We start from the raw sequence: 128,983 nt of genomic DNA, 5'->3' as shown, positions 1-128,983 counted from the left end.
TCGTTATGCAGAAGGCACCAAGAGTCTTAGATCACAAAAACTTCTTTTGTTATGAAACACTGCCTCGCATATCAACAGGAATTCATTGATGTCATACTTAAACTACACAAGAGTACCAAGAACCTTACTCAGTTCAGAAGCTTGAAGAGATGTCAATCGTGTTTCACAAAACAAGATGAAGAAAATCGATCAAAGGATCGTGTTCTTGTAAAGCAGAAGTCTTTGTTATCCACGAGGATCATGCAGTGTTCACGCAACAGGGGCTCAATGTACAGGCCTAACATGGCGGCTGTTAAAACTCCTCCCGCTATAGGTAGTTCGATGTGTCCCATGGCAAACTCCTTAAACCTTTGTTGGATACTGTTTCTAAAAATCATCACTACGTTGACGTAAAAAGTACCAACAGCCGCTCCGGAGACAAACACAAGGGGCAAAACGATCCATACACTGGATAAAAAACGGTACCAGGCCGCCAACGCCAAAAACGCAAGATCCATGACTTGAACCAGACACAGAACCCACAGGTAAGGAAATTTAACTTTTTCTCCCCAGTCTTCTTTAATGCAGGACAGCACTGCAAGATATGACCTCCCCAACACCTCACCCACGGTGAATACAAGAATGTAATACTCATAGTGGTCACGTGGTTTGAAAGGAGAGCTGGGAAATGCCAGGGTTGTAATGACGGCTTGAATGATAAGATACTCGGAGAAAATTGTAATAAATAGTGTTGACATATGAGGCACCAGCTCGCGAATGACCATGATTTTCTCCCCCCAAGAAAGAGAGGCTTCTTCACCATTTTCTTCATCGTCTTTGTCTTACGTGACGCACAAATTTTCTTTGAAAGGAAAGAAGAAAAAGAGATTTACTTCTTTATAATAAGCCTGTTTACTTTTCAGCTACTGTTACATACATACATACATACATACATACATACACACATACATACACATACATACATACATACATACATACACACATACATACACACATACATACATACATACATATATATATACATATATACATACATACATAAACTTTATTTATACTCGAATTTTAGAGTAGCTAACGAGCGGGCAGTATTGTGCTCGAATACCTCAAGGCTGTGATATCAGAGCCTAAAACTTTTTGAATAAAAATCCTGTGGTACTTTACGTGATCACTGATCGATAAAAAAAAAAGTTGAGTTATCCATTGATTATCATTGAGTGCTCAGCTGAAGATTTCAAAAAATTTGCCAAGACCCGTCTCCGAGTTAATAACTACTAAAGAATCACAAAAATAGGTAATGATGCATTCTGAGTATGTACCCACCAATTTTTGGTGAGAATTGGTGAGCAATCAATTGATTCCTCGTTGATCATCATTAGATTCCTTATGGTCGTTGATTAATTATGTATGGTAGAACTCGCCTTACAGCAGAAGAAAACTAATACATTTTAATGAGTTTTCAATGGCTTATTTAGAATTCATCAACCTAAAGTTATCAAATTTATTTCGAATAATAACAATATTAATAAAATCTGCAGAATCAGCACTCTAACATACCATTGGTCTCAAGAGCTGAGTACGGCACTCCAATATGATCATCCGATGGAGAACAGGTACGTTTTTCCTCTGACTTATGGATGAAATAATAACAGACCAACATAAGGAACATCATGGCTGCTGAGATAAGAGTGGTGACCTTTGGTGAAACGCAGGCCCATGTGGTCAAGGCTACAAAAAAAAGGCAAAATTAAAGAAAGCACTGTGAGGATAAATAGTACTGTCCCTAAGCTCTTTAGCGTCCCAACGCGCTTAACTTTGAAATAACTTTTAACCCTTGATAACGCGCGGGCAATACTGTCAAGATCATTTCCTAATGGCTATGGAATTGTACCAGTGAATATACCAAGGGTTTGAATTTCTAACAGGTTAACCTAAACACTACCTCTCAACACACACCTGTGTAATACAAGGGTGCAATTGCAAATCCTACTCCAGTTCCCGCTGAAAACGCAGTCAATGTCAGCTCGCCATGAAACGAGGTTAAAGACAGAATTGTTGGTTCACCAAGGCCCAATCCAACTGAAACCATCCCCACTCCGATTAACTTCCAGTGAACTTGCCCTGCTAATGCAAGAACGATAACACCGGTGACACTAAGGAAGAAGACGAGGGAGATGCGAACAACATATGGAATGCGTCGTGAGTACGGTGCAATTATAGAAACAAGAAAAGCTGGTGCAACGTTTGCAATTAGAACAACAGAAGTTGGTAGATCCGTTGCCGTTAAAATATCTTGAGCAGCTACTATGACCAAGGAGAAAAAGGCGTAAAGAATAATTCCCAGCCCGAAAAATGCCACAACTTTGCGTAGTCGCTCGCGTTCAGGCTTGTGATTATTCTTGAGATTGTAACCATCGTTATGGTCCACAGATTTCGCTTTGAAGTTGCCCATGCCAAAAGATTTATTACACTATTCAGTTGATAGTGTCGTGGTACTTTGGCAACTTTAGGCAAGTGAGCAGCGAGAAGCCAACACGTAAAGTTGATCGGAAGTCGAAAAGAACCAAATTGCCAAGACGTGTTTTCTTCCAACTTTTCAGGTGGAAGACATTTCCTCTTCGCTTGGATGGGTTTGTCGAGCTCCCTCGAAGCCCACGTAGCGAGTTTGTTAGGAATTAAAACATAAAGCTTGTTTAAGGAAAATTCTAAAGCTCCATGAAGTTCAGCAATCACTGTACCTTTTACCAAAACCTATGAAAAGACCTTTCATTTTAGTGAATGGACATCATTATCTATGTTAATCGCTTAAATTTCGTTTTTTCTCCAGCTTACCTGATCAAAACAAAATCTGCATAATAAAAGCTTAACAAATTCATTACTGCTATGGATTTTGAATGAGATTTTTCACTGTTGAGGAACTTTAAACAATTTTTTGAGTAGATTTTTTGTAATCCGTGTCTCCAACAGTCTTCACGTTCCACCAATCAGCAAAGTGACTAAAATGGCCAGATCCCTGGCGCTATACGGTAATGTTACGACGATACCCAGCAAACCATGCAAATTCACTCAAGAGGAGGAGGAGGAAGGAAAGTATTAGCATAATTCATTCCATTACTTCTTTTGCTCAGATCATTCAGTTCGATATCTTTGAGTTGAAGATTTATCTCTTACCCTTTTCAAAACTCTCGTAATCTCTAGGCTAGCTCTCTAAATTTAGGTTTTTATACATCCTATTTAGAAAAATCCTCTTCGGTAACCAAATGCACTGTAAAGAATGCATAGTATGTAATGCATTGTCTCGAGTGAATTATAATGTGCCCATTATTGCAAAGGTATTGTTTGAACAGTGGCGTCGATGGGAATAATTTTCTGACGTAATTGATTTTTGAAAGTTTGTTTGGCTTTTACTTTTTACTTCGAAAGAGTAAACTTGAAAAAGCCATCGCACAGATTTCCGTATAACCCCTAGCTACTCTAACACGAATAGATAAGGGGGGAGGGGGTTTCCAAAGAACTGTTATGCTGCACCGATGGGGGGGGGGGGTATTAAAATATATTTGGTTTTAGAAACCGAGTTGATAATGTAAATTGGCCACCGAAGACTGTGAGACTCTAGACAGGAGCAGAGTTTCTAAAGCGGACGTTCGAACATCAGCCCTTCATAAGAGCGTCTGACGAAGGGCTGACGCTCAACACGTCAGCTTTGAAAACTCTCTTAACAGTGGCCAATTATCTTCTTAAACAAAGCCGCAGTTTTAAAGGAATTTCTATTGTTTTCGCCACTACACTTTCTCTAACAAAGAGGTGGGCGGAAATCTTGCTAAGCCTTTGCGTCTGATTAACAAACCTTCAGTTGATTTGTTTATGAACTGAGTGGAGTGCAATTTAGGCTGAAATCATACAAGTGATTTCAAAATCGAACGAGTGCACAGCACGAGTTAGATTTGAAAACAAAAGTATGATTTCAGACCAAAATTGCACGACACGAGGTTCAATTACCACTTCGTTACATCCATTTTGAAATCGCCCAAATACAGGACTTGGTCAATTCAAATATTTTATTGATGCAGTACTAAGCCGGTTTTTAAATAAAAAGCGGAACCGGAGAACTTTTACATCTTATTTTGTATGCAAAACAGAAAGACTGACGTCATGTGTCAGAAACTTAGTCAAGCATAAAATGATGCGATTTGGAGCAAAAAATGGTGCGATTCGTGAATAAATCGCACCAATTAGATCCATTCAGATTACAGGGACCACCACTGATTTCAAAATGGATGTAATAAAACACGAAATCGGTCAAATTGGAAAACAACACTTAATCAACTTTCTCATGACAAGTTGACATCTCCTGGTCAACTGCGTTATAATTTGTAAAGGAAATGAAACCCTCAATTGGCAGCATATCGATATCCACTGCGCTAACTAGACGATAAGTCAGAGGTATTTTAAATAGAGAATCTCTGGTGCTACAACTATTACACGCTTTTAAGCTAAATTGTTACGAAACGATCAATATTCTTCATTCCTCAGTCCTTTGAAATACAAAATTTCTCCTCTAGGTAGTCAAGCCCCTTTCTTTTCGACTCTTTCAATTTTTTGTCTCACCCCATTCTTTACGCGTATCGTTGGATTTGAGCGCAGTAAAACCTTTTCCCAAGGGTTCTTGTTTAACGGTACTTTAAACGAGAGGTTTTTGACCATCATTGCACTCGTACCATCTCAATCATTTTATTACACGAATGATGTATGATAGCGGCGAATGATATTTTGTGAAGGTAAATGACGCCTTGTGATTATGAAGGATACCAATGATGATGGGAATGCCGTCGAATGACGGTTGGTAATGCTTAGGCAGGTAAAAAAAGAAAGATATCTAATGAAAATACATATATCAAGTTAGTGATACTAAATGATATCCTGTCAGGGTAAATGGTTGTGGATGATGTCCTTAAATGGTGGATGATGTGTTGTGAAGATAAATGGTATCATGTTAAGGTTGATAATTTTTTTGTTACGGTAAGTGATGTTTAGAGATTTACGGATTATTTCATGGTTGGGGAGCACGTGACGATTTTTTTTCACGAGCTGTGAAGAATCCCAAACAAACAACATGCAGGTCTTCGAGCGAATGAGTTTGCAATTCTTCACAACAAGTGAATAAAAATCGTTCAAGCGAATTAACCATGTAGTAACTTTCTTATTGTATTAGTACTGAGATATTTCAAGTGTTTGTAACTTTACTCATCATGCTCACAATCAACTGATCACCAAAGACATAGAAGTTCCGAACTCGATATTTTGTTTCAGTAGACCCAATCAATGCTCTCAGGACGCCTAAAATACCGAATTCGAATATGCTTAAAAAGGTAAAACTGTGAATTTAAAATAATTCATTTCAAGAGAAAAGATTACAAAGCCCGTTCAAAGAACTGTCATTGCCAGGTGAGAGGGGTATTTCCTCCTTCTTCCTCGTCATCTGTGTTTGAGGTGTCGCACAAATTTCTTTTTAACGGAAAAGAGAAAGGAAATTCACATGGGAGCCGTAAGTGAACCTGTCATCCTAATACGCCTATTTACCGCTTTGCCATTACTGCCTCGGGGCCGACAATATGCCCCCAAATACCTCAAGACTTCAACATTAACATCAAGTCTTGAGGACTGCTCTTGTGTTATTGATGGGTAAAGAATTACTCTGATACACAGGTGTTTTTCATATGTGATGCCTACAACTTTGAATGATCAAAAAGTGATCGGATATTAAAAACAATTTGTGAAGCACTCAAAGTATTTACCCTCTGAGTATTGCAGTTCTAAATAAGCAATCAGCCTTTCGCTCTCCACGTGTTTATCATCAATTTATGAAATCGAGGTCATCTATTTGTGGCGTCTTATAAACATCCTAAAAAAAGAACAGATTTTGCACGCATTCGCCCGAAAAGCGCGGTTAAACTCATCTCGACTCGGAGGGTCTTAAATCACGAGTCATTGAAAGTAACTTATAAATTTTATAAGTATCACAGATTGAATTTTTTCGGGGGTACAATGTTCTCAACTATGGAAGCTATGCAGCCATCTGCTTACTGAGAGATTCCGACCTAAAACCATTTTAGGGACCAGTTATTGGAGGGTGGGAAAAATTTGGTTATGTCCGATCAAATTTACTTGATCCTCTATAAGGTTCTGTATTAGTGGGGCAGAGTCCCATACCCATGGAATATGGTCAACCTCTTTTTGTTTAGTTGTCACGTGACTGACCGAGCGTACGTGCGTACGTACTTGCCCTCAGATTGCAAGGATAGGGTAGGGGAGACTATCAAAACGAAGGGAGGGGTGTCTCAGGCAAGTCTTGGCAAATGCACATCTTTTATGTTATCATTAATATTACAAATTGGGAGCTGCGATTTTAGGCTTGGCTAAACCTATATATTATTTATATGATACCCGTTTCCACATTGGCAGTTAAATGACAGTCAATTTTCTTTAGTATCTCCTTTATACACTGTTAGCAACGAATGATCCCCTTCTGCTCCCCTGAAAACTATGTGTACCTCTCTTAAATCCTCCGGAAAATTGCGTCCCCCCTTTCCCGGTCCCCCCGTCACCGTCCCCCTTCCCCCCGTCCCCACCGTCCCCGTACCCCCCTTCCCTGTTACCGGCAATCAGCAATTACATTGCTGAACATCGTCGACTAACGAACCACAACATCGACTGTACCTCTGCTATCGTCATCTGTTGCATACTGAACTTGCACCAACTGCAAAACGTTATACATCGGCGGAATGGGAAGACGACAAGGCGACTGATTCAGTAAAAAATCTTTAATAATAATAATAATACTTGATGATAATAATGATACTTTATTTACCCACGTTTCACCTAAGAGCTCATAGCTCGTTTAAAACAACAACGTGAAACTAATTACAATTAATGAGCTAATAAGAACTAATATCAAAAGATAAAAATATTGAAAAGCTTTATATTATCTAATTTGTATGTGCTATCTAATTAATAAGCGAAAGTTGTTAAAAATCGAGTTAAAGCCTCGCCATAAACGAATGCAACGCGCGCCTAAAGGCAGCCAAGTCTGGACATTCCCTAACTCTAGTAGGCAAACCATTCCAAAGCTTAGTGGTTAAATATGACCATGACTTGTGCATGTATTCTGAGTTGAACTATGGCAGCTTAAAGTGTGTGCCAGACCCCCTTAGGTTGTGATTTACATTTAAAACGTTAAAAAACTTACTAAGATATTCCGGTCCCTGTCCTGTTAACCATTTATATAAAATAACTAATGACTGGAATTGCCTCCGTGTCTCTAAGTTTTGTAATTTAGCTAAATTAAGAAGAAAATCAGAAAACAATGAGCTTGAATACCCTAGGATAGTCCTTAGGATGTAGCAATTAGTGTCCTCTAACTTGTCTTTGAGTCCATTACTTGTTCCTAGCAGGAGTGGGCTACAATACTCTAAGTGGGATGGTACATATGCTTTGTAAAGGCGAATCATAACATCTTCTGGTATAACTTACGCAGCTTACGCATGGCGGCTGCCTTAGCACATGCCTTCTAGAGTTGTACTTGCATAGAGGGCTTAAATGTTATTCTTTCATCTAAAATGACACATAGAGAGGGATGACAACGACGCATCTGAAACCAGTCACTAGACATGTTAATCTTTTCATTCAACTAATCTATTCTTCCGTTTCTTACGTTGCTATGTTCCCACCTATATCGTAGCTCCATTTTTCTGTACACAAACCACACACAACCCACAATTACGAATCCTCTATCCACTAACGGTCTAACGCTCGAAACATCAGCTTTACAAACTCTTTGTGGTAGCCCATTCACTTTATCAACTCAGTAAATTAAGGTGCTACTTGCTACTAGTAAGACAATATCAATCTAAGCTAAGGGAAAGGTTTAATTTTGTTAAACAAGTCTGTGAGCACAAGCGAAAATCTACCTCATGGAGATGTCAGTTTCATATTTCTAAACACCACGAAGTAAAAAGACATTAAGACTGCGATCTTGTAAAGCAGCAGTCTGTGTTATCCACGAGGGTCATGGAGTGTTCACGTAACAAGGGCTCAACGTACAAGCCCAACATGGCAGCGGTCAGTACTCCTCCATGTAAGGCTACAATGATGTATCCCATAGCAAACTCCTTGTACCTTTCCTGGAAACATGTCTGAAAAATGTCACGATGTTGACATAAAAAGCACCAACAACTACTCCTGAGATAAACAAAGGGAACAAAATGGTCCAGACACTCGATAGAAAACGGTACCAGGCCGCCAGTACCAAAAACAATAGATCCATGATTTGAATCAGACACAGAATTCCAGGGTAAGGAAATTTAGCTTTGTCTTCCCAGTCTTCTTTGATACAGGACAGCACTGCTAGATACGACCTCCCCACCACCTCAACCACCGTGAATACAAGAATTTAATACTCATAGTGATCACTTGGTTTGAAAGGGGAGCTGGGAAATGCAAGGGTCGTGACGACGGCTTGAATTGCTAAATATTGTGAGAAGAATGTGAAGAAAATTGGTATCATTTCGGATAGCATCTGACGAATGACCGTGAACTTTTCGCGCCAAGAAAGAGAGGCATAACCGCCTTTTTGGTCGTAATCTTTTTTTGAAGTTTCGCATACATTGTCCGCTGTAAGGTATGAACAAAAGGAGGCTCTTTCAGTTAACTATAAGATAAGTTATATCTTAACGCCGGGAGAGGATTAATTGACAAATGGTAAACACCACAACGCACACTATTGAGCACGCGGGAGGTTGCTAAGCACGAAAGAAGCGCAAGAGTCGCGCGAGGCGATAGGCGAGAGCGACTCTAGCTTCTTAAGTGCTTAACAATCCTCCCAAGTGCATCCATAACTCAATAGTGTACACTGTGGCGTTTATCATTTGTTTTATAACATAACATTGATACATTGTAGTAAAAGAGTTTTCTTTTATTTAACATATCTTACGTGACCAGAAAAAAACAAGCGCGCGCAGAAAACTAGTCTTTGCATTTCTCACGTCAGCAGCGTACACCCATGGGCAAATGGTGGACGATGAATTGACCAATCAGAGCGCGTGCTTTACTTTGGTTATGTTATAAAGGATTTTGGGGGAAATCCCAAGGTAATCAGGGGGGACGGAGGGGGAATCAGTAGTCACTAACAGAGTTTACAGGGGGATTATAGAAAACTGAATGCCAATGAGAGGGTTCGTTAGAACACTACAGGATCAGGTAAATTTTATTGTGACACAGCGAATTCACTGATGTCGTGAATGGTATCGGTTAGCTCAATGGATAGAGCGCTGGACTGATGTGCGGGAGGTCGAGGGTTCGAGCCCCGGCCGGACCAACACTCGAGGTCTTGAAATAATTGAGAAGAATATGCTGCCTTTCTATAACATCAAGAAATGGTTTAGATATTCTAGTCTTCTCGGATAGAGACTAATAAATGGAGGTTCCGTCTCCTGCAGGGGTTAGGGGTAGGAGACGTTAATTTCCCAAGCGCGAGATAACTGTGTGATGGATCTCCTCCCCTGGGGTGGGATGGGTGGGTTGTTATCTTGCGTTTCATGCATGAGCCTCTGGCTCGGGCAATATGGATAACCATGCCCCACGTAAAGACATTAAACTTTGATTACTATTACTATTACTTACTATTACTATCACTATGCCTAGTAAAACTCACCTCACTTTTCATGAGATGATGATAACAGTAAAATCTGCCGACTCACTATGAATGCCGAACTTACCATCAGTCTAAATGAGTGTGAATATATGAAAATCATAAATGTGGACTGCGGGTTAAGAAATGAATAATGAAGCGATATTCGCAGAAGTGAACACTACTTGAGGAGTAGTGAAAATAAGGCCTGGAAAAAAATTCAGGCTTATGCGAGATTTCAACCCATGACCTCTACGATACCGGAGCAACTGAGCTAACAAAAACCAATTAGGAGCTGGTCATTATGATGGTTCGTAATAAACCCGCGAAGTGATGAATAAATGACTGTGAATATATGAAAATCATACACGTCTGACTTACCATCAGTCTCCAAAGGTAAGTAGCGCATTTCGATATGCTCAGCGGTCAAAGAACTAGGTGGCTTTAACCCTGAATCGCCAATGGCGTAATAACAAACGAAGATTAGAACCATTATGGATGCCGTGACACAATAAGTTACTTTTGGTGAAATGCAGGCCCATGTGGTCATGGCTAAAAAAAAAACAAACATTGGACAGTTAACCCTTAAAATCCCATGGTTGACCAAGATAGAATTTTCCTAACAATACCAATGCAATATCAAGCAGAAAAAATGATGAGAAGAAAGAAAAATATCAATTAGAGGATTATTAGCTGATCCAATACTAAATTCTCAAAACTAACATCGTAAGAATTGTATGGCAGAGAGTAAGGAGAATTCCTAATAAGATCTTATTTTTTGGGCGTTCATGGTAAGGCAATTTTTTAAATTATTTATACTGTACCTTTGCACTTTCCAAGGCTGAATTCAAACAAAACTTAAATTTGATTGCAGAGAGAATCTACTGAGATCGATAGCTGTTATCCTGTCTACAACAAATTTTAGAAATATGTCTATGATTCCAAGAGGTTAGACCTTAAGCGGTTCGGCCTAACGCACAATGATGCCAAGACACACCTATATAATATAAAGGCCCTACTGCAAATCCCACTCCTGTTCCAGCTGAAAACGCAGTCAGAGTCAATTCGCCATGAAACGAAGTCAAAGATCGTACTATCACCTCGCAAACGCCAGCAGCAAATGAAGTCATCACAATTCCAATAACCTTCCAATATACTTGCTTTACCAGTGCAAGAATGATGAATGCGCTAACATTTAGCAGATAGACGAGAGTGATACGACCGACATATGGGATGGGCTGCATAAAGAATGGCCCAATCAAAGAAACAAGGAAGGCCGGTAAAGTATTTGCAATTAGAACTATAGAATTTGGAAAATACGTTGCCGCTAGAGTATCTTGAGTAGCAGCTGTGACCAATGAAAATGTAGTATTGAATAAAGTTCCAAGTCCGAAAAACGCTGCCACTTTGCCTAGTCCCACACGCTCAGGGTAGTGGTTTGCTTTCAGTTCGTCAGCATCGCTTTGCTTCAATAGTTTCACTTGTGGTATTTCATACCAAGATTTTACGACACTGTAAAATTGACGTTGTCGTTCTACTAAAGCAACTTTTGGCTGGTTACAAAGAAGCTTCGATGCAACATTGATCAGCAGTCGAAAAGAACCAAAATTTAGGAACTTCTTTCTTTAGACTTCTTAAATCGTCGTCTTCTTTAAAAGTTCGTTGTTTGTTGTCATTCAAATCAATTCTCCCAAACAGATACAGGTCCAAGGAGAACTAAAAGCTTTATATCAGTTAGCTCATCGTTGTATCCATCAAAAAACTTTGCCGAATGAAATAACCGTGCGTATGAGTAAACAGTGAGGATCAGCTGTGTTAATAACTTGAATTATTAAATGGTAAGGTCGTCCTGAGGCAAAACCGAACGGTCTGATTGGTTCCTACTTGCTCCGTATTTTGTCATACGGACCGTTTCCACGGAACCGGCAGAAGCTGTGTATTTTTGTTTGCGAAAACTGGCAAATTCCGAACAAAAAAGTTCGCTACAAGTGCCATAAATAAACTAATTACGAACCTCGCTTGCTCGAGCCGGGAAATATTGGTCCTTGGTAGTTTTTTCACGGACCTCACCACGCTAGCTCAGTCGGTACCGCCACGTCCTCGGGCCGACATTTCCCAGTACGGCATTCAGGCTCGGTTAGTACGAAGTACATCATATTCTTTTTCCAGTTCTCCCAATTAAAAAATGTCTGATAATCAACCCCTGATTTTCATCGCTATTATTCTTCAAGACGCTTTCTTAATGTTCTAGCATCTTGAAAACTTGTCTCAGTTGTTCTATAGTTTTCTATCGAAATCTGTATGTTTAAATATCCTGGAGTTCCACACATAAAGTCATTGAGGTCGTGCGAAAATCAACACTTTGAGGCGAAGCAAGAGTAAAAGAGCAATAGTTTATCATTTATATCAATTCGCACAATAGGGGAAAAATATTGGTATAATAATAACTTCTTACGAACCAAGCGTGAGTGCTTTAATGGGGAATATTGGCCTGAGGACGTGGCAATGTGGACCGAGGGCAGCGAGGTTCTCAAATCAGCGACCAAGAGCCAATATTTCCCTGTGTGGCTCGACCAAGTAAGGTTGGTGAGTATTTCATTATACGGCACTCGGAAAAAACTCGGTTAGTTTTTTTTATTTGCTGGCTTTAACGAACATAAGTACACGACTAGAGACTGTTTCCGTGGAAACTGTCCGTATTGCAAAATACGGACCAAGTAAGAACCAATCAGAACGCTCGTTTTTACCTCAGGGCTACCTTGCCATTAAAATAATTTCTTCATTACACTTCTGATTATTTGTCAACTTTCTCTCACGGTGTGTGGTTCTTGTATCGCTCTGACTCTCGTGATCCCAAAGCTAGTTTCTAAGCTTATGACAATATAAAACCTATTTTAGCTACAGTTCTGAAATTTTGGTACAATATTGAGACAACATTCCCCAGTCATATGGCAAACATGTTATGATTCAGGAATGTGTAAAAAATGCAGAGCTAACGAACATTTATTGCGCTTGAAAATAAAACAGGTGTTTTCTCCAATGTCGAATCGATGCAAATATTTTTTTCCTGTGACTAAGTTTAAAGATTCATTCCAACAAAGCTCAGTCTAGATTTGATCTCAGTGGAGTGTATTTAAAGGAAGTTTCAATCCGTTTAAAATCAACTGAACTTAAGGAAGTCTTCAGGAAAATGGCGGTATTAAAATTGCCTTAGTAAGTTATGCTCAACACGCTATCTTTAAACTGGTAAAAACCTGGTTACATATCAAGTATCCCGCTACTTCGTTTTAACTTCTTTTTTTTTTTTTACAGGACTTCTGGAAAAATCACCTCTCCTTTATCTACGATTTTTTTAGTTCACTTTTTGAGTTATTTTTGTACCGAATTTACCATCTAATCTGGTTTCCGGAGAAGATTTCTCACCAGTTACTAAGTTGGCTATACGAGTATACAAGTTCTTTCATTTATCTCCCAAACTGAATCTAAAGACAGTATCTCATCTTCGTTCTAAGCAGTCAGTTTACTGAAAAACAGGGTCGGTGCTTAGGTGGGTCCTTTCTTCTCCTACATTTCTGTTTATCACAATCATCAGTAAACATCTCTTTCTCTGCAAAGCTGTTATTCAATTTAATTGTAATGCTGTCAATATGTTTACTCTAGTTTTACATTGCTCATTTGCTTTCATTTTTGTAAGATGTCGTAAACCGGAAGGGGAAAGAAAATGACCGTATAAAGGACACACTGCAAAAGAGAATATTTCAATAAATGATGGCCTTCAAGACTTAGTTGAACGTGATTCACTTGCTAAGTATTACTTGACTTACCACGAGATCAGTTTGATCATGACTTCTAAGTTACTGTCACCTTTACAAGGCTGTAGACAAGATTAAGTTTAAAGCGGGTACAGTGGTTGGTTTAGTGTAAAATTTGTGTATAAGAAATAGTTAGTCAAGAGTGTTGGAGGGAGAAACACTCCAGCAAATTATCTAAATACGTTTTTAAAAATCTGACCTGTTTCATACGGAAAGTATTAACAAGAGAGGCTAACTCAAAAACGACTCCTTTCGTTTCTTACTTAAGTGTCCCTAGTGCTTTAAACACAAAGGCGCGCTATATAAGGAAGTCTATCCTGGGAAGACCTAGGCTCATTTGTCACTCACCGTTGACGTGTGCGGGTCAAATTTAGATGCAGGTAGACGAACAAAAGGAGCTAATGAGATATCTATTGTTTACTTCCATCAGCATGGTGGCAATGAGCTAACGTGCGAACCAATCAATCAATCAATACTTTATCTACCCTCGTAGCGTCAAGGAGCTCATAGAGCTCGTTCAAAATACGTACGTGCCTCTAAGATGAAGAATCTAAAAAACCTAATACATACTGTCAAAACCTAATTGATTAGAAATAAAAATAACTAACAATTACTATTAAAATTTAAGTTTGTACAGTAAAATTCAAAGTCGCTTAAATACAGATATAAAATGGTGAAGCAGTAGCTTAAATAATTTAAAATTAAAATTAAAAATTAAGTTTGTACAATAAAATTGAGAGTCACTTAAATACAAGTATAAAATTGAGAAGCAGCTAAAGTTTCAATGTTCTCAATGGCTTCTTAAAAAGGTTGATATTATTGGCCAGTTTTACACTTGTAGGTAATCCATTCCACAGCTGCGCACACATATAAGTGAGGGATTTTTTCATAAAATTTAAATTAAATTTAGGTGCGCACAAATTAATGCCGGTTCCTCTCAGATTGTACATAGTTTCCCTAAAACTAAAAAAATCTCTGATGTATTTGGGACCGTCGTTATGCAAACATTTATATAACAGAATAAGGGATTGTTGTTTCCTTCTCTGGTCTAACTTTTCCATATTCAAGACTCGCAGCAATTCATCATAAAGGGTAGACTTGAGATAACCTAGCAATGATCTAAGAATATAATAGTTGGCATCTTCTAGCCGATTCGCTTGCACTTTCCCCAATCCAAGAAAGAGGGGGCAACAGTATTCAAAATGAGGGAGAATGAAAGTTTTATAGAGGCTTATCATAACATTGTCAGGGACAAAACACCTGATTCTCCTAAGTGCGCCACTTTTAGCGTATACCTTTTGAAGCTGTTTAGTAATGTGATCCTTGAAAGATAGCATGCTATCAAGTTCAACGCCAAGTATTTTGATAGATGGCAGTGTCTCAATGACAGAGCTATGTATGGCTATGTCGTAACTGTACTTATAGGGACCAATGGGTACTGCTTGCGTCTTTGTGTTGTTGATCACCAGATGATTCTCTCGAAACCACGATGATAACCGCTCAAGACCATTATTCACTACAAATTCGAGAACCATGGGCGAGACGTCTGAGGCATACATAGTTGTGTCGTCGGCGTATAACCTCAGAGATACATCCGGTATGGCGTAGTTCAAGTCATTTATATAAATGTTAAACAGCAGCGGTCCGAGGAGGGACCCTTGGGGGACGCCAACCATTACTTCTGAGTAACTGGAGCAAACACTGGACAACTTAACTCGCTGTCTTCGCCCCAACAAATAGGAAGAAATCAAGTTTAATGCAGACGGAGAGGAGCCATACGCCTTTAATTTAGCCAATAGGAGCTTATGTTTAATAGAATCAAATGCTTTGGACAGGTCCACTGTCACGGCTATAACTACCTCCCTTTTGTCAAGGCTTCGCCTCCAGTCCTCAGTCATCTTCAAGAGTGCGGTGCAACAAGAGTGTTTCTTCAAGAACCCAGATAGATTCAGAGAAAGATGTTCATGGAAAGCGCCGTACAGCTGGTCAAACATAACCTTCTCGTACACTTTAGAAATGGCGGTAAGAATGGAAACAGGAATATAATTTTCCACCTACTTCGATCTCAAATTTACCGCCACAAAAAAATACAGCTTCCATTGGAGAGAGGAAATACAAATCTAAAAAATTCTTGTATTGTGATGAAGACATAAACAATTTTGAGGAATGCGCCCGCTGTTCACTGCTTTGGAGTAGCTGTAGCTCAAGCTGACTTGATTCTAAGAGTTCTACATCACACAACGGTTGATTGACAAATGGTCCAGTGGGACCTAACGCTCCTTTTATAGCGCGCCTTCGTGTTTAAAACCCATGGGCAGCATTAGTTACATTTCTATGTATTTGTTCAGCGGTTTATCGTTACTGTATATATAACTGGCACACGAGGTTTCAGTATCGTCTCTTGCCGAAAGCTTTACTGACCTCGTCTTTAGCTTCAAGTTATAAACCACTGGATTAAAAGATTAGTTTTGGAGCGAAAAGAGTTAAGTGTGGCGGGAAAAAAAAAATTAGGATTTGTAGAAAATCAGGTATTCATTCATGACGAAAAGCCCTTTGCCAGATCTTTGCCGAGACAACTTTGTCTTTTAGTGGGATGGCTTTCAGCTAACCGAGGCGCCGAGCACCGCTAATAAAACTCCGGTTTCTTGTAAACACCTGGTTATATAGCTTACTTTGATGATGAGGCGACACAGCTTATATTAGGCTGCAGCACTTTGCAAGTTAAAAGCGGGGCCAGTTTCTAGGTCTATGAAAAGTTTTTATCGTAACCGGGTTTTTCTGCTCGTGCTGCGAGGATGCTTCACGGTCATATAGTCGTCCTTTTACGAGACAAGGTCGGGCTTCGTCACATAAAGTCTGGAGTAATCGCTCTTGAATCTATACTAAAATCGTGCAAATTACTATATATTTATTCGATTAGGTAGCTAAATCGATTCATATCTATTTTGGATTAATTTGAATGTCCCTTTTTTTGACTTGTACTGAAAAGAATATAAAATTTCTTTTGCATCGTCCAGAAGATCTTTGACAGAATCTCGGCGCTATATTATAATTTTCTTTACGTTGGCAGGTGAAATTTTTTTAGTCCTCTAGGATGTTCAAAATTTTTCTATGATTCGATGGTTTCATTGAAAGCGGTATGAAAGTCAATCGGCTCTGCATTATCCTTGTCTCTTGCATTGCGGTTTGCACCCTCGATCTCTGATTACTATATTTACATCAATGCGAAGACACCTTTTTTCATCTTGATGTCTATCACAGATTATTTCTTTCCGCGGCGGGTCGCGAAAAACTTAGATTTATATCGCAGCGAAGCCCTGTTAAGATTAGAGAATTTGACTGATATAAAAATAAATTATTGATCTTCAAAAACAAATTTTGCGAAGGCGGAAAAATACTCTTTAACGATTAAGACTTTCAGTATGATTGGTTTGCAAAACAATGAGTCCAAAATGCAAATGAGTTGTTTTTTCGAAAGTAATTATATCTTCATCAATAATTCTTTTGCTCTTTCTATGGTATAGTAATCAGAGAAGAAATAGTTTTTTCCGCGTTGCTTCGCACAGACACTCAAACAAGAAAGCAACTGAAAGGTAAAAACTTCATTCAAACACATGCAATTCAAAGAATAAGAAAAGAAATCATTCCTGTTGGATGAAGATTTCGCGTTCTTTGATTGAATTTCCGTCACTGCATGAGAAGACCAGCTGCTTTGACTAAGGAAAAAAAAAAAGGAGCTGAGCTTGTGGTACATATCAACAAACCTGTGAAAACCCTGAGACAAGACGGAGTACTCCACCCGATTTGTGAAAGAAGAAGCTTAGGTTACAAACGCCTGTTTGACTTCGAATGGTGAAATGTCAACTGATAAAGAGACAGCACTGACGCCACTCAAAGCTGGTGGTTTCAAACCCAGCGAGAAAGAAAGGGAACGACTACGAACAGTGACTGCGTTTTTCGTATTTGGAGCACTGATTTACGCGACATATTCGTTGGTCATAGCGGGTGCTCAAGACATTCTGGCGGGAACATTCATTCAGACTTCCATGGTTTTGGTCGCAGACATCGGACCATATTTCGCTGTCACATTAATTGCGCCTTATTTCATGCAAAAGATTCCTTACTTTGTTCGAATCGCCACAGTATTCCTGACTGGAATCGTCGGATTTCTCATGCTTGCATTTGCTAAGCAAGTTCATTGGAAATTAATTGGCGTCGGGATAGCGTCGTTTGGTTATGGAGTGGGAGAAGTGACTTTTCTGGCCCTAACGTCTTTTTACCACGAAGTCACAGTCAGCGCCTATTCAGCGGGTACAGGAGCGGGATTTATAATCGCACCTTTATATTATACAGGTATGTTTGTGTTTATTTGTACAATTACTTCAAAATCTGAGTTTTGTCGCGCCGATAACCTCTTGTTTGTACCAAAGCTGATTCTTTTTCAGTAAATTTAAAATTCTTATTGCCATTATAAATATTTGATGTTAAGTAGCGCAAACGAAAATTATCATTCCACCGTAAAGGTTTTTTCATTTTAGACCAAATCATACATTTGATGAAAAATTTTCAAAGTTATAGTCATCCGATCAGGCGAACGGAGAGACTGTAAGCAAAATGATATGAAATCAGTGGTGCATGATGCGTGTTGCGATAATTTGCCTTTTGTTTATTTTTTCCTTGTTTGTATTTTAAATATATTCTATGAATGCAAGCACGCACTGACAATTATTAAAGAATTCATGCTTTTCTACATCTTAGCAAAAACGTGATGAGGAAATGTCCTTATTTTACGCCAACTACAAAATTTTAAAGAAAAAAAAACATTTCCTTTTAAACTTTGACGCGAGATTATCTGGACTTACATTATGATACCTTCGGTAGTATAAGCTAAATTTACTTTATCCCTTAATATCCAATAGTTTTTATGAAAAAATTACAGTCTTAGTTAAAAATAGAGTGGTCATTCGATTCCTTTTTGATGGCATAAAATGAGTCAGCTTCATTAGATGCACTGAGTTGAAATGAAAATGCCCCCGGCAAAAATCTATAATACCACATTAGAACCCTGCTAGCTTGAATTGTTTAGCAATACTACACAATCCTATCACCTAGGTGATAGTAGATGACTTGAAAGCTCGCTTCAAGGGAAGAAAGGAAGAAACGGTCCGACGTAGTCGAGCTAGCCTGTATAGTCCTTCACAACATAAATCACGTAAAGCGCGCGCTCTGATTGATGAATTCAGTGACTACTTTTTGACCATGGGTATACGCTGCTGACGTGGGCAAGTGTTTTCAAGGTTATCGCTCCGATCCCCGAGCGACTCTTACGCTTTTTTCGTGCTAAGCAACCTTCCGCGTGCATCCATAAATCAACAGTGTACGCTGTGGTGATTACCAGTTGTTAAGTTGTATTCGGGAGTTAAGCATTTTGATTTGTTTCTTACTACAGCCATGACAACATGGGCTTGTGTTTCACCAAACGCCACCATATTAATCATGGCGGCCATGCTGTTATTGATCTTTGTTTGTTACTACGTTATGGACAAGAAACATCTTGGGTCTCCCAGTTACAGTTCCCCCGAGGCTAGTGAACACGGAATAAAATACACACCCATACAGGCTGATGGTAAGCTTAAGAAATACAATTAAGATAAAGACAATTTAAAAAAAAGGAAGAGATTGGTAGCTTAAGAAATACAGTTACGATAAAGACAATTTAAAAAAAAGGAAGAGAGTGGTATCGGAAAGCAATGACAAAAAATAAAAATGTCTTGGCTGTCTTGTTCATCGGGAATTAACTGACTTCCAGTGTCCAATAAGTAAAGAAAAACACTGAGGGGATAAAGAGAATTTAAGAATATGTAAATATTATGGCTACTCTATTGAGAATTTGGACTTACTTTTTCAAAGTTTGATTCTTTCAGTTTTTACATATGCTACTGAGGTCTGGGGGTGAGCTTTTTATAGTAAATATTTATTAAGTAGAATTGATAAGCTCTTTTCCAGGTGTTATAAGCTGGGATACTATTTAAAGCAGCACAGTATCTTGGATATCCGTCGTAATAGATATAAGAAATTATGGCAAAGGATTTCTTCCACCAACACTACGTTGAGCGATCTCTTACCTCCCCAGAGAACACGGCAGTTGAGAACTATGTCGCATAATTATATTTTACCTAAGGTTCAGACAAGCCGTTTTAAATCAGTATTTATTAATAGATGTCTTTTCAATAGTATTTAATACCTTTTCCTTTTCCTTATTCATCCTATTCATGTTAATTGTTGCACGTCTGTTTGCACAATAATTCTTAATAAAGACCTTTATTATTATTTAACCCTTTGAGTCTGAAGAGTGACCAGCATCTAATTTCTCCAATATCACCCCTCGATCAAAAATTAAGGTCACGGAAAAAGGGAATTATCACCAACTAAACAAAAGTTCTTGATTGTCAAACAACTTCTCCTCGTCAGCATCTTAGGAAATTTACGGAAAACCTTTTGGAGAATATGCGCACTGATGCAGTTAGAGTGTAAAGGTTTCAGGGACTTAAATATCCACCTCATTGGATCTTACAATCAATCAATCAATCAATCAATACTTTATTTACCCACGTAGCGTCGAGGAGTTCATAGAGCTCGTTCAAAATACGTACGTGCCTCTAAGATTAAGAATCTAAAAAACCTAATACATACTGTCAAAACCTAATTGATTAGAAATTAAAATAACTAACAAGAGACAAAATTGAAGCCGAAAATCACGCTTTCGGTCATAAGTGGTGTTATATTTTAATACAGTAAAAACTTGTGCATATAAACCTGCTAAAGCTGATGTAAGAACATGTTAGGCTAAAATTTCCCAGTTAAGCACCCTTCACATAAGAGCCATTTTGGGCTACAATTTCAATTCAAGTTCTTATTTTTAGAGTATAGGGTTTATTTTTTTAGATATATTACACTACATCACATGCAATACAAAAACTCGCTAGAACACAAACAGTGTTACAAGATCATAATACTGTTCGGTTAATACATCCATAGTTGTGCAACATATCCAGCTGCATGTAAAAGTTAAAAATGTTACTGAAGCAGGACACAGGGTAGGCTGATAGTGTCACACTCTCACACCCACGAATAGACGTTTCTATTTCTCAAACAAAAATCAACCTAAGTAATCTAACTTCGTGTTAAACACTATTTATATAATAATAACCTGCGGAAGCTAACTTGAAAAAGATCTACGTTCTTATACGCCAGTTTTTACGGTATCGCCAAGAAATATATTTTAAAGTTAGCTTTTTCACCTTTCGAACGGCAAGCTCCATTTCTCACTCAATTAGGGATAGCTGGCCTACGGTGCAATTATGATTGATAGTAGCCATAAAAGCTCAAGAAACAATGATTGAATTTAGCCTGGCGAGGAGCTGCTCTCCTCACGACGAATTTAGACAAGTTTTGTTAGTTTGTCAGGTTCTGCATAAGATTTTCATTTGTTTTCGATAGACGCCGAAGCTGAAGATACAAAGTCAGAAGACAATGAAAACGACAACTCACTCTCTTATCAAGAAAAGCTCATGATCCTCTCTCAGATGCTTCCCAATTTGATACCGATTTATATTGCCTGGTTCTCAGAATATACGATAATCCAATCCGTCATTACAACTTTGGCATTTCCCAACGCGCCATTCAGACCACGTGACCACTACCAGTACTACATTTTCGTATTCCTGGGAGGTGAGGTTGTGGGACGGTCTTACCTCGTGGTACTTTCTTACGTGAAAGCAGAATGGGCCGAAAAAGCTAAATTCCCGTATCTATGGGTCCTTTCGACGATAGAAGTCATGCACCTTCTGTTCTTCGTCTTCGCTGCCTGGTATCGTTTTCTACCGAACGTTTGGATCGTACTGGTGTTGTCATTCACGGGTGGGGCTACCATCGGAGTTTTTTTCGTCAACGCATTGGCATTCTTCAGAGACAGATTCGATGATCGATATAAGGAGTTCGCCATGGGGTACACCGTGGTGGCCATGGGAGGGGGTACTTTCACGGCCTCGATGGTCGGCCTTATGACTGAGCCCCTGTTAAGAAGGCACTGTATGGTGCTTCTGAAGAGCGATGATTATTGTTTTACTCGGTCAAAAGCCCGAGAGCATATCATGTCCCAATGCCTCGTAAAATCGTCAAAGTAACTCACGGCGATTCGTGTCCCCTTTGGAAGCATTTCATTAATTCTAAATTCACACCTTATGATTTTGAACATGCTTTCAATATTCTTGTAGCCGACCATGGCTGGTCGTTTTTTGGGATAGTCATGATGAGATTTAATAACGGGAATTCGAATTCAATGATGAATAAATCAATAAAATGGGTTGGAAAAATTCAAAATATTGCTGTGCTACCTAATACATATATCTTATTAACCAAGCGCGAGGGCCGTACTGGGAGAATATCGGCCCGAGGTCTTGACAGTACGGACCGAGCGCAGCAAGGTCCGTACAAAAAATAACGAGGGCCGATATTCTTCCAGTAGGGTCCCGAGCAAGCTTGGTTAATAAGAGATTTATTATGCGACTGAAGTTCAAAGGGACCCAAGTGCCCGGTCCAATACTGAGAGAATATTGACCGGCAATAGAGCATTTTGATTGATTGATTTTAGTTATTGGCCCTCTGACTGCCCGAGTCGTGTAATAAAGAATTCTTAATAGTCAGAGACCATTGAATTCGAAATTATATCAGAGAGAACGCCTTTACGTCTGATGTTTGACCCTGAGGAATATGGTTGGTTTTGAACTTTGGGAAGATAAGTCGGGTCCCATGCTTTAATTGGTTATCCTCATGAGCAAAACAGGCTAATAATTGACGGCTCTGTTCCCTCTAACATCCAGCCATTTTTATCCCAAGCTTAGTCAAAATGGCAAATTTGACGCTCTCCTTTGAAATAACATACCATTCTGTGACAATAAACGTTCCCTTCCCCTCCCCCCACACCAACAACCTCCTTAACAGTTCAGAATAATCCAAATGTATCCGGATACATATTCCTGGGTGGGGGTTATGGGGAACTGTGTGAGTGAAGTGTAAACTCAACACAGTGACCTTCTGGCAGGGAAGCCAGCAGAAGAATCACCAAGCCAACCAATTTCTTCTAAAAAGGTTCCAAATTATATTTCTTTTTTTAAATGACTATCAAACCTGATCCTGTGTTGGACCAATACGTCTCGCGCAGTCGACCACGGAGATTGACTGATCGAGACTTGATAAAAACGAAGATTTTTTCAACTTTGACAAGCGCTTTGCATTTAAAAAGCTTTATAGTCTTAATTATATATCTATTCTCCTCGAGATGTTATTGAATGCGGCTTATGTAAATTATTAAGGAATAACCTAGAAATAAAAATAAGACATTCAAAACTCAACAATACGAGGGGGAAACATAGGGGCAGCAAGGTGACGTGCAGACGCAATGGCTGTGAGATTCATTCTAATGTATATTTTTAGCAATACTATCATTTCAAACAGTGAACCGGTTTTCGTGCCACCTAATTGATAAGATACGAGGTAAGGTCACATAACTTTTGTCAATAAAAACTGCGGTTTTGACTTTGTCGGAGGCAATATCGGACGAGAATCTGATTGGGACATTGTACGGACTTCCCACCGAGGAAGACGCAAGCGGCTTTTCCACAAAACTGCAACGATAAAAGCTTATAACAGCTGCTTTAGTAAACGACTGAATTACTCTTTCGCTATTGGCCAAAAGTTATCCCACACCGACAGGCCACGTTTTTCACTAAACTTTTCCCGATAGTGACGAATTGGAAATATCTATTCCAAGACACACTATATTGTCAAACGGCGGCAAGACACAGATGAATCGCGGCAGCTACAAGCGTCACGTGCAAGGTAAAGAAAAACAAATTTTTGAAATGCGTGGGCGCCCTCACGCTCAGTGCAGAAATAAGGCTGCCGTATCCCTTTGTTCCCTCAAGAGACAAGAATAACGCAGGAGTAATTGAGTTTTCAGTATTGTTGTTTCCGGTCTGAAAGGTGATGAATATAATAACATAAAATAATATGATATATGAGCTTCAATTTCATTCTAAAAGCAAACAAGAAAAACTGTTGTCTAGAAATCCCTTTTTTTTTTCTGAAAAAAAGGACCGCTGAACGTTGGTTTACTGCCTAACATGAAAATAAACGACCAGGTACACGGTAATGTCTGCGTAAGCTGTGCGGACCTTTTCCCCTGCCTTTTGCTAATGTAATCCGGAACCATGTAGAGGTCGTGGCTATCATTTTCCTTAGTTCGAGGTTATTCAATTTTCGTGACCTGATTCTCTACAAACAAAAAATCCTGATCCTTCGATCTCAATAGTGTATTCAAAACTATGGAAGTTCCTAAGTGACCATTTATCATGGTAACCTTAAAAGAAGGAAAAACCCACTTTTACTGCCCTTCAAATGAGAGGGGGAAACCTTTCTCAAGACGTTTTTAGAATACAGTTGTCTAGATGGAGCGATTGAATTTAAAAAGCACTAAATAACATTAAGAGCTACAGAAAAGCGGAAACTCAGCTTCAGGGCCAATTTTTTTTCCCTCTTTTTTTTTTTCGCCTTAACGTTTTAGTCAACAAGCATAATTCATGTTTTTATCAACAAAGGGCTCATTCTTAAATCTCAAAAGGTCATCTGCAAAGAGAACGATTCAGCAATTTTTGATAAAGCTAAAAAAGTAGTTCCGTAAAAAAAAAATTATGCGGGGGCGATCGAACATGAAAAATTTCCAATCTCGCTCTCTAAGAAATAGATCGTTCTTAACTAACACTACGCATTTTCACCCATTGACTAAATTACTTCCTTTGAGTGAACAAACTTTGTACTTTGCTATAGTTTAATCAAAAGCCTTAAAAGCTTTAGTCTGTGATAGCCAGGAGGTTTACACATGCAGCCGGTAAAAGCCAATTATTATTTATAATATTCACGATTGTTTAGTCCCACGCAATATCACGTGATGAACCATCTGCCGCGTAGTACGCTGAGAAAAAAGAAAAAAACGTTGTTTTTTCCATGTTAATGCAAAGTGTCGCCTCGTCCCCCGCCTTGCCTGCCTGAATGGTTCAAACAGTTGCTTACCAAGAACACCCTATGATACGCAAGAATAGAAAAGAAAAACAGTTTGTGGTTTGATTTTATCGTCGGTTCTATTTTGTGTGTGTGTGTGTGTGTGTGTGTGTTTTTTTTTTTCTCTTGAAACTCATTATAATTCAGTGAGCTTCGACAACCAAACAGAAAAAATGAAACCGTCTTCAAAAAAAAAAAAACGATTTTTCGTCATTGTTAATAATTTTCTCGCCACCTATGATAAACTGGATTTTTCGATGGGTTGTTGAAAGCCCTAATGGCACTAAAAGGAGAACATTTAATATTACAGTAAATCTTAATTCCTGACATGTTTGTAAGTTATCCCGTGGCAATATTTCTCCCTTGAACTAGAGAGCGATTCCCAATCAGAAATCGTGCGGTAATTGTTTCAGTGATTCCTTGATGCACTCGGACAATAGACTTCTTTTTCCGCTTGATTCCTTTTTTTGCACTGTTGCATTTTGAGGACCCCCAAGCGGTCATTAGTCGATGCTGAAGGTAAATTGCACTTCTTTGAAGCCAATTTGGGCGGTACTTCAATTATTCTCCATTGTCCACAGGAAGCGGATGTGTTGCAAATGCAAACATATTTTCAAGGAGAAGTTGAAATAAGTGATGCTTAAATTTTCAGTAAATCTGAAATAAAAACGGAGCTTCAAAGCGTGATAATATTGTCAAACTCAGCTGGAAACTGATGCTGAGTTGTAAGCTACCCAGACCAACAATTCTTCCCAGAATTGGAAATCTAAATAACCCCACAGAGGTACCGCAGCGCATATTCATATTTTGATTATGCACGGCGAATTTGATTGGCGAGCCATTCTATACATCACAATATTCACATCCTGTTCATAAAAACTGGGGAAGAGCATGAGAATTAATGTTTATATACACCAAATCGGTGGATTAAGGACCGACTTTGATCTGCATCAGACGCCGAGTGAAAACCTCCTCCCGAACATGATCTCCCCATCGGCACTCAAAGAGGACAACTCAAGTGCTACTAATTTAAGCCTTGTAAACAACAGTACTGTCTATGGAGGACTTGTATGCGATGGGCGCTTTACCTGGTTCATTCATGGCCCTATGATTCCATTCTGCGTTCTGATCATCGCTTCTAACATTGTCGTCATAGCATTAGTGTTCTGGAAAGAAAGTTTGCGCACTCTAACCAACATCATCCTCGTTTCGCTGGCTGTATCAGATCTTATGTCAGGGTTAGTGGGTATCCCCTTACTTTTCGCCTGCCCTTTCTCGAAGATAATATATCCGTGCATTGCATCTGTCCTATTCATGCGCTTCACGACCGTTTCAACAGTGCTCCATTTCGTGTTGGTCGCCTCCGATCGCTATGCAATGATCATTTATTCGATGCGCTACAACGCACTCGTAACAAGATCGCGCGTCGTATGTGCTCTTACAACAGTTTGGATCACATCCATTGTAGTATCAACGGTGCAGATGACATGGTACGACGTCAGTGAAAGGTTGGAGGAAAAAAAACGCGAAGACGAAGTTTACACTTTTCTTTTCATCATAGTTTTTTTCGCTTTACCTCTGCTTTACATGTTGTGTGTCTATAGCCATATTCTCGTCGTTTCTCTTCGACTCCTCTTCGCAACCCGAGCGCGTCGCACGAACTTGGGTGACGAACCCGTGAACTCCATCATGCGAGACTTGCGAGGAACAGTAATTCTGATCTCAATGTTAGTTGTGTTCACGGGCTGCTGGTTTCCATTTTACCTTCTTATATTACAAGATCATGTTAAAGTGGAAATCATACCAATCCATTCCTGGGAGATGTGTTTGTTTACGTTCATGCGTTTTCTTCCGCCGATGTCAAATCCAGTGTTCTGTTCGTTTTGCAAACGCGATTTCCGAAGAACTATACGCAATTGGCTGAGCGCGCACGGAGTGAAGATGTGCCGAAAAAAAAGTGAGCATATTCGTGTCAGATTCACTCGAGGTCAATCGGATGGATTCACCGCTGGCTGCGTTAGGAGTGGAACAAGTTTAGAAACTTCACTGCAACGTTCCCCATCCCCACGAAGCTTAAGAGCAGCTAAACAAACCACCACCACAAACCACTGAACCAAAAAAGGTACATCTGTAAAATATACTTTAAAAAGACCGACAGCATTTGAATTCATCTTCTCTTTAGGAAAAGAAAGATTACTTTTTGCACCATTTACTTTTCTGGTTGATTCGCTTTCGTTTTCTTTTTTTACACATGTATGCAAAAGAACATTTTGTGACATGAAACCCATTTCGGCTCAAGCTGTAGTTTACTCTGTATGATTCTAAATTGCATAACAAAAAATCTTATGTAACTTAATGAGTAAAACCGCGAGGAATAACGTATTTAAGAAAATTATCTAACGATAACTTTACAACCCGAGGGTAAATTAATAAGCGTTTACTTGGAGAGATATCCGAGACAAAAGAAGAAAAAAGTCATATCCCGGTAAAAATAGAAGAACAATATTACACTGAATTTATAGCTCAAGGGTTCAAGAACGAAGCCATTGGTAATAGACGGAGAAACAGTGAAATATTATGCGAAGTGATGCCTGCAATATAATTGATGTATCTGTAATGTAAGTGTCTCAATAAATATAGCAAGACAAAATGAATGTGTAGTGTTCTTGAAATTACCTTTTATGAACGATCTTGGATCCAAATCTACACCTACATCTTTAAAAATTGATCAAAAGGGGGTTTGTTTCTTATTGTTTTCTTTTCTTAAAATAGAAGCAATGACAAAAAAGCTATTTTTTTGTAAAGCATAATACACTGAAATAAGTAATTAATCGTCGCTATGTAGTGGCTAGCCAAAACAAGTTGACATTTCCTGTGTGAGATTTCTAACTGATCCAGCAATTTGCCATCTAAAATTAAATTGTCGAAGTTCTGGAAAGCTTTTTTTTCGCGTTTTCAATTTTTTTTTTCTATTTCCCTCTTACCGTGGCCTCCCTCAAACCCCTAAGTATAAACAGAGTCAATATTTAGATTTTGTTTAGATTAGTAGAGAGACTTTTTATTTCATATTTGCATATGCAATTTTCCGGAAAATTACCTAAAAAAACAATCATTTGGTATATAAAACCTTCTTTACGCTCGAAAAGGATAAAAATACATCCCCTCTCAGTGAAAAAGTTCTATTTCTAGGCACAGTGAACGCGAAGCTCAAATTACAATCCATCAAATCTTTTCGCTCGCGCGCGATTGGTCCAAAAGCAGAACATAAGCGAATAAGCTCTAGCTAAGTCTACGGAATATCCGGTGAAATTCTCCAGGTGACCTTTTCTAACTTACGAATCTTACATTCAATTTGAGAGAAGTCTTGAAATTTATTTCAAAAGAAGACTGAAACGCTTTTTTTTTTTTCATGAATTTGCATGAAAGACCATGAAAAGTCAAAACAGAAAGCGGTAAGTTGTTTATAAACATTTTACCCGCGTTGAATAATACTTGAAAAAACTTGCTCGACAGTTTGTATTTGCCACGGAAATGTCTACGTATTTTTGTCTTTGGACGCCGAGTGTTCCTTGAAGTTTATCGTGTTTTCCTCCAGCTTCGTTCTCGGAGAACTGTTCGCTTCTTGGAAAAAAAAATACGCGCATAATTTCGCACCTTATGGCGCCTTTTGTCTATATACAAACATTTCTAATGTTCATGAAATTTCCGGAAAGTTTTATCAAGAAGGTCAACAAAGAGTATATTACACGGAGGTCAAAGAAGATGAAGGTACCTTTCTGGCCTGAATATAAACACCGCATCGCCGAAAAGCGGCTCCAAGTTGCGACCAAAACTAATAGCAATCCTCTTTGTACGAAGAAAAGTGTCTTATAAAGCTCAATTCAGAGAATGCCTGGGTGCGTGAATTTTATTCAAGAAAATGGTGCTATTTCCTGCTTTCTATCCCCTGACGGTTTCAATATAAAAAGCTACAGGATAGTTTTGGGAACACTGTCAATAAAACAACCCACCTACTCAAGAAAAGGATAGCAACTGTATTTACGGTGGATGCTGTCACCGGTATATTTCAACACGACATTTCATGACTATAGCGACGAGAATCTGAATCATATTAAAATTTTAAGCTCCATGAAAAACCCTTTTCAGACAGACGAACACTTTGTCAGCTTTAAAGGAATTGTTAGAACACGTACGTTTAAAACAAGCGCAGTCTAAAACAAATGGCCCACTATGACAGCAATGCAATTCTTTCGAGTTCCATGCAGAGGAAAACTCAGAGTTCTCAGGGTGTTTTAGAGTAACAGTAAAATGAAAGAGTTAACAAAAGAAAGCCGCCAAAGTGATTATCGTATTTTCTAAGAAAATCCTGCATGTCTTGTTACGCTCACAATACTTTCAACGTAGTGAAGAAAAACAATGCAACTTTAAAAGTGTACTTTCTGAGGTCAGTGACACACTTTTAAAACAAATCAATATTTCGTGAGGTTTGCTAATTGCTCATTTTCATTTTTCCTTTAATTTAATTTAATTTTTTTTTCATATTCTACTTGTTTGATCAGGAAAATTCTTTTAATATATTAAATTTAGAATATGTAGCCACATCAAAATAATGTTTGACCTCACGATAAACCTGTTTTTATTCCTAGAATGACAATTAGTTTGCATAATTTTCTCTATTGATGAAAACATTTTCAAATTGCATTTCAAAAATGGTCAACAAAAACTAAATCCTAAAAGATAACATGATGTTCTTCTGAAAGAAGAACATCATGTTATTTTTTTGTTGTTGTTGAATAGGAGTAATTCAATTATGAAAACTCAAATTTGAAAATTGCATTGGCTTTGGACGGTAATGGCCTTGTCTAGAACTCTCTGTTTTGTCTAATATTAAGCAAGGAAAGAGTGAATTTTCTTAAACGACTTAATTGTGAGAGACTTTTTTATCACGCTGAGATAAGTGAAGAATAACTCAACAATACACGAATGTTCAGAGAACTTCCTATTTTGTTAAGGCTTTCAAGAAAATCTTACACTTCCCGAGAAGGAATCTGGGAGCCACTTAGCTTGTGAACTGCCATTCTAAACAGGAATTTCACAAAACCGTATCTCCTTTCTATTTCATGACATTTTGGAGTTTGTTTGTCAATTTGTATTGACGCAGCCATAACTCCCCTGCAGTGGAACGAATTGATTATATTGTTTGTGTGCGGATCGCGGCCGGTGACCTCATCTGAGCTGCTGAAACCTGTTACCTGTTGCATAACAAAAGTTACTGATTCAGAATATCTGAGATTTGGGTCAACGATCAGACCTAAACTTGGAGAAGTATCTTATTCATTCATTCCTTATAAAAAATACATTTTCGTGCTTTCATTCACTGAATTCTCCATTGCGTGACAGTAAATTGAAAACCATCATAGATCCTCCCCTAGACAGATGGCGACTGAAAGTAATTATGGGAAATTTACAATGCCAAAATAATCATCCTCTTTTTGGTAAAATAACACATTCATTTTTTAAACAGGTGGTTTTTTTTTGAAAAAATATCTATATTTAAATTTCAAAAAAAGATGCAAAGTTTTCTTTTTTAGGGTTGAAATTATATACTATACCTATTCTCCTTTTGTACAAGTATTTGTAAATATGGCTAATTTTAGACGGTAATTCCCTCAATAACTTTAGTTGTTTAAAGAAAAAAGAAACAATCTTCTACACTGTTTGCCATATATTTCTTACATTGTTTAGCTCTGAGAATTTAATGCTAAGTCAAACAATAAGAATCGTAAGCAGTCACGACGACAACTCCGAGGAAGACATCGATTGGAAATAGAATTTATATTTTTAGTCGTTCTCAGACCACGCAAATTTTGATGATTTCACCTTGTTGTTGTTAGAGAGGACGGTTAAGAAATGAACACAGTTTTAAAAGGCACGTGCTAAGCTATTGTTCTACCCATTAGTTTTTTGTTTTGCCACGTCCTCACTACCGTCACCGTCGTGATTTGCCAAAGGTCCCTTTTGTTTTGCAGAGCTGGGTGGCTAGAGAGAGAGAGTACAAAGTTTAAAAATGCACGTGTCGAGCTATTGTTCTGCCCATTTCTGCTCATTAGATCTTTGATTACCACGTCCTCGTTACTATGCCATCGTGGTACGCTACATGATTTCTCCCTAAGTTAACAATTTTTCCTATTTTTAAGATAAATTTATTTTAATCAGTAGTGGAAATGAATAAAATTCCATAACCACTTCCTGACAGATATGGATTTAAGTTTCACTAGCAAAAGAGACAAATAGTTTGTCACGGCTACCACAAGAAAATAAAACGTGGATATCTTATCTGCAATGCAAAGCCAATATATCAATAAAATAGTATCTTGATGCGTTCTTTCTTGAGGTAGTTAGCACCTCGTCAGCTGAAAAGCTCACAATCGTTATCTTTTCACCAGTTTGAATCTCAAGCGCGTTCCCTACTATCTTCATACCAGTTCGTTCTTTTACAGTTGTAAGGTTTCACAGAACTCGCGCGGGGACTTCCACGCGTAGAGCACTTCCACGCGTAGAGCACTTCCACGCGTAGAGCACTTCCACGCGTAGAGCACTTCCACGCGTAGAGCACTTCTACGCGTAGAGCACTTCTACGCGTAGAACAGAATCGTTAAAAGTGAACATGCTGTTGTTTTATACGCTCGTTTGGAAAGTTCTGTTTAGTCACCACAAATCCACTTTTCGTTGTGGGCCAAATTGTTTATGGGCGACTTATAATCAAACTGAGGCCTATCACATGCATTACTTCGTATGCGAGCAGATTTATAATTCGAGTACACTTTTTTATCTCCAATCAACCCTTGTTTATAATCATGTTGGCAAATCCTTAAAAACAGGAAGAGTTACTTCTTTAACGTCAGCAGGTGATTAACATGTCACTGGTTCTGTTAAGAAGACATTAACGAACTTGTGCGCGCGCGACTCGCGTGCGCGTGCGCGTGCTTTGGGATTACGTGGGTTAAGGTGGCTCGTACTAGTTTCCTCGCGCGGGGAACAGAGAACTCTTGCGTCACGCGCGAGAGAAACGTGCGAAAGAAGCGCGAGATTAAAAGACGAAAATTTAAAACAAAGATGGCGGCGCGAGGATTTTTTTCTATTTATGTGAGAAGTTTACCTAAGAGCTTGTATTTGATGTGTTGAGCGGCTACTGTGAATGCAGGAGATAGAAACTACGATAAAGAAGACGATTTTCGGAGGAGTAAAGGTTGTTTCACTTCACATTTAAAAGAAATATTCAACCGATATGAAATCTTGCGACGGCGAAAAAAGAAGAACTCAAGTGAAGGATAATCTACCTGAAGTGGAAGACTTTGAAACTTAAAGAAAAAAAAAAGATATAGCCAGAAGTCGTGTGTAGGATTTTTAAGATGAGCCCGGGAGGCTGTCTTTGACAGCTGTTTAATGATTGTCTTAATTAGCATTAAACGTCTGTAAACATCAGATCGTAGGTGCGCGCGCGAGCACACGCAATTGTCAGCGGTAGCTATCACAGATCATGAGCAAATGTCGATCTTAAAGAATCCAGATTTTTAAATGCGCGAGAACTCGCGTGGAAATTGCTAAACTCACTAAAGCTATTGCATGAAAACAAGTCCGGTGACCCCTTCTTTTTATTGTACCAATATGATAATAACGTCGAAAGGAATCATCAGCAAAAAAATAGAAAATTCTACGGAAGGAAATTTTCGATGTCTGAAAATTGTCTTTTTTCTAGATTTTCTGAAATTCCGCTCCGTAGAATTTTTTAAAAATCTTTGTGCATTTTCTTTTTCAAGTGCCAAAAGCAATCACCGAAAAAAAAATCATGGGGTCTCCGGGTTAGTTTTCGAATTATTTAAGCCACAAGCTAAAAAATGCGTCTGAATAAGCCTATGAAAGCGTTGCCATGGAAACTGCCAGTGACGAAATGACACCTATTTTTGGATAACCAATGATTATACAATTAAAGCCCGTAAAAGTGTTCAACTTACCTTTATCAGTCTTTCTGTTGTATTCTTTCAAAGTTATAAACCATCAAAAAGATGAAAACCGGCACGAGCCACCTTAATAATAATCGTAAGCAAATCACGCGGACCTTTTAATTTTGACGTGTGCGATTTCTTAGAGAGAGAAAAATGTTTTTAGTTTATCGAGCAGCAGTTTTGTTTAATGGTCGTTGTCGTTTACCGTGAGTCTACAGTTTACCGTGTTGGAATTAAAGTGTTTGTTTGGATTTCTCGTTTCGCTTCCGAGCAAGTTCCTCGTGCAAAATCAATGCGCCGTCATCGAACAGGATAAAGAGACTAAGAAAACTTAACAATGCTTGTTACAGAATCAAGTTGTTTTGATACAAATCGTCTGGCGTTCTTTCTGAATGGCTCGCTATTTGCAATCTATTCCCTCTTATTAAAAACTGGATCATTGGATAACGCAATTCAATAGCTTTCACTGTCCCCTCGACTACGACCAGGGTATTTTTCGCGTTCGCTTATACCGCATGAAAAGTAACGAGACAACAATGATGTAACCTGATTGGCTGCTTCGTTGAAGTCTCAACCCGTTAACCCCTGAGAATGTTAAACATCGCATTTCTCGCCACACCATGACCGCTGAATCAAACATTATTGAGCTAACCGCCTCCCGGTTAGCTCAATTGGTTAGAGCGCCGGATTGTGTTGTGCGGGAGGTCGAGGGTTCGAGTCCCGGCCGGACCAATACCCATGGTCTTAAAATAAGTGAGGAGAATTTGCTACCTTTCTATAATCAAGAAATGGATAGATATTCTAGTCTTCTCGGATAAGGAAGAATAAACCGTAGGCCCCGTCACCTGCAGGGTTAGGGGTAGGAGACGTTAATTTCCCACGCACGAGATTACTGTGTGGTAGATGTCCTCTCCTGGGTGGGATGGGTGGGTGTTGGCCCTGAAAAGCCCCTAAAGGGAGTGGTCAATTAACCTATGTATGTATGTATGTATGTATGTATGTATGTATGTATGTACAGTCATGAGAATATAGAAATGATCGCGAACTCAAGAAGCTCTTGATTATTAGAAAGTTCTCCGTAAATACTATGGGAAATGTATAGAGAAAATTATTGAGAACTTGAAAACTGTTGTTAGAGTTAACGGGGTCAAAGAAGGAACGGCTTATTTGGAAATTTCTGCGAAAAAAATTAATCCCTGATAGTTCCGATCATAAACTGTTGTGCGATTTCTTCACGATTATTTGTTTCGGCTAGGGAAAAGCAAACATAACTAATGAGGGGGCCAGCGTTGTGAATTTTGAAAGTTTCTTTAATAAAGGTACTTTATCATTATTTAACGCTGTCCTAACGGGTGTAAAAACAAATCACTTATAAAAGAACAAAGCATAACAGCATAAAATAAGTATTACATAGTCAAATGAATACTGTTCCTAATATTACTCTTTAAAATTAGTTTTTACGAGTACAACCAATAAACTTCATCCAAATTTTGTCTTACACAAAGTGGATATTTGTAATTCTTATTTTATGAAGTTTATGAAATCTAACTTAAATCAATACCTTCAAAGTTTGTTTCGTTCAAAATTCTCACTGTGAAAAAAAATTGCCATCTGATCGAAGAGGCAAAATGTATAACTCCTTTACAAAAGCTCTCAACTCTTCAAGCCTGCGCTACGCATGGGCCAAAGACATTTTAATTCCGCAAATGTAGTTCTCTTGGCCCTAAATTGTCTGTTCCATTTGCAATATCCGCTGCTGTATTATCACAGCATGTGGCCGAATTTTCCTAACCGTACTATTATGCAGATGTAGGTTTAGGGCAGAAGTCAGGGTGTTGTTCCCAAAGTCCGAAATGCAGACGGATTAGGAGTGGAGGAGGAGGGGGGTGGGGGGTGGGGGTGATGACCGCAAGGAAGTTGTTTCAATAGATACATAAGGATTTAGAAGTGTTAAGATATGGAAAAATACTGCAACGACGGATTTGACGATTATAAACTATGGGATATAAAAAGACTGAACAAGATAAGCAGGAAATAGGGAAGAGAACCCTTCCTTTACCATTTGGTTAGCACGTCATCAAAAGCCGGGACATTTGTCCAGAGTTGACGTCAATCCCCAGCTCCTAACACCCCACTCAAAGTTGGTCGTGGAATGGCCAAGGAACTGACGGCAACAAGAATTTGCATTTATAGCTTCGCAGACCATTACAGACCAGAGAGGATTATTCCATGATAGCAAGTTGGTGAGATCAGAATCTTGCCGTTCGCTAGAGCAGGTCTTCATTATCATGTATATCATTGCGTATTCAGTTCTCTTCGATCCTTAGAAGCGATTAGCTTGTAAGTTCTCTCACAACACTAATACAAAATCTACCACAAAAAGCAGTGAGAGAAAACAAACACGATAGTTAAAGGATGAAATCTTAATGTATATAAGAGCCCCCTACGCAATGGCACAAGCAGGGCCAGAAAAACCTGTTTGGGTTGTTCACGGTCCCTGCAAAATACAAAATGCAAGAGCGTAGAGAGGAAAGGACTCGAGATCACATGATATATGCGTTATTTACCAAGCGTGAGGTCAAGATGGCTGGATGCTGGCCGAGTTCTTTTATTTTTTTTGCGTTCTTGTGAACCGAGACGAATCGAGATCCATAAAAACGCCAAAAAACGAACGAGGCTAATATCCAGCCATCTTGACCGGACAAGCTTAGCCAATAAAGGATTTATTTCACAGCAAAAACATTTCGCCTTCATAAAAAAAAAAAAAAAAATGAAGAATCAAGAATGACTTGTTGATTTCGAGAGCCGGGAAAAAAAACAGTGTTTGTAGCAAAATAAACCCAAGAGGGTTGATTATTTATTTATTTATTTTTTTGTTGACTGTCTTTTACCACTATTTGCGACTTCGTCGCCGACATTGTCCAAAAGCTGCGAACTTTATAAGTCCGCTCCACGTTCCTTGTTTTGCGCAGGATTAGAGCGAGCGATTCCGAGCCCATCTTGCCCGCTCGGGTAGCCAATCAGTACACAGGAATCGCTTCATCTCGCCCCTGAGCGCTGCCCGACTGGGTGGGAAAGCTGTAAGAGAAAACATTTGCCTCTCACTCGGACATAAAGTCCATCATGACTTAGAACCAAATAATTTCCAGTCCGGCCTTTCCACTCAGTCAAAAGGCAGATAATGACATTGAATTCTATTCAACACGCATAAAGCAAAAAAAAAAAAAAAAAAAAGAAAAGAAAAAAAAACCTATGGCACCTACAGGGAACAGTTACCAATCGGATCACAGGAGTGAGAGGGTCAACAGCAAACACTCTTCCTTCAAGAACTCTCATCATGATAACTTAGGACACAATCCATTCTTCCATGGAAGGGGTCATAAACTTGGAAATGTTGAATAAAATATGAACTTTTTTTTTTTTAACTTTTATAGTTGTCGAACAACACAGATAAACAAGCTTTACACTCATGAAAATTACACATAACTTTTATGAAGCCGGAATTGAGAACAACAGCTTACCATTCCCACCTGTTAAGGGTTTTATTTTTTTCTATTGTCTCTTTTTTCGAAGATGGGTTAACGCGGGGTAGGGGTGGGAGGACAATTCTATCTGTGAAAAAATCCCTGCAGTAATAGGCAGTGTGAACATAAATGACCAGCCAGGTGCTGCTCCGCTACAAAATATCAGATAATTATTCGTTTTCTAATCATTTAACGGGCCACTTAACCAGATCACCCATATATATATTTTTTTCTAACATTGCAGGCACCAACTTCATTCAAATTTGCGGACGATTCTCCAGATATCACACACACTACTTTTACGCAGAACCAGACATTCGTTAGGTATTTTCTGGGCCGCAATAACACTTCATAAATCTTTGAATAATTGCATTTGAATTTTTTAGTTTAAGCTTAATCTGACCTGACATAAGACCGGACATAAGAAGTCAATAGTTACACTATGCTTTTAACTAAACATATCTACACAATTTCTACACAACTCTCTGCCGGTTACCTCATGGGTGCCAGCATTACTCTTTCGTCTATACACGTAAATTTATCTTAAATATCTACTTTTTCAAAAAACGCTGGAAAAAGTTAAAAACGTTTTCCTCACGATTCCAGTGCATCATGGGTATACCACCAAGGAATACTACTCTTTAAGGACACTGACATAGAAACTCATCACCAGTTCTCCCTCAAAGACCATGGGAACCTTGACCGTGTGAAGAACCATTTGAAGAGACCGGATCAGAGCTGTTGGCAAATCACTGGGACCCACAGACCATTTCTATACGGGAATGTAAGAACGCCAGTAAATCAGTAGGGACAGTTCAATTGAAACCAAGGTTTATCATAATCATAATCACAACTTAAAGAGCAGAAAATTCAAAAAAATATTCGATCCGCCCTTTTTGGAAAGTTGAAGGTTTACAAGAATCATTCACACAAAAGGGAAAAAGAACACAAGATATGGCCTCGGAACCCGACATGCTAGCGGAAAGATGTTGCTAGCACTGCAAATTTCCATTTGGTTCTGCTTACCTTGTAACTTGGCCTAAGCACAACACGCAATTGCAAATCCTCAATGTCACCTGCCTTCATCTTTTTGGAGTGTTTCATGAGTGGCTCCGTGCATGCTCGACGAATGTCTCCTTCCAAGACTTGAAGGATCTTGCCATAGTCGTCAAACACTTGCCTCAAAATTTCAACCTCGTTTCCAAATCCCGAGTAGTGAACACCGATGGTTGCGTGGCCTGGAAAGGAGCCAGCCCCAGGTTCTTTCGGTGTCGTATCCTCAGTGGTCGTCTCCGCAGGATGAGGTTCGCTGTTTTGGAGCGATGACGGCAACACGTGATAATTAGCGTCTGCCGTCCAACGCAGCTCGAAATGTGCGATATCAAATTTATCGCCCAGAAAGAAATAACAATTGGTTTTCCCTTGCAAGCTCTGTCTAAGCTTGAGCGTGTGGGACTTCGAGAAGAAAATCAGGACACCATCTGCCGATGAAAAATTTTATATCTTACCCCAAGGTTCAAACAACGAAATAAAGATCAAGTAGTTCTCCCAACCACTTGATATGTGATTTTGATTGAAAAGGAGGTCAGTAAAGCTACCATATCCTCGAAGAGGAGTAGGTGAAGGTAAATCCTGCTTATGAGCTAAGTGACCCATCGAGCCGGCACCTAACTAAGGTTTCTGTAGCATGAAGCAACTAGGACCACTTCTACTACACCCTTGGATGGAATGCCAGTCCATCGCAGGGTTACCCCCAGCATCAAATTCGCCGGTACCCATTTATTCCCCTGGGTAAAGAGAGGCACTGTGAGAGTAAAGTGTCTTGCCCAAGAACACAACACAATGTCCCCGGTCAGGGCTCGAACCCGGACCACTCGATCCGGAGTCAACCGCACTAACGTGAGGCCACCTATCGGAGAGGAGTAAATAACATGTTTTCATTATTAATCATCCCATTACAGTTCTTAGGGTTAGGCTAAGGGTGAGTTTTAGACATTAGAACATCGTGAGCGTGCGTAGATATGGAATTTCTCTTCCTCTTCGAGTGTTCAACTCGATATCACAAGAGTGAGCTCAGCAAACAAGTGAAATATCGAGTTGAACACAAGGGAAAAAATTCCTTATCTAAAAGCAATCATGCATTATTTTGTGAAGGTGTAGTCTGATCGTCTGGGTGAGTGTAGTCCTGAGAAGGACTGTTGTCGGTGGCAGTGACGGACGTTTCGACAACCTGTGCAGAAGTCATCATCAGAGTCACTTGAACCGCACAGGTTGTCGAAACGTCAGTCACTGCCACCGACAACAGTCCTTCTCAGGACTACACTCACCCGGACGATCAGACTACACCTTCACATGTTACCCCCGGGTTCAAACCATTTACTGCATGCATTATTTTGTTTATTATAGAAACACCCTAAGCGTTTACTGAACAGTAATTCAGTAAGTTGACTTTATTAATCAATGAATCTGAAAGAGATGGCGCGAAAGGAAAGTGACGTGTTAGCAGCTGATTGGCGATATCAAACACACGTAGAAAAATTATTATAATTTTACACATGTGCAGTTATGGCTTTTTTCAGGGCTGGAAATCCTTGTAAAATACATATTTTTTTAAATAGAAAGGTTTCCCTATGTACTGACTCTTACCGTCCAAAAGCTCCCCTCCAAAGCTAAGAGGCGACGAAGCATCAACTCCAAGATGAAGCAATACAAAACCCAGTCCTACAACTGATAGGCAAAACCAAGTATTAAGAGTAAAAAAATAACTCTTTTCCCTGCTTGTAATTAGTTTGTTCTTTCCGTAAGATCGCCGAATCGAAAGAGTGAATTCTCGAATAAGCCGCACAACCCTCGCACGCTCTAAAGGCGTGGATGTGCGAGCGTGCACTCATATGAAAGATGAGACCTCTTTTATCCCAAGCTATGTAAGACACAAATTGATGAAAGTGATATACATAAAGATTCGCCCATCGTTCACTTAATTACCGAGAGCAGCTAAGATTGGACTGCGCGGAAACAGTTTAACGTAGGTTAAAGTTTATTATCTATTCACCTGAATCGTCATTTGCGTTTCCGAACGATTTCACGGTCTTTTTCCCGTTTTCACCGCACACCACAACCTTACAGCTATCCACATACGGTGGTATGTCAGCCAAAAGAGGCAAAGTGGCTGTTTGGTTTTCCTTCTTTATCAGACGATCCAAGAGTCCAACAACCTGAAAGAATTCAGATAGCAATCAATGAGTTAATCTCCGTGACAGACGAGTTCGGGATGTCACGCAGCAACCTTCTCCCTTTTAAGAGCAGTTTTGCGTGACATTTCAGAGAATTGCTGCGAAGGAGACTACAACTGGTATTGAGCGTGGTCGAGAAGCAACGACCTTTTCATGACGTAAAAACGTGCAAAAGTAGTATCAATAAAACCAGTGGTAAAGAAGGAGGACATTGAAACGGGTTGCACATGACGAACTGTAAAACTTTTTCATGACGCACCAAACGCAACGTGGCTCCTTTAACCCTTTCCACCCTTACATCAAAATGCAAACTCCCCATACTGTTCTCTATACATCAATAGGCATATTCTCCATACTGTTCTCTATACATTTCCTAAGCTGCTGAAGAGGAGAATTTGTTCGACAGTCAAGAGCTTCTTTAGTTGGTGATCATTTCCGTTATTCTCCTAACCTCGATCTGTGATTCAGGGGTGATATTGTACGGAGAAATTTGATAGTGATCACTCTTGGAAGTCAAAGGGTTAACCTTCGAAGCAGTGAACGACGACGAAAATAAAATCGATAACCTACGTTGAGTCCTACATTGATTTCTTAAAAATTATACCAAAAAAAATCACTTTGTTGAAGGTCGAGTTTGCCTCAACCAAACATACACACTTCCCTTTCCAATAAATTTCTCCTTTGTGTGTTCTATGAAAGTAGTAAGCTCTTGCAATTAAAAAATATACTTCTCCTGCTAAGTGCCCCAAAAACTTTCCCGAATCAGCTCTGAGAATTCATTTTTGTGTGGAGATAACGAATCTTTCTTTGATTTATCTCTTGATTATCATTTTTGTCTTAAACACGAAGGCGCGCTATACAAGGAAGTCTTCCCTGGGAAGACCTAGGCTCATTTGTCACTCACCGTTGACGTGTGCGGGTCAAATTCAAATGCTGGTAGACGAACAAAAGGGGCTAATGAGATATCTATTGTTTACTTCCACCAGCATGGTGGCATGAGGTAACGTGCGAACCACCTACTTCGATCTCAAATTTACCACCACAATTAAAGACAGTTTCCAGTGGAGAAAGGAAATACAAATCTCAAAAATTCTTGTATTGTGATGAAGACATAAAACAATTTTGAGGAATGCGCCCACTGTTCACTGCTTTGGAGTAGCTGTAGCTCAAGCTGACTTGACTCTAAGAGTTCTACATCACACGACGGTTGATAGACAAATGGTCCAGTGGGACATAAGGCTCCTTTTATAGCGCGCCTTCGTGTTTAAGTGTTAGGAGAATTAAACAATTCAACGTGTAATTAAGGCAATATAAACATACCGCGCTCTGCTCACTTTTTGGGACCTGCAAGACAATTTTGTTTCGTTCTTGTATCACATACAGTCCAGGGATCATAGCCTCAGGCACGCTGTTTTTCTGAAAAGGAAATACGAAATAAAAAAAAAGTTGAAGAGAAAAGCACCATCTTCCCCTTCTATTTACTCACATGGTGGTTTCTACATTGCTAATACTAGCAGTATGCAGGAAAGCCTGCTAACCAGGCCCTCGTCATTAACGCTGCAGAACGCACATTCCTTCTCCCGTGGGAAGATTTGAAACGAGTCAGGGAGAGGTTTGCCGGGGGTCTAGCGCTAACAGGCCGACTTCTCGCCGGCTTGCGTTGCTGGACATAAATAAACGCTCTGTCTTTGAGACGATACACTAGAGGCCTGTTCCTACCGAACACGACCACGACCACGAACAAGGTCATTGTGACTTTCCGCAGAACAGTTCGCACGACCCCCCGTACATGTACAACGCGAAAATTCGTCTGTGATAGCCGCTAAATGTGGTGCCATGCACTTCACGAATAAGGCAACAAACGCCTCTGACATGGACTCTGATGACATTTCGGAGAGGAGGAGAAGGAAGAAGAGAGGAGAAGGAAGAAGAGAGGAGAAGGAAGAAGAGGGGAGAAGGAAGAAGAGAAGAGAAGGAAGAAGAGGGGAGAAGGAAGAAGAGAGGAGAAGGAAGAAGAGAGGAGAAGGAAGAAGAGAGAAGGAAGAAGAGAGGAGAAGGAAGAAGAGAGGAGAAGGAAGAAGAGAAGGGAAGGAAGAAGATAGGAGAAGGAAGAAGAGAGGAGAAGGAAGAAGAGGGGAGAAGGAAGAAGAGAGGAGAAGGAAGAAGAGAGGAGAAGGAAGAAGAGGGGAGAAGGAAGAAGAGAGGAGAAGGAAGAAGAGAGGAGAAGGAAGAAGAGAAGGGAAGGAAGAAGAGAGGAGAAGGAAGAAGAGAGGGGATGGAAGAAGAGAGGATAAGGAAGAGGAGAGGAGAAGGAAGAAGAGAGGAGAAGGAAGAAGAGAGGAGAAGGAAGAAGAGAAGGGAAGGAAGAAGAGAGGAGAAGGAAGAAGAGAGGGGATGGAAGAAGAGAGGAGAAGGAAGAGGAGAGGAGAAGGAAGAAGAGAGGAGAAGGAAGAAGAGAGGAGAAGGAAGAAGAGAGGAGAAGGAAGAAGAGAGGGGAAGGAAGAAGAGAAGGGAAGGAAGAAGAGAAGGGAAGGAAGAAGAGAAGGGAGGAGAAGGAAGAAGAGAGGAGAAGGAAGAAGAGAGGAGAAGGAAGAGCAGAGGGGAAGGAAGAAAAGAAGGGAAGGAAGAAGAGAGGGGTAGGAAGAAGAGAGGAGAAGGAAGAAGAGAGGGGAAGGAAGAAGAGAGGAGAAGGAAGAAGAGAGGAGAAGGAAGAAGAGAGGAGAAGGAAGAAGAGAGGAGAAGGAAGAAGAGAGGGGAAGGAAGAAGAGAAGAGGAGGAAGGGAGGGGAAGGAAGAAGAGAGGAGAAGGAAGGAAAAAAAAAGTGAATTGCATTTTAAGCTAATCAATGAGAAAGCTGCGTCTGTGATCGTGGGCGCGCTCTCCACTGATAAAAAGGCGATATCCTTAAAGAACAAACAGAAAATGTGACATACGTACCAAGTATTTGTTCATGGCAGACACAGTGTGAAAGAATCTGTCTTCATGTTGGTTACCAAGAAGAATTGGTCTTCGGTCCCGATTATTCCACACCGGAAACGGGAAACCTGTTTAAGAAGGTAAAGCTACTATCTAGGATGTTCTAAAGCAATTATTATATTTATTATTCTTACAAAACTGTGTACTACATCCGAACACAAGAGCTAACAACGTCAAATCTAGAAGATGTTTAGAAATAAATTAACATCCTTTTGACTTATTTACTATCTAAATTTTAATAAAACTAATTTTTAACACTTAGCATAATTGGCTTAAATGCTATAAATTAAAAAAAAATACTTGATAAACCTCGGCTTTGCTGCAACTAAGGTAGATTTGTACAAACCTCGATGTCTAAAGTACAGCATCTGTACTGAAACGAACGATTCACAGACCCTGTACGCACTATCCTAACATAGATTAACGTGAGTAACACTCTTTTCGCAATTGTTCCATTTTTAAATATTTTCCAGCATTATCGACCAACGACCAGTGGCTAACCGACTGCAGCATAAGAATTCATTTGCTATACCTCATCTTTGTTATAACCAAGGTAGACTTGTACAAAACTCGATATCTAAGGTGCATCTACTGAAACGGGCGCTTCACAGACTAAAGATCACTTGAGGATGTTTTTTTTTTCACTAGCGATAATCCAAGCCCTGTACCACGTTCCTAGAGTAATTTAACCCTTTCACTCCCAATATCTGATTAGAAATTCTCCTTACTGTCTGCCATACACATATGATGTTAATTCGGAGAACTTGGCATTGGATCAACTAACAATTCCCGTGTTGTAGTTGTAGTTGTTGTAGCGGTAGCGGCAGTAGTAGGAGTAGTAGTAGTAGGAGTAGCAGTAGTAGCAGTAGTAGCAGTAGGAGTAGCAGCGGGAGTAGCAGTAGCAGCAGCGGCAGCGGCAGCAGCAGTAGTAGTAGTAGTAGTAGTCAACTGTAGGGAGTTTAAGCAAATCACTACGGCTGGCGCTGCTACGGTTACCGGAAGTAAAATTGTCCAGAAACGAGTCATTGCGCATGTCAGGGGTTTCCATCCAGCCGTAGCGGGAAATCCTTCTACGCGAGTGGGAAGGTTTCGGCGTAGTCTGTGGTACGTGAACTTATCTCGCTTCTTTCTTCGCTTTAGACATTCTCCTGAGCAATTTTAACTATTGAAATACACTTAACATCTTTAAAAATAGCTTATGGTGAATATTTATCGAGCTTGCTGTTCCTTACCGAGTGAATCTGCCTTTATTTTTACATTCGCTCCGACGAAGGGCTAACGCTCGAAACGTCAGCTTTTATAATCGTAACGGTGGCCAATTTACCATTTCAACTTTATTGATATATTGACTTTATTTTTGCAGCCGGATTTGTTGAAGGATCGAAGCAGTGTGTCCATGGGGAACGCAGCGAACGGCAGGAGAAATGCGTAAGTAGAAAGTCTAACTTTTCCTTTTCAAACCTCAAAGACTACTCGAAATTCAAATAGCTGAATCCGAGGAATGACGAGGGTTATGAAGGACCGTGTAGAAACTTTGCTTTGGTGTTTCTAAGTTCCAAACTGGCAATTTTACAACACATAAGCTTAAATATTTTAATTCACTCATTCACTGTGCACGAAGTCATTTAGAGTTTTTAGACGTGCAAAAACTACCGCAAAGACGCTTATTGGTTTTAAACTTCTCAGCCGTACTAGGTTTGTAGTTCGCGTTACTTTAAGTTAAATTTTGGCGGGCTACGGCGACGTACTCTCCCCAAGCCTCTCAACCACGACAGCCGTAGCAGCGCCAGCCGTAGCAGCGCCAGCCGTAGTGATTTGCTTAAACTCCCTTTTATTTCAAGAGGGTGACACATGACGGATATATCTGATAAACTAGTGACAGGGTTCGACACTAACGGTAGCCCATTAGCCACAGACTAGTAGTAGTTCAGTTTTGGCTGGTGGTTTTCGATTTCCACTCGCCAGTTTGGCTAGTAAACAAACTGAAATTGTAGTAAAATCTAAGACATCACTAGCCACTTGGCTAGTGAGTTGAAAAGTTAGTGTCGCGCCCTGCTAGTGGCCCTCTTTTCTAATAATAGCAAAAGTTTACAAGAATCAAAATCTATGTATACGAAAGATAAAACATAGAGAATAAAATATGTCAGTACGAAATAGAAAATTTTTGAGTTAAAGTTTATTCTTAACTTATCTGTGATATGTCACTTGTCTGCTGGGGGCTCGACACCAACGGTAGCCCACTAGCCTCAGACTAGTAGAAATTCAGTTTTGGCTGGTGGTTTTTAATTTCAACTAGTCAGTTTGGCTAGTAAACAGATTGAAATTGTCGTAACATCTAAAAACATCTAAGATGTCACTAGCCACTTGGCTAGAGAGTTGAAAAGTTAGTGTCGAGCCCTGACTGCTTGATATTGTATTGATATTGTATCGATATTGTATCGATATTGCATTGATATTGTATTGATATTGTATTGATATTGTATTGATATTGTATTGATATTGAATTGATATTGTATTGATATTGTATTGATATCGTATTGATATTGTATTGATATTGTATTGATATTGTATTGATATTGTACAGAGAAATTCTGCCTTGGTTACTCGAGGAAGTTAAAAAGGTTAACGAGAGGAACACCCCTTTATGCAGCTGTTTCAACTTTACTTATTTTCAGAATTTGCCAACGATCAACGAACGACCGAATGCAGCTTAAGAAGTGGTACTTCGCCTAGGTAAAGTAGAATTACTCTATTGAACTTACTGTTCATTTGATTTCCCAGTCGAAGAAGAAGCCTGCTTGGTGTGAACATGGCAGCAGAAAGTTCCGATCTTTTCACCAGGATTCCGTACAAGAAAGGTGTCTTTGTTCCTTTTAATCCCTGAGGTTTGGGCTGTAACGGCACAGGTAAAGAAAAAGTATTAATATAAATATACATCTATTACAAAGTGGTCCTGAGGTGGCAGCCCTCTCCTCTACCGTTTACCTCCTACTTGTTATTATCACTATTATTATTATTATTATTATTATTATTATTATTATTATTATTATTATTATCATCATCATCATCATCAATATCATTATCAATATTATTATCATTGTTATGAAGTGGCTCTGATGCGCGTCACAACACTTCGAGGAGTTTTTCGCCAGACCCCACTGAGCGGTTTACAACTTTGAAACGAAATTTTGCAGGTGCTCCCAATTTTGGAATCAAGGCCAAATCTAACACCGGGAACTTAAGGGTCCTACTCTTTGCAAGAAGTGCGTGGTTTCTTTAACTAAGCCTGCTAACCAGTACAGAGAAATCCTTTATCGTCCTTATCCGAGAAGATTAGAACGTCTAACCATTTGCAAGTCAAAGCAAAAGCGGCACATTCTCCTCAGTTTTTTGAAGCCTCTTGGTCTTCGTCCCGTCTGGAGCTTGAACCCTCGACCTCCCACACGGCAGTCCGGCGCCCTTCAACCTGAGTTAACCAGGTAAAAGCCTGGTTCGGGCGTATAGAGGTTTTGCACAGCAGCCATGTTACGTGGCAGGAACAATAGATTATTTTTCCCATGGGAAAACATTTTTCTTCTTATGCAAAACATTTTCATTGTTCCTGCCATGCAAAACCTCTATGGGTAGTATAACGAAACGCGATAGTGCATAACACGATATGTAGTAGTGGAAGAGTTAAAGAACGAGAAGGGTTGGGGTCGGGTCCCTCGTTTCCACTCCTCCGCTACTATCGCACTGTTAACAATTTCGCTTAGTTTTGCTTATTGAATGACTGGAACAGGTAAACAAGGCGGCGGTTGGTATCATTATTTATCTATCTTTATTCCCACCTTAAGTTCACTTGAGACAAGAATGAAGCCAGCATCATCAGGACCATCAAGAAACTGGTTGTTGCTCGATAAATAGTTGCCATGGTAAAAACGATGATCTACCGAGACAAACACAAAGCAAAACATTACTTGGTATCACCTCACAGTCTAAGTGTACATTTTCAAAGCTCATTAAGGCAAAGCTATGTGAATAAAGGCTGATAGTTTCGAAAGAAACTGTTTGGGGCTGCGTCGGTGTGAGTAACGAAATAATTTGGATATATCAACAAAGTTGAATTGGTAAATTGGCCACCGTAACGATTACAAAAGCTGACGTTTCGAGCGTTAGCCCTTCGTCGGAACGAATGACGATGGGCTAACGCTCGAAACGTCAGCTTTTGTAATCGTTATGGTGGCCAATTTACCATTTCAACTTTGTTGATATATCCAAATTATAAAGCTATGTGAAGCCAACAAGTGTTTGTCTACAATTAGGGAACTCAAAACAGAAGGCTACAGCCAGGATGGAGTAGATCTGCTTTTAAAAGCAGTTATTCTCTTTTAGTTTGAAAACTTGTGGCCTTCCAGTATACGGTGCAAGACAAGCTGATTAAATGTAATCCAGTGTTTCTCAGAGAGATGTTTTAAAAGACGTTGCATATTCAAACCAAAAGATATTTGACAATTTTTAAAAGAAACGACAGTCTTTTTGATAAGGAAATCGCAGTTCCAGTGACCCTCTGTGATTTATGAGCAAAGTTATCAGTTTGAAAGGAAACTATTACGTTGCGTCGATAGGTAAATGACACACTTAGTTAGCCATTCGATTATTAATAAAAGTTCATTTGAAACTTCGAACGGTTGACGTTTCGAGCGTTATTCATGGATCGGAAAAAAGTGTTTAGCAGTACTGTCTGTGCGGGTCTGTCTGTAGCAGCTTTTCTGCTTTCCTCATTCCTAATGCATACTTGACTAGTAAGTATACACCTAATTATAGTTGCCATAGAAAATAACAAAAATAAAATAGGAGGAAAGTCTAATTCGCACTGGTACATAGCATAAGCAAACGACATAAGCATATTATTTTCTCATTTTTTTAATTTTTGAAATCGCGTCAATTTTTTTAAAACAACATCTGATATTCTCAAGAGGTTTGAAAGAATTTTTTAGTGGAAATTCTGTGAAATTCGTTCAGCTACCAGGCATACAGCCAGAGGGTAGCTTTACATGCAAATAAATTCCTATTTGGCTTTTTCTTTATTTGTCTTTGCTTTCCTCTATGGCTCTTGCTAGTAGGTTTATCCCTGTTGTGTAATACTGACCCATTTTTGAAGCCAGATGTAAAATGCCTCTATAGACCCGCAAAACTTCTTCGGGAAAGATTTCCTCCTTTTTCCGTATTTCCAACAAAACCACCACCTCTAAATGATTGAACTTGCCGAGACCCTCACTCAGATAGCACCACACTGAAATGTCTTTGTTTCCCTCTTTTACTGGAACCAAAAACAGAACAGTTTAACTACAACCAAACACTGCGGCTAAAATATAAGCCTAACAGCACGGGTGCAATAACGAATTTTAAACAGGAGCATTTGAGAATTTGAAATATGCTCTCTTCCTCTCTATTTAAAGTACGAGTCAAAAACGAAGGTGATTACCTGGGGTTCTAATTGAAAGAAGTGCAAGAATGCTAAGGAAGGGGGTTTCCTATTTATACTTTGAGAACTCGCGTTTCACAGAATTGTAACTTTTCAGTGTTTTTTGTGTGATGGTTGAATTTCGGGGTGAAGGAGTTTCCTTGCTCTCCAGTGATATTGTTAAAAAATCTACATACTTTAGGTAACCAAAAAAAAGTCGGAGTTTGGTGAAGAACATCCAAAATAACCTCAAAGTACACCAGACTCTTAGGAAAAAGACTACACTAACTGTACAAAACAGACTTACATTTCATTTTCTTGACGTGAACGAAGAGGTCTGCTGTGGCCTGAACTGTTATGCCATCGGGAAGTTCTGCAACGTCAAGAAAATAACCGAAAAATTAAGAGGGTTCAACAACTTTCGATTTCCAAGTGCCTTTTGGTCATTAACTGAAACCAGTCTCCTTTAACTTTAAGTACCAATGGAATCACAGATGTTTAATATCAGAATCAAAGACGATGAAAAACATCTAGTCACAATTTTTCATTCCTCATTAATGGCAACACTAACCTTTTAAATTTTTTGCTATAGACTTCTTCTTCTCTCGTAATTTGCTCTTTCCCTGGGTTCTGTGACGCCACGTAATAGTCCTTCCAGCTCTCCTTAACGGTAGCTGGGTATCTTTGGTGTTTGGGTCTGTTTCATCAGAAACCAGAACACTACCTTCTGATTGCCTTGAACGTTGGCTTCCAGTAAGACTTTCTTGAGATTGGTGATCCCCGCTGGAGCTGCTTGCCACAGAAGGGGATTCCCTCTGAGATGGTGAAGCGGTGGTAACCGCATGGGATGGAGTCTGATCAAGTACAGAAGTAGAGGGAAGGTTGTGGTTTGAAGTGAGAGCCTCTTCACTGGGTTCTGGGATAGTTTGCTGAAGTGACTGAAACGAGGGAGGTTGTATTTGACTGGAGGGAGCTGAACTTGAAGTGCTGGAAACTTGATTAATTACAGTTGTTGCTATCGTTGATGTTGTTGTTGTTGTTGTCGTCGTTTTCACACTTCCAGTGTTATGGCCAAGGACAGCAGCCTGTCCCACGTGTTGTGGCAAGACACTAAAAGTTGTTACTGTCCCAGAAGGAGGTCGGTTTGAAACTGGGACTGTGCCTTTCAAACTGCCACTAGAGGTTTTAGGTGCTTCAGTTGCCTGAACCAAGGATGAAGTAGAAGGCAGCTGGTTAGGGAGCAGCACAACTGGAGCCTGCTGTGGAATGAACTGCTGCCCTGGTGGATAAGTCATCAACATGGGTCTCCCTGGTAAATTAGGTGCAACAGGATTCATATAAACAACAGGTACAGCTGGTTGTTGGACATGGGAAGCAGGCACCCACATGTACTGTTTAGCTGGTTGGGCAGGTCTGGTAAGACTCTGGGATCCTTGTGAAGGGTTATTTGAGGGTGCAACAGGTTGTAATGGTGTCGCAGTATTTTGAACCCTCCCAGACGACACTGGTGGCCATGTTAATGGTTGATATTGAAGAGGCTGGTTTGACACGCTTCCCTGAGGCACAGGTACACTGGACGGCGTGGATGTTCTTAGACCTTGTGCAAGGGGAAGTGATGGTGAATTCCTTTGTGGCTGCATATTTGCCGCCACAACTTCCCCAGGCAAGACAGAAGTATGTGGAGCCGATGAAGAATTTCCTTGTGCATTTGCGTTGGTCACTGCAATTCTCTGAGGCAACCCCTTTGGATTCTGTATTGAAGCGGGTGAGTTAAGAGGCTTTTCTGGCATCCTCCTAGATTCTTGTGCATTACTCACCAATTGTTTCTGCAACTTTTTCTGCTTAGTTGCTAAGAAAAAATTGAGATAAGGATAATTACCCTGTAACTCTAAGATCTGTTCAGAAATTCTCTATTCTAGGTACTACACATTTGATTGTACTTGGTGAGGATAATTTGGTGTTATATCAAGATCAAACCCTCTAACTGAGAGACTGACTATTCCTGTCGACTGAAAAGCAATAAAACCTGGGAGTTGCATGAATAACTGTGGCTGGTTTTCACTAACAATGGAAAGAGAGTCAGCGTCATTGTCAAAAGATCAGGACAATTTTAATTGTTGAAAATCATTTTTAAATTCCTCTTATAGATAACAAACTACTTAACAAGATGGTCTTCACACTTTTCAAAAAAATGTCAAGTGATGAATTTCTGCAGATTAAAAGGAGTAACATATTCTGCAATGTTGATTAATGTCTTCCCTCTGACCATGTTTTATTTACACATTTGTTGTTTAAGGTGTGATACCTATCCTTTCTTATATTTGTATCTTAGATTTGTATTGCTTCTTTTTACTGTGTGAAAAAATGTAATTTAATGTAAAGGGTGTCTAATTAGCCTGCTATATTATGCCCTTCTCCATCTTCTTATCTTCCTTGTAATTATTCATTAGACACTAATTTGTTGAAATGGAGGAAATACAAAATACAAAATACAAAATACAAAAAAAATAAAATAATACAAAAGGTTGGAGGGCAGATGACATGAAAAAATAAACCTCAATAAGCTTGTGTATTTGAGGATGGTTCAACAAGGTCGCCATTACTGACAGATGGTGAAGAGTACAAATGCCTATAATAATTAGCAATTATTCCACGAGCGCGCGTTAGATATGAGATGATAGATAGCCAACGAGGCGCCTCGTTGGCTATGATCATCTCATATCCAACAAGCACGAGTGGAATAATTGTTTTATTAAAAACGTCCCCAAGATATTAGACAAATCTTACCAAATCTTAAATTTTTTAGCTCCCTTTTAATTTTAACCCGACGTGCACGCTTACCATATTTGTAGATTATGGTATATTGGCTCATATACCATAATGGCTAAGCCAATAAAAAGTCTTGAATTGCATTATCCAATGATTCAGTTTTCAATAAACTAAAATATCATAAAAATACCACAAGGTAATGGTATGAGATAAACTCACTCCATGTAACACAAACCCTCACAAGTGAGAAGGTTATTGGAGCATTTGTACCAGAATTCCAACAAATTAACTTATTCAGCAAATTACCTTGTTTTATCGCCGCTGTACACAGGTAACAAACTCTACCAATTTTAAACTCCAAGTAGGGAAATCTGGCCAGCTGTGAACAGCAGGTGTTGCAAAATATCTGTTTATGGAAAAACAATCAATATGGTATGTGAATACTTTTTCATGCCAAAAAAAATTCCATTGCCATTGTTGTACAATTATATTCATAAATTGTGACAAGCTCCACCTGTTGGAAGAGAATTTGACTATTTCATTTCTTGGTTACTGGATCAATAAAATCACCTTAAGCTATTTATGCCCTTTACATCCTAACACCAGTGTGCATATTCTCCATACTTTTCTCTAAATATTTCCTAAAGTACTGATAAGGAGAATTTGCTTAACAATCAAGAGTTCCTTTTAAAGTGCATATGACACGAAATTTTTTTCTCTTGTTTCTTGTAGTTGAATATCTATAGGAAATGTTTCGAAGCTTTAAAAGTGCTGGAAAATGTAAAAAGCATTTTTTTGCTTTTTGAATTCGCGCAATTTGCCTTCAAATTTGTCCCAGAGACTGAGACCTCATTTATCGCCATCGAAGTTATTCATGATGTGACATTGTGTACCTTTGCCGCGAAGGTCTGTTGTCGCTAAGAGGATTCTGCAGTACTTCGAAGTAGATAGATAGTGCATTGAAAGGCAAAGATGTCCAGTGATTCTAATGATTCCTTTGAGTCTGACTCTTCTGAAAGTTCCATTAACTTTGAAGAATCTGGGTACACAATGTGACATCACGTGCGATTTTGGCCGCGTGATGACCGGGACAAATTTGAAGGAAAATTGCACGTATTTTGAAAGCAAAAAGAATGCTTTTTAGATTTTTTCCAGTACTTTTAAGGCTTTGAAACGTTTTCTATAGATATCCAACTACAAGAAACAAGAGAAAAAAGTTTCGTGTCAAATGCACTTTAATTAGTAGATGATCATTATTTCCTTTGTTCTTGTGACCTTATTAGGTGATTGAGGGGGGGGGGGGGAGGTTGATCCTGTATGGAGTAGTCAGTCTTAGGAGTCACATGGTTAATAGATAACAAAAAGCTTTGAGAAGAGATAGCACCCGTAGCCAGAGAAACTAGCCACAGGATAATCTTTCTTAATCTTTCTTTCAACTATACCTCACAGCATTTAAAAATCGATTACCTTTCCACAACCTCGACAATGATGTTTCCTGATAAAAAGTGTAAACTTTACTTTACAGCCAGTACAATTGAGGCAAGCAAAGTCAGGTACCCAGTGAGGGGCCACACTCCCAGGCTGAAAGAAAAAAATACAATCTTTTCTTCATATCTTCATACAATCAAATGCTTGGAGTAATTTTCTGACACCAGTCTACCTATAGAACAAGACAGTTGGTGCTCAAACAGCCAAACATGAAGTTAATGGACCACAAATTTGAACTCAATATTTAGCCCCACAAATGATTGACATGTAACTTCTCCTGTACATTTCAATATCTTATCTTTCTAACAGGTAATGAGAACAAACAAGCTTATCAACTGAAGACTATCCTCTTGATATGACACCAAATCCCCCTGTCTAGTTTACAGGGACATGTATAGCAGCCAGAAGGGAAAATACTCGTTGGATTATGGGACTTGAAGGGTTCATCAGAATGCTGCTTTTGGGAAATTCACCAGATAGAGAAATCTCTCAAACTTCTGAAGCAAAGTCATTGCTTGTATGAAATGCAAATTTGCAAGTTTGATACTAGCAACAATGGAAAGATACTAAATATTCAAATAATAGTTTCAATGAAAAAAAAAAAGATTACTCGAAGGATAAAGCTTGACCTGCGAGTTCTAAACAAAAATAAATCAAAATGCTGATACAGTCTTAACACCATCAACTTGAGGAAAATGCTTGGGCTGCTTCTGACAATAAAATTATATTATTCAGCTTACCACTTTTGCCTCAGGCTTCTTAGTATCTAAATGGATTTCTCCACTTTTCTGCAGTGTTTTTTGTGGTTTCGGCATCCCATGGCCGTTCTCATTTCTCTCCTGTTGTGGATGAGGATTTTTGGTTGCATTTGTTGTTTCATTGATACCCAGTGGTTCAGCACAGCCAGCAGATGTATCAGGATAAGATGTCTCAATCAGTGTAACCATGGACTCACTTGACAGTCTACGTCTAGGAGATCCATTTATCCCTCCCAGGTGGCCAACAGAACTATGCACTTCTGCTGCAACCACCACTTCAGTGGAACTGGGCAACTTTTGCTCATGCCTTCTTCTTTGTCTGGTACTCTTTGGAGGATCTGGAGTGAATGGGTTTGTTCCACTGCCACCAATCCCAGGATCCTGGTAAGCCCTGAATTCCTTTGGTCTCGCACCCTGAAGTACAGTTGGTGAACTTGGAGGACCAAATAAAGAATATAGTGGTGCTTCTCCCCTACTAGGGTTTAGTGGGCTTTCTGCTTCAACATCATGATGTCCAGATTGCTGAACAACCAAGTCTTTAGCAAAAGGATTTGTGCTTGGGAAGCTGACCCTTGGAGATGCGAGTATGGCAGGTTTTTCTTGTTCTGTGGTTGGAGGCATCTCCTCTGCTGCAGCAGTGAAAGCCTTGTCAAGTTCAGATGAAGCTACCCATTCTGGTAATCCTTCAGTTTTTCCACCATCTTTGTGTTCTCCATATTTTTCTGCCGCTGGAATCTTGTTTGAATGTTCCCCATTTAGTTGTGAAACACTGGAAATTTCTGTTGATAACACACCACTGAGGTGATTTTTCTCTTTGGTACCAGCTTCTTCAACATCTCCTTGGTCGGCAAGAAATGTACCAGTCTGGTTCATTCTCTGAAAAAGTGCTTCTTTTGTTTTCTCATCAATACTTGGTGAGGCCAAAGGTAAAATGATTGGAAGAGAAGCATTAAATGCACCTTTTTCTAGCCCTGGAACACCGGCATTACCATTTGATAAAGAGGCTGCTGATGGCATAGGTTGAAGCACTAAAACAGGTTTCTCTTCATGCACGACAATCTGAGGTTGGTAGTAGAAAGGAAGTTTTGAGGCATGACACTCTTTTCCGCCAAGGATGCTGTCAAGATTTCCATGGGTGGAAAGTACTTGATCTTTTACTAAACTCAGGTTTTCAAGTGATGTCTGTGTGCCTGTTGAAGACAACGATGACAGTCTCTCTAAAACTGGGGCAGTGACATACGAATGTTCTTTGCAGACATCTTCAGGTACCATTTCATCATCTGTGACAGCAACATCGTCATCCTTAGATCCAGTCATTAGCAAGGAAAGTTGGGTCCCTTCAGCCAATTGTCTTACATTGCCTTTCAACTTTTCTGATTGCTCAGCTAATGACTCACTTGGTGTAACAGCCTCTGACAGATCACTTTCACTCGATGTCACCACAGAATGCGAAGATGATGCCATCTCATCTTCATCTGATGATGATGAATCGGCATCATCTACTTTGGATTCATCACTCTCCAAAACATCTGTTGCCAGTGACTGGGGCACAGAAGACACATGATACATAGAGGGTGTTCCCTCTTCAACAGAGGCTTTGTTGGTCTCACTTTCTACAGAAACAACTCTCACAGGCTCTTTCCCATCTACATCTTCAATCTCAGAAAAACAGTCCTCAGCTTTGCCTTGCAATAACTCGGGTAATTTTTCATCTTCACTTGAATTAGCATATTCTGGGAAGGAACTCACAGAATTTACACCTGTAGTACTTAATGTATTTGCCAAACTTTCATCTTTGTATGGAAATTCAGACAACTTCTTCTCTCCAATTGGAGTGACATTGCTTATGTCAACAGAACAAACAGAATTGTCACTTGTGGTATCATCGAGTTGATGCGCTGACTTTTCATCAGTAACAAAGTCATTTTTGCTATCCTCCTTTCCATCCACTGCAGCATTAACATCATCAACAGCAACAGTTGTGACACAATCATCAATGTTGCCATCAGCTTCAGATCTAAACTGATCTTTTATCTTGTCCTCTTCATCAGACACTTCAGAAAACCTCTCATCATCCTTTGAAGTGAAGACACTTCCACCTTCTATTTCATAGGAATTATTACCACTAGCTGCATTTTCATCTGCTATATGGCTGTCTTTACCCTCTCCCAGTCCATTGGATACAACATGGTCTCTCTCAATGTTATTTTTTTCAACTTGATCAGATAATTCAGGTAAATGTTGCAATTTCTCAAGGCTATTATCATTCTCACAACCATCTGCAGCCTCTACAGATGGTTTCTCCTCAGAATCTGGTGCTTCATTTGGCTGGGATATCAACCTCATTAGAGAGTCATATTCCTCTTGAGGAGCATTCTTCATAGCCATGGCAAGTTTCAAAGCACTTTGCAATGCTTCAGGTGAAAAATTTTGGCTCAAACTTTTGATCACATCACTAGTATCAGAATGTTCTGATCTGCCATCATGAGCTCCAATTTCCATGGCTCTGTAGTACACTTGCACAGGTACACAAACTTGGACAACAAGGAAGTTCTCTGACTTGTAATTTGTCAATGGTTCATCTATAAATGATGGGACAGTAGAAAGACAGGCCCCGGTTGTGGTGAGAGAAGGAGCCTCAAGGAATATGTGAAAGAACAATTAAGATTCACTTCTGTTTCTCTATTCTCCTCTCTTACATTTCCCTGCAGGCTAAATAAATGATACACATTGTTATTTATCTGGGAAAAACTTGATAATTTGATTGTAAGATATTAGACAACCTCATTCAAAACAAATTAATTGATGAATATTTTGAATCCAGAAACATTAAGGATCTTGTGTACTTAGGGCATCTGTCAGTGGATTATTAGTGATAGTTTTGATTGACACATCCATCAAGTTTTGGTGGATATTAAGAACGTGTCCACAATAGCACCAGGCAGTCATGATACATGCGATCTCACCAATTTCAATGAAACTTTGCCAGTTCAAAGGATCTACTCCAAAACTCAAAATGACAAACTGGTTTCTGCTTTGGTTATTTCCAGGGGGAGATAGACCAGCCCCCCGGTTTTTTTTAGGTTTTCACTAAAAATGGCCTCAAAATTGGTAAAATGTAAGAAGCTCTTACTGCAACTGAATTCCACAAATTACTGTAATGGTTTGCATACATATTGGTACGTCCTTAATGAACATAAGATACAAGTTTCAATCAATTTGATTGACAGCTTGTCAATCAAAAGAGGTGAATAAATTAGTGTGTTTTTACACTTTTCGATTCACCCAAATATTTGGTAACTTTGAGGTCAAATATCTCCCCTTGCCAGAAAGCTACAACACTAATTTAAATGCCCCTTTCTAGTCCATTATTTGATCTCTGAAAATCATTCAAAACATCTTTGGGCACTGCCATATTTTTGTCTGGAATGCCTTTGAAATCTAAGACTGTGAAAGCTTCTCTCAACTACACCTGTCATGCAATTCTAGCTGTAGGCAGTTATTTACACAAGTATACCATCATTTTATAGCTTGTTAAACAAGATAATTAGTCAAGGAAGCTAAGAAAGTAGGCAACTTTCCAGATTCTTGGTAGAAATTGGAAATTTCACGTTTAAAGAGAGGCATATAGGTGAAATATTGATGAGAGAATCGTACAGTTTCTCCCTTCTGTCGTTTATTTAAAAGATTTGCAAAAAAATAGGCAAATATGGCTTTCTTACAGCAATAAACATTTATCAGTCTTTAATTTGATTGTTTATTACCATAGTTTACAATCAAGAGATTGTAACAGGAGAGGAGATTTTAAAGTCACACGCTGCATACTTGTTGACATACAAGTTTCTGTTTGCAGTACAGACAAGGAGCTCTGCCTTCTTGCTTGAGAGGAAACTTCAATAGCTATGTTAAGTTAATAAACTGCACTATTATTCCAGAAAATAAAACTAGAATGGTGTTATCGTTGTCACTTACTACTATAGAACATTTCCTTGTAGAACTTGGCCAAACTAAATATCTGTGGAGTGACTTACAAATGTTTCATAGGGATATGAATTATTCAAGCATGTTGTTCACCCTGTCTGCTAAGGAACAACTTTTGAAAAATTCTGCAGATCTCTTTGCTATTTGCTTGCTTATTGATCAAAAAAATATCTGCATTTTTTTAAGGTATGCTGTAACTATTGAATAAAATATGCATCTCTCTCGTGCTCAATCTTAAATTGCCTTTACTTAAAGAATGAGGCCACAATATTTTGATCAGTGGGCTCCGTGCAAGTTTCCATTCAAGTTAGTTAATGATGAAAAAATTTTTTAAAAAATCCAGTTGTTTCTGGAAGCATGACAATAAATTTGAACAAAAAACAAGAGGCAAAGGTCTGTATTTTTAGTAACCTAGTGGTAGCTGTGCCCTATCCTGTGGTCTTCGACTAAATTTTGCCACTTCACATATGCTAAAAAGTTATGAAAATTGAATCAGATGTAGATTTCTAGAGAGTGTGAATGGGGTTAACTGTAAACTGAAAGATAGCTGTAAATTCTCATGATTAGCTGAGCTCCTTTTGCTCGCAAATTAAACAGTGAATTATAATGCGCAATTGATAAAAAATCTACCCCTGGCAGCTGGCAACTTAAAGAGGACAAAATGAATAATCTAAAGTTAAAGGTCCCACCTTATCTTCTACCTTGTTTGGTCAGTTTCGACATCTAAGGCTAGATCATCCGCATCAGCCTCTTCGTCCTCAGTCATGCTTACAGCGGGGGACCTCTGCAGTAAACCAGTTCTGGTTTGCGCAGATAGTCAGCTGAAGTATCAACCAATCTGCTGCTCTGTCAACCACTCAGTCTTGGAGAACATTTTCTGGCCAACGTCATCTCTTAAACTCTTCATTTGGGAAGCCACATCTAATGCTGTTGCCTTCTTAACAGTTTCCTCCCCTGTCCAGAACACGTCTACAAGATAATTCTTTGCTTTCTGATAGAAGGCAACTACTTTCAACATTTTCTGAAGGAACCATTTGAGGTCCACCTGGGATTGTTCATCTGGATCTTTGGGTGAGGTCTGACCATGAACGTAGCCAACACCTACAGAATGGACAGCCTCCATACATTTTCTCTTGATCATGTCATAGGTGGATTCTTTTGTCAGCTTCACCGAGTGTTTGCTGATGTCAAGGTGCTTTTGGAGGTCAGCCAACCACTGAAACACCTTGATACACCCTTCCTCTTGACAAGAAAATATCTAGCTTTCTTCTTCTGTCTGTGTAGGATTGGGTAGTTCTCATGATGGCCCAGGTTCAGACATCTGCACAGGACACAGAGAACTACCTGCTTCTACATTTGGGTTGCTGAAGGTTTCCATTGTGACGAGCCTAATGAGGCCCTGGGGTGTTCCAAACCATGCCAGCTAGTCTGCATTGTAAAACTTTCCACCTCCAATATCATAAGCACGCCACATTCTCAAGCCTCTATTCCCATATGACAAGTTATTCAATGCCTGTATGCTGGTCACGGTATGTTTGGTGATTGCTTGTGCAGATGGCTAAACTTGACACACTGTTGCATAGCAGCCCTTCACTTCGCCCGGCTTAGGAGCAAGATGACAGTTTTATTTTGCTTCTTTTTTTTTTTTTTCCTTAATCAAAACCTTTTTTTGAATGATAAATTAGTGAGCATACTTGATTTAATCTCCTACACGTTTCATCTGACAATATCAGACTTCATCAAGGAGTTTTTGCAAGTATGGTAAATCTCACTTATTTCAATATCTATTTTCAACCTGTACGCAAAGTGTGAAGCAAGTGTTAAGGTGTCCCCAAGATGTTGTGCATCAGTGACATATTTTGGACGTTACATGCATGAGTATGTGATGCGTTTGAGGGTCACCGACTTGGTGAAGCAAACAGAAGGCATCTGCAACGACCCAAGGTGTGCCAAAGGTGTTGTACGTGCATGACATTTTTTAGACATTACATGAACATGTATGGTTGTGTTTGGGGTCACAATAACATCTTTAACCCTCAAACACATCACGTACTCATACATGTAACGTGTCTAGTTTATCATTTACAAAATTTTCCGACAAAAAAGAAAATTTGATGAATTATAGTGATAAAAAAGCAACGAAAGCGTATGTTGCTGGCCCATTTGCAGCATTCAGAAATGTTTTAAACGAGACCTAGACACCTGAGCGTGACACTGCACAATGAAACCCCCAAGAGTACCATGTAACATCTGGCTTGCACAATCATACAGGAAAGGCCACAACATTCAGGGAAAATAATGGCAGATGCAGATGAAATTTGCTGGCAAAAACCAGACAGCTGTAATGAAAAAGGTTTTCAGAACATTCTGGTGGTGTTACCTTGAAAAGGGGCTTGATTGATAATTATGAGAGGTCATGAGGTCAGGCTATAAATACCATTTTTGTGTGGAAATTTCATTATGTGGTAAGTGGCAACAACAACACTTCCCAGTCTTATTTTCTGGAGAAATAATGCAATTTTTTATGAACTTGATAGAGCTACTGGTATCTCCTTTCAAGCGAGAGAGCAGAGTTTCTCGTCATCCACTGTATGTAAAAGCCGAAGTTGTTGTACTCAGGAACTCGTATGTTAACAAGCATGCGGCATGTGACTTTAAAATCTCCTCTCCTGTTACAATCTCTTGATTATAAACTGTGATAATAAACAATCAAATCAAAGACTAATGAATGTTTTTTACCGTAAGAAAGCCATATTTGCCTATTTTTAGCAAATCTCCTAAATAAATGACAGAAGGGAGAAACAGTACGATTCTCCTATCAATATTTCACCTACATGCCTCTCTTTAAACATGAAATTTCCAATTTCTACTGAGAATCTGGAAAGTTGCCTACATTTCTTAGCTTCCTTGATTAATTATCTTGTTTAATGAGCTTTAAAATGATGGTATACTTGCCTAAATAACTGCCTACAGCTGGAATTGTGTGACAAGTGTAGTTGAGAGAAGCTTTCACAGTCATAGATTTCAAAAGGCATTCCAGACAAAAATATGGCAGTGCCCAAAGATTTTTTAAATGATTTTCAGAGATGAAATTATGGACTAGAAAGGGGCATTCAAATTAGTGTTGTAGCTTTCTGGCAAGGGGAGATATTTGACCTCAAAGTTACCATATATTTGGGTGAATCGAAAGGTGTAAAAACACACTAATTTATTCACCCCTGTTGATTGACAAGACATCAATCCAATTGATTGAAACTTGTATTGTATGCTCATTAAGGACATACCAATATGTATGCAAACCATCACAGTAATTTGTCAAATACAGTCGCAGTAAGAGCTTCTTACATTTTACCTATTTTGAGGCCATTTTTAGTGAAAACCTAGAAAAACCGGGGGGTATGATCTATCTCCCCCCCCCCCCCCCCCCGAAATAACCAAAGCAGAAACCAGTTTGTCATTTTGAGTTTTGGGGTAGATCCTTTCAACTGGCAATGAAAATTTCACTGAAATCAGTGAGATGGCATGTATCACGCCTGCCTGGTGCTCTCATGGACACGTTCTCAATATATCAGCTGAGCGTCAGTTATTACGTAGCTCAAGTTGGTAGATCATCATCATCATCATCATCATAGTTTATTTAATAAAGCAGGTTGAGGGGTAGGCAAGACATTAAGTTCTGATGGGACCTGCACTAATTAAAATTATCAATTAATAAAAACCTAGATAGTGAATAAATCGAAAATGGGTATATAAGTAATGACAATTAAAATAAATAGATATTAAGAACAACAAAGAGTGAATATTAAAAAGTATTTAAAGTCAAAAGATTTGTTGGAAACGCTGCAAGAAGCTTTAGCAAAACTGATAGATTTCAGAACTCTCTTATTTTCCTTAAGTTTTCTCTTGAAAGAAGTTAAGTTTGAACAGTTCTTGATGTCTTCAGGAAGGAGGTTCCAGGATAGTGTGGCTCTGTGCTTAAACAAAGATCTTCCCATTTCTGTTCTTGGTCTATGAACGTCAACTTTTAAGGATTTTCTTGAGTCAAAAGGAGTCTCGGATTTGACTATTAAGTCATTCAGGGGTTCCAATGGCCATCACAATTGGTTGACACTTGGTCAGTGCATTGGTGGACACTCAGCCAACACCTTGATCGTTACGCTGCCATCAATAGTCAGCAGCCTATTGGTCAGTTGTCAGTAAAATTGAAGAAGAGCTCCCCAAAATATCTGTCAGCCAACTGTCGGCCACTGTTGGCGAATGAAACACAGAAAACACAACAGAAACACAACGAAAACACGGGCTCGTGCAATTTTGTGAGTCTTTGAAAAAATTTACTCGTATTGTTAAATCTAAGTAACTAAACAATTCCAATTTTAGCAGAACGAAATGTGTCAGTCAGATACTACACTCAAGTTCACATAAATGAAGATCGATATGCAGAATAATGCCTCGCACTCGAAATTTACCTTTATCGCATGGCGTTTGTCAAAATTTATTTTGGCTAATTGTGAAAGTTCAAACTTACCAAGATGACAGTCTATTTACACGTTTCTGTATTTGTTTTCATAGTGTTTCCTGTGTTTCATTCACCAACAGTCGGCCGACAGATATTTTGGGGAGCTGTTCTTCAATTTTACCCAATTGTCAGTGGTGTATTGGTGGAGTGGCACTGGTTTGTGTCTATTGTTAACCGTTGTTTTGCTGAGATGGCAGCCGTCTTCTAACCCCTTCCCTTACCCACAGGAGACATGAAAGAACAGAGGCTACTGCCTATTCCCTTGTGTTGATAGAGCAAAGATACGACTTGGGTTAATATTTGAGTAAAAGAATAGAACTTAGAAACAATCTCGGCCAGTGTTGGTAAAGTATCGGCCAAGTACCATCCAAGTGTTGGTTAAGTATTAGCCAAGTGTTGGCCAAGTATAGTCTAACAGTGTGTTGGTCAAGAAGCAACCAATGTCGTTTGACAAGTCAACTGAGTGTGGGCCTATATATGGGCCAATACTCAGTCAATATGTTGACCAACACTCTGTTGACATGTCCACCAGTACTCGGTCAAAACTTGACAAACAGATGCCTTAGTACACAATATCCAACACTGATCTCACAATTTATCATAACTACCAAACTATGACTGAATTTTAATGTTGCAGTTTGATTTTGGTCAATCAGCATTACTGAAAAATGAAAGGAAACATGGGAAACATGGATTGATGATCAGTCTTTCACTATCACAAAGATTTAATGAGATACAATGAAATATATGAAGTTCATATATTTTGTACTGCGGTATTAGATACATATGCACGATCCTCGCAATAGATAGCGCTATTTAAGCAATAGCGAAAATCAGACCTGAAAAAAAAATCAGGCCTGTACGGGATTCGAACCACTGACCTCTGCGATACTAGTGCAGCGCTCTACCAATTGAGCTAACAAGCCAACTGGGAGCAGGCCGTTAAGTTGATTCTGATTTTCGCTAAAAAATCAGAATCAACTTAACGGCCTGCTCCCAGTTGGCTTGTTAGCTCAATTGGTAGAGCGCTGCACTAGTATCGCAGAGGTCAGTGGTTCGAATCCCGTACAGGCCTGATTTTTTTTCAGGTCTGATTTTCGCTATTGCTTAAATAGCACTATCTACTGCGAGGATCGTGCATATGTACAAAGATTTAAGTTGGAGCTGTTTACATTATACATTTCTCAATCTGTCAAAGGTGTGATTCATTTTGCAGCTTACTGAAAATTAGAAGTCATGCTCATTCACACTAAGGAAAAATTAATTACCATAAAATATCAAAGGTCATCAGCTTATCAATAACATTAGTGGAGATCAATTACTTAGATCATCATGCTTCTTTCAATATTTACCCTTTCTGCATTTCAGAATACCAAATTTTCAAATAACTCTTGTGCAGAAGATTCGTCTCTTCCATGGGAAAGATTTCCATATAACAAAGGTAATCTGTTGTTTTGCCTCTGCTTTCTTTTATCCAAGAATTGTATACATAATGAAGTATGGGGTTATATGGAAATCTTGCCCTTGCATGTACGGCTTTGACAAAACTAAAGGTTTCGCTCTGAGCAAATTTAAAACTGTGGACATACCAGTGTTCGGGCCTTAGGCGTATATATTTCCACGTGAGTCACTTCCAATTAAAAAATGCCGGAAGTAAAAAAAAGTCACGTGGGTGACCAATTTTGACGAAAATAATAGCATTGTTTGATTTGTGTCCATCTCCAAATAACGAGAAATATATCAAGAAAGTACAGGACAAAAAACATGGACAAAATGGGGTCGAAAACAGTGGACAGAAACAGCTGTAATTCATCACAGTTTTATCCCTTCGCGTAAAACAGCTGAATTTCACGCAATCTTTTAACAGCAGGAAAAACTATACAACAAAAGCTCAAAGGAATCTTCTAATGATTCATTTTGAAGTAAAAAGTTTCCTGATAAAAGTGCAACTGTACTGACATCAAAAAATGCATTAAACAATCATAGCCGTTACGTCAGGCAATCGTGCATGAGTGAAACTCGAAATAATTTGCTCCACTTACTTGGCGATCAATATGAGATCTATGTGCTAACTGCTTCTAACAACGCGTATTATGACCTTACAATCAAATGAAGTAAGGACTTTCCTCTTAAAAATGTCCAATACAGCAATACACGAGAGAAAACAGCCACAGCTAGGCACGAAATAGAAAAGGTTCTGCACTGGTTTCGGTCCGCTTGGACATAGCTAAATTTCCATGACGTAAATGAACGAACGCTACCTTCAAAAATCTTGCAAAACAATAACAAACCTTCCTCGAAGGCGGACAAAGAAACCTTCTTCTAAAATTAAGCAAGTAGATGGAATGGTTATCAAGTTACCTGAGTTTTCTGGTCGGCACAGTTAGATGTCAGTAGCCATGTAACAGAGTCCGTAATCCGCCATGCTTGACTAACGAAGTTGATTTGGGGTATGGTGAGTACCAATAGTCTATTCGCCTGTGGAGGAGTCCTGTAGGTAGCTTTGTTCATGCGTGGAAGTACATGCGTTGTATCCGATTTCACAATTCGACTGATCCGAACATTTCTGCTAGGTTTTCGGAACCAGCACTCATTTACATGTCACTGAATAAGAATAGCCTCTATTGTGTTATGCTTCGTTCTTCACAATAGAGGCTATTCTTATTCAATGACATGTAAATGACTGGCGGGGTGTTCTGCAGTTGCTCCTATATAAAAGTTCTGGAGCTATGGGATCTCCAAAGAATGCAGGAATCTAAACGAAGGCACATGTGTGAGAGTTGTATAAAGGAAGCTCCTAATTTAGATAATCATATGGTGCCCCGAGTCTATAATCGTCTCCCAAGCGAAGAATCATTATGATTCGGCGAAGAAGCCAAATAGTTCAAAGAATCCAATTATTTTTACGAACCTCATTCGCTCCGAATAGAGGAGATGACGGATTCACTTTTGGTAATGCCAAGCCTGCTATGTGATTGGTTTATTTCCAAAAAGGGGATCGAGCTTGTAAAATAAAAAATTTGCAGTTGTGAAAAAAGTTTCCAGGATTGATTGGATTTTACCTATGCTCGATGGGTTGTTCAAAATACTCACAAAACTAAAACCATTAGTGACTTAAAATATAAGTAGCGTTTTCACACATTTGGGGCCATGGAGGTATCGAGCAGGGACAGTGGAGCCTATTTTCAACTGGGGAGGGGGGGGGGTTGAAAACGAGCATCGTGGGTGCCAGTTTGTATGGGGGTCTAGGGTCATCCACCCTAGAAAAGTTTTAAATTTAGAGGCTCGGACATGGTATTTTAAACATTCTCCATGGGATATTTATCATCTTTTAGTTTCCGACGGGTTTTGTACAAGGTCATAGCTCTTTTAAAAATGCTTTCTTTTCTTTTTTCCTCTCTCTTTTATTCTTCAGACGTACCTCATACTAAAACAAAATAAAAAGTAGTCCTCGCAAAAAGGGGTGGGACTAAAGCCCCCCAGCCCACCCAGCTCCGCCGACCTTATCGAGATCAGCATCAGAAGGTGTAACAATCCATTAACTTTTTTATTCCGAGCATGATTTAAGAGAGTGGAAATCGAATTGAATTTTTTTACATTTTTTAATAGATTAGAATTAATCAATGCAAAAACCTGCTGATCTTACTTGAAAAAAATAGGCCCCTTGGCATTGTTTACAAGACTTTAAGGGAAACATCGAATCTATTTGACTGTAAGTAAATGCAATCCAGTTCCTGAGCGCTATTCTTCCTGATGTGATATTCGAAAATGCAACACTGAAGTAGTGAATAAGTGTCGATTATAAAACGCAATCTGCGACCATATGAAAGTCAGAATTATTCAGCATCAGTAATTGACAAACCACTTTGTTCCAACTTTATCTGACGATTTACCACGATTCTCGTGCTTACCAACGGTCCAACGGGACATCTCTCTACGGCCTTTGGTGGAAACGATCGTGAACCACCAATACGCCCTTGGCTGGATCATCATTTCATTCGGATTGGGCGCCGACTGCATGCTCACGTGGTTAAGAGTTTGAGCAGCCACATGGTTTCCATCTGGTGACACGGCCAGGTTCTGAGCCTTGAATGAATAGCCTTGCTTTCTGTCTCCCTGTACACAGCGAACATCTGTTCCAGTCCTGACAGCCTGGACCAGATGAGTACGACCTCCGCTTACGACATTACCAGATGGATCATTCGACAACACCTGCCTCCATGATCTGGTGTCGATGAACCACTTCACTTTAAGCTTATCAGTGGAATCGCCACGATGCCTGTGTTCTCCTACATTATACTTCGTGGCTCGTACGGTTCCCGTGGTAGAGACCATCAGCCAGTACCAGTAGACATCATCTTGGAATCTAGCCGGCGATGCCTTACTCACATGTTTCAAAGCCTGTGCTGTCACATGACCATTTCGCACAGAAAGGTTGTCAGCTTCAGCTGTGTAATAATTCCAATGAGGAAGCTGAAAGCGGACACGATGGCCGGACAATATAGCTGTTGTCAGTGTTTGGCGTGATCCAGAAAGAGGCTTCCCATTGGCATCGTGTTCAAAGATTTCCTTCCAGCAGCCATCAGCAAACCACTCTATCGCCACGGTATCATTGGTGTGGCCTCGGTCTTGGTGGATTCCAACAGTCCAGCGTGACATGTCACGCGATCCACGAGTGGTCACCATTGAAAACCACCAATAGGCATTGCTTTGAAACCTGATGGAATTGCCGTGAATGCTACTGCTTATGCTGTCTAAGCTTTGCCCAGAAACGCCTTGAGAGGTAGTAGCCACATTCTGGAGTGGGAATGAATACCGTTTGTCGCTGACACAACGAACATCCTGACCCTTTTTAACGCTACTTACAAGTTCGTGTAAGCTACCTTGGACTCCATTGCCATTAGCCTGGTGAGAATATAATGGCTTTGGAAGAAGACCTGCCAACTGTACAAACCATTTGATGCTTCTTTTTACTCTGTTGGTTCCACGATGCCTATGCGAGCCCACGTTGTACCTGGTCATCTCCATGATACCACCGGTTGACACCATTACCCACCACCAGTAAGCATCAGTTTGAAACCATTCCCATGAGCCCTTGCTTACGTGTTGTAGAAGCTGAGCAAACACATGGTCGCCATGCACGTGCACATTGTCGGGTTCGGTGCTGTAACTTGTTCCAATGACAACGCGCACACGTGCACCTGACAACACAGCAGATACAAGGGAGTATTTCCAGCCTTCTATTGCGTTTCCGTTAATATCATGCGAATAGGCCAGTTGCCATGGTAACGAACAAGACTTACATGGTTTGTCTAAAGGTGAAAAGAAATAATTAAAACGACAAGTTGGCTACGTGGATCAAAGTCGTGGCTATAAGAGGCATGGGTGGGAGAAGGGTAAATCAAACCTAACCCCTCCCGATTTTTCATCCAAAAAGTTCTTGAAAAAGAAAGAAGAAACAGTGACAATTTCAGGTAATCAGTGAGACAAAAGTGTAGAACCTAGCCAGACATGGTTCATCTGCATATATAGCCAAATAATGTTATACATTTCTAGTAAATATCTGTACATTTCGCGCGGTCAAATTAGAAAAAAAATATTTCAACAATCAGTTCCAAGAGAGCTTTCAAACACTTCAAATACAAATTGTAAAGCTGTCAGACTCACATAATTTTTTTTTTTTCGTGTAAGTTTCTATGCATTTGGAGAGGTGTCGGTGACGAGGGGGAAATCACCCCTCCCAAAAAAACCATCTGTTAGTGTGGCATTCCCATTTTAAGCGATTTCCTTTTGCGTTCCTAATCACATTTTATACGTTTTGCACGCGCATTTTATTATTGTTTTTCGCGTTTTTCTACTCGCGTTGATTTATACTCTGTTAGATTTTTTCGTATAATTTTACTTTGTTTGATTTATTTGCATAAAGCTTCTCGGTAGCATTAGAGCATCAAAGTTCTTTAGATCAACGTCAATTATTTTACTGCCATCTACTCTTAGTTTTCCCTCTTTCGTGTCTCAAGATCATACAACGTTTGTGAGTGTTTTTTCCTTGTCCGATTGCTTTTTCTCTGTTGTTTACGTTTCTATTACTTCTGCTTGTATTTTTCAATAACTAGTAATCATCTTGTTCGTTTAGCAACTGCGATCGGCGGTAATGTAATAAAGTTAAGGCCCGTTGAAAGCGATCTGGTTGGCCCCCCAGTTAGCTCAATTGGTTAGAGCGCCGGATTGTGTTGTGCGGGAGGTTGAGGGTTCAAGCCCCGGCCGGATCAATTACTCATTTAAAATAATTGAGGAGAATTTTCTACCTTTCTGTAATATCTAGAAATGGATAGAAATTTTAGTCTTCTCGGATAAGGACGAATAAACCATAGGCCCCGTCTCCTGCAGAGTTAGGGGTAGGAGACGTTAATTTCTCACCACGAGATTACTGTGTGGTGGATGTCCTCCCCTGGGGTGGGATGGGTGGGGAAGATAGCAGGTCCACATCAGCAAAATTGCTGCCATAAACTCAACCTGCTCAAACAAATAACGATGATGATGATGATGATGATGTTATATCATCAAAACACTAAATATAAAACAGAGAATAGAGGAAGGTTACCTTTATCTATCTTAATGTCATTAAAATTGATTTTCAATATAAAGGTTTCGAACAGCTTTATCAATGAAACACTTTTCTCAATAACTTAAATCAAGCCGAGATCGACCCGAGCAAATGTAAACCATCAATAACCGTATCCAGTAATTTGTCACGCCAGATTCATGCGTGCTACAGCGTATCTTGGACTGGCGCCAGATCGTGGGACCCGGACGTGTTTCTAGAACCATTGAAACTTATAATTCCATGTGTTCCATCTTAAGGGAAAAAACAGTTTAAGGAGGAAATGGGTTCTCGGTAATGGGAGAATACAATCTTTGTCAAAAGTTATGAATCCACCAACTCGAGAAAACAAATTTTACGTAATCCGCAAGGAACCTTCGAAACGCAGCACGCAAGACAACTGCTGATTGAATTATAACTCGAGCCTACGTTCTTTCACAAGAGTAGGAAGAACAAGTTAGCCTCACAAGAACCCTTTGTCACCCCCTTCTATCCATTTCAATCGAAATTTCACAGCTGTTTTTCAAATTTAAGATCATCTAGCCAACTGTAAATTTCCCAGCTCAGTTTTAATTCTATTTTCTTTTTTATTGGTGTTGTTTTTTTTGTTTTTTTTTTTTCACATAAACAAAAACAAGTACTTACCTCGGTCGCCATGTAGTGGAGCAAACCTCGATGCACTAACAACTAAACTAACCAAAAGCAAAATGTAAATATTCGACATAGTGAGAACTGGCATGTTGTGCATGCTACAGCTACTTTCTTCACCTCGTCTGGTCGATCGAGCCAGCTTTTATAAGTACCGTGACGGAAGTGTTTATAAGCCGATCAACAAGTCACTTCCCCTTCCTGAGCGCTTGCAATTCCTTGTCATGTTTTTGTTGTTGTTAATAATGAGACTTGTCAAGTTTTCCCATAACTATGAAAATGAAAATCGCCTTGCGAAAACTTGTCAAGGAAAATTTGTTCATGTGTAACCGGCTTTATTTACACTTTCGTACAACTTCGAATGTATGCAGGTCAGTGGGCGGTAGCAATAATACGTTCGCTACACTAAAACACGCTGAAATCTCTCTGAAACGGTCTCAAACGGTCTCAAACGCTTGGTCTATCCCAAAACCATAGCCGAACAAATCAGATAGGTTGTATTAAACTTTCAATATACCTATTATATGCCATATCTGAAGAAAATCATGTGAACCCTCCGACGTTTACTCAATGCATGTCGTGACTATCCCTCCAAGACTATAGACACATACCACTACGTGCTTTCAAACTAATCCACTTAGCTTTCTTCTAGGAAACAGGGTGACTAAGAGATTAACTGTTCCTCGTTTTCAGGTTCTAGACGTCGGCTTAACTTTCGTCACTTTTCCACATCGTTTTCCCATGTGAGCCGGTGATCTCGATCGATCGATTGAAAAGTTTGCCAAAATTGAGGACATCTGTTTCGCTGCTACTATGATCTTGACATGAAGTTGATAATCAAGGACATTTCAATGCAAGTTGCCGTTAACTTAGTGGTGGGTTTCCATAGTAAGTAAGTAAGGACTTTATTTATAGAGGGGGACACGTAACAGCTGAAAAGCTGACAAACCTGTGGCCCTCTAACTAGATTATACAGCATTACAAAAAACTGATAAATAAATAAATATATAAATAATTACAAAATTCTATGATAGAAATAGCAGGATATATTAAAAATATTCAGAAAGATAAAATTAATTTATAAAAAATTAAAATTAGATAATGTGCTATTGCTTAATATTGTTTCAAAGTTGTCCAGGTTTTTATATGAGCTTATAAAATGCTTTTTCACAGCTGTTTTGAATAGTTTTATACTAGGCTTATTTTTGATATCATGGGGAAGGCTGTTCCATAACTTAACTGCGTCAACACTGAATGCCTTGCCACCATCGTTATTTCTTAGGTATTTGGGACACACTAAATTTAAATTGCCATGTCTAGTAGACCTATTGTGTACAGAACTGTTCGTCTTGAGCAAGTCTCTGATGTAAATCGGAACATCGCCTTTAAGGCTCTTAAAAATCATTGTACACTTATTTAGTTCGATTTCATCAAAAAAAGGCAACCAGCCTAGTTTACTAAAGTTTACAACACTTCTAGAATAAGAGTCCACTCCAAGAATTACTCGGGCAGCCCTTTTCTGTAACCTTAGGAGACAGTGGAGTTCTTTAACGTCGCAGATATTCCAAACCATGCTCCCGTACATAAGAACGGGTTTAATCAAGGCGTTATAGTATAAGAGTCTTTCTTTTATTGGAAGGTATCTCTTTATCTTTTTCAATAAACCAATACGCTGAGAAAGCTTGGCCTTTAGGCTAGAAATGTGGTCACTAAATGTAAGATCTTGATCGAGTGTTACACCAAGCAATTTATAAGAGGTTACTTGTTCTATTTCGGCCCCATCAAGGGTCACTGACAGGTGATTGCCATCAACTAATGATGAATGTAGCCTCTTTCCGGTGATAAGTAATGCTTTGGTTTTAACGGCGTTTAGGACCATCCCATTTTCGCTAGACCATTTACTTAATTTATCCATGTATTCTTGAAGACGTCGTTCCAATTCCAAAGGTGCATTATCGATATTAGCGCTGGCTTTAAATGTGGTGTCATCCGCGTAGGCATGAATTGAGTCCGATCCAACAGCTTCGGGAAGATCATTGACGAACATTAAAAATAGTAGAGGTGCTTCATAGTGCCTTCATAAAATCCATAGTGCCACGAGCAATATATCTTAACCTCTTAATTCTGAATATGGTGTGCATATTCTCAATACTGTTCTCTATACATATCCTAAGATGCTGACAAGGAGAATTTGTTTAACAATCAAAACCTTCATCCTTTACACCCTAACGTCAGTATGCATATTCTCAATACTGTTCTCTGTACATTTCCTATGCTGACAAGGAGAATTTGTTTAACAATCAAACCCTTCGTCCTTTACACCCTAATATCAGTATGCGTATTCTCAATACTGTTCTCTATACATTTCCTAGGATGCTGACAAGGAGAATTTGTTTAACAAAAAACCTTCATCCTCTACACCCTAATATCAGTATGCATATTCTCAATACTGTTCTCTATACATTTCCTAAGATGTTGACAAGGTGAATTTGTGTAACCGATTCAAGAGCTTCTTTAATTGGTGATCATTTCCTTTACGCTCGTGATCTTCAGGGGTGATTTGTAAGGAGAAATAAGATGCTAGTCACTCTTTTAAGGGTCAAAGCGCTAACTGCTGATAAAACTAGAAAAATATTATACATTTTCAGTGTCAACAACAATAACTTATTGAGATCTTTCCGTCAAAACCTCTTCCGCTAAATGGTAAGTTGTAAATCGTGCTTAGAGCGATGCTGATGCCAAGGTTCTCCTTTCATGTTAAGTCGTAAATTGGGATGGGCTCTTTTTTTTCAGCTGAATCTCACTACAAAGAGCAGTGAAATCAGAATTTTTACCCTCGAATCATCAGTCGTTGCAAGTAATCTTATCTATGGCGATTATCATTGAGTTACCCTCAGTGGCAACAACAACTGTGGATAACAGATGGGCTGTAAATCTCCTTATTCTGATTAAAACTGGAAACCCATAATATGCACCAGTTGGTGAGATTGGGTTGGGTAAAATTGAGAACATTCCTTTATTTTCTCACTTCATTAAATTTTTCCTTGTGAAAATGGACTTGTTGTTTTAGTTAATCAATACCTTAAAGAAACATTTTTATCAGTCGCATGAACTTCAGGCCTTGGGTGCTCAGAGGTTGGATAATGCTCTCCAACTGGCCCTGTTTGCTGGAAGGGTGGACAAATGTTTATCCAGTGGATAGCGCAATTTGTCTGTTGGATAACGTTATCCGACCTATCTTTTGAATAGCAATTCAACAGCCGATAGATGACTTTTTCATGTGACAAAACGTGATAAAAAATATTGTTTTAAACTCAAGTATCCATAAAATTCTAGTTACACTAAGTTCCCATGCAGCATATTTATCATACAAGGAATCACACAGAGAAGAATTCATATTTAATCTCTGGTCAGACGTTTTGTCTTAAAACTTGACAACTTGATGTCCTTTTTTCTTTGGTGCTTTTAGTACTTTCAAGGGGGTACCTCCTGGATCCTCTAACTCAGAATCTGCACTATGATGCCCCTTTTCACTGTTTATGTATCCAGCATGTGAAGTGGTCTCTGAAAAAAGAAAATGAATGAACAAAATTTGAATACATATTTATCACTTTAAAATACTTTTTCATTTTGTGAGGTGAAGTATTTTAACTCCTTTTTCATGCCAAAGTCAATATCTCTTGAGGAGTAACACCACCTGAACAAAGTGAGTTCACAATGTAAGTTCATATGTGAGAGAGAACAAAATTGGGAAACTCAATCATAAAAACTACAATATTCATTTAAGAAATAATTTGTTACCAGTGTTTGGTTTGTTTCTAGCTAGTTCAGGGCAGTCCCTCCGAAAATGTACCACTGATCCACAGATCTTGCACCCCCCACCTGACAGAAGAAATAAAGAAAAAAAAAACTTATGAGAAAAATGCTACTTATAGCAATAATAATCCATGTCAACAATCTGAACCAAAGACAATAACATTCCTTTGGTGAACTGTTAGGATACATTTCTCAAAATAAAAGGAATTTGCCTTTTGAGAATCTACAGTTTAGAACTGTGAAGTTAATTTTTCCAAATTCTGGTCTTGATACTAAAGAACTGGGTTTAGTACCCTTGATTAATAGGCATAAGCTTCACATTGTCTTGTTAACTAGAAAATGCATTTATGGCTCAATGCCACCTTATCTAAGAAATTATTTTCAATTGAAGGCCTGTGTACACACAGTTATTACTTGACACTGTAACAACACTTGACAACAACAACAACAAACAACAAATTTTATTTAAGCTTAATAAGAAAATTACAAAGCTTGGGCCCACAAGTAGCAAGGGCTATTCAAGGCGGGCACAAGAGAGGAAAATAAAAAAAAGAAAAGAATTCTATAGAAAATGAATATTTATATGTATAATTATAATATATAGACGAACAATCCTAAAAGAAATCTAGTTTGCTGTGTGGCTTATAGGCAGAATGAAACAGGAGGGTAGACTGTAGTATATACTGGAAGTACACACAGGTATAATTTTGAGAATTGTACTCTAATATCAGCAATTCATATTGCAAAAGTCAACCTAGAGGTTGCCAAGACATCTTTTCATTTTACAGGTGTGATGGAATATAGTAGTCTTCCTAGCCATGAGCTCACCATTAGGATAGAGTCCTTTTGGGTTGTCAGGACATGCTCTTGCTATATGACCTGTTTCTCCACAGATAAAACACTTTGCAAAAGGAAGATCTGTATCTAAAGGGAATAAAACATGAGAGATGAGATGTCAAAAAATATTTTCTTATAGCCTCATAGATTTCATGTGTACCTCTAGGGCAGAGAATATCAGTTGCTTGTCCCAAATAATAAACAAAAAGTCCACAATGACTCACATGACCAAAATCACAAAATACACAGGAGTATTGCTATTTCTGTCAGATGGGATGTTATTTTCTCAGTGCACATTTCTACCCCTTTCTACCATGGATGGAAAACAGCAATGTGAACCTGAGTTAACAAGAATGATCCTGACATGAGCTCAGGGCCCAGTTATTCGAAGGCCGCTTAGCACTAATCCAGGGTTAAATTTTAATCCAGGTTTCTATATTTCTCTGTTCAAAAGCCGTTTTGGGATAATTTTCCCAATTCTTTTAAGAGAATTCAATCATCAAATTGTAGACAAATGGAATTAAACTGAATTTTCTTCTAAAGCTTTCAGATCTGAAATCAAATTTCACACTGACCCTAGGTTATCTTAACCCACCTTTGAACAACTCGGCCCAGGCCGATATCTCTCTAAACTATGCACAGTTCATCACACTCCTCCCATAGAAAATAAATCAGGGCCATCTCCCAGTGCTCTAAAGGATCTTGACGGTAGCTACCATTACCATAACAAAACAATGACCTTCGCCAATGATTAGCAAGACCTCTTGTTCTAATCTCCAATACAACCCAAAAATGTGCAATCAACTCACTGTTTTGTTTACTCTTGCAATTCTTAGTAGTGTGCTGCGAGGATCCACATTTGTAACAGTTTCCAACACCTACTTCTGAGTTCTGGGCCATAGGGCATTCTGCAACCAGGTGACCAGTTTGACGGCAATGAAAACATGTCTGCATGCATTTGATACAAAGGGGAAAATTACTAATGGCTAGGTTGTACACCATATCTTTCACCACACAGATACTGTTTACCCATGTTACATGTACCAGTTCAGAAAAAAACCTGACAATGTAAAGCTTAACTTTTTTTTTGAGCCAGATTTATGAATTGAGGAATAACTTTATAATCAGTCAATATCATCAACCAAGTAGAAATAATCCTAAAGAAGGATCACTGAAGAAGAAAATGACTGCTGTTTTAATGACCTCAACAAAATGTAATCATCACAGTCAAATATCAAGCGACAATATAAGAACTGTGATGACAGGTTCTGAAATTGAATTTTTTACCAGAAGCCAAGGGGTTATTACAAATGTATTTTAAGGTGCAAGAGAGTCTAATTCATAAATTTCAGGCTCAAAAAGAGTACAAAATAGCAAAGTTGTTAAGACTTTTTCTTTGCTTAAAAAATACTTCTACTCAAGAACAATCACCAACTGAGTGTATAAGAGTGCTACAAAAAATTGACGCACGTTTAATTACTTGAGTGATAATTTACAAAAAGTGCATTGGTAAGTTTTCAAGTTATTCACCTCCTCTTTATTCATATACAGACTGTGCTCTTAGGAAAATTGTAGGTGTAGTGTTTGTGACTGTTTAGGTCTTCCCTTCCCATCCCCCCTTGTTTGTACATCAAAGCATGTGTTTTGGGATGTTGATGATTAAACAATGTGTTTGATTCTTGCAATGATGCTGCTTACTCTTTGTGGTTAAATTTGAATCATCCTGGGTTAAATCCGTTTAAATACACTACAGCAAGGTGCTTTAAAGGTTCTTATTCAGGAAATCTGGGGTGCCCTGTTCTGCCAAGCCTTCACAAAAATGAAGTTAATAAACAAGTCTCCCAAACACAAAACTTGGTCATATGAGGCACCCTGGGCTCTGCTAGACCACAGCTCTGACATAACCATCATTACCTTTCCTTTTGCTCTTCGCTTTCTTCTTGCTTCAAGCTTTTTATCATAACTTTCCTTCCTGCTTCCATTGGTGGGTATTTTTCTATTCAGCTTTTTAACGCCCTTCTGTAAAGAACCATTTGTTTGAAATTTCTTGTTTCTAATTTTTCCACTGAAGTCTCTTTCTGATTTCACTACTGGTTTTTTCTGTCTAAACTTTGCATCTTTCTTGCTAAACCCAGTTTTTTCATTTCCTTTTTTACCAACTTCTTCACTTTGAGCATTCGAGCTTACTGATTTCTTTGAGATCTTAGGCCCACTGATGTAGCTATCATCTCCTGTAAACGAAAGCTTTTTACTTCTTGACTTCTTGGCAATCTTAGGCTCAGTGGCACCCTCATCACGATCAAAGTTCGGCTTTCGTTTCTCGCCAGCGAATTTGGCTTTCGTCCCAACTGTTTCAGAACTTTCTTTGCTTGTTTTAGTTGAGCTTTGGTTACCTAAGTTAGAGGGTAAGCAATTTTATGGATCGTTTCAACTTCTAAAATCAAGTTGTCGCCACGTGCAAATCAAATGAAATAAACTACTGTTCCTTACCACCTGAGTTGACAAGTTCGTGCCAGGGTGTTGCGTCAAGACTTGTCTTCTTGGCAGGACGAGCAAAACGAGTCATTTTTGTAGAGTAAAGTTACTTCAATCGAACTTTATCGAACTTCGTCCACCATGTTGAAATAAACCCAGCGCAGGATAGTACTATGCATTTCTATGTCGTAGGTACGTCATGTATGGGAAATTATTATGTCCCCAATACATATTTAACAATTATTCGCCGAAGGCGAGGTGTGAATATCGTCGAATAATCCCCGAGACGAAGTCGAGGGGATTATTCGCCAATATTCACCGAACCTGAGGCGAGTAATTGTTTTAGTATAATTTCAGAACTGAACAACAAAGAAATTTCTAAAATCATAACATTTTAGTAACATTTATTAACATTTTTATTTTAACATTTTATATAAATCGCGTGGAGCGTTTTATATAGCGTCATAGAAGGAACCGCTCGACCAATCAGATTGCTGGAAACTCTTTGCTCAGCTCTGGAATTATTTTAAAGCTGTATATAGCCGTGTATAGCTGCGTATAGCCCTGTATAGCAGTATATAGCCGTGTAAAACTGTGTATAACCATATATAGCTGTATATAGCCCTTTATAGCTGTATATAGCCACGTATAGCTGTGTATAGCTGTATATAGCTCTGTATAGCTGTATATGTTGTATAAAAGGTTAGGATATTATAATCATGTGTGTAAAGTATAGGACATTATTAAAAAATGGATCATTGGATAATGCAATTCAAAACTTTTATTGGCTTAGCCACTATGGTATATTAGCCAATAAACCATAATCTTCAAATATGGTAAGCGTGCGCGTCAGCTTAAAATTAAAAGGGAGCTAAGAAATTTAATAATTTAATTTAGCGTTTTTAATAAAACAATTATTCCACTCGCGCTTGTTGGATATGAGATTATTATAGCCAACGAGGCGCTACGCGCCTCGTTGGCCATCTATCATGCATCTCCAACGCGCGCTCGTGGAGTAATTGTTAATTATATATATTGGGACATAACAATTTTCCATACACGACATACCTAGTAGTAAACATACCGCTGAAAATGTGCGGGCGTAGGTGAGAAGTGGAAAAACAAAGATGGTGGACCCAAACTCGAATCAAGAGAGGTTTTACTACGTTTACAGCAGTGATCTCGACACAAATCTCGAGCTTAAAGTGTAAGTCAGAACAGTGCAGACGTTTTAGTTCGGTATATATCGAAATGGTTGGAGGATCGTGGATATATCAACAGTTTTTTTTTTCATTCACTGAAAGAAGCAAGACTGTGACTGTCAGTGTGAGATCAGCTGGCTTTTGCAACTCTCCCAGCTGAGTTCGTCTGTCAGACATCAATGCTTACGATCGCTGCAAACAGCGTTGCTTTGTAAGACATCACTTAAATGGAAGTTACTATTTGAAATGTGATGGTTTCTTCTAACTTGGATTTTAAAATATCTCGCAAGGTGCAATTTAAATACAAACGAAAATAACAATTCACTGAGAATTAAAAAAAAAAAAACGTGCAATGTGTTACTTTTCGACCTCATTAATGATACTAAGTATGGAATTATATTTTTCGATTTTTGTGTGCTATCCAGAAAAACAGCCATGATGGTTTGGAAAATAGCCACTATTATTTTACAACATTTTGTAAAAGAAGTGTAGAATACATTGTTTAACCTGAAAAATTTTATTTTAGATGTACATTAGAAGGAAAGAGAGAACGTAAAGGATACAAGGAGCTGTTAGATGATCCACAATTGAGATATTCAGGAGCTTATGAAAGGTAAGAAGATTAATAATAGTAGAAAAACTGCAACCACTTTTGTTGCTCAAGTTTCTGAAAATATCTTTTTAAGTTCATGAAGCCCAGTCAATTATTTGAGGTTTTTGCAGATCTGGATAAAAGCTGGAAGTTCAAGGGGTGCTTGTTAATTTCTTTTTAATGCTCAATTAACCCTTGTTAGTAGGCAATAACATGATTTTGAGTGCAATTTGGTGTTAATAAGCACAAATTAATTTTTCATAGACAACAAATTTGCACAAGCCTGTAATGCAAGTGCAATTTGTAGTCTTTGAAAAATTTACAGGTGCTGATTTACGCCAAATTGCATGAAAAATCGTGCTGTTACTTATTAATAATTTACATGGAAAAAGCTTCATAGAGAGTCAAGACTTATGAAATTTTGAATAGGTATGCACACTATTTGTAATTGGCACTTGTGTTACAAACATGCACTTGTTTTCAGCCAATCAGAAGCATGTTATTTCTTCATGTATATTATTACCTCTGTTATTTGTCTCCTTTCCCCCATTCAGAGCTTGAATTTTCTATTGAGCATTCCTCTCTTGTTTGTCTCCACCCTCATTGAGGACTAAAAACCCCTCTCCCTCCCGTCCCTCTCCTACTTGTCTGTCCATCCCTATTCACAGCTTCAGACAAGTTTCTGTTTATCCCACCTCCCTCTATTGCTTTGCTGGATCTCCCTTAACTTCCAAGATCTGATTGATAACTCTCCCCTCTAGCTGTTACACATTTTCTTGTAAATTTGTAATGAGAATTTCGTGTTAGATCAAGGTAACAACTACTTTATAAGTTTGAATAGTCCCATTACCTGTTTGCTGGATAATATAATTATAGGTATTCAAGGCTGTGCTCTAAGGAAAATTGAGTGGAGCCCAGTGCTCTGAAACCGTGAAATCCAGGGTGCCCAGCATATGCTTTGTATGAAAAAAGTAAAATTTCCGAGTTATCCAAGAGCAAAAGTGAGGTGCCAGGGGTCACCAGGCACTGCTAGAGCACAGCCTTGGTATTAAATGGGATAAGTTACATGTTAATCACTTCTAGGAGTTAATGAATTTATAGCCTCAAGCTTCTTATAAGCCCTCATTCTCCCTCCTCCCAATTAACCCTGTACACCCCAGCATCAGTATGCATATTCTCTATACTCTTCTCGGTACCTTTCTTATGGTACTAATAAGGAGAATTTGTTTCACAATCAGAGCTTTTTTAGTTGATGATCATGTCCTTTTTTCTCATGATGCCAATGTTTGTTTTGGTGTGATACTGATAGGAGAAATAAAATGCCAATCATTCTTAGGATTGATGGGTTAATAAAATATAATTTCAATCATAGAAATGCTGGGTAAAGTAACTAATGCTTTGATGGTCATATAAAAATGTATGTAATTGGTCAAGTCATAGTATTATCAGTTCTAAACTAAACAATTTGTACTTAAGGTAGCAAAATCATTTTACATTTTAGCGAGTGTTCCGATTTATATGTAACTTGTCAAGTATTTGCTGATGGTCAACCATTATGCCTTCCAACAAGAACATCTTACAAACCATTCAGTACAAGATGGAAGTAAGTACCAGGGAAAGTAGATAACCAAGACAATTTAAAAAGATCAGTTTTGAGTGTGAAGGGGCAATCTGCACACAATTGCTTTGGTTGTGCTTACTTTGCACCATGATCGGTCCAGAAAACTTGCCCCACCTTCTCAAACAATCAGAGTTAAATCTTAAACCAATCATGATTCCTAGTGTTTTCCTGCAAAAATGAGAATTTGGCATTAGATCAACTTCTACCAGATAAGTCCTAGTATTCTCATTACATGTTTGCTAAATAATGTAAGGATATTATTAGCAGAAGTTATATGTTCATCACTTCTGGGAGTTTTAGGTTTACTTCACAACCATCCACCATCTTCAAACATGATAAGCTTTTTTTTGTGTCACTGATTTTGGGATTAAAACATTCATTAATTTTGTAAACTTATATTTTAGATGTTGCAATTGTATTATTGTTAATGTTATTTGGACATTGTAGTATTATTATGTATGCAAAAAATTTGCAATATTATTTTAAAGAGTCATGTTAATTGGATGGATTTTGTAATTTTTTTGATATATTATACAAACTTGTTAACATTATAAACATTTATTCTCAGTTGGAATGAGTGGCTCAAGTTGCCCATCAAATACCCTGACATTCCTCGCCATGCTCAAGTGTGTTTTACAATCTGGGATGTGTATGGTCCAAGGAAAGCCATCCCAGTGGGTGGAACAACTGTGTCGCTTTTTGGTAAACATGGGTAAGTTTACTGTATCTCATTACCATAAAAGGCGAAGAAGAAATGGGTGTTGACAGAGGGGTGGAAAACAGGCAGAGCCTGCAGTGGATGTGATTAGTTGGTCAGAGCTCCAGGCATCTGCTTTTAAAATTCTCTGGTGGTTTACCTGTCTTAACCAGTTTAGAGGTGATGATCAATTTATTGTCATTTTTTTCCAACTGACACAGCACAACTTACAGTTTCTTTAGATACTTACAACATCCTCTAGTGGATAGCTATGAAGGAAACACCAAGGAGAACTACTTCTTATTGATTTAAACTACTGGGAAAAAAGCACAGACAGTCAGCAGGCACTTAGCTTTAACTCGTTAAATCCCATGAATGGCCAAGGCAGAATTTCTCCTGTCAATATCAGTACTGCACACGTCAAGCATACAAGTAGGGGATTATTAGTTGATCCAATACCAAATTCTCCAAACTAACATCATAAGAATTGTACAGCAAACTGTGAGAGGAATTACTTTGAGATCTTGGGAATGAGGCAGATAGGTAAGTCTGATATACCGGTATGTGCTACATAAAGAAACTTGACTGCATGAATTTGTATACAGGACTCAGCGCCGGGGCATGCATGATCTAAAGGTGTGGCCTGGTATAGAGGCTGATGGCCAAAAGCCCACATCCACTCCAGGAAAATCTACAACTGGTGAAGATCAAATGAGCAGGCTAGCTAAGGTAAAAAGGAAAAGGTAATTTTAAGATATTCAAGTTTTTGTTTTGACCCATGGTCATCAAGGCAAGTCTTGTAGATCACTACATGTACATGTATGCTTTGCTCAAACTTGTTCAATAAGGGTTTTCAAACATTTTACAGCTGCATTAATCCAAAAACCCATCCTATGCCTCCAATGTAGTCAGTTCCATTCAGTAACCTCTTCATATTTTCTCTTCTCTTTCCTCATTGACAGCTGAGTAAGAAACATCACAAGGGTCGCATGCTCAAGGTTGATTGGTTGGACCGCCTGACTTTCAGAGAAATTGAAATGGTGAATGAGGTGAGATTTTCCTAACCTTGACCCTTTGACACTTAACCATTTACAACTTACCATCAGTAGGCATATTCTCTATGCTGTTCTCTATACACTTCCTATGATGCTGACAAGGAGAATTTACCTAACAATCACGAGCCTCTATAGTTGTTGATCATTTCTTATATTCTCATGACCTTTATGTGTGATTCAGGGGTGATATTGTAAGGAGAAATTAGATGCTGGTCACTCTTACGCTGATCATTTCCTCTATTCTCATGACCTTAATGTGTGATTCAGGGGTGATATTGTAAGGAGAAATTAGATGCTGGTCACTCTTACGCTGATCATTTCCTCTATTCTCATGACCTTTATGTGTGATTCAGGGGTGATATTGTAAGGAGAAATTAGATGCTGGTCACTCGTGCGCTGATCATTTCCTCTATTCTCATGACCTTTATGTGTGATTCAGGGGTGATATTGTAAGGAGAAATTAGATGCTGGTTACTTCTGCGCTGATCATTTCCTCTATTCTCATGACCTTAATGTGTGATTCAGGGGTGATATTGTAAGGAGAAATTAGACGCTGGTCACTTGTGCGCTGATCATTTCCTGTATTCTCATGACCTTTATGTGTGATTCAGGGGTGATATTGTAAGGAGAAATTAGATGTTAGTCACTCGTAGGGGTTGAAAAGGACTGTAAATGGCATCTGATTTCTCCTTATAATAATCATGGCTGAATTATTAAGGTCACAAGAAAATAAGGGTATTAATAATCACCAGCTAAAGAAGCTCTATTGGTAGTTAGTATAATTTCAGAGCTGAGCAAAGAGTTTCCAGCAATCTGATTGGTTGAGCAGTTCCTTATATGACGCTATATAAACCACTCCACGCGGCTTATATAAAATGTTAAAATAAAATGTTAATAAATGTTACTAAAATGTTATGATTTTAGAAATTTCTCTGTTGCTCAGTTCTGAAATTATACTAAAACAATTAGTTGCCTCAGGTTCGGTGAATATTATCGAATAATCCCCTCGACTTTGTCTCAGGGATTATTCGACAATATTCACCTCGCCTTTGGCGAATGATTGTTAATTATAATAAAAAAATTCTCCTTGTTAGCACTTCTAGGTAGGAAATGTTTGGAGAACAGTGTGGAGAATATGCATGCTGATGTTAGGATGAATTAAAGGAGTGGGATACTACTCTTATTATTATTTCTTTATTACAACAATTATTTTCTCAGAGAAACTTGTAAGATTGATTTGAGTAGGATTTGTATTCTTTTATTTGATTAAGCATTAAGTTTATTTTAGGTGCATGTTACATGATAATTTATTAATAAGTAAAAATACTTGGTTTTATCTCTTTGCAGAGGGAAAAGCGAAACTCCAATTTCATGTTTCTAATGATCAAGTTTCCTAGAGTCCATTTTGATGGCCTAGAGTATTCTGTGGTTCATTTTGAAAAGGTGATAGTTTATTTCATATTGAAACAAAAAATAACAACTCGCTGAATGAATGAGACAGTATAGCTACATTTAAACATTCACAATACAAACAGACTAGGGCTATCAAAGGTGGCCCAAGCATACTGTGTGTGATTTTGGGGTCTAAAGGTCACAAATGGGAATTAATTCATAACAAAAGGTTGAGTTTCAAGTGTGTGTGCCATAAAAAAAGGAAAAATTATAAAAACAAATAAAACAAAAATAAAAGGGATAATAATAGCAAGGAATGTAATGTGTCAAGTCTCCTTGCCTTTATTCCGTGGCTGCCCTGTCACTTATGTAGTGACTGCTTCCGGTTGTCGTTTTGTTACCCGTCAATCATGTAATTTCCCAGTTAGTAAGTAAGAGAGAGCAGAGCTCGGCACGGTTGTAAAAAAACTTAGAGTTCAACAATTAGACCATTTCGTAAAATAACACTCTAGCGTGCAGTCAATACACTACAACTTATGGTTGTTTTGAACCCTTTTTTGGCAACTTCCTTTGTACCGCGGGTTGTGCTACTATATATTGATGTATTGATGTATGTTATTAAAAAGGTAAGGAGACTAAACACATTACACTCCTGGCTTTTATTATCCTTTTTGTTTTTCTAGTTTTTTAACTAATTTTTCCTTTTTTATGGCACACACTTATGCTTAAAATTAAATTTCTTGTTAGGTATTACATAATTCCTGTTTATGACCTTCAGACACCAAAATTGCACACAGTACACTGGGGCCACCGGTGGGGCTACATCACATCTTCAATTAACACCTGCTTTTTGATGGTTTGTGTGCTGGTTAGATAAGGTTTTATTGGACTCAACCAGTTATTTTTATCTGTCTTGTGGAACTATGTGTACCATGAAATGGTGAATAAATTGAAAACAATTATTATTCAAGAAATATCATTTTGGATCAGGAACACTTGACTTTGAGGGTGTGGTTATGTTCATTAGGAAAACAGCTGGTGTAGAAAAACTTATCTTTCAAATTAATGCAAAGTCATTCTGACTCATTATTAATTCATGGTTATCTGCATGTATTTTTCTTTACTCAAAATAATGTCTGAAAGTAATCATTTTCCAAAATTTCTACATTTGGAATTATTGTGCTTCTTTAGTTTCTACCCTATACTGCTGGATTTTTGTATTTTACCAGTTATCACAAGGCTAAATTTTTAAACAGAGATGCTCACCAGAGCTGAGTTTCACTTTTTGATGTTGGTTTGATCATGTTTATATCCACCCATGGGAATAAGTTGCATCACAGCTTTGATCAAACCTTCTGATCAAGAACTATTAGATTCAGATGCTCAGGTAGTCTGTTTTTAGACAATACACTGTCTGGTTAAGTTGCAGACTCACAAAGAACATCGTTAAAAACAAATATTTAGTTAAATGAGAATGAAGTCGGTTATTAATAACAAGTGTTGGAAAAATAATATTTATGAATCAACTTTTTTTAAGAGCAGCATAGAAGGTTAAAGTTAAATTAAAATTTAAAGCAATTGTGCCAGTTAATGTCACTTTTAAATATGAAAACGTTTTAGAACCTTAGTTAATAACCTAGTTATTTTTCTGTGTTTTTAAGCCGTAACATTGACACTTTTCTTCCCTTATTTCAGGATGCCGACGATGTTGATCATGTCTGTACTCATCCAGAGATTGTGAGAGTACCTGATCCAGAAATTCTGTTGGTATTGAAATGTTTTTTTTTTTTTTTCCACGTGGCTTTATTTGTAGACTACTCTTGCCATTACATACTTGCTTTGAGGAGATCGAGGTTTAACAAATTTTTCTTGTTCTGAAATCAAGTTTGCTTCCTTTTGTTCTAGGATAACCTTGTTGAGTTGAAGCATCACAAGCTTGTCAGAAGTATAAGAAGTGGAACAGTATCAAGAGAGCTGAAACCAAATGCAAAAACCAGGGATCAGTTAAATGTATGGACTAGGATATTATTTTGTATATCCTTGCTATTATGAATGCATAATATGAAGGTGGAATGCCTTTCTACCCCTCCCCTCCTTAATTTTCATCCCCTTCCCTTAGCCTATAAATTTTAAATAACTTTAATATGCAATATATCTAATTACTGAAAATTGAATGACTGTTTTCTTACTTTCAGCAAATTGTGGGCTATCCTTCTACCAAAGTGCTCACATCTGAAGAGAAAGATTTGGTGTGGCAGTTCCGATTTTATCTCACCAATCAGAAAAAGGTGACATAGATATTAAACTGGTAAAATTATTTTTGTGTTGTAAAAATAAACTTATAAAATTAATGGAATCAAAAGGATTCTATAATTATAGCAGATGATTAAAAAATTTCCAGGCACTGACCAAGTTTCTCAAATGTGTGGATTGGACTCAGCCACAGGAAGCCAGACAGGTTTGGATATTTGGTTTCTTTGAATTGCTAAATGTGCATCTCAAATGCTTCTTTGAGATGATTTTTTTTTGTTTTGTATTTGTGGTTACCTGAATTAAAGGATCACTCAAAGGGAGATGGGGGAGGGGAGGGGGGGGGCACTTGCTTCTCATCAGTGTGACCTTGGCATCACATGTGGGTTGAGTTTGTTGTTGGTTCTCATCCTAGCTCTGAGGGTTTTTCCCATGTCCTCTGGTTTTCCTCCCTGGACAAAAATCAACATTTTAAATCCCAATTCAATCTGCAAACTGTGAACAAGAGCCACCTAGTGGAATGTCCATTACTAAATTCCCATTTTCTCATTTTATTACATTAAATAGAGATAAAAAGATTGGTATCAAAACTTCACAAAAACTTAGCTTTTGATTCCATAGTTACATTTTAATGAATATTACAAGAGCCAATCAAGAGATGTTAGCACTAACCATAATAGTAAATTGTTCTGCTCTTCAGGCTCAAGAAATTTTAGGAAAGTGGAACCCAATGGATGTTGAAGATGCTTTGGAGTTGTTGTCTTCCCAGTTTACCAATAGAGCAGTCAGACAGTATGCTGTCTCAAGACTGAAGGGGGCCAATGATGATGTAAGTGGTTATATGCTGATCAGCGCACCAACTTGTACAGAAATTGGGACTGACTGATTAACTGTTTGACTGACTGACTGGCTGACTGACAGGCCAACTAACTGCCCGACTATGCGACTGATTGATTGTTTGATCACCGAAACAATGAGTGACTGATTGATTGATTGGTCATTGGACCAATGATCATCCAAGAGTTTTTGTGATAATGTACATGTAATCAAGGCCTGTTTTATAATCTCATAGGACTTGCTGCTCTATCTTCTCCAACTTGTCCAAGCATTACGTTATGATGCTCTATCAGATGAAGAAGAAAAACTTACAGAGAACACTGCTGATAGTCTCCTCCAGGATAACAACGACAGCCAAACAGCAGATGCAGTACCAACGCAAGGTAATTAAACAAAATGCAATAATACCAACAGTTCAGTTGGTCAGATAATCACAAGGTATTCATGTATATATCCCTCTTCCATCAGATGCTGAGGGTACTGCAACAGTCAAAGATATTGAAGAGGTTTGAAAATAGAAGATATTTTAATTATATAAACAGTAGCCTTCATTTGGCAAGGAAATATACTCAAATATTTGTTTACAGACATAATCTGAAAGGAAAAGCAAATAGAACTGTGAGCTTTGGGGAACAGACAATTTCTTGAAAGAATATTAAAGCCAAATGGAGGCTATTATATTTAATTTAAGATGTATTTTTGAAGTGTGTTTACAAGCATATGACAGTCAAAGTTTTTTCACAGTGAGTTATTGACTATTTAACTCTTACTCTTTTTGTATACCAACATCAAAATATTCTACCAACTCGGATAAAGTTTCTAAGTAAGAATTGCATAGCATTATAGACACAAGGTTTGAATATTGGCTAATATCACTTGTGGTTAAAGTAATTCAAATTTTCCATTCTGATAGGCATGAGATCTATCAAAACTGATTGATATTTGCATGTCTTGATGTCTTGAATCTATCACTCAGGGTTCAGATTTGGCCTCATTCCTGATTTTAAGAGCCTGCAGAAGTGACACCCTGGCAAACTATTTTTATTGGTAAGGCACTCCTACAACTCAATTATTTAAAGAACCTTGTTTTGTATAATCATTTTATTAAAGGATCAATGTTTGTACCTGAGCAACTGCACACCCACCCCTCCCCTAACCCAGCACTAACCTTAACTTGTTATCAGTTGACTGTCATTGGGTTAGGGGAGGGAGGGGTTAGTGTGCAGTTGCTCATTTATCCAGACATTTATCCAGTACAAACTGTCAAATGTCAAATTGTTTGTTTTTTTGTATATATAAGAGTTACAAATTGGTCACTTTGCATAACAGTCATATTAAATGGCAATAAACATGAGGCAAGATGCTAGCAGTGTTTTGTTACATGAACTTGGATTGCATTTCAGTGAGCAACTTGAGCCATGGCACATGAGATACTTGACAAACTGTCAAATATCAAATTGTTTGTTTTTGTATAAGGGCTATAAATTGCCCACTTTGTATAACATAAGTGGCAATAAACATGGGGTAAGATGCAAGCAGTGTCTTGTTGCATGAACTTGGATTGCATTTCAGTGAGCAACTTGAGCCATGGCACATGGCAGAGGTACTTGAAATTTTTTGAAAACAACTGTTCACACAGAATTTGATCAGACTGGACAGGTGCTTTCCTTTTTGATTAAATCCAAATTAATATCTCCAGGACTTATTTTTAGTGTTATGGAAGGGTGTATTTGGGTTAATGTTACCCCCCCCTCTTTGAGAGAAATAAATATTTAGTATATGACAAATAAATCAACCCGCCAAGCTGACTTTCTTAAATTACTAATAGTGATGGAAGGTGGTTCATGTAGTTCTCCCACTAATTTAAAAAGAGTTTTCTTTTAATGGATGAGTGAATTGTTCTTTGTCAATACATATTTAGGTATTTACTTGTGGAATGTAATGAAGGAAAAGATACAAAGGAAGGGGAAATGTATTTGAATGTGATGAGGAGATTCAGTCAGGCATTAATGAAGGTTTGTTCTGCCTAATGTTTGCTTATTTCATGAATAACAACTAAGATCACTTATTAAGATCATTTTAAACAACAACAAACATATGAAACATATGTGTGAACTGCGGTTATGAGACGTATATGAGAACGATCCTTCGCAGTAAAGCACTATTTGAGCAAAAGTGAAAATCAGACCTGAAAAAAATTTCAGGCCTGTACGGGATTCGAACCACTGACCTCTGCGATACTAGTGCAGCGCTCTACCAATTGAGCTAATTAATTTGATGGCCTGCTCCCAGTTGGCTTGTTAGCTCAATTGGTAGAGCTCTGCACTAGTATCGCAGAGGTCAGTGGTTCGAATCCCATACAGGCCTGAAATTTTTTTTTTTCAGGTCTGATTTTCACTATTGCTCAAATAGTGCTTTACTGCGAAGGATCGTTCTCATATACGTCTCATAACCGCAGTTCACACATATGTTTCATATGTTTGTTGTTGTTTGATTTATCATCTACGGGTTTATATCGAATTAATTTGATGGCCTGCTCCCAGTTGGCTTGTTAGCTCAATTGGTAGAGCGCTGCACTAGTATCGCAGAGGTCAGTGGTTCGAATCCCGTACAGGCCTGAAATTTTTTTCAGGTCTGATTTTCACTATTGCTCAAATAGTGCTTTACTGCGAAGGATCGTTCTCATATACGTAAGATCATTTTGTGGGTTTTTTTTTTGCTAGCAGAATTAACAAATTTAGATCATTGTGGCTGTTGTAGCTGTTGTGAATGTTTTTTTCCTTTGTTCCAGGGTGGGTGGGAGTGCACAGTTAGGCGGAACATGTTGGGCAAACAGCAGCAATTTGTCAACCATATTGTCAGACTTATGAAGGAGGTGTCACAGTTTGGGGGTGGTCGTAACAAAAAGGTTAGTTTTATTCAATGGAATTCTTGTAAATAATCACAACTTTTCTGCAGTAAAGGGAAGTACAAATCAAACAAATTTATGAATGAAATTCTTGTAAACTATGATAGCTTTTCTGCATCAAAGGGAAATACAAATTAAACAAACTCTTATAACTTAAAGTCATTTGAACTGAAGTTTTATTTTAGACTTAAACTTTAAAATAAACAAATCTCATCCCTTTTAGCATTTTCCATCACTAACCAATAGGACCTACTCTTTGTTGAAAGCATTCAGGTTAAATTTTACATGCTTTTTTTCCACTTTATAATAGATACACAGATTAAGGGAGCTGCTTGATTGTCCTGAGTTGACTTCATTTGGACCGATACCTCTCCTTCTTGATCCAGAGATCAAAATCAAGGGGATCAGAGTTGGAACTCCAGAGGATAGTATGTGAATACTAAAAAAATCAGTGACTTGTCATTCCTTCTGAAAATCCTCCTGTAAAAGAAATCTCCAATACAGAAAAAAACTCTTTTTTCACCATTTATTACTGTTACCTATGCATCACTCTCCACAAGAATGACCAGTCAATCACACTTGGTACCAGTTTCTGTCATTCCTTTTTGTTTTAATGTTAAAGTGCTTATTAACCTTACTCTATGAGAAAGACCTGATTGAAAATGTTTGAATAGGAATATATTAAAGCAAAGTAACAAAACATTAACTTACAGTTCAATTTTATTTCATCTGTTTCAGAAAAATCCTGGCTTTTCAAGAGCCACCTCATGCCTTGTAAACTCACTTTTCTTACGTTGGATGATCAAGAATATGTGGTTAGTGAAGTAGCATGGCATATTCCTTGAATAAGGGTCCAGGCTGTGATCAGCACCCACTTCCTTGGTCACAATTTTAAACAAGTGCCCCCCCTGGAATAAGGGTCCAGGCTGTGATCAGCACCCACTTCCTTGGTCACAATTTCAAACAAGTGCCCCCCTCGAATAAGTGGCCACTCCCCTCATCCCTCACTTTCTTAACCTTTGGCTCCCAAGATTTGATTTGAAATTCTCCCTACTGTCTGCTATACAATGCTTATGATGTTCCTTTAAGGAATTTGATATTGGACCAATTTATAATCCCCTAATTGATATTTTTCTTTATTCTCATCACTTGTCTGCTTGATATTGTTAGTGTTGATACTATAGGGAGAAATTCTGTCTTGATCACTCATGGGAATTAATGGGTTAAAAAGTAGACACAAGGAAAACCTTTTACAATTGCCACTTTATTTATAACTTTTTAAACTTCAACTACAGGAGAATCAGTATTGTAAATAAAACCTTGATGAAACAGTTAATATATTTGTCTGAATGTAAAATCTGTTACCTTTTCCTTAAAAATAGGAAGAAAAGAGAGAAACTTATTGGCAAATTCAAATTTCATGGCCTGAGGCAGTTAAAAGATATCTTTTTATCAACCATCACACGTCTATCTCTTCTATTAAATAAATGATCAAATTTGGACAATTTCATGTTAAACTTCAAGACTGTGGTCTAGCAGCACCTGGTGGTCCCTGACGCCTTACTTTTGCTCTTGGGCAACTCAGAAATTTTAGTATTTTCATACAAAGCATATGCTGGGCAACCTGGATTTCACAGTTTCAGAGCACTGGGCTCCATTCAATTTTCCTTAAAGTACATCCTTGAACTTCAACATTCCTATTTCCTGTTTGGTGTCAAGAATAGAGATCTTGTTTTGTTGATCACCACTGTTATTTTCTTCCTAGACGATTTTCAAGAATGGTGATGATTTGCGACAAGATCAGTTGATTCTTCAGATTATTAGGCTCATGGATAAGGTATGCACTATTGCTGTGTACTAATTAAAAGAAAATTTGTACAACTCATTATAACCCAATTACAACAATTTCATCTCTCTATAATTGTAATGGGGCAGACGCTGACTTCAATCGATTCTTTCGGTCTGTGAATTTCTTAACAGCGCCTCATTGGAGAATGTTTTATAAGTAACGGAACCTTCAAGCATCTATCTTTCTCAATGGATTTATTGGACTTGAGAGCTCGTAAAAACTGAAATACAACGAGCCAAATAGAGCTATTGCTATAAATCTATGCTAATTGAAATGTTTTAACTCGAGCACGCGGAGCACGCATATACATAATTCTAAACAGCACAAGTATTCTTAAACGTAACAAATCTGCTTTAGATTAAATGGTATATGTTTTGGGGTCTAGATAAAAGGAACAAACGATATAACATACCTCTTTCTCCATTCTATTACAATGATAATTTATATTTGATGATCCTTCAATCAATTTCCACTACATGCGCTTGTAGCTTACACATGTGTCGAATGAAAGGTAATGCTGACAGCTAATCGATATGTCACATGAAACAAGGAGGTATTGACGGTCACACAATCACAACAATGAACGGTATTCGTTACAATAATGATATTTTCATTGTATTGCAGCTCTTAATGAAAGAAAACTTGGATCTGAAATTGACTCCATACAAGGTGCTGGCAACAAGTGGAAGCCATGGTTAGTCCCTCCTAACAGAACTTCTTTGTTGCTGCTTTTTTTTCTTCTATTCCTTTCCACTTCTGTAGCAGTTGATTAGTTGATGTCTAAGAAATAGTTGTTTTCACTTTTAAGTCACCTCCTGAATCTCAAAATTTTATTTGCATAAGTACAGGTTGGAATGTGAGCAGAAATTATGATGCACTAGGGTGTGCAATCTCAAGAAGAAAAACAGATGGCTCCCATCTTCTTTTAGGAATATTTGTAGTCATGTGATAAAAAATAATAATCAAGTCACAATTAAATGTAAATGCAGGATTGTTAAGTTTAGAGATTAAACTTTTAATAATGTTGTATGAATAATTGGAGGTAGTGTGGCCGAGTGGTTAGAGTGTCGGACTTGTAATCCATCGCTCCCGGGTTTGAGTCCCATCCTGACCACTAGATTTGTTTCACAGTAGCCCCATGTTCAGATCCTTGGCCATGCTTGTAAACAGCCAACTGGTTTGCCTCCGGCCAGTTGGGGTTCTTAATGATGTTCTTAATGATGTTATGTTCAATTTAGACCATTTGTTTCATTTGTTTGCAAGGACCACAATGGAAACTACTGGTTCACCAGTAATTGTGTAATCCTATAAAAAGACTTTTTTTTATTATTATTATTATTTAATTTGCTTCAACCCTTAATGCCAGAACATCAGTACTGATCATTTCCATTATTCTCGTGATCTTAATGAATGATTTAGCTAAGCCTACATATATATATATATATATATTTTTTTTATTTATCATGATTTGCTGTTGTTACTTTTTAGGTTTTGTACAATTCATAGAGTCTACTCCCATTGCAGAAATTTTGGACAAAGATGAAGATAGAAGTATACAGGTACGGAAAAAAAAATTTTGCAACAAGCAACTCTGCCTAACAAGACCTGCCTTGTCCTTCAGCACTGAAAATCCCATTAATGCTTTGTTTCTAGTTACCATGTTCTGAAATAATTGAAGGAAATAATTATATCTTGATAGTCCAAGTGGCTACTTTTCGTTTTACAGAACTATTTTCGCCGGCATGCTCCGTGTGAAAGTGCACCACTAGGAATCAGCCCAGAGGTGATGGATACTTATGTCAAAAGTTGTGGTAGGTCTGCAAACTAAACTGGATTCATGACTTCTAGAGCAAATCCCAGTTTATGTTCTGTAGCCTGAAGTAGCAAGTTGTATTACTGCCCCCCTGCCCCCCCCCACCCCCTATAGCCAAAGCATTTCAACAGGTTTTCCAATATGTACTTACCAAATGGAGAGAGGTGTCTCATCCCCCAGAAAGGAATAAATTTAGCTTGCCAGACTGCAAACCCAAAGTTTTCAATCAGTCTAAAGTGCCTGATCATTAGGCCTCTGTATCTCAAGTAGACAGTAAAATAGTGAGCTTTTAATCAAAGAATACAACTCTCAAAATAATAATCTCTAAATATTGATTTGATATTCTGACCAATGTTTATCTTATCCGACTTTAAGCTGGCTATTGTGTTATTACATACATCTTGGGTGTAGGAGATAGACATCTGGACAATTTACTTCTCACAAAATCAGGTAATTACCAAGTACAGTTTTAGAACTTTGATTCAAGGTTCTATAGAAAATGGATTGTTTTAAATGCAAATTAAACAAAGTACCGATGCATTCAATTTGTTTTCTCTATCTTTATTCTCAGGAAACCTCTTTCACATCGACTTTGGTTACATTCTTGGAAGAGATCCTAAGCCACTACCTCCACCAATGAAACTGAGCAAAGAAATGGTAACAAAATGATCACCATTTCATCACTTTCTATGTAATGATCTTTATTTCTGCTAGAATTATTTTTTGTTGCTATTGCAATGAATTTGAAAAAGGTTGCACACCTTTTATGCTTCAAATTTGGATTATCACAAGGTAGTATAATTATAAATAAACATTTTAAAAGTATAATTTCCTTTTATCATCTAATTTTAGGTGGAAGGTATGGGGGGAGCAGCTAGTGAGTTTTACCAGACATTCAGGAAACAATGTTTCACAGCTTTTCTCCACTTGAGGAGGTAAGAACATTTTATTTAAAGTGATAATTCTTCTAAAGTGTGGGGGGGAAAAATGGCTTTCAGGATAACCCTTTACACCCCAACACCAGAAGGCGTGTTCTCCACACCATACCACTGGTGAATGAGGTGAGATTTTCTCAAGAATTGTCTATTGCATAGCTTTTAAATTATTTTCAACATGTATCCCTGATGCAGTAAATGGTTTGAACCCAGGGGTAACATGTGAAAGTGTAGTGTGATCATCCAGGTGAGTGTAGTCCTGAGAAGGAACGTTGTCAGTGTGGTGACTGATATTTTGACAACCTGTGCAACCTGATAATGACTTCCACACAGGTTGTTGAAACATCAGTCACCACCACCAACAACAGTTCCTTCTTGTTACAATATCCTTCAATCAAGCATAAACTCAGCTTTTTTAACACGCCCGCTAACTCGAAAGTTCAACAACGCAACGCACATGGCTTCCCATTTTTGGAGTGCCTGTGCAAATCACTCAGGGGTCCCTAACGGGATCCCCAAAGGTTTCAATATTACAACACTTCTCAGGACTACATTCACATGAATGATCACACTACACTTTCACAAGTATCCCTGAATTGGCAGGTTTTCCTTTATTTAATCATTTCACACTTAACCCTTTGCAACCTAACATCAGTGTACATATTCTCCATACCATTCTCAATACATTTCCTAAGGTGTTGACAAAGAGAATTTGTTTCACAGTTAATGGCTTGATGATCATTTCCTTTATTCTCATAACCTTAATGTGTGATTCAGAGGTGATATTGTAAAAAGAAATTAGATGCTGGTCACTCTAAGGGGTGAAAGAGTTAAAATCATTGAATACCAGTTATTGATCCAGACTATAAGCAACAGAGCATTTCTTTTGTTCTATTTGGTCAATTAGTGGAAAGGGAAATTACGAGAAATAATTGAATGCAGTTTACAAATGAATGAATGAATAACTTTATTTAGACACGTGACATTGACGAGTTTAAGAAAAAGACTCTTTACAAAAATATACGTTTGAAAATGTACATGTACAAATGTAATTTTATAATTATATTTCTTTCCTTCAGGCATGCAAACTTGATTCTAAACTTGTTTTCTCTTATGGTGGATGCAAATGTACCAGATATTGCATTAGAGCCTGACAAAACTGTGAAAAAAGTAAGTGTGCACCTTGATTTCAAGAGATCATACAGCTTCAAAAGGGATTTAACCTGGAAAGTGAAGTAGACTGCTCAACAGTCCATTGTAGCCAACAAAGGCAACTTTATTTTCACTAGTAACGTAAAATTCAGGGTTTTAAAATGTTTCCTCTTAAAGTTCAGAGTTGAATGTTATTATTTACATAATTTAACATCAAGAGAGTCAATGTTTTATATTTTAATTAAATTGAATTTCTGTTTTTGAAATGTTAGGTTCAAGACAAATTCCGTTTGGACCTCAGTGATGAGGAAGCTGTGCAGTACTTGCAATCACTGATTGATGAAAGTGTCACTGCTATGTTCCCAGTTGTAGTGGAACATATTCACAAGTTTGCCCAGGTTAGTTCCATCTACAGTAAGTTTTCATTGACAATTTTCCCCAACAGGGTTTCCTAGTCCTTTGGCAAGTGGACAACATGTTCTCTCTCCTTGAACACTTAATTTTTCATATCACAAAATATTTTGTTTTCATCAGACTGAGTTTCCTTTTGTCTTCTGTGTGTATTTTCATAGATAGTCACTTTAAGTTTTGTTGTTGATTGAACAGGAAGATATTTTTATTTTGATATGTCCTGATAAATTCCCCAAAAGTGCATTATTACTGTCTTTCACAGAGATTCTTTAGTTAAGGAATACATGATGAAGCCTTCATTAATTCATTTGCAGTATTGGAGAAAATAAAATAAGATTACTCATGTGAGCAGATGCAGGATGACACACAAACTTTGAGCTGTGCCATTCAAGTACATTCAATCATTGGTGTAGTGCAGGAAATAATTGCAGGAGTGTGGAATTTTGGAGATATGAAACAGACTACAAGTCTAGCAGACCTTCATCGTTATGTTTCATAAATATCATACTTTATAATGATAAAACAATATATTTTATTAAGAATAGCATCCATAAAAGTGTATTTTCTTGGACCATACAAGTCATGTATCAGGTCTGTTTTTCTGTTCAGTTTATTAATTCATCCATGCTAGATAGAATTTGCTTGAACGTCAAACAACAAATTCACCGTAATTAAAATTTAAATTTAGCACTTTTTTTCTACTGCTATAAGTTTGAATTATGTAATATTTAATTTAATGAAGTTCGACTTTACTTTAAGTTTGGTCTTGGTTTTAACCTCGCCTGTGTTAACTGATGTACCATGGTGAGCCTGCGATAAGATTCTTTCAAACCACATCATACAATAATAAAAAACTGTTTTTTTAGTCACCCAAGGTGACCTCAAAGAGATCAGTAGTTAGAGTTAGTCACTTAAGGTGACCTCAAAGAGATCAGTAGTTGGAGTATCATTGCTTAGTTTATTTAATTTTCCATCCTTAAAAGGGTTTTTGTATATCTAGGGCTTTACGTTGAAACAAAGGGTGTTTTGTAAATAAAATAAGAAAGATGGTACATTTTGAGCTTGGTAAAGAAATAGAGAGCAAGCATCAAAGCATGGGACAAAGAAAAGATTCCATTAGTCCTTGTGAGGAATCCAACCTCATACCATTGGGTTCTCCGCTCCGATGCTCTACCACTGAGCCATAGAGACTCCATGGTGAGCAAGGCTCATTACAAAATCCATATATGACACACATCCTGCATACTGCTAGTAGGATCCCAACGTCAATAACGTCACGTGTTGTAAATAGAATAAGAAAGATGGTAAGTTGTCAGTTGTTTGATGTGGTGAAACATGTTTTTGTAACATTGGCTGTAATTTGCAGCTGTCAATCTGGGATTCAAGCAGCTATCTCTGAGGAGGGAATGAAGGTTCTTTCCTAGTCTCAACTATAACAGAGATCTTTGGCTGCAAAAACTAAGATTTAGAACTCATTCTCAAACTAGTTAGTAATCATTGTACAGTTCAAAAGGACTTTGCTTAACAGCCCATAACAAATCAACTTGATAGTATGGAATAATAAATTGCAATGTACATCTTACTTAAGGGTCTAACTCTTGAGGGTAAAGAAGCCTTCTCTGTCGCATCCGGGTCACCAAATGATACGCTCTGCTCAATCTCACACAAAAACTAAAGTAACAATGCATTTTCTCCTAGGCTGATATCAATCTCTCATTGTTTTCCCTTGTCCACACATGGGATCTTTTAATCCCATAATATGTATTAATATTCTGTGGCCGAGCCCAGTCTCTCTCTTGATTTTTTTATTAGCCATTGGGTCAAGATAGTGTGCTCTGAAAACCATATAACTCTTAACATAGCCTTTAACCCATTGACACTTACATGTAACACGTGCCGACAAAAAGTCAAAATTTTGGAGAAACCAAGAGGGCAAACACAATGCGCAGTAAATTTTTAAAAATCAGCTTTTCCAAAAAACAAGCTCCAGTGAAAGAGGACCACTTAAAGAACTTATTTCCGGCGAAAAAAGCGATAGGTGCATATTACGTTTTAACTCAAAAATCAAGATGAAAGATAAAAATCGCTAAATATTTTCACACGTGTGAAAATGGGCATGTGGATCATATTTCGAAAGGGAATATGCAAATTTGTCCGTGAGTGTACAGGTGGCCCAAGCTCTCTTTGAGAACCACACAAGGAACACAATTTGCATATTTATAAGGATTTGTATGGGATTTTCTAAAAGATATCCACAGAGATAGTTTAAAGTGAAAATATTAAATGAAAATGGCTTACCTTGTTCCATACGTGTGTTGTTTGCTCCTGGTGTCATTATTTTACTGATTTCACTTGATTTAAGCGGTTTTTTTTAATCCTGGTTTTCTACTATATGTACACGAAGTTTCGAGAAAAATACTCTTCTTCACCTTTCCTTCATGATAGAGAGAAAGATGAAGAGTAAAAAGATGAAGGAAAGGTGAAGAAGAGTATTTTTCCCACAACTTCGTGTACATATTAAGGACAACAACAAATTGCCACCTAGTAAGTTTCATTGATTTTTATTTCCATTTTCAAGTAAATTTCCAGACCTGAACTTTGCCTCATATGTTCTCTCTATTTAACCACATGTATGTGACAAACAGTGAGCCTGGGTAGCCTATGGTTCTTTTAAAAATGGTGGCATACATATCAAATATTGAAGTGTGCATGTGAAAAACCAGGCCGTAGTTGCAAATTCTTACAGAATATTTTGATTGCTTTAAGAGTAAATAAACACTTTGTACATGATCAATACTGTCTTGTACACCTACATAATTTGTGACAGATTTGATATTTTCATAACCTCTGCAACCTCCAGAATCACCGATTTCCCTAAGACAAACCTTAGTTGCATCTTCTCAGACATAGCTGTCACAAATCCCTATTCCCTAACAGAAATAAATTGAAAGAGATGAAGTGCAAAAAACTAGAAGAAATATATCTTGCAGTGTACATGTTTTTATTATTTTTTTTGGCAACGAAATTCTTTCTGTGAAGTGTGTGGCCACCATTGTTGTCTCTCAAAGCTGCAATGGGTCAGAGAAATAAAGAAATGTCCTAGGGGGAGGGGGGGTGACAGATGAAAGTAAGGATGGGGGTAGGCACAATGGTATGCTGTATTTACATCTCACTTTATTTTCAGTATTATGCCTTCATGGAATAAGAATTACATTGTGATTCCTAAAACATCTACTGTTTATAACACATCTTAACAGTGCTGAAATGTGTTCATGAAGATCAGTGGTAAATTCAAAGTATACTACAAATTGGGTTCTTTGTCAAGTTGAGAGAAGAACTGACTGATCATGGAGGACTGCAGAGTTGTTTTCTATGCAGTACTCAGCTGCCTGTAAATACAAAAATGACCATTTTAAGGTGACAGAAAAACCATTGACATCCGAGCCTCTTATAGCCTCTAAATCACTGCAGTATTGTTGGAGCTTTTCTCGCCACTTTTCTGCTTGATATTGTATTGATATTATACAGAGAAATTTTCAATGCCAGGAATAAACAAAATGGACTTTCTCAATGCTAATACATTTTTTATCTAAAAATTAGAAGAAAAAAAATGGTAGTCAGTGTGGAAAAATTGATATTCAGATCTTGACCAAGCGTGAGGTCAAGTTGGCTGGATATTGGCCAAGTTCTTTTTATAGCATTTTTTAACTAATAATTATATAATAAATAACCCTTTTTTGATTATAAAACATTCAGTGTCCCAGGGGTCATTAATACATGTACTTGACATTTTAATTAAAGATACATGATGGAGAGTGAGAAAAGGCGCAAGGACCTGAACCATTTTTACCTCTCTCAAGCTATTTGTTTTTTCATTTATGCGTCTTTCACTCTCCAGTAACTTATCTCGCTTTGGCAAAACTTCCTCCTTTAACTTTTCATTTTCACTTTCAACCTAAAAATAAGGCAAGAAATTTAAATATGTTCTAAGTTTGTACCCTTTGACCGAAGGGGGGGGGGGGGGAAGGAATCTACCAGCTCAAATCAATCTCAGCACAAATTCATTTTTGAGAGAACTTTACAACTTTTTAATTATGGTTTCAACCAAAGGCCTCCTTGTACAGGTAAACAGCCTAAATGGACTAACATTCCACACAAGGAGAGAAATGACTCTCTCAGTTGTTTCATGTCACAGAAATTTAGCCTTAAGTAGAGTTTTCTCAGTTTAGAGAAACCCAGTGAAAGTAAAGTGTCTTAGGTCATTATAACTTCCACAGGAGTGAAACTTATACAGATGAACATAACATGCACAAAACAAAGAGGACAAGAATGACAATTGTTGTTTTCTTTCTCTTACCTGTTGAAGGATATGCTTCAGTTGCTCTTTGTAAGCTAGCTTAACTTGCATGACATGATCAATAACATCTTTTTCTGGGTCTCCTGAGGGCCTCCTGTGTATCATGTAAATTTGCACAAAGTTTAACAGTAAAATACAACTATTCAAAGTTCTTTAAACTGTCATTGTTCTGGAGTTCAAAGATTAAAGATTACCATGCTGGTTGTGAATCTTCTTTATTAGAGGCTGCCACAATATGATCAAGCTCATTAAAGAAATGTACCAGATCTTCCTGTTTAATCATCAAGTCAATTTCTTTCTGAAAATATACAGAAAGGGCAAAGATTAAGTATGTAAGGAATTACCCTTGAATGGACACATCCAGTTTCCAAAGAACCTATACTATTCGCGTTTGCAAGTCATAATATGCAGTACCTCACCAGCACCCTCATAGACGCCCACACCGAGCTGACACACATCAAAACAGGGTACGTAACAGAAAGTGGGACAAAGTACCACTAACTGGACATTTTTTTTTAAGGCAGATTCTGCAATAAAAGTGGCAATGGTCCCTTTAGCCTTTCTACTCCCAGCCAAATCCTCCTGTGATGGAGATGGGAGAAGGAACCTCTCGGAAAGGACATCAATCGAATTACTGGCAGTAACTTTACCCAAAGCACGTGCACTGATCACAACTTGCGATATAAAGGGCTCCACAAAATTTCAATCCTAGTAAATATACCTCAATGTTATTCTGCAGATGCTCCATCAGTTGTTCCGTGATATTCCTAAACTCAGCTGGATTTTTTTCTCTCATTGCAGTAAAGCAGTTGGCAAACTTTTCCTGACTACAAAAACATCGATTAAAAGTAGAACTGAGTTAGCACCCTTAAACGTCGGCTTGAAAAAGTGAAAAGTAAAAGTCATGCAGTATTTATGTCAGATACTGGCTTTTTGTTTTCCTTTGATTTTCTCAAGGATTATCATACCGGCAAATTTTTATTTTATCCATCGGATCAAGACCTGAGAGGACTGTGAATGGAACGCTCTGATCGGTAATTATGATAATCTCAGCTCACCTTCCAGCAGCCATAATTTTGTCCAGACATTTCTTCATCACTTTCCTAAAGAGTACCATGCGTCTTCCCTCGCTATCCTCTTGCTTTTCAAACGATAAGCTGCTTTTTTCGGACATGGAATTTGATTGCAAACTTTCTTCTTCCGTACTTGCCGCCATTTTGAAGCTAAGGGGGCTGTTTTCTCGACCCAGGAGCGCTCTATCTTCTTTAATCTTACCTCTTGGGAGTGGAGAGGGGATTATTTGAAAAGAGAGAATATCATATTCTTTTTACAAAATTTAGTAAATTTATGTAATCTCGACAAAATACTTATTGGATGTTTTTAAAGATGTAAAAATAGAGAAGGGAGCATGTTTCATATTGCACTGTACGGTAAATATTGACTGCCCTACCCTATCCGGGTTCTATTTTGCTTCCGTCTTTGACACCATCGGCAACTTTTGTCTGGCGTTTTGTGGAACTACTGGTGACGTGTGGGTTAGGACACTGAAGACATTTCTTCCTTTTGAGGTAAGCCCATCATAGCAACGAGGAGGGATGCAAGTAAAGGAAATCTCCTATTTACACCTGTTCAAATTATTTCTTTTTCTTTTAAGTACGTGAGCCTTTTGCATACTTAGAGAACTTCTAGGCGGATTGTTCCGAACCGCCAGGTAACAAAGACCTATTTGAGAGCATATTTAATTTGAGGCAGTCTAGACCGTGTCCCATTGACAGATTTTATTGCTATACTGGTACAAATGCTAATGGTAGTTCTGAAGAGTTCTCAGTGCTTTATATAGGATATTTTCTTTGGTATTACAGTATTTGCAGCGGCATGTAAAGTATGGTAATAAATATATCTTATTAACCAAGCGCGAGGGCCGTACTGGGAGAATGTCGGCCCGAGGTCTTGACGGTACGGACCGAGCGCCGATATTCTTCCAGTACGGTCCCGAGCAAGCTTGTTTAGTAATAGATTTATTATACGAGTGAAGTTCAAAGGGATACAAGTGCGGTATCTTTCGGGACCATTTGGGACAGTGCCCAGTCCAATACTTAGAGAATATTGACCGGCAATAGAGCATTTTGATTGGTTGATTTTAGTTATTGGCCCTCTGACTGCCCGAGGCGTGTAATAAATCTAGTTATTAACTTCTCTGCACGATTGTGCATTTCCACCATCTAGGTGTCTCGACATAACTGCCATAGCGGATTAAGGGATGCTTTCTTGTTTACATCAACAGCTTGTCACTGTTTTTAGCAATCTGTAGACCCTTTCGAAGCATTTTGTAATTGCATAACACTTTGCGTGCCACCATTAAAAAGTAATATATAGATTTAGCCAAGCCTAAAAGCGGAGCTCGCAAGTTCATAATATTAATGATAACTTAAAAGATGTGCATTTGCCAAGACTCGCCTGAGACACCCCTCCCTTCGTTTTGATAGTCTCCCCTACCCTATCCGTGCAATCTGAAGGCACCCACGTACGTATGGACATATGCTCGGTCAGTCACGTGACAACCAAACAAAAAGAGGTTGAACATATTCCATCGGTATGGGGCTGTGCCCCACGTGCGCATGGGAGCCCCACTAAAAAGACTGACCCATCCCCCATTCACACCCATCACTAAACCTTCACTGAAAATTAGAGGTGACAGTAGGGTGAGAATCTCCCCTTTCCAATCCTGACCTCTGACCAATACCAGGCCTTAACCTCTGTCCAGAACCCTTTACTGTGAGTAAATGTACATTATTGATTGAGTAATTTTGTATTTCTCTCTTCTCTCTCACCTTCATCAAGTTTCTGTTGATGGCCGTTTTCCCCAATTTTTCTCTCTATGTCTTCAGGGCACCCCCTATTTTCTTAGGCTCCTATGTCTTCTTTTCCAGTAGATATGAGTTCTGATTGTAACAGTTATCTGGTGTCAGTCAAAGTGGCCGCCATCTCAATAACTTGAGTGGGAGTCGTCAACAGGGTTAAATGTAAAGACCACAATTTTGTTAGCCACGAGTTTGTGATCAGAAAGTCTGATTGTCTTAGTTAGTGGTATCCCTAAGGTTTGTTTTCAGCTGCTGTGACTGATCTTCAACACCCTGATTGAAAGACATAGTCAGAGTTAAAATTAAAACGCTGATTTCATTGTTTGTATGTTTGTGTTTTTTTTTTCAGCTTTTTATCTTGAATGGACCCTATTAAGTTGTGGATTACATTAAGTGAATGTTGGGAATCCTTGTGAGAATCCTCAGAAGACAACTTACTATGTTGAAGCATGAACAAAGGAAAGGCATTTTTTATTCAATAGCACAAATTGTGACAACAGAAGCCAAACACCACTCAACCCTTGTTCCAATTCATGGGGTTGTTTTTGATTTGGATGGCACCCTTACTGTACCTGTGTTGGACTTTGCTAAACTTCGCAAGGAGCTTCAGTGCCCTAAAGGTGTTGATATTTTGGAATTTTGTAATTCAAAAATTGGACAAGAAAAGGAAGCTGCTCTTCAAATTGTAGTAAAATTTGAAGAGGAAGGAAGGCAAAATACCAAGCTACAACCAGGAGTGTTTGAACTACTCAAATTTTTGTCTACAAGTGGATTAAAAAGAGCACTTATTACAAGAAATTTACAGGCTTCTGTGGATCAGTTTTTGGCATTAATGGGCCATCCTGATGACTATGGAGGTCCATTAACTCATGTAAGAACCATTTTTTCATTCAGTAAACCCTTACAGTAGAATGAAAAAGAAAGAAAATTATGTCAAATGCCTCCCTCTGCCAACTGATTCTAGTTGTTACTTTACTTGAACTTGCAACCTCTTGAAAGGCAACCCCTCTACTCCCAAGATCGTATTTTTAGTTTCTCCCTCTAGCTGCTACATATCTCCATCTAAACCAGTTTAAAGGATTTGGTGTTAGATCAAGATAACAACTTTTACCTGATGAGTTTGAATATTGTCATTATCTGTTTGCTAGATAATGTATGTACCGCATTTATTCGATTAAGCGCCCAGGGTGCTTATTTAATTTTTGGACTTTCAGGGTGGGCACTTATTCGAGGTAGGTGCTTATTTGAGGCTGGGCGCTTATTAAATTTTCACCATTTTCAGTAAGTAACAAGTTTATTTTGTGACAAAACAATAAATAAGAACAAAGAACAAAACATTAAAGCATATAAATTGTATCTGTTCATAGTTCAATTTATGCCCAGGACTAACAACTCACTGTTTGGTCTTCACAGAAGTCTCTTTAGCTATCATAATTCTCAATCAACGTCAATGTCTTCGTCGCTTGGCTCAATAAGTGAACAATCTGGTGCTGCCTCCTCAGCATCCAACAGCATAACGTCAGCAAATGGGTCAGTCACGCGAGAAGCTGTTAGGGCTTGCTGGATGGATGCGAGGCAATCTTGTCCTGCATGACAAGGTTGACCCTCCTTTAGGGGGTGTGGGTGCTTATTCGAGGTTGCGCGCTTAAAAAGTACTTTTTGGGGGTGGGCGCTTATTTGAGGCTGGGCGCTTATGAACTTTTTCTACCTTCAGGGTGGGCGCTTATTCAAGGTTGGGTGCTTAATCAAATAAATATGGTATATTAAAGGGAGAAGTTTCATGTCAATCAATTCTGGTAGATAAAGGGTCAACTTGCTTGTGATCTCACAGGTTGAGGGATATGCATTACTTGCCCTTTGTGACCAGTGCCAAACTTAATTTTCAAGATGTGAGCAGTTGAAGGGATGCTTTGAATATTGTCAAGTGACTTGATGTAGCTTCAACTTCTCCTTGTCTTTCACAAGTGAATGCACGACAATGTCTAGAGAGAATCCAGCAGTTTGTCCAAAGTTACTTTAGGATCAATTCCATACTAATCTTCAATTATTATTTTTAATGCAGAAGCAACCAAAAAAACAGTAAAGTATTTCTTTGTATTTCTTCAACAGTCTCTCACTCGTGAATTTACTCCACCCAAGCCAGATCCTGCTCCCCTCCTTCACATTTGCAGAGACTGGGGAGTCCACCCTAAGAATGTTGTCATGGTTGGTGATCATCTTCATGATATACAGTGTGGTAAAAGTGCAGGATCAGGTCAGCAAATATAGTCTTTGTTCCTCAAACTGCTTGAATCATTAGAGTTTTCAGTGGTAGTGTGTGGTCCCTCAAAAGGCCTTCTACTTCTTACTGCTTTAAGAGATTTATATGGTCTGTTTGTGGTCACAACCCCCTTCTCCACCATTGCAGTCTCTTCTAGAAAAAGCTGTTGAACCCCTGTTTGTGCAAGAATCATGTATCATTCCCATGGCAAGGAAATTTTGCAATTAGAGGGTTTTAAACTATTTTAAAATCCAGCAACATTTTTATGCTGTTTATGACTGTTTTTGAATTGTCAGAATGATTCAAACAAGGTTTTATCTTGTTTTAATAGCTGTGAGCCTTATATTTAATGCTTTGACAATCAGCTTAAAAAACAGTTTACTTTTAGTTTGGTACAAGCAAATCTTATATATTGTTTATGTTAATAGTCTACTTTCGGACTTTTAGGCATTGTCTCCATATTGTGACTTGTTTGTGTGTTTGTTTTTAAGTGACAATACTTCTGAATGATTCAACAAATGGCAATTTCAAGAAGGATGCTGACTTCAATGTGGACTCTTTGAGTGAGATTATCACTTTGATAACCTCTCATGAGAAATTTTCTGTCATCAGAAAAGATCCTAATACTGGAACATAGAAGAACAGACTCTTTTTTTGCAACTCCATTTGATAGGAATATTGTAATTTGTCAGGCTTTTGAACTTCAGGAATCTGATTGGTATCCACTAAATTCCAGGCAGGCAGTATCATCTGGTTTTGCCTCAATTATGTGTCGTAAGAACAATATACATGGAAAAATATAATATATATATTTGCCCTTTGTTTCTGTTTACTTTGTTCACAAGGAGGTATTTGGTCAATTCGCCACCACAACATACTTGTCACTGCAAAACTTGGCACCACTCAAGGATGCACGTTTTCTGCCAAGAAAATCTTGGCGAAAAATTTTAGTGACACCTTAAAGAGCATATGTTAAGGGTCCACACTTCATTCTTCTTATGTTTATTGCAGATAACTTTGGCATTGCTATTTTTTTAAAATGTTTGAGCCCCTCATCTCCCCATTCCCAAAATTGTAAGGCGGCCGGGTGTAAAACATTTCATAGAAGCATCTGAAGAGCTTTAAGTTTTGCGTGGGATGAAACAGGGTGTATAATCTTGGAAGAGTATTCTGAAAGGCATACTGCAACCAGTCAATGTAAACAAGTTGCCCTTCAGTCCGTAGTCTCTTACAAAGCCGACGCGCATTTTCGTGAAAGTACCTCAGTGTGAGAGTGTGTTAACAAATTCACCAAATCCGAAGACACGACTATAGGGTTTATCGTTTTACGCCGGGTAAACATTAAGGAGGGGGGCTTTGGGATTTTCGGTTTTGCGGTTTTGACTGTTTTTTGGATCGGTTTTTCGGTTTTTGAGCCAAAAAGGTTCGGTTTTTCGGTTTTGATGTTCAGAGCGGTTTGCGGATTTTACTGATCATCAGTTATACTCTTCTGATGTCGACCCAGTAGCTCCAGAGAACTGTATTTGTCGGGAAGTGAGAGTTGCAAATGAGTCAGTGGTATCGCAGCAATGGAATGATTGTAAATGAGACAAAACACCAGGCTATAGTCTTGGAAAATCAGGCCACTCCTCTTTTCCATTGAAAGATTCTTTGGATATATTTGGAATAAATATTGACAATAGGTTGCGTTTTGATAATTATATATCAACTATTTGTAAGAAGATAAATGGCCAGTTCAATGTAATGCTAAGATTTCGTAAACTTATCTCTAAAGATACTCTACTAAGATTGTCTAAGGCTTTTATTATGCCACATTTTAACTACTGTTCGTCTGTATGGCACTTTTGTGGTACGCGTAGTATTGAGAAGGTAGATACTTTAAACAAGCGAATTCTTAGATTTATCTTGCAGGATTATAATTCTCCCTATGACTCCCTACGTAGCACAGTTAACTCAAAATCTCTGTATAAAAGACGTCTTCAGACTTTCTTAATTATATTGTACAAGAGCTTGTTTTTTAACTGCTATCCAGGCTATCTAAGGAATATGTTTAGTTTCATGTCTGTATCCTATAATCTACGCGGAAATTATATTCTGTCTCTACCGTCTACAAAAACTACTACTTATGGTCTTCACTCCTTTTCATATATGGCTTCAAAACTATGGAACTATCTTCCAGATTCTCTTAGAACGTCTGACTTTTCTGATTTCAAGCACAAGATTCTACAGTATGACTCTTTCTCATAGTTAAATTTTAGAATGTTATAATTTTACATTTTAGTAGTATTTAGAATTATACTTGTAACTCGAAGATACTAGCTTATCTTTTAGCTACTCCAAATTCGAGATTAAATAAAGTATATGTATGTATGTATGTACGTGTTTTTGCATTCAGTTTTCACGAAAACTCTGATGCGGTTTTCGGTTTTTCCTTTTTGACTCCTTTAAAGATGAAAATGTAGCGGTTTTGTCAGGTTTGCATGCAGTTTTCGGTTTTGCTGCGTTTTTTCGTCGGTTTTTCAGTTTTGGAGGGTTTTTTTCTCCGGTTTTGCGGTTTTCCCATAGGCCCCAATGCCCCCCCCCCCCCCCCCTATTAAGATGCCATACGAAACAAAATATTTCGCAATAATTTTCAGAAATGTTTTTCAGTTTCCAAGATGGCTGGTAAATTAATTTATTTGGAATGCCGTGCTATTGAAGATTTGAGAGGCCTCCCCCACACCTCCCTTCACTTTCTTTTCTTTCAGCCCTATATTTACGCCTGCCTAATGATTGCTCCACCGAACAAGGGTTGCAGTCCAGCAGAAGTCTGATTAACAAATAGATTCCATGTTGCCATGCGTATATTCAGTAATATTTAACAAATCACAGCTGACGTCAAAATGTGGTCAGAACAACAAAGTGGCACGCGATGTGCAGCTGAGTGTGACATATACTGGACTTTACATCAATGTGTTTTATATCGTTATCGGAAACTAGCTAAAGAGTCCGCTGAGTTCCGAAACTTCACTTTTTCATTTTGATAAACTTTCTCTCCCCCCCTCTCACACTGTTCTATTCTCAGGTTCTGTTCTCTCTCATCTAAAAACATAACACGATCCCGTCCAAATCATCTGTCATCCGGAAATTAATATGTCATCCAATTAATTGACCAAGTGTGTTACTGATGTCCTTTCCACATTATGATCTCTTCATCATCATCATCATCATCATCATCATAGTTTATTTAATAAAGCAGGTTGAGGGATAGGCAAGACATTACGTCCTGATGTGGACCTGCATCAATTAAACTATCAATTAATAAATACCTAATTAGTGAATAGACCGAAAATGGTATGTAAATAATGACAATTAAAAGAAATAAATATTAATAACAATACGGAGTAAATGTTAAAAGTATTGAAAGTCAACAGATTTGTAGGAAACACTGCAGGAAGCTTTAGCAAAACTGATAGATTTCAGAATTCTCTTATTTTCCCTGAGTTTTCTCTTGAAGGAAGTTAAGTTTGAACAGTTCTTCATGTCGTCGGGAAGGAGGTTCCAGGATAGTGCAGCTCTGTGCTTAAACGAAGATCTTCCCATTTCTATTCTTGGTCTATGAACCTTACAGACCCACGGTAACATGGAATCTATGTGTTTTGTGTGATAATAAAAAAAAAAAGCGGTTTTTTAATGACGTCATCTATGCGTCTGTACCCCAATAGATCATAAGAATCAATAAAATCGGCTGAATGATTCTGCTTGATTCAATTAATTAGCTTATTTTATAATTACCAGCAACCATTAAACGTACTTTACGGAATCAATATATGACTGTGTGTAAATAACGTGGATGACATGAAAGCCTTTTGAAAGCCTTGTTTTTTTCAATGGCTCACGGAAAAATTAGCGTGACTGTTCCCACCCATAACTGTGGTTTTGGACTAATTATAACATATTATGCATGCATGATTTACGATTTTGTAATTCATACAACAAAAACAATGGCTGAAAGCTCTGATTGAAAACGAAGAGTACAGAACAAAATTTACGAGTTGTGGCGAAATTCTTCGGCACATCTTTCTCCGGTCCACATCATAGACCACCAAACGGTACAAATAAGGTATATGACACGAAAAATGTTCTTAATGCGATAAACTTTTTTTCTTTCATTATTATTCACGTCGCACGCGATGCCGGCCTGTACAATACCGGCCTGTACAATACCGTATGTAGTTCAACACTCTTTTACGTGGCCTGCAAATATTCCAGTAGGTTTTAGTAGGAATTAATTAATCTAGAACGAAATATCATAAGGGATGATATGAGGGAAAAGAGGCAGCAGCAGCCTCGATCATGCGATGATTCTTTCAGTTTGCAGGTAGGTATGACAATTCTGTAAACTCGATTTGAATCACCAACCAGGCCGATTAATTTATAAGAATTGTGAGAAGATGTAAGATTTGTGAGGAATGAATCTTGTAAAGAGCACTTAGCGAGTCAAACATCGACAAACAACACTAGAATCGAAAGTTGTAATAATTTGTTTATTTAGACGATTTTTTTCTATAATTCAGTACATAACATAACATAACATAATCTTTATTTCTTAAGATAAAATCACATATCCTAAGTTACAACATAAACTCACAATGGAAACTATTACATGTCATATTTAAAAATTATCCTATTACTAAAAACGTTCTTAAACCTTTCAGTGTGGATTCTAGGGACAGAGACTGACGTATTTCTAAGTATGGATCATTTCTTTAGTTTTCAATACGAAGACAGCAGCGCCGACTCAGTTATCAGCACTTCAAAAGCCGATCTACAGCACTCAGGTGACCACCATGTAAGTCCAAAAGGCTTTGTATTGTGGGGTCCGGGATAGTCTCCCTCGCAGTCGTTTTTAGTCTTGTCACGCAACGCTCCTCCGTTGCGTGACGAAACTAAAAACGGCTGCGAGGGAGACTAGGTCTGGGAAAGTGAGTTCATACGAAAGACAGGAGATTTGCATACTCACCATGACACACCTCGAAGGTTTCTATGTGGCGTCATTCACAACCGATCACGAATAATAAAAATACAATCCACCCATGAATGTGCTCCATTCCCATGGTTGGTCAAACATTTATGAAAGAGTAAATTCCGCGCCTCCTTCAATTCGTGATTGTGGGCGCTTTCCATTCGACCAAAATTTTCGACATTTCCGGTCTGAAATCGAATGGGACGGGAAAAGTTCCGGGATAAGTTTTCGAAAATTTAAGAATACGTTGTGAGTGTGCCCTCTTCGATGCCGTCGGACGCGTCCCACTCGACCAGCGAAAATTCCGATATTTTGAACTGGTGATTGTTATTGAATGGAAAGCACTCTGTACTTTCACATTTCATGAGTTATTGATATATATTTTGTAATTATAATATTATTGTATTTACATTCTCAATTAATTTATATATTTGTATTTTTTTTTTTTTTAATTCTATTGAGCTGAAAAGCCCACTTAGGGAGCATCAATAAAGTGTATGAAAGTGTATGAAAAGGCAGTCTATTTTGACCCTTATTTGGCATATTGTCCCGTATTTGGGGAAGACACGCGTAGGCCGCCATAGGGACGTGACTCGACCTCCTTATTTGGAACCATGTGTTCCTTATTTGGGAGAGTTAAATTCCGCGCCAACCCTCACGCCCCGTATTGACCAATCATGCCTCGCAGTTTCCAATACGTCATGCAAGTCTCGTGACTAAACACGCTCACAGGGAAAACGCACAAAAAAAACGTACGAGGCTTTGACTAGGGAATATATAGTTTTTCATAATGGAAGGGGGTTTACTTGTTTGACTCCCTGGATAATGTACGGTATCTGCATTATGTTTGAACAGTTAAAGTAGAAATCGCAACAGAAACATTCGCATGAATCGAATTTTAAAACTTGTCACAGAGATCATGTCAATTTCACGACCCCGTGTAAAGAACGTTCGCGCTTAGAATACTTAACCGGCTTCGTAAACAACGTTGATCGCTCAGGGGAAAAGGTTCAGCCCACTGTACACCTAGACTGGATGGGTCATAGCAAATTTGATGTAAGTTCAATACTTTCTTAAGAGATCGAATTATATCAGAACGCGATTTGACATCAAATAAGCTAGTTATTTAATCATTATCCGTGATCCTATTCTTACAGACATCTTTGGTGAAGGCATTCGCCGCCGGGTCTTTGAGCGGCACTTGTTCTGCTCTGTTATTTCAACCATTTGATCTGGTAAAAACTCGTTTGCAAGTAGAAGGAACGGCTTTATCTTCTGCTGAGCGGCTGAAGTTAGGGTAAGAATCTCTTTTGTTGAGTAAGAAAGTATTTTTTTTTTTTTGTGCTTTTAACGAAAAACTGGTTCGAGAAGAGATACTTGTAAATGAGATCTAGTTTTACAGGTCACTAAAAACAGGAGCTTGAATTACTGATTATCCTGCTTGTTGTTTTTCCTTCACAGTGGAAGCAATGGTATGCTTTATACGTTCTACTCAGTAGCTCGAAGAGAGCATATTGGTGCACTTTGGAGAGGGCTTGTTCCAGTAAGTTGGTACTCTCCTTTTTTTCCTCATCCATTTCACATTGGAACCTTCTGTCATTTCTATTCTGTACTCTGTTACTTTTGACTGAGTTTCCACGTTTAACTTTTGTCTCTAGGCATTGTCGAGATGTGTCCCTGGAATTGGAATGTACTTCTGTGCTCTTCATGGTTTGTCACGATTTACTAGGTGAGTTAATCTCTGCACACTTCATCGTTTGCACATGGTTACCACCCTTACAAAAGATGAACTGATACAAGTGAAATATGTATGTACCATTCTGTTGGTGCAATGAAAAAGATTTGCATTCATGTTCTGTTTTACAAGTTCCATTTTTTATACCGTTTGATACTCAACATGTGCAACTTTTTTTGCAGTGAGGAAAGAACCTTGGTAGAATCAGTTTTATTAGGAGCAAGTGCCAGAACAATAGCAGGAATCACCCTCTTGCCAGTTACCGTCGTGAAAACTAGATATGAGGTGAGTTTTCAAACTTCTTACCAAAGTCTGAATATAAAATGATTTCAATACATCGACAAAGTTGAAATGGTAAATTGGCCACCATTACGATTATAAAAGCTGACGTTTCGAGCGTTAGCCCCTCCGACGAAGGGCTAATGCTCGAAACGTCAGCTTTTATAATCGTAACGGTGGCCAATTTACCATTTCGACTTTGTTGATATATTGAAAGTATTTCGTTACCCCCACCGACGCAGCCCCAAACAGTTTCTTTAGAAACTATCAGCCTTTATTCAAAGTCTGAGTATCTCTCTTTTGGATGCTGGGCCCCATTTACTCAAATTTGGCAGAAGTAAAACAAAATTGATAAATTGCACTGAGTAAGTACTTTTCCCCTCAATTGTAGAGTGGATTTTATAGCTACAGCAGTATGTTGGATGCACTGATGTCAATCTGGAGAAGGGAAGGAGGCAAAGGTATGTTGAATTGGACTGACATTTGATTAACCCTTTCACTCCCAAAATCTCATGAGCAATTCTCCTAACTGTCTGTCACAATTCTTATGGTGTTAGTTTGGAGAATTTGGTATTGGATCAACTAACTCCTTTGATTGACAGTGCATCCCATTCTTTATTCTCATCCCCTGTGTGCTTGTTATTGTATTAAAATCGGTGAGGAATTAAAGGGTTAAAAAGCAGTTTACTGGTGGTTACCACTGTTTATAAGTGCCCAAAAGGCCTCTTACTCCTCTCCATTATCCCTTTGACCTCTGAAAGTGATTAGCATGTACATTATCACCCTTAATTGAAACATTAAGGTCATGAGAATATAGGAAATGATCATCAACTTAATAAAGCTCTGAATGTGAAACAATTACTCCTTGCTAGTACCTTGGAAAATGTATAGAGAACAGTGTTGAGAATAATAATAATAACTTTAATTTATATAACGCTCATATCCTGAGCTCATGGCACTTTACAACACTATGTTGGGGACTTTACCAGACTGCTAAGCAGGTTACAATCAAATAAAGGCGAATCTAACTGATGCCCCCTCCCCCCAATTCCCAGTAAACAGGCCAGACCACATCACAGTAATCTCGTGAGTGGGTTCTTTAATGCTTTAATTTTATGGCTAGGGGAAAATATTCTTAAATAAGGTAAAAAATGATCTCTGTCTATTATTTCAGGCTTATACAGTGGGTTGTTAGCAACTGTAGCACGCGATGCCCCATTTTCAGGGCTTTACTTGATGTTCTACACCAAGATAAAGAGACAAGCAAAGAATGGTGAGCAAATAATTTTCTCACGGAGTTTGAGAACATATTAGTAGTAACTGACTTTCAAAGCTACTTCTTGAGCCTGCATTGGTCATGCAATTTTCAGTGGAGAGTTCCCTAGCTGTTTACATATACAGGAATTGCCTGACCAACTGACCAAAATTTCTTCCTGCTTATTCGTAGGAGTAATTCATATCTCGTTTCTCATTAAATAAAGTGAAGGAAGAATTAAATTTTTTCAAGAAAGGATGTACTTTTCAAGTGAAATTCCTAGAACAGTCTGTGAAACATACTTTAATTTACTTCCTTAAATGTTGTTCTTTTTTCCTTTAGGACTAGGTACACCAGAACTCCGCGCCTTTGAGACTTTTGTGTGTGGTTCTTTAGCTGGAGTTGTAGCTTCAGTTGTAACACAGCCTGCTGATGTGGTGAAGACTAGACTTCAATTGTTTCCACATAAGTATAATAGCACAGGCAGTGCAGTCTTTTGTATTTTAAAGGTGAGAATAAATATATCTTATTAACGAAGGGCGAGGGCCGCACTGAGAGAATATTGGCCCTAGGTCTTGTCAGTACAGACTGAATGCAGCGAGGTCCGTACAAAAAAGACCAAGGGCCGATATTCTTCCAGTACGGTCCCGAGCAAGCTTGGTTAATAAGAGAGTTATTATACGACTGAAGTTCAAAGGGACACAAGTGCGGTATCGTTCAGGACCATTCAGGACAGTGCCCGGTCCAATACTTAGAGAATATTGGACCGGCAATAGAGCATTTTCATTGGTTGATTTTAGTTATTGGCCCTCTGACTGCCCGAGTTGTGTAATAAATATAAAGATCAAATGCATTCAGGTCTTCTATTTATTAACTTCTATACCTGTAATACTAGCTTAATTCTTGCTTTTAGTTAGTTACTGGTGTAATGTTCTTGCATATAAGCCAAAACTAGAAGATACAAATTCACTAGCCTATTTTTTCTCTCAAGCCCTCGGGTAACTTTTCAGTCTGGATCAAGTCCATTTTATATGCCTTTGAAGATTTAGAGCTGTATGTAATTTAACTTTGATTTTCATTATCTTTTTTCTTTCCTTTTAGACCAATGGAGTATTTGGATTCTTTAAGGGTCTAGTTCCCCGTGCAGTGAGAAGAACTCTCATGGCAGCCATGTCATGGACTGTTTATGAAAGAGTATGTTGACTTAATGATTAATTGTGTCAGAGATTTTAAGTTAAATTCTCTCTCAAGTTCATGAACTTATAATAGTATCCTGAAAGGGAGAGAGTCCTAACCATTTCCCAGTAATCATCTGGATAATACCTGTTGTTAGGATTAAGGTGCTTGTAGTCAACTGGGGTTTTCTTTGAGTTCGGAAATCATCAATTAGAAGTTGACAAAAACGGAGATTATAAACTTAAGGATCTCTTTCTGCTGTCCTTCCTCGTGGGGCTTGAGCTGATAACTGTCTGATGTGAGGTTATCAAGATTATGATATTCAAACACCTTAATATTTTGATTTTCACATAACACAGGCTTACTGTACTCAACCCAGATTAGTCTAGCCGCAGTAAAATTGCTACAACTTATGTGTGCAAGAGTTTCTTAGGAGCTGTAATGACAGGCCCTAATCTAGAACATGTACAGTCTATGGGCAAACTTGGCTAGTACAATTACTGAAGAAGCAAGGAAATTTAACTACCAGTAGCTCCTTGCTTCCATTAAAACCCTGGTCCTCTTATTTTATACTGTACCTTCTCATGTTAAGTTGCATTCATGATTGTTTTTTATAACAAAAGGAAACCTTCACTGAATTATTTTACAAAGTTGTGGTAATTAGCATAAAGATTCATAAGCTATAATGCAACATTTTTCATGATTTTTTTCTCTCTAGCTTTCAAGAGAATTGGGATTAATCAGCTGATAATGGCAGTGAAATATGTTCACCAGATACAAGGTCATTGTTGAAACCCAGCTAATGAGACAAGAGCAAAATCCGGGAGAAAGTACTTTGTACTAAAGCGATTTTATTCCTAGCAGGAATCCCATCATCAAGTTTTCAGCTAAGTACAAAGTGAGCTGGCTAAGCAGATTTCTGGTATTGTGCTTTTGCACACTAAAAATTAAGGAGAGAAGGGATATATAGTTATGTGTTGTGATATGACACATAATCTTGTTATTATCATAACATCTTCATAAGAATAAAAGAAAAAAGTAATTTTAGTTCTAAGAACAGCTGTACGGGTGTAATTTTAAATTCAGATCAGAGAGAAGTTGGTTTTCACTATAGATGTTGACAAATGATTATCTTGCTGATGACAGTGCAGTGTGAATTAAAAAAATGTATACATTGTTATTGAGGTGAAAAGAAAGTTAAAGTATATTTATTTGCCTACTTATTTATTTCAAAGTGAAGAAAAGGTAAAACTTGCACAGGTGGAGTTTTCTCAGATATGGAATTAAGAATTTTTCTTTTCTTGGTAAAGTCAGGTAATATGGAACATGTGCTTCTGATCACTGTCAAAAGTACAAATTTTGCCATAACAACTGGATAACCTGTTTACAAAAGTTGAAATAATGAAACTATGGACTTTGGATTTTGACTGGGTTACAAGAGGGAGTTTGAGGTTGTCATATTAATAGAGTTGTAATATGTTATTGAAAAAATTAGCTGTCTTCTGCAACATTTTTCTTATAGCATTTTTTCTATTTCTTTTTCTGCTGCCCTTTAGAAGAGGATTAATGAAACTATAGGAACTCCTTGTTTGAAGTTTAGTTGTGACATTCTGTTTCTTTGGAATAATTAAGCTTGATAAACAATAGTATTGATTTAAATCAAAATTAGTTGATTATTTGTGGGTTTGTTTCTCCACTAAGGAGGGAAGGGCAAAAAAAAAATGAGGAGTGGGTTAGTGAATGTGTATATTACATAAAAATGTAAATAAGATTTTTAATGATAGATATCTATGTGAAATAAAATGGAGAAGAGTCCATTTATCAAAGGTCAGATTTTTGTGAATCGTTGTTATTGACCAAATATTGCTTAATAAAATATGTCTCACAGTTATTGAAGTAGTGGTTATTGGTTTTCTGCCAATACTGGTATGTTAAAAAGAGCAGAGTAGGCTAAATTTCCAATTGACTAAAGGGGGTAAGTTTTCAAAGAAACTGCAGTGCTGCATTGGTTGGGAGTATTGTAGGATAGTTTGGTTTTATCAACTGAGTTGATAAATGTACACTGGCCACCACATAGAGTTTCTATAGCTGATATTTGGAGCATTATTACTCTCTGTCTGAGCAAAGCCAATTACCTGTTTCAGGGAAAAACTTCCATACCAACAAGGGATAAACCAGGGAAAATGAACCAAATTGATACTGTAGTGTGTTTGCTACATGGCAGAGTTAATGGATTAATGAACCAAATGAACTGCCCCCAGCCTCTCCCCTTTTTTTGACTGGAGTAAGGTGGGGCAGAACACATGTGGCCTATGAAAGCATGTTGAGAATAATGGGGTGATTAATTTGTGGGAATCCCAATGAGTACCAGCCCATTTGGTTTTGGCCTGTAAAATATACTTCCAGGGAGGTTAAGATTTCTGGATGAAAGCTTATAATGTCCCATATCAAGTTCTTCATCAAGGATGACCATGTTAATTGCTCTTCTTTTTCAAAATTTTTTAGTCCTTTCGGTATCCTTTTCAAGTGGTTTCCAAGTTTCCTCATGTGACTTTTTTATTATTTGATACTAATGTGAAAAATTGCCTCACTCTGCAAATTCTCTCCAATTTGTATTCTAAGTAGAAAATTCATTAAAACCATTGTGATAGAAAATCAAACAAATCTAATTTCATACTTCTTGGAGTGTTTGTTTTAAGAATTAATGTGACATCAAAACTATTTCTCCATTTTGGAGGACCGTCACCTTCGGCCTCCACTTTGTCTTCTTCACTTTGCAATTGATGCTAAAATGAAAAATTCCTCACCTGCAAAGTCTCTTCACTTTGTATTAATATTCTGAGTCGAAATTTCATTAAAAGCATTGTGACAGAAAATCAAATCTAATTTCATACATCCTGCAATTTTTTTTTTATTATTATTATTTTTAAGAGTTAATGTGACATCAAAACCATTTCCCCCTTTTTGAGGACATCATCGCCTTCGGCCTCCACTTTTGTCCTCTCCACTTCCTGAAGAAATGAAACGTGACGTCACTAATGTTATTGTTCTTTTTACGCCGGAAGAAACGAGTGAGGTACTGGGGAGAGTATCAGTAAGCAAAAAGCAAAATGGACGAAGTGGCAGATCTACGGGTTAGAAAAAGCCATGAATTTTTGGTTGTTTGGCGCCTTTTTTTTATAGTTATGATTCCAGTTGTTAATTTTAGACTTTTTCCTTTACATACAGCATATGTTATTGAGTTTTCGCGTCTCAGAACTACAATCATTGCTTGTTTTTGCGGGACGGTCAAAAACGGGAAGAAAACATGAACTTATGGGTCGAGCGCTCCAAATGTTGAAAAGCGAAGGAAATCATCATGTTAGAAAGAAACTACGGGAATTGTATGAGAGAAGATGTCCTCGGAAAATGGTTTTACCCCCAGCTCCACCTCGACCGCCAATACCACCGCCAGTTCAACGATCTCCGCAACTACCAAGTGTAAATTCGGACACAACCGGTGTTCCCGTACACCCTGACGTTCGACTTTCACATCTACCGTTCTTTGAACAAATCGACGACTTAGTGCGACCAACAAGCTTAGGTGAGTCTTCAACCTATCCTCTGTAGGAAATATGTTGGATTTTGGCTCGAAACGCCGTTTGAAATCGTCTTGTTGTTTCTAGATATTTCCATGCTGCGCAAGTGTCAAGTCACTCGTGAAATAAGTCATGACGATACAGCGTTTTTTTCGACATGGTTTGACAGAATTAAGTCTCTTTTTGATTTAGAAAATTAAATCAATTGCCAATGGTTCCTTTTATCCTGTATGTGTACATTATATATCCAATTTTTCTTTAGCGGAGAAATTTCCGCGTCACGAAGACGTTGATGTATTCAAGCCCCAAAATTATGAACGAAAATTCGGTGTGCAATCTTTTTTTCGAAGCGTGGGCTGTAAACCCGAATGTCTTTGGTAAACTGAGTCAAGAGTTATTTAAATTTTGTCTGAGAATTTCGGTTTAAGAACAGAAATTTCTTTGAATGTGGTCAAAATAAAATTCCAGTGAACACCCAATAATGACATTATCGGGTTAGTGCCCTCTTACATGTTCTGCTTTGTTCTGTTTACTTTGTTCTCAAATCAGATTTTGTCTGTTCGATGTGTTTGTGTAGAGAATCGAAAATTAAAAGAGGTCACTGGGGTGAACCTTTTTCAATTCAGGATTCAAAAGATGGCCTAACCAACCATTTTAGGGTTCTGTATTACACTTGTCATCATCACCATTCTCTTGTCATGGTTGTCTCTTTTATTGATAGGGTGAGGTTTTACCACTAAAAATCAAACAAATTAGAATCATTGTCACAGTTCTATGGTTTTTACAATACTTTGCATCCTATGGCATTACTGTTTGTGATCCTATGTTTTTTTCTTTGCGAATTCAATTAAGAATTGTTCAAGTAATAATATAACAATTCATAACGAAAGTTGTTCAATTTAGTATCGTCATACAGAACAATTCAGGGGCTATTAGAAGAATATGTAGTGTTTTTGAGTTTGAGAAGATGGGCGCATGGAACATTGTTATGGTCAAAGCAATATTGGATGCGTATAGTCACAATAAATCTACAGGAGAACATTTGAAATATCTGCTGCCCTGTTCAAGGCTTTCAAAATGACTCTTGAACTATGAAAGGGCTTGAAATTGTTCTCTTAAGAGATTAACAGATACTGACTCAACGATCAGTAACCATCTTCATGGAATCCACTGGAACTTATCTAAGTTATTTGAATCCTTTGCTCAGGAGAGGCTGCCCCGAAAGTCTTGTTTTTTACTCTGTAATTTTATGCTGATCATGTGTATCAGACTATTATATTTGTATACTGACGGAAGAAACAGAATGTGCTGAAAGGCACTACTACAATTACCTTCTTCAGTAGCTACTTCCTTCTCTCTGAACTTTTCCTTTTTTTTGAATAATTTAAAGCTTGAAAATGTGATAAAATTTTTCTGGTCTTGAAATTTCCGTCTGTCCATGCAAATATATGTCTGACTTTTATGTAGGTGTAACAGAATACAGGTATCAGTTGTAACTGGTTTATGAAATTTTATGTTCCATTTCCCCTTCCAAAAGAACAAGTTGATGGCAGGGGTACTGTCCTTAGAAATGTAGATGTACCATGTGCTGAAAAACCTCAAATATCTTTTTCCACAAGTTAGGTTGCTAATATTTCATGAAATATTGCTTTTAGTTCTTAGAAGTGAGTTGTCACACTTTCAAGAAGCATATGTTATGTTTCATTTAACTCCAAGCCAAGTGCAACTTATAAGTAGTTCAAGGTGAGCAAATTTTAACAAGGCTGTTTTTAGTTGGAAATTAAACTACTGAATCAAATTTAACTAAGCCTTTAGTCTAAATACTTAGGTATGTTATAAAGTAGTGCAAGTAGTGTTGTCTCTTATTTTAAGTGCAAACAGGTAGAGTAAAGGAAGTCTTTTCACCTGACAGTGTTGAATTTTGAAGAATTCCAGGTAATAAATTTTATCAGTTATTGCCTGAAAAGGAGAACTCTACACACAAGTTGTTCTCAATGAGTAGCTTTGTACAACAGTTATTTCTGTTATTGGAAGGGTCTTCTGTGTGCATTGCTTTTATTTACTAAAAAATAATACATTTCTGGCCACATTGTTTGCAAATTACTTGTTTCACCAATATAAATTTTTTTCACTTACCACTTTGCCATAATCATAATACCTATATGTTCACAGTTCTTGGGAGTGTTCAAACATCTACATATACTAACCATGTAGTTGAACCTCTTTCAAAGGGATACGCGGCCAAATTCTAGGAATGAGTACACAGTTCAAGTTCAATTAAGGTATTGTAATGTTAGAATGCATTGTTAGTTTTGAATCTTATTATGCATGTATTTAAGGGGCTCCTAGAGTTGGCAAAGATGATACAAATCTTAAGTTTTGATTGGTGTTTTGCCGGCATTGTTTCAGCCTGAAAATATTTTGTTGAGCTTTCTCTCGTGTGATAAATCCTTTTTTTAGCCAGTTCAAGCTGGCTTTGTATCAATTGTATTTATTTTCCTCTTGCATGTTGGAAGATATCCATGTTGGCCTCATGCTGGGCTAATCACAAAAATAACTGGTCATGAACCGGTCATATGTCAGCCAAATCAGATTATTATTTTTTTGCATGCATTGCGTCTGTAAGAGACACAAAGGATTGAATTACTCACAGTAATACATGGTACTTGGGCCAGTTTATGCCTGGGGATGCACCATTAAAGAAATAAATGTTGTATAAAGAAGAAGTGTGGCATTTTGCCCAACTTCATAACATCTGTTTAACTGACAGGACTTCAACTTGAATTTTAGAATTAAGTTGGAAGGTTGTATTTATTGTTGTTTATAATAAAGTACATTCTTCCTTTTCAGATTTTGCCTATTCGAAACAAGTTGTGTACAAGAGGACAACTTTCCGTCTTCACTGTGTGTCAAAGTGAATGGAAAAATGTGTCAGATCAATACAGTATGTCTCAATTTTCATATGATATTGTTTGAAAGTGTGCTTGAAAGAAACTGTGCTTATATATTTTTCTCTCCAAAACTTTCACTGAAGCAGCCATATACTTTAAGTTTTCCAAAATAGAAATTTTATCGTGATCTTGAAGCTTGAGCTTTGACATTTTGCTCAAGAAATGATCCTGGGACTGGCATGGTGATGGAATGAGTAAACACCTTTTTTTGTTTCTTAAGCACACCATTTGCAACGAGAATCTCCAAAGCATTGAATTTTGGTTAAATAAAGGACCAATTGATTATTACTGAAATCACAAAGAAATCATCTGACTTAACCCTTTCAACTCTAAAAAGTGACTAAAATACTACTTCTCCTTTTGATGGTAAGTTTTACCTGATAATGCATCTAGTATGGAAAAACTTGCCACCAAGTGTTGTCTTGAATATAAAACTAAATTTTCTCCTAGACAACCGATTTACTAAAAGACGTGTCAATGTAGGGGGAGAATTAGAAATCAGACCTTAGAAGTTGAAGGCTCGACAATGTCAGTAGTTATTCATTGAAATTTGATGTACTTTAAGGGTCACACATCACAGAATTGCAATCCTAATGCCGAATCAAAACGACCCAGTAAGCCAGTTAACATAACACCATTGTGTCGTCTATCGTCAACTGTACCAAATCACATTCATGTTACATGGACACCAAAATTTGGTCAGGTAAGCCTGGTTATTTATTCATTAGAGTTAGATATTCCATAAATGATAACAGAAGGCTCTGCACAAGCACTTTTCCTTTTAAAAGTGTGACTAAAGTTTTGCCGATACTTTCCGTTCAATTTTGGTGCAATGTATTTCAAAGAATCTTATCAGCAGAAACACAGTGTTGTATAAGCGATGCAAGGTTTCCTCCCAAAGAATTCCTCAACATTTCAATGCAAACTGAACACCACAGTGTGATGTTTGAACTGACATAGTTTAATTTTTGTGTATGGGCTATTTTCACTCCCAGAAAGAATTCAGATGAACAGATTCAACTTGTGGAGGAAAGAAATTAGAAAATAATGTTTCAATTACTTTAGCTTTGGCTTCATTAATATAGATTTTGATAAGAACAGGAGGTCTTATATTTTTTGGTTCATTGTGATGCAAGGACCTGAAGATTGGAAGTTTGGGGATAATCAACTAAATTAATGTTTATACTAATTTGGGTTTTAACATATTCAGGGGTGAGTTTTATAGACTTTATAGAATAAAGCACTGTTTGAAGTGTGATTCTATTCAACAGAGGCATGTGGTAACGGTAAAACTTGTTCAAGCTGTCACCTCGAGCTGCTTGATACAGAGATTGAAGAACAATGGTTACAGAAATCCAGACCATTCAAGGGCATTAAGTGAGTGCATGTACTTCTGTAGCAGCACACATATTAAGGCTAGCAGGCAATTAAAAAGCTATTGATTTAGAGTTTTTAATATATTTCAAGTTTGGTGTTTCCAATTTTTGATTTCAGTTAAGGAAAAGTTGGCCCACGATCCAGAGAGTGAAGTTGCCACAACAAGTCTTCGAGTTTCTCTACTTTGTCCAGTGAGTTTGATTTAATTTGGTATTACCCATAGGTATTGTAGATATGTTTGTTTTCACTTACTAATATACAATAATCCTGTTCTTTTGGACCTGTTCTGAAATTTATGGAGCAATCCAAGACATACATCATAACAGGAATTTCTTTTTGTTCTTTAAGCTTGGGAAGACACGAATGACACTTCCTTGCAGGTAAGCATAAATTTTGTTAGGACCACTTGTTGCATTACTCTTGGAAGGACTGAATGGCTTTCCATGGATTATTTTCCTTTAAAATAACAAGTTTATTTTTGCAGGGCCATCACATGCAATCATTTACAATGCTTTGATGCAGCCCTGTATTTGCAGATGAATGAAAGGCAAGTACAAATGGCTTTCAGTGTTAATTGATTTTTTAGATGTTTCTTTGAATTTTGCAGTGTTGTTCAAGAGCTATGGTAGTTTTTTTTCCTTTTAATTTTTATTTTTTTGTGGGGGTTTTACTAATGTACAGGCTACAGAAATTAAAAGTCTTGATTCTAAGACATAAATTCTCTTCTTCAAGTACCAGTGGATCTTGTATTTATCATAACGTTGACAAGATTTGATTTAAACTGGGAATTCTCCATACTGTTTTCTATACATTTCTTTGAGTGCTAACAAGGAGAATTTGTTGAACAATCATGAACATCCCAAGTTCGTGATCATTTCCTTTCCTCCCTTCACCCTAATGTGTGATTCAGAGGAGACACTCCAAGGAGAGATAAGATGCCAGTCGTTCTTACAGGTTAAAAGGGTTAATGCTTTCTTTTCTTTTTCTTTTTTTTTTTCCCCTTTTGAAAAGTTATTGATGAGTTCTTTGCTTTTCTTTTTGCTTTGATATCCCTGTAGGAAAACAACATGGATCTGTCCAGTTTGTGATAAGAAGGCACCATTTGATAAACTTGTATTAGATGGGTAGGATGCTTATTCTCTTATTCTTGTTAGGCATAGGGGTATAAAACATTTAAGAGTGAGTTGGGTATGACAGGGAGAAAGGATGAAAGAACAGCCAATCCTTACATTAACTTGACATGTATATTCTCTGCAGTACTAATCAAAAACAAGAATCACATCCTATAACTGAAATCAGTTGTAGGTGTGCAACTCTCTTTTAACTTTGAATTGTGTAGATATTTGCTCCTGCTGGAAGATTTTATTGAGAAATTGATGTATCCTTTAAGAATCAAGAGACAACAATTGGATGACTCTTCAAAAAGTGTAATGTTCACTGCAATAACCATGAGATTTGTCTACCAAAAAGGAAGTTGAAGCAAAAAAATCAAATGAGTGGACAAGACACTGTCAACACAAATTTTGTATCCTTTGTACCTGCAGATTGTTCAGAGAGATTCTGGAAGCAGCTGTTAATTGTAATGAGATTTCATTTCATGAAGATGGTTCCTGGAGACCAATAAATGACTTGCAAGGTATAGAGCACTTGTCCACCTTTAATCCTTAATGTATATATCCTAATAGATATGAACAAGCAACTAGACGTAATATTGTTTATTGTGCCCATAATTCCAATTGTCTGACATGTGAAATACAGTTATCACAGCCAAATTTTGTGGGCTTTATGCTGGCATGTTCCTCCTGCTATAGCTTCTCTATGATGCACATCTGCAGTGTATGTTGTTCAATATGCATCAAGATCTTATTTAGCAACTTGAGACATGCAGGCCAGACCCACAACACTTTATGCATCAATTGAAACACAAGGCTAATAAAATGGTTGTGGGTCACTCAGAGCCTAAATTCTAGGGCAAGTTGTGGGAAGAGTCAGTCAGATCATAGTAAACAAGCGTGTAACTGATCATTAATAGCACTGCATGAAACATGGCAGAGATTATATTGGCTGTGATTACTGTTGGATATCATCCCAACACAGCGCATGCATAGGCGCCAAATATGAGGGAAAGGTACAAGTAATGGTTGCTCCTATAACTGTGACACTTTTGATTCCTAAAAAATGAAATGCCACTGGACTGACTTATAACTTTAGGTATTTGCTTCAAATTCAAAATCACAAAAGTTGAGCTAAAAGGCTGATAATGAATTGTTGCGCTGATCTTTTGTTTCACTCCTCTTCCCCAGAACATGAAAGCAAGAAAGCTATTAGTGCACTGATATCCAGTGCAGTTGTGTCAACACCAGAAAAAGGTGTCTCAGCTAGCAAACTGCATCTTCAGGGTATGTAACATACCTCTGCGTGTGGAGAATTATTTAGTTGTTGTCTCCTGCAGTTGTAAAATATTTTTTTCTTACCTGTATTTCAAGAACAGCCTATGTTGTTCACTCCTGAGTGGAAGGGTGTAAACTCCCATACCAACTCCTCACGAATGACCAGCTCCAGTTAAAGACATTTCTTCAGCTTCCTCTGGATGTTGACTTAACCCTTTAACTTCCTTGGATGACCAAAACATAATTTCTCTTAACAATATCAATACAGTAACAATATCTAGAAGACAAGGGATGAGAATAAGAAAAATATCAATTAGGGAGATTATTATTTGATCCAATACCAAATTCTCTAAAATAACATATTAAGCATTGTATGTCAGTCAGTAAAGAGAATTATCAATGAGACCCTGGGATGAAAGGGTTGAGTGAGCATAGACCACTTTCATAAATGGCTGCCAGATTAATATTCTTTTGTTTAAATTTAAATCAGCCCGTCTGGCCTCGCTTGAGATAATGTATTCTTTTGAATTTTGTACTGGAGAACGGGTCCAGAAGGGCTAATTTAAATTTAAACAAAAGAATATTAATCTGGCAGCCATTTGTGAACGTGGTCTTTGTATTTACCCATGTAAAGGAAGGAAAATTTTGTTGTTTACTAGTAGTGGAGAGTCACCCTTGTGAGTTCCTGCATGATTCTAAATTAAGAGGACTTTTTGCAGGGGAGACAAAGGAAGTTGACAACAAGAAGGATAAAGAGTTTGAGGTTATAGACCTCACTCTAGACAGTGATTCAGAAAGTGAAAAGGATACAAACGACAATGACGATGATGAAGAAAGCGACAATGATCGCGATTTGAACACACCCAGGTACATTGCCTATTAGCCTCTCTTGTAGGCTGCATACACTTTCTCAGCTTCAAGAGAACTAAACTGACTGTGAAAAATCTTTCATTTTATTAAGCATAGACATTTAATGTTCAATTGTTGAACCAAAATCATATTTATTCTACATCTGAAAAGTAAACAACACCCTTTTTTTGGACAAAGATGTGATACTTTTTTCCAATTTTTGGCCTCATGATGTTGGTCATTTAGGTAAGTCTCTCTCTAGACTGATAACATAGTATCTGAGCATGTTCTGTTTGTGTAGGCCACCCTATGGTGTTATTAGCACTGCACCTGGACCTGGTGGAGTTAAGGCGCCTCCCGGTTTGAACCCAATGGTGTTAACAAACAGCACAAGCACAATACCTGGAACATCAACCTCGGCACTGCTGAATCCCAACTTTTTCTCTCCACTGGACTTTCCATGCCCAGGTACTTAATGTCATTTAGAAAAATTCCAAGAAAACTTGATTGGGTTTTCCATAGGCAGGGGTGTCAATAATTTTTTTTTACAAGGGGCAGCTAATTTGTAATATGTGGCCATGCCCAGAAAAGGGTATGTAAGGCAAAACCCAAACACAAGAGCCAGCCCACAGGTTAAATAGACCCCACTGAGAGGTCTTATAGGCAGTAATAGACTGCTGGTAACCAACTTTCATCGAAACCCCTGCATAGATAAAGGGAAATCTGCCACTCCTTGTCTTAACTTTCATTTTCCTTTTTGTTTTCATGTGATTTTTGTTGTTTTGGGTGTGTTACGATATTGTAGATGAAAAACTGGCACGCTTTTGATTGGCTGAAAAAGAGTGCATTTTTCGTGCAACACAAGTGCAATGGTGTAATATGAGTGCAGATTACAAATACTATGCATGCACTGCCAAAATTTCATGTCTTGATTTTCTGTGATGCTTTTTTCATGTAAATTATTAAAAAAGTAGCAACATAATTTCTAGCGCATTTTGGAGTAGATAAGCACTTGAAAACTTTGCAAAGACTACAAATTGCACTCTCCCTACAGGCTTGAGCAATTGTGTTTTCTTTGAAAATCTTACTCGTGCTTATTAACAACAAATTGCATTCCAGATCATGTTATTACCTTTACAAAACTGAAGATTTACCAACATTGAATTCAAATTGCAACACTTATACCTGAACAACAATGGGGCTAACTTTGCTCACCCACTACTTTTATTCTTTCTCTCTTGGTTAAACACTTGTCATCATCTGTCTTTTGTTAGCACTTGATCTCGACAGTATGTATCCTCTTTTTTCTCCCAACGAAACTGTAAGTACCCTTTGGTGGATGATACTTTCTTTTTAGTCCATTCTGTTGCTGTTTTTGTTGTTTGTGTTGTTGGTGTTTTATTTATGTCATAACCTTTGTATATCAGAGAAGAAACTGAGAACCTCTTGTGTGACAAGTTGTAGGTAGGTAGATAGTCTGTAGTCCTAGGTATATTTTATGCTATATTCGTCTTACAGTGCGTCTTTAAATTTTCATGTATTCACAAACGTTTGCAGTGCGTCTGTTGAAAATTTTGAAAGCCAATCAGAGAAGATGTTTTACAGAAAATTCCTTCTTATTTGAATCGAGCCAGTCAAATGTAGCCCACAAGACAACGAAATCTCGTATCGTTCAGAGGCAATTGGGCCTAAGCTTGTGAATTTAGATGAAATCTAACTGCTTGACCAGTTTCTGTTCGGCAGTGCTTTCATTAGATTTACTGTGTTCTGCAAAATGATTTAGTTTAAAAATATCGATTGTGAAATATAGCTTTGAAAGCAGCTAAAATATTTGAAGCTATTCTGTGTCAATTTTGTATCCTTTTTAAACCATGAAATACTTTTGAATAGTGCGTTGCTGTTGAATAGCTTATGAATCAGTTAGCTAGAAAATTATTTTTGAGTAATCAATTTCTAAATTTTGTTTAGAATGTAGGTATATAAGAGGACTTGTGCTGTCAGGGAATAAGTTTTTTTTAGATCTAAGTTGGCCTAGTTATTTCCTCTCTTAAACTGTAAGCACCTCAGTGGCTTTTCTTAATATAATTATATCAAATTAGTTAAATTACTGCTTTGATATTCGCTATTCATCACGAAACGCTTAGGGAACTTTTTAATGCGATGGAGCTTTGTTCCGACGCTGGCCAACGCCTAGGATTTCAGCTTTCCGTAGCTTTATACCACGTTACGAATTTCACGTTAGAGCGTTTTTGAATCGGGTTTTGTAAAACTTGAAGTAAATTAATCTCAGCAGTTATCAGAAGAAAAGAAAATGTCCCAAGACACCGTTGAGAACTCTTTCCTAACCAAAAAAAGCAACAGCCCATTTCCGAATTACCCGTGGCCTCTTTTTCAAAACGAGGCCTTGTACTCAACCATTCTTGTGAAAATGCGTTTAATTTGCATGTGAATGAAAACTTAAAATCATATGAAAGGATGAGCACGAGGACTCGTTTTGAAAATGAGGCCAAGGGTAATTCGGAAAAGGGTTATTGCTTAAAGCGCGGGAAAACGCGGGCGACTAAGTCGTGATTGGTCAGGGCTAGTTTTGCATCTGATTGGTTGAGAGAGTGGCGTGAGTTTTATGGACCAATCGCAGTGCGTAGTAAAGCAAAACCAAAAGCAATCCCGCATTACTTTCGATACTCAATTGTAAATAGCTCCAATTTTTAACCAAGTGTGTTTCATTTGGCCACCGACTAAGCACAAAAATTTTTTAAGAAGCCAGTCGTCTAATTGTAGTGTATAAAGATTTTCTTTACATTTTTATTCCTCAGTATCCAATGTATCATCAACTTCTTGGCCCCCACGGATCGTCAAATGTGATTCAGCTGGATTAACAGCAGCAAACTAAATCGAAGAAAGAGCAGATGGATATTATGTATTTTACTGTGTAGAGACAAACCAAGGATAAGCCCTGTTAAGTAACCAGTGACGGTTAAAGCACAAGATCATTATCTTCTCATCCCACGGCTGCCATCAGTGAAGCAGTTCAATCACAATCTGTCCAAGTCGTGGATGTTTGCTCAAGTTCTTAAGAAACCATCCCTTACTCTATCCTAACCTCACCATTACGGTGTCTCTCTTTGATCAGATAAGTTGATGCAAATCCCAAACCAAAGTAAAAAGATATGGAAACCTATTTAGTGCTACACCTTCCCATTCAGTAATTTTCGACAAGTTCAAAACTAAATTTGGAAATGCGGTCTGTTATGGGCATGAGGCTATCAGCCCCTTGCTGAGAAGGAACATTGATATTAGCAATTCATCGTGTAAGATTTAATACGGGCCCGTCGGCAACGACGGAAATCTTAAGAGACTTTTTCACAAGCAGTGTTAAACTTAATACCAACGTGAAGTTAAATACGTCTTCCAGGCTGTAATAAGATTTAAAAAATCAGACGGTTTCCCTCGTGGAGAATAGGGATACGGTTAGAGATGGAAGCTAATATATTTGTTACTTATAAATCCTCTATGCTTGCTGTTATTGATCTACACCATTTTTTAACAAGCTTGTTTCCTGTTACTAAGAAAAGCGCACAAATTGTATATTGTCAGGAAGAAGTATTAAGATAATGAAAGCTATTTATATTTTCTCCGAGAAGTTTAGTTTTATGCTGTAAGTACATGGATTGAAGGTTTATAATGATATTAAGATGCACGAGATTTCACTGTTAGTTAAATGTGCATTTTTCTGGAGATGTCTTTTTTGTCTAAATGCGTTAATTACGCGTGAACCTGTTCAAATAAATTATTGTACGTGCAAGTGTCTGTATCTTATCTTTTTTTGTGATACCTTTAATTGATACAATTAATTCTCTAATTAAAGCCATGACCAAATTCTCGAACGTGACTGGTTATCACCAACCCGATTTGAGCCGTAATCAAATAGTGTGCGCGTCATGTGCGGGCGCTGTTGCCGGATTTTTCGCCGAGTTCACTGTTCTTTGGGAACATTTAAACGATGGCCAGTTCGTTTCTCAGATGAATTGGTAACAGGATTTCGTGCCGTCTAAGTTTGTCTGTAATCATTCTCAAAAAATAAGTGATCGTCCGATTTTGTCAATCGCTTATACCAGACCGAATTGGACTCCACCCGGTCCTATCTCCATTACTTATTGGTCTTGTTCATGGAAGGGCTCAGTGGATTTAAACAAACCCAATGAGTTTTCTCTGAATCTGTTATGCTCAAATCAGGCTCAATTTCCTTTGCAACTGAAAGTCCTGCTGTGAGATTAAGGGGACCAGGTCCTTTGACTGGAACTGGTGCTGAATTTCAGTTTCCCCATGCCTTGAGATCCGTTTATCACCTGCCGAGGCAATAGACCTCTTCTTCCCTGTCTTCTTCCGTAGACAAATATGTTTTACTCTGCCCCTACTCTACATAGAATGGCCAGAAGATCAAAGGCAATGATTTTCTGACTCGTCAACCACTGTAGCATTGAAACGAATCTTTGAGTTTTTGAGT

At 38.1% G+C, this 128,983-nt stretch overlaps 11 protein-coding genes, 1 long non-coding RNA gene and 1 pseudogene across 18 annotated transcripts; 7 read left to right on the top strand and 6 right to left on the bottom strand.

Annotated features, from left to right (window-relative positions):
- Positions 1–675: 675 nt before the first annotated feature.
- Positions 676–3,030, bottom strand: LOC111322924 (uncharacterized). The gene is made up of 4 exons (XM_022926158.2): positions 2,830–3,030; positions 1,954–2,748; positions 1,555–1,725; positions 676–841 (listed from the first exon to the last, which is right to left on the bottom strand). Exons 2-4 carry the CDS (start codon positions 2,447–2,449, stop codon positions 822–824), a joined length of 687 nt encoding a protein of 228 aa, XP_022781893.2. The 5' UTR covers positions 2,450–2,748; positions 2,830–3,030; the 3' UTR covers positions 676–821.
- Positions 3,031–6,803: 3,773 nt separating this feature from the next.
- Positions 6,804–15,392, bottom strand: LOC148733490 (battenin-like; annotated as a pseudogene).
- Positions 15,393–17,020: 1,628 nt separating this feature from the next.
- Positions 17,021–21,876, top strand: LOC111322920 (uncharacterized). Its single transcript, XM_022926154.2, has 3 exons — positions 17,021–17,847; positions 18,944–19,120; positions 20,995–21,876. The coding sequence occupies exons 1-3, from the start codon at positions 17,352–17,354 to the stop codon at positions 21,678–21,680; spliced, it is 1,359 nt and encodes a 452-aa protein (XP_022781889.1). The 5' UTR covers positions 17,021–17,351; the 3' UTR covers positions 21,681–21,876.
- A 3,509-nt stretch (positions 21,877–25,385) lies between these two features.
- Positions 25,386–26,873, top strand: LOC111322933 (histamine H2 receptor). The gene has a single exon (XM_022926168.2). The coding sequence runs from the start codon at positions 25,504–25,506 to the stop codon at positions 26,722–26,724; it is 1,221 nt and encodes a 406-aa protein (XP_022781903.2). The 5' UTR covers positions 25,386–25,503; the 3' UTR covers positions 26,725–26,873.
- Positions 26,874–33,907: 7,034 nt separating this feature from the next.
- LOC111322897 (uncharacterized) lies at positions 33,908–63,830 on the bottom strand. The gene is made up of 15 exons (XM_022926116.2): positions 63,671–63,830; positions 52,795–55,524; positions 52,034–52,147; positions 50,873–50,972; positions 48,369–49,646; positions 48,105–48,170; positions 47,483–47,653; positions 46,182–46,279; positions 45,114–45,243; positions 42,313–42,419; positions 40,696–40,791; positions 39,195–39,357; positions 38,789–38,869; positions 37,169–37,623; positions 33,908–36,914 (listed from the first exon to the last, which is right to left on the bottom strand). Exons 2-15 carry the CDS (start codon positions 55,312–55,314, stop codon positions 36,777–36,779), a joined length of 5,517 nt encoding a protein of 1,838 aa, XP_022781851.2. The 5' UTR covers positions 55,315–55,524; positions 63,671–63,830; the 3' UTR covers positions 33,908–36,776.
- LOC148733489 (uncharacterized) lies at positions 45,131–47,083 on the top strand. Its single transcript, XR_015999983.1, has 3 exons — positions 45,131–45,257; positions 45,546–45,830; positions 46,726–47,083. It is a non-coding gene; the product is annotated as an uncharacterized LOC148733489 (long non-coding RNA).
- A 1,062-nt stretch (positions 63,831–64,892) lies between the features above and the next one.
- On the bottom strand, positions 64,893–68,718 carry LOC111322945 (uncharacterized). Its single transcript, XM_022926185.2, has 2 exons — positions 68,559–68,718; positions 64,893–66,621 (listed from the first exon to the last, which is right to left on the bottom strand). Exons 1-2 carry the CDS (start codon positions 68,659–68,661, stop codon positions 65,156–65,158), a joined length of 1,569 nt encoding a protein of 522 aa, XP_022781920.2. The 5' UTR covers positions 68,662–68,718; the 3' UTR covers positions 64,893–65,155.
- A 3,229-nt stretch (positions 68,719–71,947) lies between these two features.
- LOC111322906 (uncharacterized) lies at positions 71,948–75,875 on the bottom strand. Of its 2 annotated transcripts, none has more exons than XM_022926125.2 (6): positions 75,705–75,875; positions 75,129–75,607; positions 74,024–74,162; positions 73,206–73,301; positions 72,363–72,443; positions 71,948–72,125 (listed from the first exon to the last, which is right to left on the bottom strand). In XM_022926125.2, exons 1-6 carry the CDS (start codon positions 75,778–75,780, stop codon positions 71,986–71,988), a joined length of 1,011 nt encoding a protein of 336 aa, XP_022781860.2. In that variant the 5' UTR covers positions 75,781–75,875; the 3' UTR covers positions 71,948–71,985. The 2 variants fall into 2 exon arrangements, with proteins under 2 accessions (XP_022781860.2, XP_088612989.1); XM_088756863.1 differs by having other exon boundaries at positions 73,206–73,295.
- Positions 75,876–76,746: 871 nt separating this feature from the next.
- On the top strand, positions 76,747–94,982 carry LOC111322905 (phosphatidylinositol 3-kinase catalytic subunit type 3). 2 transcript variants are annotated; one of them, XM_088759270.1, is made up of 29 exons: positions 76,747–76,896; positions 77,418–77,504; positions 78,985–79,086; positions 79,673–79,816; positions 80,407–80,530; positions 80,764–80,850; positions 82,204–82,299; positions 83,944–84,015; positions 84,154–84,258; positions 84,444–84,536; positions 84,650–84,706; positions 85,199–85,327; positions 85,571–85,718; positions 85,804–85,841; positions 86,312–86,382; positions 87,257–87,350; positions 88,127–88,243; positions 88,554–88,671; positions 88,982–89,058; positions 90,009–90,080; positions 90,717–90,786; positions 91,581–91,651; positions 91,819–91,903; positions 92,281–92,355; positions 92,477–92,562; positions 92,758–92,840; positions 93,920–94,010; positions 94,265–94,390; positions 94,718–94,982. In XM_088759270.1, the coding sequence occupies exons 1-29, from the start codon at positions 76,817–76,819 to the stop codon at positions 94,730–94,732; spliced, it is 2,613 nt and encodes an 870-aa protein (XP_088615396.1). In that variant the 5' UTR covers positions 76,747–76,816; the 3' UTR covers positions 94,733–94,982. The 2 variants fall into 2 exon arrangements, with proteins under 2 accessions (XP_088615396.1, XP_088615397.1); XM_088759271.1 differs by lacking the exon at positions 76,747–76,896 and adding an exon at positions 77,056–77,102.
- A 2,575-nt stretch (positions 94,983–97,557) lies between these two features.
- On the bottom strand, positions 97,558–100,008 carry LOC111322923 (polyamine-modulated factor 1). Its single transcript, XM_022926157.2, has 6 exons — positions 99,819–100,008; positions 99,482–99,587; positions 98,955–99,058; positions 98,761–98,854; positions 98,254–98,358; positions 97,558–97,792 (listed from the first exon to the last, which is right to left on the bottom strand). The coding sequence occupies exons 1-6, from the start codon at positions 99,974–99,976 to the stop codon at positions 97,724–97,726; spliced, it is 636 nt and encodes a 211-aa protein (XP_022781892.1). The 5' UTR covers positions 99,977–100,008; the 3' UTR covers positions 97,558–97,723.
- Positions 100,009–100,189: 181 nt separating this feature from the next.
- LOC111322876 (uncharacterized) lies at positions 100,190–104,703 on the top strand. 2 transcript variants are annotated; one of them, XM_088759272.1, is made up of 5 exons: positions 100,273–100,328; positions 101,452–101,535; positions 101,971–102,492; positions 103,731–103,875; positions 104,373–104,703. In XM_088759272.1, exons 3-5 carry the CDS (start codon positions 102,019–102,021, stop codon positions 104,516–104,518), a joined length of 765 nt encoding a protein of 254 aa, XP_088615398.1. In that variant the 5' UTR covers positions 100,273–100,328; positions 101,452–101,535; positions 101,971–102,018; the 3' UTR covers positions 104,519–104,703. The 2 variants fall into 2 exon arrangements, with proteins under 2 accessions (XP_022781826.2, XP_088615398.1); XM_022926091.2 differs by lacking the exon at positions 101,452–101,535 and having other exon boundaries at positions 100,190–100,328.
- A 3,141-nt stretch (positions 104,704–107,844) lies between these two features.
- Positions 107,845–115,222, top strand: LOC111322943 (mitochondrial glycine transporter). 3 transcript variants are annotated; one of them, XM_022926182.2, is made up of 11 exons: positions 107,845–107,983; positions 108,579–108,712; positions 110,044–110,183; positions 110,348–110,429; positions 110,545–110,615; positions 110,804–110,906; positions 111,292–111,361; positions 112,075–112,173; positions 112,498–112,664; positions 113,257–113,349; positions 114,050–115,222. In XM_022926182.2, exons 2-11 carry the CDS (start codon positions 108,617–108,619, stop codon positions 114,077–114,079), a joined length of 951 nt encoding a protein of 316 aa, XP_022781917.1. In that variant the 5' UTR covers positions 107,845–107,983; positions 108,579–108,616; the 3' UTR covers positions 114,080–115,222. The 3 variants fall into 3 exon arrangements, with proteins under 3 accessions (XP_022781917.1, XP_022781916.1, XP_022781918.1); XM_022926181.2 differs by lacking the exon at positions 107,845–107,983 and having other exon boundaries at positions 108,456–108,712; XM_022926183.2 differs by lacking the exons at positions 107,845–107,983; positions 108,579–108,712 and adding an exon at positions 109,620–109,942.
- A 1,156-nt stretch (positions 115,223–116,378) lies between these two features.
- LOC111322913 (E3 SUMO-protein ligase PIAS3) lies at positions 116,379–128,281 on the top strand. 2 transcript variants are annotated; one of them, XM_088757529.1, is made up of 18 exons: positions 116,379–116,465; positions 116,560–116,914; positions 118,565–118,652; positions 119,141–119,191; positions 119,760–119,853; positions 120,426–120,563; positions 121,132–121,237; positions 121,355–121,428; positions 121,586–121,617; positions 121,722–121,784; positions 122,296–122,361; positions 122,782–122,873; positions 123,541–123,636; positions 124,347–124,494; positions 124,778–124,944; positions 125,751–125,797; positions 125,904–125,940; positions 127,293–128,281. In XM_088757529.1, the coding sequence occupies exons 1-17, from the start codon at positions 116,442–116,444 to the stop codon at positions 125,913–125,915; spliced, it is 1,653 nt and encodes a 550-aa protein (XP_088613655.1). In that variant the 5' UTR covers positions 116,379–116,441; the 3' UTR covers positions 125,916–125,940; positions 127,293–128,281. The 2 variants fall into 2 exon arrangements, with proteins under 2 accessions (XP_088613655.1, XP_022781875.2); XM_022926140.2 differs by lacking the exon at positions 125,904–125,940.
- The last annotated feature ends 702 nt before the right edge of the window (positions 128,282–128,983 follow it).

The sequence above is a fragment of the Stylophora pistillata genome, chromosome 4 (assembly GCF_964205215.1).
Source record: "Stylophora pistillata chromosome 4, jaStyPist1.2, whole genome shotgun sequence".
Lineage (NCBI taxonomy): Eukaryota > Metazoa > Cnidaria > Anthozoa > Scleractinia > Pocilloporidae > Stylophora > Stylophora pistillata.
This window is presented reverse-complemented; position numbering and strand designations above follow the sequence as displayed.

Bases quoted from the DNA above. Each gene is read 5' to 3' on its own strand.
- LOC111322924 (XM_022926158.2), bottom strand. From the start codon at position 2,449: ATGGGCAACTTCAAAGCGAAATCTGTGGACCATAACGATGGTTACAAT. The intron at 1,726-1,953 runs GTGTGTGTTGAG...TTTTTTTTGTAG, and splicing joins TGCACCCTTGTATTACACAG to CCTTGACCACATGGGCCTGC. The intron at 842-1,554 runs GTATGTTAGAGT...TTCCTTTCAAAG, and splicing joins CTCAGCTCTTGAGACCAATG to AAAATTTGTGCGTCACGTAA.
- LOC111322920 (XM_022926154.2), top strand. From the start codon at position 17,352: ATGTCAACTGATAAAGAGACAGCACTGACGCCACTCAAAGCTGGTGGT. The intron at 17,848-18,943 runs GTATGTTTGTGT...TTCTTACTACAG, and splicing joins CGCACCTTTATATTATACAG to CCATGACAACATGGGCTTGT. The intron at 19,121-20,994 runs GTAAGCTTAAGA...TGTTTTCGATAG, and splicing joins CACACCCATACAGGCTGATG to ACGCCGAAGCTGAAGATACA.
- LOC111322933 (XM_022926168.2), top strand. From the start codon at position 25,504: ATGAGAATTAATGTTTATATACACCAAATCGGTGGATTAAGGACCGAC.
- LOC111322897 (XM_022926116.2), bottom strand. From the start codon at position 55,314: ATGGAAATTGGAGCTCATGATGGCAGATCAGAACATTCTGATACTAGT. The intron at 48,171-48,368 runs GTTAGTGTTGCC...TTGACGTTGCAG, and splicing joins TATAGCAAAAAATTTAAAAG to AACTTCCCGATGGCATAACA. The intron at 39,358-40,695 runs GTATGTTTATAT...GAATTCTTTCAG, and splicing joins CAAAAAGTGAGCAGAGCGCG to GTTGTTGGACTCTTGGATCG.
- LOC111322945 (XM_022926185.2), bottom strand. From the start codon at position 68,661: ATGCACAACATGCCAGTTCTCACTATGTCGAATATTTACATTTTGCTT. The intron at 66,622-68,558 runs GTAAGTACTTGT...TTTCACCTTTAG, and splicing joins TCCACTACATGGCGACCGAG to ACAAACCATGTAAGTCTTGT.
- LOC111322906 (XM_022926125.2), bottom strand. From the start codon at position 75,780: ATGACTCGTTTTGCTCGTCCTGCCAAGAAGACAAGTCTTGACGCAACA. The intron at 75,608-75,704 runs GTAAGGAACAGT...CCTCTAACTTAG, and splicing joins CGAACTTGTCAACTCAGGTG to GTAACCAAAGCTCAACTAAA. The intron at 72,126-72,362 runs GTAACAAATTAT...TTCTTTTTTCAG, and splicing joins TAGAAACAAACCAAACACTG to AGACCACTTCACATGCTGGA.
- LOC111322905 (XM_088759270.1), top strand. From the start codon at position 76,817: ATGGTGGACCCAAACTCGAATCAAGAGAGGTTTTACTACGTTTACAGC. The intron at 84,537-84,649 runs GTGACATAGATA...AAAAATTTCCAG, and splicing joins ATCTCACCAATCAGAAAAAG to GCACTGACCAAGTTTCTCAA. The intron at 85,842-86,311 runs GTTTGAAAATAG...TCTATCACTCAG, and splicing joins CAGTCAAAGATATTGAAGAG to GGTTCAGATTTGGCCTCATT.
- LOC111322923 (XM_022926157.2), bottom strand. From the start codon at position 99,976: ATGGCGGCAAGTACGGAAGAAGAAAGTTTGCAATCAAATTCCATGTCC. The intron at 99,588-99,818 runs GTGAGCTGAGAT...ATGTTTTTGTAG, and splicing joins AAAATTATGGCTGCTGGAAG to TCAGGAAAAGTTTGCCAACT. The intron at 99,059-99,481 runs GTATATTTACTA...GTATATTTTCAG, and splicing joins ATCTGCAGAATAACATTGAG to AAAGAAATTGACTTGATGAT.
- LOC111322876 (XM_022926091.2), top strand. From the start codon at position 102,019: ATGTTGGGAATCCTTGTGAGAATCCTCAGAAGACAACTTACTATGTTG. The intron at 102,493-103,730 runs GTAAGAACCATT...TTTCTTCAACAG, and splicing joins ATGGAGGTCCATTAACTCAT to TCTCTCACTCGTGAATTTAC. The intron at 103,876-104,372 runs GTCAGCAAATAT...TTTGTTTTTAAG, and splicing joins TGGTAAAAGTGCAGGATCAG to TGACAATACTTCTGAATGAT.
- LOC111322943 (XM_022926181.2), top strand. From the start codon at position 108,527: ATGTCATATTTAAAAATTATCCTATTACTAAAAACGTTCTTAAACCTT. The intron at 110,430-110,544 runs GTAAGTTGGTAC...TTTTGTCTCTAG, and splicing joins TTTGGAGAGGGCTTGTTCCA to GCATTGTCGAGATGTGTCCC. The intron at 110,907-111,291 runs GTGAGTTTTCAA...CCTCAATTGTAG, and splicing joins TCGTGAAAACTAGATATGAG to AGTGGATTTTATAGCTACAG.
- LOC111322913 (XM_022926140.2), top strand. From the start codon at position 116,442: ATGGACGAAGTGGCAGATCTACGG. The intron at 120,564-121,131 runs GTAAGCCTGGTT...TCTATTCAACAG, and splicing joins GGACACCAAAATTTGGTCAG to AGGCATGTGGTAACGGTAAA. The intron at 121,429-121,585 runs GTGAGTTTGATT...TTGTTCTTTAAG, and splicing joins GAGTTTCTCTACTTTGTCCA to CTTGGGAAGACACGAATGAC.